The sequence below is a fragment of the Mastigoproctus giganteus genome, chromosome 8 (genome assembly GCF_048544385.1).
Source record: "Mastigoproctus giganteus isolate SK-2022 chromosome 8, ASM4854438v1, whole genome shotgun sequence".
Taxonomy (NCBI): domain Eukaryota; kingdom Metazoa; phylum Arthropoda; class Arachnida; order Uropygi; family Thelyphonidae; genus Mastigoproctus; species Mastigoproctus giganteus.
The window spans coordinates 57898028-58030113 of record NC_143582.1 but is presented as its reverse complement, the minus strand read 5'-3'; the positions used below and the strand labels follow the sequence as shown (position 1 = coordinate 58030113).

Here is a 132086-nt window from a genome sequence, read left to right as displayed (position 1 = left end):
TCTTCGATTTAGTTGGGGATACTTTCAATGCGTTCTTAGAGGACCAAGACGATAGTTCAAAGAATACTTTATTGGCATAGAGTTCTAAATCAGATCTTGAGTTTCCATTCACAAAAAAGAAAAGGTCATCTGCATATGCAAATTGTTGCACATTTTGAAATTCAGTCGGCCTAAGCAGTCAATCATCAAGAACTAGGTTCCAAATCAAGACCCAAAATTGATCCTTGGGGGAAACCACGGGAGACAGATCTGTGAATCTTCGTGCTTTTAGTGATAATGGTGACAGTGCGATCTGCAAAGTAGTTTCTATCAAGTTTATAAAGCTGAAGAGAACAATGATTGGAACGCAGTCTACTGAGGGCGCTCTCCCACCATAAAGTATCAAAAGAGCCCTCAAAATCGATAAAGATCTCCATAAAGTACCCGGAAGTGGACAGTGGAGCTATCAATAAGGTGGTGAAGTTCTAATAAGGCGTCTTCGCATCCAAGCTCCTTGCCTAAAACCGTATTGAAGAGAGGATGTGGAGCTTATAGCTCCCTGCATTGTGGTAATTTTATTAGCGATTAGTCTCTCTAACACTTTTCCCAGGTGAGAGAGCAAGGCTGTGGGGTGGTAGGATCTGACATTGTCTAGTGGCTTTCCAGGTTTATTTAAAATCTTAATATTTAAAATAAATAAATGCACATGGCATAATACTTTAAGAGTTTAGTATCTATATAATATCGGTGTTTTGATACACCATAGACACTGATGATAGGCCAATAGCCTTGAAACATGTCTGGGTGGTGGTACTCACTGAGAATAAGTAACAATAGCCTTCGCTATTAGTGAAGCGTTACTTATTCGAGGTAGTGCAGCATCATGGCAACTCGTCGTGAAGGCAGAGCACAATATGAGAAAGAGCAAATGATGCCCACAACAACTACCTTGTAGTTTTTTTAAGAGTGTCTATGGTGTATCAAAACACCGATATTATATAGATACTAAACTCTTAAAGTATTATGCCATGTGCATTTATTTATTTTAAATATTATCTTATACACCTTTTGGCATCTCTCATATTGTGCGATTAACTTCACAACTGGGTCGTCATGTCTGCAATACTAGGGTACCTGCCCACCCACTGATGATAGGCCAATAGCCTTTGCATCACTTGGGTACCTACCCACTCACTGACGAAGGGCCAAATAGCCCTGAAACAGTGCTGCTAGGGGGAGCTTGATGATGTCCGGAGTTTCCGAGAATAGGTAACAACAGCCTTCTCCACTGGGGAAGCGTTGCCTATTCGAGGAGTTTATGAGTTTTTGAGTGGTGTGAGTTGAAGGAGTTACTGTCCCTTTCATTCTTCTACACTTTTCCTCTTCCACTCCTACTATAAATTTCCCTCTACCTTTTTTGCTTTTCTAAGTCTAATAGGGACAAGTGGATATTCGAGTAGATATTCACATACATACATCAAATAGCCTTGAAACATGTCTGGGTGGTGGTACTCACTGAGAATAAGTAACAATAGCCTTCACTATTAGTGAAGCGTTACTTATTCGAGGTAGTGCAGCATCATGGCAACTCGTCGTGAAGGCAGAGCACAATATGAGAAAGAGCAAATGATGCCCACAACAACTACCTTGTAGTTTTTTAAGTGTCTATGGTGTATCAAAACACCGATATTATATAGATACTAAAGTCTTAATGATAACAAGGGAAGTAATTTGAAATAACTGGTTATGAAGATACAGTTACCTTTTAGCACTTGTGCTTAACGCTTTGGACATTTTAGGATTTGGTTTTGCGTCCTTGTGTTCTTTCTCGCGCTCCGGATTTGCGTTCGTCGTACTAGTGCTCCGACCTCGGTTATTAGCGCCAGAAGGTCCTGCCTGGGAGCGGTCGCCCGACATAACCCGATTTCGGACCAAACGCCTAAGTTTATCAAGCACTTATAAGTTTATCAAGTGGAAATCTGCTGTACACCAATGGAAACAGTGAAAGGAGTGAAGGTGGAGTTGGGTTTCTGGTCCATAAAGATTTTAAAAACAACATTTTGGAATTCAAAAGTACATCACCAAGGGTGTCAAGACTAATACTCAAGATTTCTAAGAGGTACAAGCTAAAGATTATAATGATTTATGCACCAACATCGAGCCATGATGATGAAGAGGTTGAAGAAATGTACACTGAAATTGAGAGTCTTCTAGATGAGCAGAAAACCCACTACACTATTATTATGGGGGACTTCAATGCTAAGGTTGGAAAAAGGCAAAACAGCGCAGAAAGAGGAACTATAGGAAATTTTGGAATTGGTGAAAGAAATAAAAGAGGTGAAAGACTTGTGGAATTTGCAGAATCTCAAGGAATGTCAGTAATGAACACTTTTTTCAAGAAAAGGGTGAACAGAAAGTGGACATGGAAGAGTCCAAATGGATTAACAACTAATGAAATTGACTTCATCCTCACTAACAGAAGATATATTGTGAATGATGTTACCGTCCTGAATAAGGTAAATGTTGGAAGTGATCACAGAATGGTAAGATGTACACTTGATATAGATGTAGGAAAGGAAAGGAAAAAACTGACTCGAGTAAATAATACAAAGGTCTTTGAAATAACAGAGGAGGAGAAAAAGCAGTATGTACTGGAACTTAAGAACAAGTATGAGCTTTTGCAGACTGCTCAGGACCAAGATATCGACGAGGAATATTACAACTTTCTGAAAGTGATAAAGCCCAAGAAACCTATAGGGAAACAGAAATCCAAAGAAGAAAAAATTAGTCAAGAAACACTTGTCATGATGAACCAAAGACGACAAATGAAGAGCAAGAAAAACACTGACAGGGAGAAAATTGAGTATACTGAATTATGCAAAGCCATTAGAAAGAGACTCAGAGAGGACATAAGAAGATTTAACATAAGAAAAGTAGAACAAGCATTAAGGGAAAACAAAGGATTTAAATCAGCAGCCATGAGCAGTAATACAGGAAGACAAAAGATACTGAAACTGAAGAATAGCGATGGTGTACTTATAAACAGCAGAGAAGGCATAATTCAAATAGCAGAAGACTACTATAGAGAATTATACAAGGAGCGAGGGAATGATACCAGCAGTGGGGAAGATGGATTGCAAAGTAGCAACACATACGACATACCCGATATTCTTCCCGAAGAGGTAGAACATGCATTGAAGAAAATGAAGAATCGGAAAGCCCCGGGGGAAGATGAAGTTACTGTAGAGTTGTTAAAATTGGGAGGAAGAGACATAACACAAAAACTGGCAAGGCTCTTCACAAAGTGATTAGAAAAGGTGTGATGCCTAAGCAGTGGAATAATGCAATCATAGTTTTGTTGCATAAGAAAAGAGATAAATCAGAAATTGGAAATTATAGACCAATTAGCTTGTTATCCCATATCTACAAGTTGTTCACAAGGGTCATTACTAACAGATTAGAAAGAATACTTGATGAGAATCAACCGAAAGAGCAAGCTGGCTTTAGGACAGGATTCTCAACTATGGATCACCTTCACGTAATATCACAGCTAATGGAGAAAGCAAATGAATATAAAACACCATTATGCCTGGCATTTGTGGATTATGAAAAGGCATTTGACTCCATACAGCATAAGGCAATGTTTCGGGCACTGGAAAGACAAGGCATAGATACTCCATATATTATGATTTTGAAGAAAATATATGAGAGTGCTACATCCTTTATTAGACTAGACAAAGACAGTAGCAAATTTAAAATCGAGAAAGGAGTTCGACAAGGAGACACAATATCTCCGAAGCTGTTTACTGCTGCCCTTGAGGAAGCTTTCAGAAGATTAGACTGGTCGCAGAAAGGAGTCAATGTGAACGGAGAGTACCTAAACCATTTACGATTTGCAGATGACATTGTGGTCATAAGCCACGATCCCAAAGAATTAGAGGAAAATCTTAATCAGTTATGCACAGTTAGTAAGGATTTTGGACTAAAGATGAATATGGCTAAAACAAAAGTAATGATGAACAAGTATGCCACGGAAAGGGAAATAATGATTGAAGGAGCAGTAATTGAAAAGGTGGAGTCATATACTTATCTGGGACAAGTTATTAGCTGTAATAATGATAAATGGCTGGAAGTCAAGAGAAGAATAAATTTTGGATGGATAGCATTCAGGAAATATAGTCACATACTGAAGAGCAATATCCCAGTTTGTCTGAAACGTAAAATAATGAATCAATGTATACTCCCCACCATGACTTATGGAAGTGAAACTTGGGCACTCACCAAAAGAATGGAAGAGAAGCTAAGAACTACACAGCGAAGAATGGAACGAATTATATTGGGAATCAGACTGTTAGATAAGAAGAGAAACACATGGATTAGGCAGCAAACTCAAGTAAAGGACATTCTTATCAAAACTAAAGAACTAAAATGGTCTTGGGCAGGACACATAGCTCGAAGACATGATGACAGATGGACTAAGAAAATAACAGAATGGTACCCAAGAGGAGCTAGAAGAAAACCTGGAAGACAAAGGCGGAGATGGATAGATGAAATACATGAGTTTTTGAGTAGTAAATGGATGGCCAGTGCTCAAAACAGAAGGAACTGGAAAGTTGCTGGAGAGGCCTTCATCCTGCAGTGGATTGAAAATGGCTGATGATGATGATGACTAAACTCTTAAAGTATTATGCCATGTGCATTTATTTATTTTAAATATTATCTTATACACCTTTTGGCATCTCTCATATTGTGCGATTAACTTCACAACTGGGTCGTCATGTCTGCAATACTAGGGTACCTGCCCACCCACTGATGATAGGCCAATAGCCTTGAAACATGTCTGGGTGGTGGTACTCACTGAGAATAAGTAACAATAGCCTTCGCTATTAGTGAAGCGTTACTTATTCGAGGTAGTGCAGCATCATGGCAACTCGTCGTGAAGGCAGAGCACAATATGAGAAAGAGCAAATGATGCCCACAACAACTACCTTGTAGTTTTTTTAAGAGTGTCTATGGTGTATCAAAACACCGATATTATATAGATACTAAACTCTTAAAGTATTATGCCATGTGCATTTATTTATTTTAAATATTATCTTATACACCTTTTGGCATCTCTCATATTGTGCGATTAACTTCACAACGGGGTCGTCATGTCTGCAATACTAGGGTACCTGCCCACCCACTGATGATAGGCCAATAGCCTTGAAACATGTCTGGGTGGTGGTACTCACTGAGAATAAGTAACAATAGCCTTCGCTATTAGTGAAGCGTTACTTATTCGAGGTAGTGCAGCATCATGGCAACTCGTCGTGAAGGCAGAGCACAATATGAGAAAGAGCAAATGATGCCCACAACAACTACCTTGTAGTTTTTTTAAGAGTGTCTATGGTGTATCAAAACACCGATATTATATTAAAATCTTAAGAATGGCGTGTTTCATGGTTTGGGAAATGTTCCAGTATTTAAGCAGTTGTTGAATAATTTAAGTAGAGCTTTGGGCTTTAGGTCAAAAAATGTTTGATGACCTGATTGATAAATATATTTTCAATCAGGTTATCGCCAGGACATTTGTTTGACAGAATTTTATTCAGGATTGAAGTAAGTTCCTCTGCAGTGAATGGACTTGTTTCTTCTAAAGGAAGCTATTTTTGGTTTAAATCTCGATTAGATAGATAATATGAAATGTCAATAGTGTCATCATTAGGCAGCAATTGGCCAAAGAGGGCATTTATTGAACAAAATATTGAGGGCTTATTTTGCTGATTTACAGTACACAATACTGTTACGTTAACTTGTCATTTAAGTTTGTACACGTGAATGCAATAAAATGTATGTTTGGTTGTCATTATTGCCATTTGCATTTCTCATGTTTCCATTAAATGCGCATTTTAGCCTTTGGGAAGATATTTATGGCAATTAAGTATATCAGGTGGAGTCTTTTTATTGGATTTCATTCACAGAGATGTATATCCCATCTAAAAAATGCAAATTGAACATTTCTGCAACCCACAATGCAACGCAAAACACATTATTTGCAAAATTCAGAAGTAATGCAGTTTTTTTGTCCGCCACTGTATATAATCATTAGCCATCGGAATATATGCCAAAAAATACAGGTCAAATATCCCCTAAAATATGCAACAAAATGCTAATATATGCACTACAATTTTTACTTTTATTACACGTTTATTACAGTTAATTGAACGACAGTTTATTTGTATTCAACGTGTTAAAGTAGTAAGACTGAGACTATTAACAGGATCGGATTTAACTGTGCGGCTTCCATCGTTTCGTTTATTGCATCAAATCTATTCATAAATACTTTACCACTTTATCATGTGAACATGATTTGCTACGTGTGTGTTGGTTTTAATTGCGCCAGTTTATTTCAGACAAAAACAATATTTTGTGTATTTATGTACCCCAAGGCCTATGCTACCTAAATTCAGAATTGCTTATGAGGAGTTAAAAAAAAATTTCATATTAGGGTTAAAAAAAAAAAAAAACTATTACATTAGGTCACCGGGAAAGTTATTTCATATACCCATGTGTACTGTGTCTGCAAATTACGTGTCCTCTTGTCGATTTGCCTGTTTTACTGGACGAAACAAACACAGTTTCTAGAGAAAAAACCTTGTAATTTACGCCGGCGTGAGAGCGACTAACTCAGCCATGGAGTAAAAAACCCATAAAAGTTCCTCGTATTATCAACTGGATTCGAACCCGGGCCTTTTGCACTCGGTGACTTCGCACCGAGTGCAAAAGTGATGACGTTATTACGCTACCGGCGTAAACCATATTAGTGTGTGTGCGTGCTCATGTGTGTGATGTCTTTGTTAGGCAGTGCCAGTGGTTCCCACAAAACCGCGCTTAATGGCACTGTGAAGGTGCAGGACTCTTCAAGGCTAGATGAGTGTGAATTGTTGGGTACCGTAAGTTATGCGTTTGTGTTGTTCATCTGGCTTCTTAGTTACTAGGAGTTGCGATCACCAAGGAAGGCACCTCCCAGCATCCGTTCATGGCACAAGGAGCTGGACCAGGAGCAGATAAGAACGTCTGACTAGACTTCCCTTGGCAGAGCAAGGGGTAAGCCCCAAATGAACAGAAAAACGGAAACAATGGAAGAAGGGGAAATCAAAGGTGAAGGTGAAAGGGGAACATAAAGAGAGATGTTCCTGAGGCGAGTAGGAGCCAGGAAAAACTTGAAGTAGGTGGGGTGCCCTAAAGAAAGGTGGGGAGGGATAAGAGAATAAAAGTGGCTAAGGGCGAATAGACTTCTAAGGAGTATTTTTGAGACAGCAGCATGCTACAGATCAAGCTCTCTGTGGAAGGTGGTGTTGGGGAGATGAGTCGATGTCCAGTTGAAGGTCGCCAGATTGGAGATTTCAATATACGGAGTTGATTGTGATATATCTGGTTCCAATAGCTCAATGGATGTTCTACTATAGTGGTTGTGGGAGAGTAGCCGAGAGGTTCTTTCACAACATAGCTAAGTTAGTTGAACTCGGGCGAGCGCATCATGGTAATATCTCCCATCTTGTAGATCTGGTGGTACATAGAGCCACATCGTTCCGACGGGGATGTCATGATTGGTGAATACTGAATACCTCACAGGTGATTAAACTATGATCACTGGTCGTTAGATATTCATGAACGAACCAGTCAGATACATCTTGGACAAGGGAGAGTGTCATCATGGTGAGGTCTACGTTGGACTGACCATTTGTTGAACTAAAAGTAGGAAAGTGCCCTGGTTCATTTAGAGGGGACAGGTCTCGTAAGGCTAGGAACTCTTCCATAAGCACGTCTCTGGTGTCAGTAGAGGGATATAATCATAAGGTGGACTTGGCGTTTGCATCAACGGCTATGATGATTCAGCAGCCATCCAGGGCGCGATCCAGCTCTATCAGGTGAGGTGCAATGTCGTGACTATATTGTAAATATGAGGAGATGACTGTGATTCTACCAAAGTCGCCTTCCAAGGTTGCTGCAGCCAGATGTGATGTGATGACAGAATGTATTCGGGTGACGACGATGTCTGGGTTCCTGACTATAATACCTGCAAAGCAGTCATCTCGAGGGGTCTGAACTTTTTTGTAGGCTAGGAGGTATCCAACTGTTCTACTCTCTGAGCAATATGGTTCTTGGAGGAGGAATATCGATTTTATTTTCTTCAAGTATTTGGTGCAATTGGTTAGATACAGTTATTGATTTGTGGGCATTGATCTGTGCAAAACGAAGCTTGGATTGATTACTGTTAAAGCTATGCCCATAATAGGTGTTGGATTTAAGATTCTCTTCTGCACATTGATAGACAGGACATGCATCATCCCTGGCGGAATGTTCATGAGGTCGGTTGATATATTTACAGTTAGCACATTTTTTGTATTTGAAAATTTGGTTAACAAAAAATTTATTCCCACATGCACCACCATGCACTGCGCGGGTAGCACAGTGGTATCGTCACCGTCCTCTCCATATCGGGTGGAAAAGGCCCGGGTTCAAATCCCATCAATGACTCGAGGAACTTTAATGGGCTTTTTCACTCCGTGGCTGAGTTAGTCGGTCTCAGTCGTAGATAGCAAGGTTTTTTCTCCAGAAACTGGGTTGGGTTTTTTTCGTCCAGCAAAACAGGCAAATCGACCAGAGAACACACGCAATTTACAGACAAAACACATATATGGGTATATATTAGAAATGATGGGTAGCCCTAATATAATAATTCGATTTTTTTTTTTTTTTTTTTTTTTTGCACTACCTTGCAAAATATCCTGCTGGCGCCCATGATTATGTGGTTGTGGTGTGGGTTTCAGTCGCATCAGCAACTTAGACCATTGCGCAGTAAATAATATGCCTGTAAATTGCTTGTGTTCTGTGGTCAATTTCCTGTTTGCTGTACGAAAAACCGCAGTTTCTGGGAGATAAAACCATGATGCCCTCACCTGAGTCTGACCAACTTAACTATGTTGTGAAAAAGACCCATAAATATTCTTCGCGTCATTGACGTGATTCAAACTCAGTTCTTTTCCACGCGTGTAACCAAACTTGTAATCACTGTCCTCACCACATTGGTGGAGACAGTGATTTCACCATCTCTGCTACTGCCAACCGAGGGCAAAATGTATTATGTCCATAAATTATGTGTGAGTCCTCTGATCGGTTTGCATATTTCCGAACGAAAAACCATACTGTCCTCATATGAGAACGACTAACTTAGCTACGGAGTGAAAAAAGACCATAAAAGTTCCTCTTGTCATTGACGTGATTAGAATCCTGGCATTTTCCACTCTGTATTTGGAGAACTCTGATTATAATCACTGTGCTTGCCGTGAGGACGACGATGAGGGGTCAGTAAGTCATGTCCGGAATTTGCCTATTCTTGACTGTTTTTTTTTATTATTTGGGTGTTATCATGTGAAAACCCATAAAAATTCCTGTATAGAGAGAATCACTGCAGGACTACTCCATGAACTAGGCGAGTCCCTAGATATACTCTAGTCTAAAAAAGACCTGAAGCACACGTTTTACAATCAGATGTGGCTTGAGGTTAGTTACATCAAAACTGAAGCGTAGAATTGTTCTAACTGGTCATATTTGACGACAACGCTCTTAGTAATTTAAAAATTTAGTTCAGAACTGGTCCACAGATAGACCAGTCCATATGAAAACTGCTGCATTACAGAAGTAGTAAAGAAGTTGAATAGGTACTTTTCGACATTTACTTAAATTTGAAAATTACGATTCAAAGTTCTGTTTTCTCTAGTCCCGACTCTAACCACGGGGCTTCAGTGGACAGAGTCATATTTCTGTAAAATAAATGATATAAAGTAGCCTTTATACTAAGCTTTCTTCCCACTGCACAAGTTTCCAAAATTCCAAGTCAGACTGCGAAGTGCGTCGTAACTTGAAACACTCTGTTCAGGTTATGTCATTGCTGCATTCTATGAATATAAGTTTCGATATGGATCAGAGGTTGGTGCGCACGCAAAGGAGAAGTGACGACATTTTGAGAGTTATGTATAGTGATTTTGATTTAGTTGTTTAGTATAAAGTTATTAGTGAACTTATTTACGTCATAAAAAATCAGTAACGAATGCAGAGTACACAGTTTCATATTATGCGGTTTCGTTTATATTCATATTTTTGATACTTCTTTGGCAGGTGAACACATCATGTAAATGATTTGTCAATTGAACCAACTGACACATCATTTAGTTGTGACAAAAATGTTAATGTCGATGATGAAAATACTTTTGTCCCAAATACGCTGTGCGACTAGGCGGAACCTGTCACTTTTGCCAACCAAAGCAAGTAGCAAATATTCCAACTGATAGCCCACCATCATACTGACGAAAACTAGCGCATTATGTGAATTAAAAGAGATTAAATGTAAAAAATTACACTCTTCAACTTTTTTCCTGTAAATGGGCGGAATTTTGTTAAATATTCATTATGTCTTAAATTTCCTGAAATCGTAAAAATGCACTCAAAACAATCCCAAATTCCTCCCCAAATTGCTAAAGGTTGTAGCACTATTTTCCATATGGATACAATTGACAAGAATTTTCGCGACCGTATCACACAGAATGTGCTAAAGCGTTTTGACTTTTAACACTGCCACAATATGAGATAGTTCAATAGTCAGATATGGGAAAAATATCAAAGATAAATGAAAATTTTGGAAGTAGCATTGGAAGTATGCTCTTGCATACCTATGGAGACACCAAAATGTTAAAATGTACTGCGTTTTCATTTCTTGCTAGAGTTGTTGTAGCTAAAGCTGCTCAAAAATTTTCTTTCAAAGACACCAGTCTTTGAAAGAAAGGATTTCTGCAGTCCTTAGTAAAAAACGACAAAACTACATTCGCGAAAAAGTTTACTCGTGATTATTTATCGGTGTCTCACAACAACCACAGCTACGGCGATGGTAGCTGTGGTTGTTGTGGTAGTAGCAGTCGTAAGCTTTAGAAGCATCAGCAACTAAGTCCATATTGTTCCGTGTATACTGTCTATAAATTGCGTGTTATCGATTTTCTGTTGCTGGACGAAAAACTCAAGTTTCCGGGAGAAAAAACACGCTACTCTCGCCTGAGACCGACTAACTGAGCGACGTTGTGAAAAAGGCCCATAAGAAATCTCCACGTCATCGACGGGACTCGAACTCAGGTCTTTTCCACCAAATGTGGGCAGGACGGCGATTCTACCAACTGTTCTACACAGGCAAAGGCAGGGTTGATCGTACACAAACTGTTAAAATTTATCTACAGGTTAAAGTTGTAAGGAAATCTGGAATAACTGAAGAATATTTTCTTGGAACAAGTGAGCAAACCTGTCGCGGAGCTAAGGGACTTCTTGGTACTATAGATGTTTGTTGCAACCAAACAGTAGGTAAAGATGCTGCTGACCACATTTTAAAATTTGCTAGTTCTGTTGTCACAGATGGGGATTCAGAAAAAACTACTATTACTATTATATTTAGGCCACCCGAATAATTAAATTCATCTGCCGTGCTGTGTTTTATGTCTGTTAATTGGGTGTATTCTATGGTCAATTTTTCTGTTTGCTGGACGAAAAACCCCAGTTTCCGGGGGAAAAAACCTTGCTATCTACGCATGAGACCGACTAACTCAGCCAGTAGTGAGTTCAAAAAACACTGGTGAAAAGGCAGGATTGTCGGAGCTTTTTGTTATTGTTGTTGTATTAGGGTTTTAGGAGAATTAGCGACTAAGGCCATATTACGCGGCAACAGAGAAGCAACTTCAGCAGCCATTTCGGATCACCAAAGAACTCAGCAATAATATTAGAATGGAATTTGGACTAGATAAATGCAAAAACCCCGGGTTGCCCAGGAAAATTACTCGGCTAAATCTACCAGCTGCAGACTGGTAAAAAGATCGAAGCTTTGACAGTAGGAGAGACCTGCAAATACCTGGGGATGGTTCATGCTCAGCAGTTAGAGCAACAAGAGACCAAGACCTGCCTTACCTTACAATGGTATTGTAAGGTAAGGCACCAAAGACACAGAAACCTGCTCAAATCAAACCTGAAGGGAAGAACACAGTTAAAGCCATAAACACCTATCCAGTCATAATCCTAACATGCTCTTTCTAAATCATAGATTAGACAAATACCGAGCTGGAGGACGTCATAAGAAAGGCAAGAACAACGATGACCAAGAGCCACTAACACTACCCGAAGTTGGCCTTGCAGAGAGACTGATCATAGCTCGTAAAGAAGGGGAAGGACCTTTATAGACCTTATTGAGCAATAGAAGAAAGCGATAGCGAACCTGAAGGATTATATGCAGAAAAACACGGTGCCGCTCTACCAGGCCATAAGAAAGATAGACAAGGGCATACCTCACTCAATTTAGGCATAGAAACCTCTCACACCCGCCTAGAAGAGACAAAGGAAAGTTTGTAAAGAATGAGCACAAAGAAAACACTTCGTTGTAGACTCTACAATGACCTCCATCAACACCACATAGATAAAATGGTTTCTAATGCATGGCTCACTAGCGAAAAACTATTACACATGACTGAAGGATTCATTCTCATCACCCAATGTTGTTGTTTTTGTTGTAGTAGAATTTTAGGCGCATTAGCGACTAAGTCCATATTGCTCTGGGTATACTGTGTATAAATTACATGTTTTTTGTGATCGATTTTCTGTTTTCTGGACGGAAAACTCGGGTTTCCGGGAGAGATAAAAGAGCATGCTACTCTAGCCTGAGACCAATTAACTCAGCGGCATTGTGTAAAGGCCCATAAAAATTCCTCACGTCATCGACGGGACTTGAACTCAGTTCTTTTCCTCGCCACCTAAAACCAGGTAATGAACTCCAGGAACTATAGAAAATATATTGCCATTGAGCAATTGATATATTGCCAATGAGCCAACTTGTTTATACATGTTGAGGGATTTTTTTCTATACGTTTTGTTCTTGAGGGTAGCAAATGCAATCAAGTGCAACATGGATTATCCCTTCTCTCGACAAGCATATCGGCCAGTGAAATTGACTTCTGTGGTAGGAAAGCTCATGGAGGATGCAATTCAGCATCATCTCGAAGAGAATGGCGTCTTGAATAAATCCCAGCATGGGTTCGTTAAAGAGAAGTCACGCCCAACGAATCTGATAAATTCCTATGATGTAGCTATTAAACAGTTAGATGCAGGTAATAATTTTGACATTACTATTATTATCTATATGGTGCAAGGAAGCCCGAGGCTTTTGCTGCACTAGCTAAAAAATTACCCTGAGAGAGAGAGAGAGAGAGAGAGAGAGAGAGAGAGAGAGAGAGAGAGAGAGAGAGAGAGAGAGAGAGAGAGAGAGAGAGAGAGAGAGAAGTAGAAGGGAATCGCGAAGAAAGAGAAGAATCATGATATCCAGCTGAGGACCCTGCCTATACTCACCAGATGTGAGCCCCTAGGGTATATACCAAGACGTTAGTAAAGCATTTGATATCGTCCTTCATGAAAGGCTATTATACTGTATATGAGATCAAATGTCCGGATTGTGGGGAGTGCTATGTTGGAGAGACCAAACGCTGATTTAAATATCTTACGGGGGAACATATTAGCCCAATAAGGACTGTAGATTATGGAAAATCTGCTGTGGTTGAGCACTTGTGGGAGTAAAACCACCAACTTTCTCCAGACAATGCCGTCATCCTTGTCCGTTCCATACTTATTGGAACCGGAAATGGGCTCGAGTGCTTGCGGATTTGGTTTTCGAAACATAATACCATCAATAGAGATAGAGGAGTCCATATTCGTCCCATCTTTGAAACCGTAATTCTCGGACGAGATGAACAGTTCCGAGTGGCACGCTCCGGAGCCATTTCTGGTCTTCATGCATGTGTGGGGGTAATTTCCACACAAAACAAATTATGATATTAGGGTCCCCTGTAAATGATTACATCTACCCATATATTTATTTTGTCTGTAAATTGCGTGTGTTCTCTGGTCGATTTGCCTGTTTGCTGGACGAAAAAAACCCAGTTTCTGGGGGAGAGGAACCTTGCTATCTACGCCTGAGACCGACTAATTCAACCACAGAGTGAAAAAAGCCCATTAGAATTCCTCGCGTCATCGACGGGATTCGAACTCAGGCCTTTTCCACCCGGTGTGGGGAGGAAGGTGACGATACCACTGTGCTACCGCGCAGATAATTTCCATACAGTAACACGTGCCGGGAGCCGTGATCCTGCTGATATTTTTTAAGGATGTGCCGTGGTCAAGTTTTACTGTTGACAAAAAAGGTGGTTGCCTTTGAAAGCTACGGTTGTTTTATTGCTTTTTATTTTTAATATTTCGTATATTTTAATTTTATCTATCATTTTATCGCTTTTAACCCTACGGTTGTCAATGCATTTTATTTTTACAACAAAATTTTATCCTCTCTTAGTTCATGATTATTCTAATTTAATCTATGTTAATAAAGTTTCAGTCATATACAGTTGGTGTGTTCCATTGCAGTTATTATGAGTCAGAACTATCCCAACCCCAGAGGCATATTTGAAGAATTACACTTAGTGTATACATTATATGTGAGAGTTACAAAGCAACAAGTCAATTCTGGTATATAATAAATCAGTAACATAAACAATTAATAAAATAAAAACATTTTATATAGTCGGAAAGAGACATTGTGGTAATTTTCCATAGAATTATACTTTTAGTAATGACATCTCTTATACCACGTGAAAATTAAAATAGTTTATTCAGCTAATAACGAAATTCCTATATATTAAGGTGATGTTTCGGAAACCTTGCCGGAACCCATCATCAGACCATTTATTGGTTGTTGTCATATATTGGCAGGATGGGGTTGATAACACCCAATATATGGTCTGACGATGGGTTCCAGCAAGGTTCTGAAACGTCACCTAATGTATAAGAATTTAGTTATGAACTGAATAAGCTATCTTAATATTTACGTGGTATAAGAGTGTTCATTACTAAAAGTATAATTCTATGAAAAACATTTTTATAATTCTAAGTTTGTAGATTTTTCTGCCGATTATTAAAAATGAATTAAAAAATGTAAAATCAAAGTCTTGGCCCCATTGAAGAATTGCGGGTACTGTATACTTTTAACTCTTCCCCCACCTCTTCGGGGCTGTGCATCTTCTCACCATGTGCCCTCAGATGAAATATTACTGCTTTGAATTAAAAACAGATACTGTACTGTAGAGCTAATTTGTAATCATTATTCGTTCGTGTAGTTACACATTTTGCTAACAGATGGCAGAGCGAGTCATGCTTACTTAACCATTATTAGGCATTAACCTTATGCTTTGTTTATTAAAACTTAGTTTAGTTTTAGCTTACGTATAAAAACATTATTATTATTATTATTTTAAATATTGAGCTGTGAGCTAAAACGATATGCATTATTGATAATTAAAACATTACTGACGATGCACACCCGAAGATACTCAGGGGAAACCCCTGCGGTATGGTTTCTACTGGAAAATGGCGTCAGGCACGTAAGAAAGGGGAGATCGAGGGATTCCAGAAAAAAGGTTGTTCTAATCATTAAAATTCCATTAAATGAAAGCAGACGCTTAACACAACGTTAAGTAATGAAAGTTATGTTTATTAGCTATGCCTTGTGAAAATACAAATTTCTCCCATTCATTACATGAAATCACTAATCATTCACGTACAGTACAGTATAAATTGCAAGATTTCTAGGTTCATTAAGGAATTCTGTCATCACCCTCTCAGGTCAACGAGGTGGATGGGATAAATTCGTAGCTCACTCGATAGTAGCTTCTACGCTTCACATTGTTTCTGAATAATTGCTATGCGATATCTGGATGCTAACACATTTATGGAAACAAAATGACAAAATATTACCAATATTACTTTTGATTATTAAAGAATGCACACTTTTTTCGAGCAGAAACAGTGCTGATTTGATTCATTGCAGACACAAAAAAATCCATCATTGCTATGCACTTTGATACCTTCTCTTGTAATGAATTCTACAATTAGATTATATTGCGTTTAACTTAATTGTAGACGGAGACAACTTCTAATAAGTATACATTTCTTCATTGTCACATAATATAACAAAACCACTGTCTTTTCAAAACCTACTGAATTTTCAAGATTATATAAACATTCAGAAACTGCTAATGGAAGGAAAAAGAGGAAGAGGACGACCCAGACAATCATGGATAGTGAATACAGAGGATTTGAGTAGGCTCAAATAGAAAGAACTTGCAAGAGTGGCTGAGCAGAGGTAACTGCAGATCCTTGACATCAACCTCCTGGAAGAATATGACACATGATGGACGACGGATGGATAAACTGAGAGTCATGCAACGGACGGCAAAGAAGTTTTATAATTCTTGGGCCCTACAATTCAGCAAAACTTCACCATGTACACTCAATGACACTGAAACTGCGGCACCCTGAAGGAACAGGAATACAGAGAGCATACTTAGAGCAATGATAACCAAGGACTTAAGGAGCACATAATAAAAGTTGCAGACTGTGTGTGTGTGTGTGTGTGTGTGTGTGTGTGTGTGTGTGTGTGTGTGTGTGTGTGTGTGTGTGTGTGTGTGTAAACGCATTTAATGACAAAATATATATTTATTTTTATTTTTTTATTATGAAAACCCCAAATACGAAAGGTATTAGAGCCTATAGTACTTAGTATTGTACGTGGCAGCGTAGGTTGAAAGCTGGGAAGACAAAAGAAGATACTGACATTAGACAGATCACAGAGCTTGCAATAGACAGATCAATATGATGTAAATCCACCAGAGTTGCGGATGCATTGAGCTAAGCGTCTCCGCATTGAGTCATACATGGGTTGAATAGCCTCCTGCGGTATTTCCTACCTAGCCTCTTGCACCTGGTCCCGCAGAACAGATAGTCTATGCCGGCTGCACGGGTAGTTCTGTAGATGGCGTCCAATCATGGTCTCTAAGTGCTCGATTAGGGAGAAATCGAAGGATCTGGCTGGCCAAAATAGCACGTCCACACCACGAAGATACTCAGAGGAAACCCCTGCGGTATGTGTTTCTACTGAAAAATGGCGTCAGGCACGTAAGAAAGGGTGATCGAGGGATTCCAGAATCTCGGAGACATACCGTCGAGCAGTCAAATCTCCATTGACGAAAACCAATGACAAACAACTATCAAAATTGGTCGTTCTACCATACAATAACACCACCAGGGTGTGCAGTATGCCATTCAGTAATAGATTAAGGATCAGTGCGTTCACCACGTCGTCGCCGCACGTGGCGGCGATTTGGCTCCAACTGAAACCGGATTCATTCATCCCCTACGCCATTCTGTATTCCAGGTGGCCCATGAGCGGCACAATTCCTTGACAGCTGTCCATCATCAACAGTGATACCTTACCTTTCTGCCTATAGGTGTGCAATGGTTCGACACAGGGGCGACTCAAGGATATATGGTGCCCCGGTCACATTGACAGATGGCGCTCCACTCCGGCCGATGCGAAGATTTTCATTTTATAGAATGATTAATTTTACCAATTTGTGCCAAGATTTAGAAGAACCAACTCCCCCTAAACCTTGAAGCCCCTAGGCTAGTGCCTACTCGGCATTACTCTAAAGCCGGCCCTGGTTCGACAGGTGATGGAATGACAGCTAGCTGTTGTCACAGCTCTTTGAATGGCAGCCAACGTGGTTGTTGATGCGGTGGAAACCTGTCGACGGATACAACTGTTCTTCCGTTCTGTAGCTCTCCATCGTGATCCAGAACCCATTCGACGAGCAGTTACTTTCCCACAATCACTGTTGCCAACATCTGGGTATCCTTATACTGGAACGGCCCAGTATGTGGTAGAATTCTACTGAATTCTACCACAATCCGCATCCATAGATGCAATCTAATTTGTAATCAACAAATACGGATAGCTGGTTTGGCCGTTGGGTATTTTCAGTATTGCCCCATATCAAGTGGCCTAGCTAGAAGCCCCACATGAAGTGGCCTACAAATATTTTCATAAGTATTAGAGAGAGAGAGAGAGAGAGAGAGAGACTTTAAAATGTGGTGCGGTGCACGAAATATGAATATAGCAACTTCTACTTGAACCTAAGAATATACGCTATTGGTGTTTGGTAAAAATTGATTTTGTTATTATTGGAACAATATTTAACATTAAAAATAAACGCATTCACTTGAAAATGAGTTGTCTTAGCGTAAAACAATTCAATACAGTTTAAAATGTGACCATTGGTTTTGAAATTTGTTTTTATATTGTTATAAAGTTTAAAAACTTCTGGTTAGATGTAATTGATGCGAATATGCGAAACCGGATGGTTCTGGTATATGAAACCGATAGCTGTTCGCGTTTTGCGAAAAGGTTACCCTCTATTTTGCAGGAATTCAATTCCTCTGTGATAGATCTTGGCACATGTTCAAAACGGAAATTTTTAGAGCATCCTCTATTACAGAAGTACAAACTGCCTTTAAATATCAATCACTTTTGTCAAGGCACGAATATCCGCTAATTTGAAAAGAATTAGTCCAAGGTTGATTATACGTAGTTGGAACGTTCAACTGTGCAAAACTGAAATTACAATTCTCTCACTTGCAGACCAAGTTCATGATGATTATGATATTTATATTCATTAATGTTAGTTAGTGAGTCAGATAGTTAGCTATTAACAAATAGCTTAAAAATTAGTAATTAAAATTAAACTTTTTTTAATATATAGAATTATATTTATCTATTATGATACTTAGAACCTGTTTCCTAATATAGTAATATTAGTTCGTAAGTATGCTTTTTCTATTCTTTTTTTTTTTTTTTTTTTTTGTTTAAATGTGATGGGCGATGGACGTCTTGGATTTCAACTGAGCGGCACTCTGCTGTACGTATGATGCCCGTTAGGAGGATGGAGGGTACGTTCATTATTCCCACACGGGGTGCTGCGTAGTGGAAACCAACGTGTCCATCAAAGGAGCTCATGGGGAGGGTAGTTAAGGCGAGAAACCGAAAAACTGTTGCGTTGTAAGAATAGGATGGATCAAGACGGGCGAACTGGATCCCGACGATGGAGTGGGGGCACTAGCGCGGCAGACGTTTGCCGTTAAGAGGGGGAGGTATACGGTGCAGTCATCTATTTGCGCTGGTGTCCTTTCGTAAGGGCAATCCCGTCTACGGATCCAGTTCACTAATTATGGATTGTTTTCTCCCTTTAGGCATCAGCTAATTGACGAATTTCCAAACTGACTTTTCGAATGAGGACCGCTTCGTCCAGGATGATTACTTAAATCGGAGATGAACAACTGAAGACTCTGTTGTAGAGGTGCTGAAAGGAGGCCAATGGCGTCCAATTGCAATTGATTGAGTATTTATGTACCATTAATCCGCTATACTTGCAAATCGGAATGCAAATTTCTTGGCACTAATAAAATTGATTTTTTTTTTTTTTTTTGAATTTACGTTTTTTTAAATTTCTAAAGTAGAATGATCTTCCTTCAAACCAATATGCACATTACAATCTACTCATGCTGGAAACGAAGGTGTTGAGGAATAACAGAAACTTCCTATTGATGATCAGCGTATCACACAATGAATACGTTCCATCAAGATTAAAGAACGTCTTTGCACGGCAAAGTTTTTTCGCTGCTGCTGCTACTATTACTGTAATGGGCGCAGCCAAAATAAAACTGGATATCCAATTTGAAATTTTAATACGAAAATACCCTAAATTATGTTAAGATATTTTCATATTAAAATAGCGTTGCAACGAACTCCTTATACTTTTTAAGGAATTGTCGTTGTTATTGGGTTTTAGGAGTATCAGCGACTAAAGGCATGTTGCTCGGTATATACTGTCTGTAAACTGCGTGTGTTCTGTGGTCGATTCACTGTTTGCTGGACGAAAAACCCGAGTTTCCAGGAGAAAAAAACAATGCGATCTTCTCAGCCACGTTGTGAAAAAAGTCCCATAAGAACTCCTGACGTGATCGATGGGACTCGAACTCGGATCTTTTCCATCCGGTGTGGAGAGGACGGCGATTCTACCAAGGAATTTAAGGAATTCTGCATGGACACAATGCAAGGGGTGTATTTATCAGTGTGGTCGACTCTAGCAGGTGGGAGGAATTTTCTGCGTACAGACGGAATGCAGTGAACAACTGTCGTGGCATGGCTTTTTAAAAATGTTACTTAGGAGATCTTAAGAGTTCAGAGAAACTGCTGGTTAGGAGGTAGCGGAAATGGGTAAAAATCATTCACGCGTTTTCTGATGATATTAGTGAAGTAACGCTTGCCCACATCTCAAGATTTGTTTCTTGCCGCAGCTGTCGATATTGGTAAAATGGTTTGCGTGTAACGATGTTTCTAAAGAACAGGAAGCTAATTCTGAGAGAAACAAGTTTGGATATCTTTGGAGGGGGGTTTCAGAGTAGTCAATTATAGATGAATTCTTTCTCTTAACCGTGTCTACCATGATGTATCAGAAGTGTTGTTGATAAAATGACTGAATTCGATTTCCTAGTTAGGACAACTACTGTCGATATAAGGTGGCTAGTGGAAACGTGTTGTTGTTGCCCGGAAAGTGAGGTATGAATTTCACTGTGGTATTTGCAATGCATTTAGGAAGAAAAGCAAAGAGAGAACGGGTGATGGAGTCAAGCTTCTCATGAAAAGCTTTCGCAGATTCAGAAGTTTCTCTGGCCAGCATAGAATCTGTGGTGTAAGTTAGTTGGAAGCAAAGGTATAATGAGAGTGGGAGTAAAGTGCAGACGAGAAGACTGTGGAAAGTATGACGACAGCCTCTACTGGCAGATGAATTGGGAAAGCAAGTGCGAATGTATTATTATGGGTGACTTCAACTTGTCCTTTACTGATTGCAGCAACTGGGTGGGATACAAAATATTGAAATAAGGTAGATGACTGTCATAAAAATTAGCGCAATAGCATAATTTCTATACGCTGTAAACCAACTGAAGTTGTACAGTAACATCATTCCATAACATCGCATAATGTGAATTCGTTCACAACGAGTTTCCTATCTCATTATACCTCCAATAAGTAACGCTTCCGCAGTAGAGAAGATTGTTGCTACTTATTGTGAATACCACCATTCAGACAGCCGTTTCAGAGCTATTTGGCTCCTAATCGGTGTTTGGACAAATATCCCGATTGTATAACAGCTGCTAACCCCCACTTGCGAATTAATTTTACAATATAGGAAATGCCAAGTAGGGTGTAGTTTCATACGTATAGAATTTCGGGCTAAATATCCTCAGACTGCTAGAAGAGTTTACTATCTAATGCCATTGCACTAATTTATATGACAGTAATCTCTTCTGGTAGTCTGAGGATTTTTGGCCTTAAATTCTCTATGTATAAAGGAGATAATTATTATTTGTACCCACCTGCTAGAGAAAATACTAGGGGTAAGAATATTCTAGACCTCGTCATTACTCAAGAATCAGTTGACATCATAGGGCTTGGAGAACATGAACCATTGGCAGGGAGCGATCACGCAGTCTTTAGTTGGGAGATGAAGAAAGATGTTGCAGTAGTTAAAGGTAAAGGCACGGGTTTTAATTTCAGAAAAGCGGACTATGACAATTTAAGGCGCTATATGGCATCTATCAATTGGGCATACTGCAGAAGGAGGCTTAATGCAAGAGAATTATGGAATACCTTCGAAGCAATAATCAGAGAAACCATGAACGCATATGTATCATAACATGAGGATGATTCCAGGGGGGATAAATATGGAGCTGGCCATTCTGATAGACAGAAAGGGAAACATACAGAGCGATGAAAAAGTACTAAAGCCTACAACAGCTCCCAGTTTATCTATCATAGTTCTACAGAAAAGGTTGGGCTGGGAAAGGCTATGAGAAATCGCTAGGAAGGAAGAAAGCCAATCACATGGGACCCTTTTGTAATTGGTGTGAAAAAGTATTAGATAATCCAGCTGAAGTTACTGATAAATTCAACAGATACTTGGCAATGCTCATTACAGAGGAAAGGCTCTTCGTAACAAGGCTCAGCAGTATTGAAATTGCAGAAAGTGTACTTTGAAAAAAATTCGGTACTTAGGAAAATAAAGCGAATAAAGAAACAAATGACAGAGAGAGAGAGAGAGAGAGAGAGAGAGAGAGAGAGAGAGAGAAGAGGATAATATACAAAACTTATCGTTGTTTGCCCACAATCTAGATAGGTGACTTCGTCTGGGATCAACCACCAAAATTGAAAGTAAAACAGAAACAGAATCCTTATCGCTGTTTTACTTTCAGTTTGGGTGGTTGACCCCAGACGAAGTCACCTAGATTGTGGGTAAGCAACAATACGTTTTGTATATTATCCTTTTGTATACATGTACTAATTTTGTACATTATATTATCCTTTGCGGGTTTCTATAGATCTGTCTAGGTATATATCTTAATATGATTATCTTACTATAATCTTCCCCATAATATGCATTATAAAATTATGATATACAACACATTATGGACGTATTGCATCCATTGCCACCGGAAGTACATCAGCCCATAAATTCAGATTATTAATGTCAGTGTACTTATATTACCTTCCATATTACTTATTTAATATATATATATATATGTATTACACACATACATATAAATACAAATACATAAGAGGGGGTATCAAACTACATACGAGGGTGTATCAAAAAGTTCGTACCCTGACCTAGATAAAACATCATTAGTAAGATATTGTTTTTAATATAAGTTGTCTACATATTCAATAACTAACATATGAAATTTCATTCCCGTAGGTCAGCATTTCCCAAACAGGGGTCCGCTGACCCCTGGGGGTTCGTAGACCAGTTCCAGGGGGTCCGCGAAACGGTGATCGACCATATTTTTATAAAAAAACATACATGCATATAACATGCATATGTTACATATAGGGGTCCGCAAACTTTTTTCCATATTTGAAGGGGTCCGTGAACTTTTTTTGATTTTTGAAAGGGTCCGTAGATCTCAGTAGTTTGGGAACCACTGCCGTAGGTGATCGTACACTGGAGTTGGAGCCCGGAATCTGAGGATAGACGTTATGGTTGACAAAATGTAGTATCGAGCAGTGATCAAGTTCCTATATTTGCATGGCAAGAAAGCTCAAGAAATTGACGAAGAAATGAAAGCTGTGTATGGGCAGAACTGTCCATCCTATGACACTGTAAAAAATTGGAAACGGGAGTTCAAGTGCGGTCGTACAAGTGTCTTTGACGTGCCAAGAGAAGGAAGGCCATCAACATCCACAGACAGTGAGACGGTTCAACCGTCTCACCGTTAATGTGAGTCTGTGTGTGAATGTTAACCAAAGTCACGGTTGCAAAGGTTGAGCAGCTGGTGCTGAGTGACAGAAGTGTGACAATTCATTTCATCGCAAATGCAGTGGGAATTTGTTATGGGTCTGCCCACAGCATTTTACATGACCAACCAAAAAAAAACCAAACCATTATTTTTAGGCCACCCGAATAATTAAATTCATCTGCCGTGCTGTGTGTCTTATGACTCACATGCTCTCTCTCTCTCTCTCTTTGTCTGTGTGCTATGGTCGATTTGTCTGTTTTGCTGGACGAAAAACCCCTTTCTGGGTGGGGGGGGGGGAACTTTGCGATCTACGCCTGAGACCGACTAACTGAGCCACGGAGTGAAAAAAGCCCATTAAAGTTCCTCGCGTCATGGACGGGATTCGAACCTGGGCCTTTTCCACCCAGTGTGGGGAGGACGGTGACGATACCACTGTGCTACCGGTGCAGACCACATTTTACATGATCATCTGCAAATGTCTAAGGTCTCCGCTGACAGCGCAGGTTGCTAACGCCTTTGCAGAAGCAATGTCGAATGCAATGTTCTCGCTAACTGTTGGATTTGTGTAATGCGGATGTTGAGAACTTTTTTGATCGGTTGGTGACAAATGACGAATGCAGGGTGTACCAGTATGATCCGGAGACTAAAGACATGTCAAAGCAGTGGGAGCACACCTCCTCCCCATCTCCCAAAAAAGGCAAACACCACTCCATCTGCGAAGGTGACGTTGTCCATGTTTTGGGACAGAAAAGAGGTTACCCTGACAGATTACCTACCTCGTAGTTCCACACTTACCAGAGAATACTACATAAATCTTTTGAAAAAGTTACGCGATGCTTTGAAGGTGAAAAGACGTGGAATGTTAACCAAAGGTGTCGTCGTCTGTCAGACAATGCACCGGCTCACACGGCAGTTGCCACCACCTACGTTGTTGCCCAGTGCCTTCGAACTATTGCAGCACCCACCCTATTCTCCTGACCGTCAGACTTCTTCTTGTTTCGAGAAATGAAAAACCATTGCGTGAACGCCGCCTTGATTCGTCTCAGGAAGTCATCAATGAAGTGGAATCGTGGTTTCAGGCAAAAAGTTTGTGCTTTTATGATCAAGGCATTAAACAACTGATCCACAGATGGGAGAAATGTTACTATATATGGAAAGTACATAGAAACGGATTAAAGCTCCTGTGAAGTTTCACCTTTCTAGGGCTGTTATTTCTAGGTAAGAGTACGAACTTTTTGATACCCCCCTCATAGGTTTTTTAAAAAAAACTTGTTTTTAGAAAGTTTTATTCATCCATACATTGATACATTTTTCTGTCATCCGTAAAAACTATTAGAAATTTTTATCAATACTTTAGAAAATATTTACACTGAAAATGAGGCCCTCGGCCATGGCTTGTTTAACAGTAGCATTAACGCGGCCCTGCACTCAAAGGATCTCAACATCCACAAGTTTTTTTAAGCCTCGTGCTTTTTTTTTTTTTTATTAGATAGAAGAATTATTCATTTAACTAAACTTATATGTTGTTTCTTGTATTTTGACATTCAGTGACTAGAATCAGTGATTCAATTAAATTACTCACTCACTTGTTACTGCTACTATGCTGGATAAGAACTTATTTCGAAGTGACTCTACCCACTTTTATGTAATGACTCGAATCACGCGTGTCACTTTCTCTAGTTACTGAATCAGGAAAAAAGAATCATTTTGTCCATCACTATAATAATAGCTGCATTTAGCTCAATAATATAGCTCGTCTTAGAAAGTGATATACAGGGTATTTCTCCTTTCTATGAGTCATGAGTGTGCACAGGTTTTTAGAAGACTACACCATTGAGTAACAATCACAATGAAAAATTATTATGCTCCCGAAATTCAGTTACCTATTATTAATTACTATTACCTTTTAACGCACTTCTGTACTGTGGAAATTCAATAGAGTACTGTATTTCTTTGAAATTCAATGTTTTCTGGCTCTTCGGTTCAGTAAATTCCTTGTGTCATCAACTGGTTCAAACACGAGCATTTCCAATTAAAGTAAAGTAACATAACCACTTTTCCATCGCAGAGTCTAATTGTGGAAACTGAAGAAGTTGCCGTTGATATTTCTTTCAAAGTATTTATCGGATTTTGATTTAAAGCTTAATGAACACTCATCTTAGCTGATTTTCGCAGATCGATACCAAGTTTCTTTTGTGGGTGCATAAGTCGACTACATTCAGCATCAGAAAAATTGCCACACTCTAAAAGAGCTAATGGAACTTTATTCTTTATTCAGATCTCATAGATCTTTAAATATAATCAAATGTAATCATATTCGAATTACGTTTGAATTCGTTGGATCAAATATGATCCGCTATACCCAGTTGTAATGTCATAGTAATGTGTGTAGAGAAAACAATGATTTAGAGGACCTCCATATAAAGTTTAATGCCTGAACTATTCATTTACAGTTACACCGACCAGTAACAAACATAAACTAACAAAGTTTTTACAAATAAATCAACCAAAATTTCAGCATCGTTAAAGAATAACAGTCGTTCGTAATAGTCGGAGGCGGCAGTGGCGAGCTGGGTTGGGATGAAGGATGATGAGGTAGGGTTTGGATTACATATGACGCGTATTACCAAAGTTGAGGCCGCTGGCATTGGCTCCTTTGTTGGTACCGTACTGCAAGTGAATGATGCCTTCTCCTGCCCGCAGCTGCTCTGCTGAAAAGTGACGTTTGTTCTCTTCGGCTGGTTTAGGTCCGAAATAGGGGCCCCGAAATTCGGGATGTAGATAGCACTGCAAATAATAATAATAAAATCTCAGAAGGACTAAAGTATTTTTATTACTATTTATGTTTATTAATTTATCACGTTAAAAAATATAATGGTTGCATGAAACTTTTAACGACCTTCAAAGTTGCAGATTCGATAACTGCTAGTAAATTATGTCAGTTTTCTTACCTGCATCCTTAGTAGTCGGCAGGTTTTATGAATACGCTCTAACACGATAGAAATTAAGAAATTTTTATCATGTTAGGGCGCATTCATAAAAATAAATTTTAATAAATAATTTTTTCTCATAACATTCATTCAAAGTTAGACATGTCTCTTACTCTCTGAAATTCGGTTATTTCAGTGTCGTAAAAGTCCAGAGTAGTTTTGGTAATTATTGCAAAGAATTATCCAAGTTCTGAAATTGAAGGGGCCAGTTTTGCTAAGCAATGCAAATTGACCTGTGAACACACGCTCCAATACAAATACAGTACATACAAATATGTACATACACACTTTTGTATTTGATAAAGATCTTTATTATAGATAGTAATTACATCATTTTGAAGACCCTTCATAGTCTGAGCAACTATGACCTTTAGCGCTATAGTTGTATTTGTCGTTGAAATGAATAATAAGCTGGCTTGTCAAGACTAACCCAGGGGCTCGCATCTGCTTGGCACACCCAGGGTCCTGAGCTCGATATCATCATTCTTCTCTCTCTGTCAAGACTAACCCAGGGGCTCACATCTGCCTGGCACACCCAGGGTCCTGAGCTGGATATCATCATTCTTCTCTTTCTCGGTGATTCCTCTCTCTCTCTCTCTCTCTCTCTCTCTCTCTCTCTCTCTCTCTCTCTCTCTCTCTCTCTCTCTCTCTCTCTCTCTCTCTCTCTCTCAGGGTAATTCGGGAATTTTTTTTGGCTGGTGCAGCATAAGCTTCAGGCTTCCTTGCACCATATGGCTAATAATAATAATAATAATGACTATTGTGAAAAAAACAAAACCACAATACCATGAAGCTAATGCAGCAAATTATTGCTATAGTTATGATTACACTTGGCAGGATAATATTCTGCTTCCTGAGTACCAAGATATCCTAATAATCAAAACAAAATAAAATCATAGAAATAAGAAAAAGACAAAGCAATACGTTCCCTCAGCAATAAAAACGCGTACAACTCTCCACACAAGGAGAATGCCCTCACACCACCAAGTATTAGTGCCACTTTCATAAATGAAAAAAAAAAAAAAAAAAAAAATAGGAAACTCAAAAGCACCACTTTTTCAAGTAGACGTCAGTGCTTATGAAGTATGAAATGGATCGTATGTCAATCGTTACCTTATACATCTGGACTTTGATCAAAGCCCGCTTCAAGATGGCTGATGCGCAATTTGCTGCTTCTCCTAGTGTGCAGTTACTGTTATTTTGTTCTGGTGAGTTCGCATTAATTTGTCTCAGTGATGTTTTTTAGAGGTTCAGAGGTTAGGTGTTTAGTAAGCTGTGCGAAAACCTCCTCATAAAATCATGTTAAAATGATGTTTAGTTTATTTGCCGGTTTTTATTTTATTTAATAATGTATCTCTTTATTTTTAATTTATTATTATTATTATTACTATTATTTTATTATTTATTTTATTTGTTTTCTTTTGCACTTGTTAGCAACCATGTAATATATCTACAAAGTAATGGCGTATTGTATTGCTATTAAAACTCATTAGGCATCAATTATTTCACTGCTTTTCATTCATAAAGAATGGAAAGCAGTGAAGTAATTGATTAATGTTACGCAAAGCATTTTCTTAACTAAAAGAAGTAGGAGGCATCTTAGCTCACTGGCACTGTTTTTTTTCTTCTTCTTCTTTTTTTTTTTTTTTTAAGGAGGTACTTCGGTAGTCCTCGGATAACGTATTTAGTCACCGAAATGCATGTTGGGCAATGAAATCCCCACGGATGCCCTAAAAACAGTTACAATGAAGTCGCAAGCTACACTTTCACGGGTAACTGCAATGGGATATAAAAGAGGAAAAAGATAAGTCGCTGTTATTCATCTAGTTTCTTTCTTAAATGCTTAATATTCTCTCCGCAATTTATTGAACTCTGTTAGTAGAAAAGTCCATAAATACGAATACCTAAAAAACAAAAGAGAGGTGGGATTTTTAAATAGTTTTCATTTTGTAAATTAAGAATACACAATTGTGTAAATGATGTCGTTGGAGAAGTCAGCAAAGGAAGTATCGCTTTGAACAAATCATAATAACTGCTGGTGTATAAAACTAGTTTCAAGCATATATCTATAACGAAATTGTAAAAATAGACTACATGTATACATGAAATTAGGCCTCCGTAACCGAGTCGTCAGGAGGGGGAGGGCAGTAACACACGATCTTTGAGTAGATCGGCGTTCAAGCCCCTGGCTACTAAATGCGGTCGATCTGCCAACCCGCACTGGACCAGCGTGGCAGATTATGGTCCATTACCCTCAACGTGAATCGTTGAAAAGGCTTCCATCCTGCAGTGGGTTGATAATGGCTGTAGTTTTTTACACATGAAATACTGTAGTTTCATAACAAAAGTAAAGTTTCACATTATAATTCTAAATCCTTAATATTACTCTGAATGCATTTCTGGTGTGAAAACTATTACATTGAGTAAAAATCTAAATTATAACTACGCATTAATTATTTCTTTTTTTAATTTATTCAGCAACAGTAAGTTATTCAACGTTTTCAGTGGTTTGCATTCTCAATTTTTTTTATAGCCATGAAGCCACATACAGGAGGCCAAGAATCACTACTTCACTATTTCCATACAATTTTTTAGATTCTTCTAATGCCAGAGGGCGCGGTTTTAATTTGCCCACATCTTTTGGCGGTGCGTTCGTTATTTTTGCAGCCATTAGTATTTTTTGTGGTTAGTGTGTAAGTGTTATCCCCAATTCGGATGCAAATATTTTGTTCTAGCTTTACAGAAATTATTATTATGCCAGGTGAGTCTTTCTAGATTTTTTTAAAAAGTCTTGTTTTTTTTTTATCTAACTAATGTAATTGCTAGAATAGCACCATGTTTCGAAAAAAAAACCGCTTAAAATATGAATAAGCAGTGTTTTGTGTTTTCGCACATTCTGAATAAGAAAATGTGCTACCTTAAATAAAGAAAGTGTGTTTTTATTTAAGTCATTATTTAGATGACTTAAATAAATAAACTTAAATTATTCTTATTATAATTTTTCTGTTTTATAATCTAAGATTTGACTTTCAATAATGAGCTAGCAAGTTAAAATAGCCCTGGGTCAGTACATATTCTATTCAAATTATACAGTTTGCAGTACAGGCTGCTACATATATGGACTTCATATATTATACTCGTATGAGCATCACTGATTTTAATGTGACCACTTTTTTAACTTCTGACCAGTGATAATTGTGCGTATACTGATTTTTTTTTCACCTATTTTTCCACTTAGAAAACAAGAAAATTGTGTGAATAAAAATATGTTTAGTAACTAATTTAAGTGAACGAACTTAGATTTAAATTTTTAATTTTCAAATGTACTTTTTACATAAAAATTCACTGCAAATAAGACATCACTATAGTGAATGCTGTAGTTATGGCTTATTTGTTTACAAATTTGTGTTGGTAAGAGAAACAGCCACATGCATAGTAGAATCAAATCGCCATGATTAGTAGCCTGGAATGTTACCCAGGGAAGTGAACCAACGTTTTTCAGATTCGGATCACTTTTATATTTCAAGTGAAAACCACGGACCACTCTTATATTTCAGATAGAGGCCACGGACCATAATATTAAGCAATATATGCAAATGTATTTTTACTTTAACTCTAATATATAACTTTTATATTTTAATATTTTTAAATACGACATGTACGAGATGGCATAAACTGCACGAGTTTTATACGAGAAGTGGGTAACTCTAATATTTCGTTCCAAAACTGCACACTGCTTCATATTATATGTTCTTGGCTTCTGTGCCTGTAAGCAAATGAGCCATCTCGTTTTAGTACAAAATTGGAAGTATTTTTTTTCGAAATGCGGTTTATGAGTCAGTATTCGCTAGAAAGCATGTATTTCATTGCAGGCGATCACAAAATGCACAATTTCCTCCCGCTTAAAAAAAAAAAAAAAATCAATATTAGTAATCGCTGATGTTGACAACCGCATGACGAACTTTATATTGCTTTTCTCATGTAGTTCGTGCATAAAGTTCGTAAAATCGTTTAGACAATTTTAGGAATGCACCTTTAATTCACGTTAATTTAGTAATGTGTAAAGATCGATATAATCCATTATATTAATCTTCTGCTTTTTGACCGATTTTTTTCAATTATGCATAAATTAAACAAAAAATTCGAGTTAAGTTGTGGAGTTATACTTCATGACTGGGTTGTCACTATTACAACAACCGGGTACTTGCCCACCCACCGATGAGAAGCCAACAAGCTTAGAAACGGACCGGTCTGGGTGGTGGTATCGGCCGAGAATAAGTAACAATAGTCTTCTCCATTGGTGAAGCGTTATTTATTCGAGGTAATGCAATACCATGGCAACTCGTTGTGAAGTTATTCACAATATGAGAGATAATTAAAACGATTAATCCACGGCTAATTATTGAGGGGAGAATTAAGGAAGCAGAAAGCCTGGGAGAAGACGTATATCGTGGCTTGATAACATTAAAAATTGGACAGGAATGAACACCGAGGAGCTGTTACCTGTTCAGAGTTACCAGAGACAGAGACATTTGCCGTGAGATGGCACACAGAGAAGAATTAAAACAATGCATTAAGACTATACCTTGGTAGTAGAAATGCTGTGTGTGCAGTACCCATGCATAAATAAACTCCTTCATACTCTTAGGCATTTAGCCAAGAAATATCTTTTAGATGTTATCCTACTTTATAAACAGACCTTAATCAGGAGACTGTATGTGAAAATAGCTAGAAAAATTCAGCTCCAGCTTTTTGTTTTTATATTTATTTACACTATTATCATTATCATTTTACGTCGGATTATATGATAACAGTTTTATAATCTACTTTATTTATTAATGACCTGAAAAGTCAGTTTTTATTGTGTACGGAAATTTTATTTAATAAAAATTACGCAAGCACTCATTTAAAGGCTTCTCTTATTCGTCAGTCAGTCACGAAGATTATATTATTTGGTTTGGCTCTCATAGTTAAGTTTGCCTAATCCTTGTATAACAGTTTTTCATTCGCTTGGAGAGATCTTCTAACGCCATCATCAAATTAATGTTGTAAATGGGTGGGAAAGCCACTGAACAGCAGTTCATTTCCTTGCTGATTGCTTGGTTGGGTTGATGCTTGAATTAGGTCTTTCTTTTATGACTTGGCCGATGATATCCTAGTCGGAGAAATTTTTAATTAATGTATGATATTATTTTCTCTTAATAATATTGCTAATCCTGAAGCTAATTCAGTGATTTTCAGTTCATCACTGAAAATTAATCCCTAAAAGATATCACTTCAGGATAGAAAATTATCTTTCGACAGATACAGTAATGCTTGGGTTTGGGTCACTCAATTTGAAAGGAGGGATTTTTTTTGTCTTTTTATTTATTTGTTTTATTGATTATTTTATTTTATTTTATTATTATTATTTTTTTTTTGCCTAGCAGCACCATCAAATCAAGTGCATGATGTTATTCCTACCCAATATATTATAGCGAATTTATATAAAGAATTCAGTTTCAAACTACACTTCATCGATTTAGATGGGAACTATTAGCTATGCCGTTTTCTAACGGCATCAACGAGAATATTTCCATATGCCAGGGGCGTTCAATCAATTATCTACCTAAAGGTACTTGCCATAATTATATTTTAATGATGCATGATTTATCATGTTCCTAAATATCTCAACTTGAATCATGCTAATTTTGATTCCATAATGTGAATTTTTGGGATGCTGAAGGAATTTTGTACATTCACTACTTGGAACACAAGCAGACAGTCTGTGGGGAGTCATATGCATTCCTACTGTACAACCTAAGGGGTGTCATAAAGGAAAAACGCCATGGAAGACTTTTCAGAGGTGTGCTGCTGCTTCTTCGGGACAACACACCAGTCACTTGCTGCTGCTTTGAGAGACTGTGAGTTTACAGAACTTACCCACCCACCTTAAAGGTCGGATCTAGCCCCCAGTGAGTATTTTCTGTTTCGATACCTCAAGAAAAACCTACGTGGACGTCGCTTTTCTGATGAAAATGAACTCTTCTGCTGTTTCTGCGTTCTTTGATGGATAGGGCAAAGAATTTTATTTGTCCGGTATTTCCTCATTGCCAACAAAATGGAACAAGTGTATTGAAGTTTAGGGGAGTTACGTTGAAAAAATAAAAAAAAGATTTTTGCCTCTATCTCATTTCCTTCATAGGTAGGCATATAATTTATTGAACGCCCCCAGTAGGTGTTACTTCCATTGTCGTCTAATTAACTGCTTAACCATTACTGGTAATCCGATGGTTTCATTCTGAAATAGCTACACAATCTAAACAACGCTGTAATCTCGTATATTTCGATTTATTTATTATGTAATTGTACACGTTGCCAACATGCATTGGGGAACTTTACTCCTGGGAAGCAATGGTTAATTCCAGAGGTCACGTGACTGATAGATGGTAGTATCAGTTAAATTAGGGTATAAGATGCATGTGGATGGAATAGAATTGGGACGAGAAAAGGACCTAAATGGAAGAGAGGAGGTAATGAATAATTCATCCCAACCCGAGGTCCGCATGAAAGTACAGTGGTTTCGCCACTTGTCGCACGTTTGGAGAGGTCTCGATTCGCATCCTTTCAGAAATTGGAGAAATCCATAAAGGCCTCATTAATCAAGGCTGTGCTTGGCGGAAGTAGTAGGGTTTTCCTCCATGAGTTATCCCGGGTTTTTCAGCATGCATAACAATGGAAACCGGCCTGTGAACACACTCTGAACAAAAAAAAAAAAAAAAAATAATAAATAAATAAAAAATAATAATAATAAATAAAATAATAATAATAACAAATAAATAAATAATAATAATAATAATAATAATAATAAATAATACATAAAATAACAATAATAATAATAATAAATAAATAAAAATAATAATAAAATAAATAAAAAATAATAAATAATAAATAAATAAATAAAATATAATAAAAAAGAATAAAATAAAATAAAATAATAATAAAAATAATAAAATAATAACAAATAAATAAATAAAATAAAAATAAAATAAGTGTTTAATAAAAGTGTTGGCAGCTATACAGTACTGTACTAGTGTTTTCCCATTTTTTGTCTTGCCACACATTTTTTTGGCAGTGAACCATTCCTGGTACATTCTTGATACTGCTTCTTGTGATCATGGTATTTAGCATTTGACACTCACCCTGCGGACCTGTGCTATGTTCAAAATCGATTTAATCATTTTATGGCCCTAGTTTCGTCCAGCAGCCATGCATGCTGAAACAATATAGCGGCAGCTGAAAAACAGAGTGTTTCTGCCACGGCTGAAAAACAGTGTTTTTCAGCCGTGGCAGAAATTTTTACAAGTCGATTGTGGTCAGGTTTTATTACTTGTTCTCAAAGAACAGTTAATAAAATGTGACCGAAAGTGTGTTCAATGGCGTTTCTCTCAACTTTTTAATCACTTTCGCTGCCCACGCCACATATGCGTCCTTGGGGTTTAATCTTGCCATGCTGAAGACGTCAGTTGGCGCTGAATTCTGCAGTGGTTGGGAAAAGGGATGTCAAAAAATTAATAATCGATATATGTATATATATTATAAACCATATATCAATGCTACCTATATATCGCACCAATGTATCTGTACGCTGAAAATTTAATTATTATGCTAAGTTGTCTAGTAGTAATTAAGTGGGGTCACTTAATTGCTTGGGCGTAATAATTGCACCCGGCATGAATGTGCAAATTAATAAACTTGGTTTGATTATTGATTTGAGTGTGTGTATATGTTGGACTTTACAAAAGACTAATAATATAATGTGCCATCCACAGACATATAGCAATATGTTTAGAGGTACATTTGAGTTTCTTGAGGGAAGTGGTGTACTTAATAAATGGTCCACTCAGAATATACCGGTAGTTGATCTCAAAAGACTTTCTGTTCAGTATGTTGTACTATGTTATACAGAAACATATACAGAAACTTTTATAACATATACATAGTATAGTTCAGTTTTTTCAGAGTAAATGGTTTATTTCTTATAATAGTAATGTAGAACTATGTATTTATTGCATCAGGTGAATAAGCAAATATGTTAACGAGATATAGTTCTTATACTTACGGCTCTTCCCAGTGCAAAAATACACTGTGTGACCTGAGGAATGTTTCTCCTCTCCCAGAGGTCAACTGTTTGAAAAATGTCCATTTCCCGCACCCCATAACGTTTTGTAGCCTCCTGAAATTTGTTGAGGTTTTCCATCATTTTGAACTGACCACCAGATGTGTTGATCTTATGGATTATTCCGGGCTGCAACTTATTCATAAGTCTGGAATCAAAAAGATAAAAGTTACTGTTGTTTGACTCATTAAAGAATATAAAAATTGATTCAGTTTATTATTCACGTAAATTTTGCATCTTTTGCCTTTTATTGTTATTTTAAAATTTTATTCACCTTTATAAGCAAAAATGATTGTGTAAATGAATAACAATAAATTAAGGAAGTTAAATACATGTATGTGGACAGATTAAACAAAAGAAACAAATAAATAAAAAGAATCGTCATCATCCGGATCACTTATATATTTATATATATAAATTCCTTTATTTACAGTTTAAAGGGGGGAATACATGAATAGGCAATAGAAGTTCTGTAGAATAAATTGCGTATACAGTATTAGAATTAGTCGCTTTATTTGTAATTGTATTTAAGAAGTTTCGCAGCTATAACATCTAATCAAGTAAATGTCAAGTTTTTTTGTTAAATATAACTTAGCTACCTGAAGGTTTATCAGCAAAATGCTTTTTCGATATCTATTCATTAGCCAAATTAATGGTTATTTTTCTGACAGAGCCAGAGAACAATAAGTTACATATAAACAAATTTGGTTATGCTTTATTTTAGCGCAGAGGTTCAAAAACTTTTATACTTTGAGCCCCCCTTAAAATTTTTCATAAATTTTACGCCAACCCCTAAGTTTCAGAACAAGTTGTTGTTGTAGGCAGGGCTATAGTGGAGGATATACCCTCTGGATTTTTTCAGGTGAATAGCGTATACCTTCTGGTTTTTGAAAGACTTGTAAAAACAAATATTAAAATATTTGTTTTAATTTACTGAAATTTAAAAAATATATTTATTAGAATTCAATTCTTAGGCATTACTTATAGTTTTATTATATATATATAATGTGTGTTTTGTGGTCGATTTTTTGTTTTCGGGAAGAAAAACCCGAGTTTCCTTTTTCACAACACTCAGCCACGTTGTGAAAAAGGCCCATAAAAACTCCTCATGACATGGAACTGATGTCTTTTCCACCCAGCATAAATTAATATATGCTTTAATACATTTAATCTAAAATAAATAAAGAAAAACTGCTTTGTATCTATATTAACGGGATGGTTTGCCCATATTTCATTAAAAAAAGTGCTTCATGAAAACCAGCGACCCCTCCCAAAAAACAAGTGTGGCTGGGGGGAGGCCACCGCAGTTTGGGAAACTCCACAGTTTATCATCACCCGTGACATTTCCCACCCGTGAGGTAAATCGTGATTACGATGTTTCAGTCTAAATGACGGAGCATGCGCAGCACTCACTGTTTACTCTCTCTGTGCTTAAAATTTACGTACTTTTAAGTAATTCGTAAGATTAAGGATTTTTTTTTAGACTTGCGGTTTTTATTTCTAATTTCCTGCACTTACAGCAGCGATATTTCGCTACGTACTGTATGTAAAGGATTATCTAGGAATTTTTTTTTTTTTTTTTTATTATGAAAACCCCAAACACAAGAGTTATTAGAACCTATAGTACTTAGTACCGTGCATGGATTGGAGGTATTTGTTGACATTAGACTTGAACTTCTTTAGACTGTAATTTTCCGGAAATACGTACGAAGGAATTTTGTTCCGGAAAACGGCAGTTGAATGAATAAACGAGGACGATGAAAAGTTGGTTCTATGAGTTTGAAGATGGCAGTAAATGGATGTTGGCGGCACGTGTTCGGACTTTTTTGAAAGAGAGAGCGGGGATTATAGAAGCCAGTTCAGAAGAACAGTGCACATGGAAGTATCTGTAGAAGATGTGGGGGGGGTTATATGTTATTTATATTATATTATTTTATATTATATTCCCTTATGCTATATCTTTTGTTTGAACAACTCCCCTTTATAATATCTCCCCACTTGCGCATCTGACTTTACTTCTCAGAAAATTCTAAGTTCATAGGGGAGAAACTCTTATATAGGTTTAATTCCCATTGGTTAGGCTTGTGTCCAGTACAACAATTACACACACACAAATGTTATACAAAAAAAACAAGTTTATTATGCATATTTACAGTTAAATCATAACAAATCTCATTAAGAATAGAATTTAGAATTTCACTGTTTCAACACCAAGGTACTTACAACATATCCAGTCTCTTCCTATCTAACAGGCTCCTTTACAGACTTGACTTGTTTTTTTTATCTCACCTTTCTCATTATGCATACACAGGTTAAATAGTTACACTCTTTATATGCTCACCTTATTTCTGCTCCTATTACAACACAATCAAATCATACCTCATAGGTGTCATTAACATTTTTTAATCATTAAAGTTAAACATATCACTGATCATATTACCTTTATGTATCATCATAACTACCAATTTATTCTTTAATTCCCTATTCCTCTTTCTTATATATTTCTTTAACCATTATCAGTTACAGAACTTGATTACCAAAATACAATATTACATTCAAACACACCTTTAAGGGTTGGCAATATACATAAATTTTATCTCCACACATTTAGTATTTCTATTTTTTACTACAATTCCTTCCGTTAACTTTCTCATCTACATTACTATCCTCCTTATTCCAAATTACTGCCTAAACCAACCATAATTGCCTTAGAGTAGAATTTACTCCTATTTGGTTCACCCATCTAATCTTATCTTTATCATTAATTTCCCCAATTATCGCACTACAGTCCTTTCTCTAGCAGTTAACTTACAGTATTTTCAAATTAACTTTCACTTACTTAATTTCTGTGATCCGATGTCTTCATAAGGGCCTTCTATCCTATCCTTATCCAGAGCTATTATCTTCTGCTATCCAGGGCAACATCTTACAGCTTCCAGGGCAACATCTTACAGCTTCCAGGGCAACATCTTACAGCTTCCAGGGCAACATCTTACAGCGTCCAGGGCAACATCTTACAGCGTCCAGATCATCATCATATGGCGTTCGCAACTGCTACTCCGCTTTCAGGATCTGCTATTTTTCCTGTCAGGACGGCTACCTTCTGTTCCAGTTCATCTCCTAATTTCTCACTCACTACATTTCTGATAACCCCACTTCGACTTTTTTTTTTCGTCGGCTATTTCTTCATCATCTTTCAAGCCACTCTACCCGACTCACCCTTTCACTAGCACCGCTCAAAAATTCTCCCCTCTCCTTCTCTTCCTTTTTTTCTTCTCTCTCCCCCTGTGTCCATATCCATCCACAATTTTCCCCAGGAGTTTTCCACGCCTTCCCACAGTGTTTTCTTCCAATCACTCTTTCTTTTTCATTTTTTCTTTCTTTTCATTTGTTGGAAGGCCTAATTCAGCCTGCCCCGTAGCACTAGCACGTGAGTCCCTATATCCCTCTCTTTTATTATTTTCAGCTTGTTAACATGTGTTCTTTGATGTGGCCGAATATTCCAAAACAACTCTTCCTGTCTCATAACAGCTTGTCTCTATTGCACTCAAAAAAACCCACAAATTGTGACACTGGCTACTATAGCGTCTATTTTTAGAAACTAGTGTGTGTTGTACAGAATACGTTTCCGGTGTGTGTCCACTCATAAACCTTAAGTTGTTTTTGTAGCGCCGGACCCCCTGCTGGGTTTGTCATAGTATCCTCCATCTGTTCCCTGGTTTAACGGAAGTAAAGCTAATGGATCTGTTTTCGTTCCCGCTACTCTTTTAATTTTTATACCTCTTACCAGAATAATTCTTATTTCTGAAACTGCATATATTACCCATTTATCCTATTAATGGCAAGAATCAAAGGAAAACTAACTTTCAAAGTCTATATAAAAAATATTTTATTTTTTTTGTAAGATTTTCAAATCTTACAGATGCATGCAGCAGAAACAGTATGTCTATTAGATAGAGAGTGGAGAGACTCTGTTAGAAATGAGTCATTAACCTAATTGCCCTCTTCTGAAGGATTGAAATCAACTAAATTGTCTTTGTCCCACTAGAGAATTACCTGGAGATTGGCATTTAAGGAATTGGTAGCGGATATTCGAGAAGTTGAAGCTGATTGAGTAGGAAAAGGTTTCTCAAACTGGAAAGTGGAATGCAGTGTGCTATCATCAGCAAAACTATGGATAGGATTTCCGGTCAATGGAGGAAGGTCATTAATATGCAAGAGGAAAAGAGTGGGGGAAAGAACTGAACTTTGAGAGACACCTGGATTAGTGGAGAAGTTAGAAGACAGAGAGCCATCTACCATTACCCTCAGTGAGCGGTCAGAGAGAAAACTGGATAACCAAGTACAAAAAACAGTTCGCAAACCATAAGATGGAAGCTTGTTTAGAAGACCTTTATGCCAAACGCATTCAAAAGCATTTGAGATGTCAAGAGCAACTACTTCTGTTTCACCGAACATTTCCATTGAATTAGTCCATAAATGGGTAATATAAGCCAGAATATCACCAGTGGATCGATACTGACGGAATCCATACTGGCGATCGCTGATCAGACGGAAGGTTTCTAGATAGTTTAAGAGTTGGCGGTTAATTGATTTCTCTATTACTTTAGAAAGAGTGGAAGTAATTGCGAAAGGACGATAATTGCATTGGAGGGATTTGTCACCCTTTTTTGGAACTGGTTGGATATGAGCAAGTTTCCAAGCAGAAGGAAAAACACCTTTGGAATAAGAAAGTGAAAAAAGGCGACAAAGAACAGGAGTAAGTTTAGGAGCGGAGATTTTGAGAACAAGTGGAGAAATACCATCAGGACCTGGAGCTTTCTTAGCATCAAGATTCGTCAAAATCCTTCTGACATCCTTTTGACGGAATGGTGGGCTGTGTATTACCAAGATCGTTAATACGTGATTTGGAAGAAAAATGGGATGCTAGCAGGTCAGCTTTATCCTTGGCTGAAGTGACAGTAGAACCATCTGGTTTTGACAGAGGTGGGAGCAGAGATGGGCAAAGGTTGAGGCCAATAGTTTTGGCAAGAGACCAGAATGCTTGGCTACCCTTAGGGCAAGAAGCAAGCTTTCTACTCTTAGCCTGTTGAAAATCTAGTTTGGACTGATTAATAAATGCTTTGCAATTGTTGCAAGCTCTGGTGTAGGCAGAAAATGAAACTGAAGAATTGGAAACAAGCCAATTACGATATGCAACATTTACAAAAAAATATAAAATTCAATAAAATACAAATTACAAAAAAACTCGACACCTCATTTCCTCTAATAGTTTGTCTATTTTTCTAGTTCTTTCTTGAATTTATTTAAACTAACAACTTCCAAAACAACAGATGGAAGTTTGTTTCAGGATTAAATCGCCCGCTGGCTGAAGGCAACTTCGTAAACTTAGGCAACTATTCTGCAACGGTCCATCCTCAATTTGAATTTGTGCCCACTCGCGCGAGCGTGTGTGGTTGAGGAAGGATTCCATCAGCATTGAGCTTATTCAATGTATTCAAAGCCTTAAACACCTTAATCAGATCACCTCGCAAATATCTAGTCTCCAGACGCACCCCTTTTTTCCCCTCACCAATTTCGTTGCTCTTCTCTGTACTTGTTCCAGCACATCCTTCCTAAAATTCCTCCAGACTTGTTACTTAAAGATGTAGCCTGAATTTATCTTTAATTACTGAAAAAACTTCTGAATTACGTACTTTCCTACATAAATTCTCGGCACGGAGAGACAAGTAAATAGTGACCGAGCATTCTCTGTCGGATAAACTTAAACATGCAAGCTCCATCACAGTAACTGGTTAGAATCACGGTTGAGTGACAGGTAAGAGATGAAGGCTCCGGCGAAGTCACACTGTGACGGCGAGGCTAAAGTAATGGATTACCGAAATTTTTGCCTCATGACAAGCAGGGTTGTTTTATAATAGTTTTTAGTGCAGAAAATGCTATAGACGTAGTGCAGATTTCTTAAACAGATCAAAAAGGGCTACTAACAATTCTCTCAAGTGCCTCCACATCACAACAGTAGGGGGAAGAAACACAATTTTGTATTTAACATATCTCTCTGTAATAAGATTATTCACACACAACCACTATATAGAATGCTGGAAGGATGGATTTTAAGTGAAAATAAAAATATAAAAATGATATACAATATTAAATATTAAAATACAATAAAAATAATACAAGACTGAAAGCCATAAGAATAAACTGGTATATAATCTCACGGCTATAACTTTCAAAAACTACTGATTTTTTTCCTCTTCCAAAAGCTTACGTTAACTCAAACGTTAACTGACTGGTATTTATATCACAAGCGAAGCCAGATCCACGGCACCGCTGCATTACAATCGCATAAAGTTACGGGAGTTGGAATTCCCACGTGTCTACTGGCCGGAAGTGAATTAGGAGCCTTCAAGACGCCAGCGTCCATTCTGCCTAAACACAGCCCACTGAAAGGCTGGTTGAATACCGTGGTTCCTCTCACGATTAATGTGGCTCTCTAGATTGCAAATATAGACTCTTAAGCCATTTCCGGTTCCACAACTTTGTGAGCCATCGATAATGGTTGCGTCATAAGTAGATACTTGATGCCCTTGCTCCCAGAAGTGCTCTCTTATGACCAAATGTCCATAATTGGGATCTTTAGCTGTGTTAGCTTGCTACCTCAGTTGACCTTTCAATCTCCAACATTCTGTATATTCTTCGGTGTGAATAATTTTATTAACTGTATATTTTGTAAGAATTTTAAATATATTGCTTGAAGTATTGGAATGTATCACCATTTAACGCAATATGTATTACGCTTCTTACCCATAGCTCTTTAAGGGGCGTCAGCACTTTCAGGTTTAATAAAAAGATTGTAATAATAATAATAATAATAATAATAATAATAATAATAATATATTACAATTTTATTAATCATCCACAACTTTTTCACTACATTTTTTTCCATAAAATAAAATACTTTTCCAACAAACTATACAAACTAAGGAAAAAGAAATACAACCTTCTGATATTTCATAAATTGATTGTTATAACATTCTAGGGCGACCAGATTTCCGAAAAGGAAAACCCGAACGCCCTACAAAAAAAAAAAAAAAAAACCCTTCGTTCTGCCTATTATACTTGTCTTTCCTACACACATTTCATTTTTGTAACTAATATAACAATATAACCAAAACAAAATATATACGTAAATGGTCGACATACGAAATACAGTACATACGTCGACCTTTTTTTTTTTTTTTTTTTAATATAAATTTCTATTCTTTGGAGTATTCTTTATAAACACACTTATGTTTAAGCATTTTGATAATTTATTTATCCCTATTTTGTGTTACAATTGTTGGGATATAACAGCAAGAAGGGAGGGAGAACACATAAGCCAGAGGCTTTTTAGGGGCGTTCCCTTTGAAAAAGATAACAATAAGAACAGATCTGAAATTACACGTGTTATTTAACAGATACATCATAAATAAATCGGACACGTTTCTACATTCCATTACAGCAGCGGTTCCCAACCTTTTTAGACTGGCGAACCCCTTTCAACGTAATGTTTTTAATGCGAACCACTAAGCCTATATTCTCTGAAATCGTATAATATTTCTGAATTTTTATTAGAAAGTATTTTCTGTACCACGTTTTTATAAGCGACATTGCGTAATAATAAAAATTACTATAAAGTATTATTTCTACTTTGTAAAGCAGTTATTAATCAGTCCAAACTAGATTTCGAACAGGCCAAGAACACGGATCTCTGTGTTCTAACTTCTCCCCTAATGCTGGTGTTCCCCAAGGTTCAGTTCTTTTTCCCAAACTTTTCCTCTTGTATTTTAATAACCGACCTTCTTCCATTGACCGGAAATCCTATCCATAGTTTTGCTGACGATAGCACATTGCATTCTTCCTTCCAGTTTCAGAATCCTTACGCTGATCTCCAGGTAATTCTCCAGTCGAGCAAAGATAACTTAATTTCAATCCTTCTAAAACTTAGTCCTGTCTTATATCTCGCAAAAAGGATTCTTCTGCTCCTATGCTTATCTTCGATGACGTTCCGATTTCTAGGCAAGATCTTGGGGATTACCCTGACTTCTAATCTCTCTCTTGGCATAAACCACATTACAAATATTGCTTTCTCTGCATCTAAAAAAATGGGTTTTCTCTTTCGCTCTCGGCGTTACTTTTCTTTCGAAAGTTGTTGAATCTGTAGAAATCGCAAATTCGGCCTACCATGGAATATTGTTCCCACATCTCGGGTGGTGCTCCCAAAACTTATCTCAGGCTTCTAGATACCACTCAAAAGAGGGCAGTTAGGTTTATCAATGTCTCATCTTTAACAGAGTCTCTCCACGCTCTGTCTCATAGACTTTGTGTTTCTGTTGCATGCCCTTTCTATAGATACTTGCATGGGCGCTATTCTTCTGAATTGGTTTCTATAATTCCCGCTCTCTCTCTTTCAAAGCAGTCTGAACACGTGCGGCAACCAGTCAATATCCTTTTACTGTCCAAGTTCAAACTCACAGAACCAAATTTTCTTCTTCCTCAATTATTAATTCAACTTTTGTTTTTTGGAACAACCTTCCTTTATACGTATAAAACGTATTTTCTGAAAATTACAATGTACGGAAGTCAAGTCTAATGTCAACAAGCATCTTCTTTATCTTTTCAACCTTCAACCTATGCACGGTAATAAGTACTATAAGTTCTAAAAAAAAAATTACCTATACATAACAATGATCCTTCAGAATGAAAAAAAATTTAGTATGGAAAACATTTATTTAACATGATATACTGTAAGATAGTATGCTAATTATAAGGAATTGTGGGAGATGTGGTTTCTTTCTTTGGCAATTCTTTACCTTTTATTTAATTTAATTTTACTTTATTGTTTATTATTAGTTATATTTTGTAGTTTACAATAATATACCTATGGAAATCTAAGCAGACGCCATTCCAGAATTTTTAGCGCGAACTCCCTGGAACACTTTCGCGAACCCCCAGGGGTTCGTTTAAAAATAATACAGTTAACAATTTTTCAATTTCATTTAAATGATAACCAGCAATTACTTCAATTTCTTACCAGTTTTATCTCATACTGCTCAAGCGTTCAGCAACTGACTGGTGACTCGCTAGTCGAAGTGTGTTGTTTCGTTATTTTATGAGTTAAGCGCGGGATAGGCATTTAGTTATATGTGATACTTAATTGCTTTATTTGATTTGAAAAAGGTGAAGAAATAGATTCGTAAAAACCGGGACAAAAGAATGTCCCGAAAACATTTTTTGAGAAGCCGAGACATTCCGCTTAAAACCAGGACAATCCAAGAAAACCGGGATGACTGGTCACCTTGTAACTTCAATTTAAAAATATATAAACAAAATCATTTTAATTGTCTTATTTTAATAAATTTAATTTTAATCAAGAGCCATCTGAATAAGTTACTGCTATGGATAAATAGATGGTTAAGTAGAAGAACACAGAGAGTGGTTATCAATAGGCACTGCTCTTCGTGGACTAATGTTATCAGTGGAGTTCCACAAGGTTCAGTGCTGGGACCATTATTGTTTTCAATATTTATTAAATAAATAAATTTAAATTTTCTGTTTATACTCCGGGACGACCAAACGGTCAGAGGAGTTCACAAGATAGAATACAAGAAACACCACCGTATTCAGCAGTCACGGGTTTCAACCCCGTCACTCAAGGCACATGTACTTATGCATCCGCGCGCCTGACCACTAGGCTACGGCGTTCTTAATGATATTGATGATCAGGTTTAATGTCTAAATTTGCAAGTGATACAAAGTTTGGTAAGGTAGTTAACTACAGTAATGACGGTATGCTACTGCAACAAGATTTTAAAAAAAATTAGGTCGTAGAAATGGCAGCTTAAGTTTAACATTGACAAATGCAAGGTACTGCGTACTGGTAGCAGTAACCTTAGAGTAACTTATCAAGTGTGAGGAATTAATCGGGGTATTAAAAATTGAAAAAAAACTTGGGGATAATTGTGCAGCAGATATGAAATTCTCTGAACAGTGCAGACGTCTGGCAGGACAGCTGATGGAGTTTTTTTTTTTTTTTTTTTTTGTCAATGATATACAGAAACTTTGCTAGTAGGGATAAGGAAATAATTATCCCTTTGTACAAGACCATGGTTAGGCCGCATCTAGAGTATTGTATATTGGTCTGGAGGCCTCACTTTAGGAAGGATGCTGGAACGGGTGCAGAGAAGGGCAATCAGATTGGTGAAGGAAATAGAAGGGTGCTCTTACCTAGAAATGTTTCAGTTCTGCAAATTGCAGCGTCTGGGGACTAGGCACCTGCGGGATGACCTGATTGAGATGTTTAAGGTCTTGAATGGATTGAGAAAGTGGAATGTGAATGGCATTCTCCCTTCGACAAATTCTTGGAGGATAAGGATGGAGGATAAGCTTGCTTCTTTCTGACATCATTCCACTACATTAACTTCACCTATGTGACACTCGATAATTTGCCAATACTTCGTATCGGCTGTTTGCCGCGAATTTTTTATCTCGTCACTTTGTACTGTAGTGCGTGGTGGTTGGGGAATTCTGGTATATTGTGGTAAATAATTATCACGAAAGTTCAAATCACGTCGGTTGGCGTTAATCAGGGTGGGTGCTACAGGCGCTGCCAGATCGCTACTGCATAGTTAATACAGTACAGTACCGTATACGAAGAGGCCGCCGTAACCTCGTGGTCAGGCGCGCGGGTGCATAAGTACACGTGCTTTGAGTGATCGGGGTTCAAGCCCGTGACTACTGGATACGGTACTGTTTCTTGTAATGTGTCTATTTTGTGAACTCCTCTGACCGTTTGGTCGTCCCGGAGTATAAACAGAGAATTTATTTATTTAATTAGGCGCTGCCAGATCGCTACTGCATAGTTAATATACGATATCAATTAGGCGCTGCCAGATCGCTACTGCATAGTTAATATACGATATCAATTAGGCGCTGCCTGATCGCTGCTGCATAGTTAATATACGATATCAATTAGGCGCTGTTACAAGGTTTCGTTTCCGGTGTTACAATCGCTAGCGGCAGCCTTGCCGTTAATATATAATTTTATTAGCTATTAAAATTAATTTATAGCTTTACATGCGTAACGGTATACTGTTACGCATGTCTTGGCTTCGTACGTCTTAATTAATCATCTTCATTTCTAAATCAATTTTGCTTCGTTTCCTAGCACTGCCAGCACTTGTACTTTCCGTTTCACTTCACCATTGCAATAATTAAATGGAAATGAAGAGAAGATTCTGAAATTTTATTTATGTTTTTTATATGAGTGAAGATTTCAGTGAAGGGGAACTCATTTCACCATAATACCGTAACGTAAAAACCCACATAATTCCAGTTATCGGTATTATCGCAAATGCAATAAGATCGAGTTTACTATCTGTTTATAATAGATTGCGCTAACAAAAAAGCCCAACAAACCGGAAAGTGCAAATTGTGTTTATTGTTTTATAGTAGTGACCTCCAGAAATGTGTTTTAAAAATTACATTTTAGAGAGATAAATAGCTTAGTTATATAGCGAAAATTTCAACTTCCGAGGTGTTAGAGCGAATTACTAAAAAAAAACGAAAAAAAAGAAAACAATGTGTTATTTGGTTCACATTACGATATTTTCACGATACCTCCATTTATTCCTACGGAATGCAAAATAAGTTTCCACGATGTTTTTACACCGATGAGTCAAAATATTATGACAGCGAGTCGTTATGTAAATCGAAGCAGCTGCAGGTGAACTATGGCGTGTGCGCGGGTAGTTGCTGAGCTCCGTTAATCAGTGCTACTCTTGTTCTTCAGATGAGAAAGGCAGCGGACTTAAGCGAGTTTGACAAAGGCCAAATTGTAATGGACAGACAACTGGGCCAGAGCATATTTGAAACAGCATGGCTGGTGGGATGCTCACGGTCAACCGTGGTTAGTACCTACCGAAAGTGGTCCGAGGAAGGAAAATCCATGAATCGCCGGTGAGGTGTTGGATGACCATGGCTCATCGATGCTCAGGGTGAGCGAAGGCTCTCCTGGATGGTACATGGCAACAGAAGGGCGACTGGCACGACTTGCCGGTAATTGGAAGCTGGTGACGGGAGTAATGTGTCACAACACAGTACATCGAACTCTGCTGAAAATGAGGCTGCATAGCCGCAGGCCGATCCGAGTGCCCATGCCAACCACAGTTCACTGGTGACAGCGCCTACAATGGGCACGCGAGCATCAAAACTGGACCTTGAGTGATTGGAAGAAGGTCATCTGGTCCAATGACCTTCTTCCAACGTTGTGGACCACGTGGACGGCTGGGTACGTGTGCATTGTTTACCTGCAGAAGTGATGCCGCCTGGATGCACAGTGGGACGAAAACAAGCCGGTGGTGGTAGTGTCATGCTTTGGGTGATGTTCTGCTGGATCCAGTCATCCATGTGCCGGGCATGTCTCCCACCTACCTAAACATCATTGCTGACCAGGTACACCCTTTCATTTCAACGGGCTTCCCCTGTGGCGGTGCTGTTTCTCAGCAGGATAATGCGCCATGCCACAAACTCCCAGATTGTTCGAGACTGTTTTTCCGAACATGAGGAAGACTTGCAGGTGTTGCCCTGGCCTCCAAATTCTCTAGACATGAATCCCATCCAGCATCTGTGGTTTGTGTTGGAACAGGAACTCCGATCTGCGATGTCTCAACCATGGACCTTACAGGAGTTAAAGGATCTGCTGGTTACATGTTGGTACCAGATACCACAACATTTAGAAATCTTGTAGCATCCATGCCTTGCAAGGTATAAGCAGTTTTGGCTGCACTTGGAGGACCAACATCATATTAGGTAGGTAGTCGTAATGTTTTGGCTCATCGGTGTAAGTCTGCACTGGCCGGCAAAAACTTATGTAAAGTCAAATTACCGTAAGTCAAGTATTACGTAAACCGGGGAGTGGCTCTAATGTAAACCCCATATCGTAATATATATTTAATAACGCTAACTTGAAAACGTAATATATATTATTGCTGCATAACCATTGCTCAGTATTATTATTGCATTTAAGTATATTACATTAGTGTAATATTCTCAATTAAATTGAATTTGAATGGGAATTATACCTCAGACCAATCCAGCAAAGCAGCGGGCTCAAAGTAGCGGTAGTGCTGTGATTTGTGGGAGAACTAATCAGGGCAGTTGGCCTCCAAATTATGGCCTTGTGAAGTGTACTGTTTGTTAGATATTTTCTTATCAATTTGGAACAGTACATGACAGCCAAGGGCGATGTCTTTGTGTGTGTTTGATGTAAGGAGTGTGAGGATATTAGGCATAAACCAACTCATCATTCTGAGAGTGTGAAGTACAGGGTGGATGCACTTGAAGGAATTAAGTTGGAGGTCCATCATGCTCTCACCTGCCCACTCCAATGCCAGAGCTTGCAGTTGAGTATCAGGCAAAACAGAGGCAAACTCCACATGGCAGAATGCACTTGTCCCAAAGGAGGTAGCTATTGTCTGTAACTGTCAGGAAAATACAAAATATATTTTGAATTTGAATAAAGTATAGGTGGAATAGGACCGGGTATGTTTGTCGGGGGAAAAAGTTGATGATACTGTAGAGCAGATATCTTTAAAGAGCACAAAAGTGATATTGTTGTACATGTTGGCACTAATGACATTAAGAGCAGGAGATCTTAGGACTTACTTAACCAGTACAGGGCAATGTTTAGAAAAAGTCATGAGTTAGGATTAAATTTGAAGTGTCTGCAATTCTGCTCAGACATAATAGGGGGGGGGAGTACATGATGAGAGCCTTGTCAGTCAATTCGGCCCTAGAGAGATTGTGCTAGGTTCATGGGTTAGAACTTTTCTCAGTATGGTCTGTTCTTGTTAACATTGCTTCTACAGGGATGGATACACTTAAATAGAAAGGGTGCAATGATATTTGCTGATGCTAGAGAGGCAATGTTAGGTGGGTTGGAACACTGCCACCTTGGGGGATACACAGACTGATAGATTAACAATAGCTGCAGGAAGAAGTGAAAGTGATTCTTGCACTGCTTCTATTGGAACATGCAGCAGCCTGGAAAGCAAGTTAGAGGGGATTTCAGTGCCTGCTGTGGGTCATTTTGGAACAAGGAAATACATGCATGTATCTCCTTGAATGCATGTACATGTAAGAATACATGCAAGAATAGGTGCATGTATTCTTACATGTACATCAATGCTAGGAGAATAGTAAATAAATTTAATGAATTTAAAGTGCTGTTCAAGTCATCAAATGCAAACATTTTAAGGATATCAGAGACATGGTGTCATTGAGATATAAGAGATATGGAATTTGAATATGGGGAGTACAATGTATATAAAAAGGATATAGTACACTGAAAGGACAGAATTTGTGGGATAGGTGGTTCCTGGGCAATGCGACTCTGTCACCCATTCTCATTAGTGGATGAACCCACCACTGGCCAGGTATATAGGTACACTGCATACACCTAAATAGAAATTTGATGTCAGTATGGATATACGTTGTGAGTTGACCAACTTTGAAAGCGGGATGATAATGAGTGCCCAACGCATGGGTCACTCTATCGAGGAGGTGGTACAGAAATTGCAAAGTCCCCATTCGACAGTATCAAGAGTGTATCGGGAATACTCCATTTCCGGAATAACATCTCATTGTGGGCAGTGCTGTGGGCTGAGAAAAGCGGTGGGTTAACATGGCTGTTGACGTCTGTCTCGCATTGTTTCAGACAACTGGAGAGCGACAGTGTCAAAAATCACCACCCGCTTCAAGGAGGGAGGTGCCAGAATTGTCTCCACCAAGACCATCAGGGAATCATTAGCCGTAATAGGTTATGAGAGCCGCCAACCCACCAAGAGTCCCATTGCTAACATCATGACACAGGACTCTAAGCCTCAACTGGGTGAAAGAACATCAGTACTGGACCTTGGATGATTGGAGATGGGTCCTGGTCCGATGAGTTCTGTTTCCAGTTATTTCGAGTAGAGGGGAGGATGCGTATCTGGCAGAAAACACACGAAGCTATGCACCCATCATGTCAACAAGCAACTGTTCAAGCAGCTGGATGGTCATTAATGGTCTGGGGCATGTTCAACTGGCACACGCTGGGACCTTTGGTACATCTAAACGCATCTCTGAATGGTCTAGGTTATGTGTCCATCCTTGCAGATCTATATCTATATCCCTTCATGGTCATCGTGCATTCACAGGGCAATGGACTCTTCCAGCAGGACAATGTATCTCTTCACAGAGCCGTGGTGACAAGAACATGGTTCGAAGAGCATTCTGCACATTTGACCACCATGGAATGGCCTCCCTGTTCACTGGGTATGAACCCTATGGACCATTTTTGGGATGCTGTGGAAAGGTCCATTCAAGCTTTGGATCTTGCATCCTGAAATGCCACGGAATTATGGACAGTGGTGCAGAAGCATGGATGGAAATACTTGTGCAACACTTTCGTGAACTAGTGGACTCAATGCCTCGCCGTGTGACCGCCCTTATCTGAATGAAAGGTGATCTACCCATTACTAGGTAAGTATCCCGTGATGTCTGTCCACTCAGTGTATATAGTGTTTACTGTCAAGCGCCATACAGAGTTGAGCGGGGTCCCGCTCAACTCCGTGTTGTATACCCTTTTCGCAGTACAAACTCTGTAAAGGCCAGATATAGTGTGGAGCATTATGGCCTTAGTAGCCCTTGTACCAATAAATCCAACAAACAACAACAGAGATAGTGTGCATAGTGTTAGTATATTGTTCCGTTGGTCACTTATCGATGGCCCCCGGGAACCCTCATTGTCCATCCTTCAACTTGAGGAGGTGGGCCAGGTTGTAGGTTATTAAAGGTTCTCTGGTTGGGCGAACTCTGGCATCACGAAAGCTTTCCAGAGAAGGCGCCCCCTCACCCTGAAAAAAACCATTAGTTTTTATTGGAAAGGAGTGCAGAGGGGACATTTGAGGAGGGAAAGAACAGAAGAAAAGGTGGATTACAGAAAGGCTTCCATCTGGGAAACAAAAGTTAAAGGGGTCAGTGGGGGTACCCTGTGAAAGGAGCCTATCCTCCATGGGGGGGGAGCGGCACAATATCCTATATGCAAAAAGGACATCTGCTTGGGCCCCCAATCCAATATCATTCAAAAATTCATTGTTCTTTTTTACTATTATTTTTAAGTGATTTTTATTGGAAGCTGAACTTTCTAAATTTTTTTTTTCCAAAATGGTTTTACCCTTTTTTGATGAAATTTTATATTTAGTTCTTCCATAAATAGTGGAGTTAATTGAAAAAAATACAGATTACCGTGGAATGGAATTTGAAACTGAAAATGGAATTTGGGGGCCTCAAATTCCATTTTGCTTTGGGCCTCATGAAGGTATAATGCACCAGTGGGGGGGGGACTTAAGAGCAGAGAAAGTTTTGTAGTAGTAAGAGTCCACCAGGCAAAAAGGTTGGGATGGGAAGTGGAGGAGGGAAACAGGTATTGAATGGGAGTAAAATGATAGAGACGGTACCCTATGTGGGGAGGTGATTGCACTGTAAATGTACAGTACGTCTGTTTGAATACCACTCTGGCCAGCCCAGCTGAAGCCATTGTCCGCAGATCCCATGCCATGCCTCGGGAGGAGGGCATGGCATCAGCAAGGCAGGAAGTTTTCTGATTGGTTGCCTCCACCCCACCACCTAATTGGAGGTCTGTCAGAATAACGCATAATCTACATGTACACTTGTCTACCTACACACTTGTCATATAATGGTAATGAATGCCATCCTGCATTCATCACCATTAAACTAGACAGGACATTGGTACTATCTAAATATGCACAGCTACCAAGACAATCACATTTTTTTCTTTTTTTTTTGTATTATACATCAGCATTAGTTAAGGCATATGATGCAAGAAAGCAAGCTTATGCAGCATCAGCCAAAAAAAACAAAAAAACAAACCCCTTTCCATTTCGCCCATACAATCGCTCCAAATGTATATCTAGTTCAGCCTTAAATTTATTTAAGCTATCAAATTTAACCCCAGGCGCTCACATCTGGTGAGTATAGTCTTGGTACACTCAGGGTCCTGAGCTGGATATCATCATTATTCTCTTTTTTAGTGACTCCTTTCTATTTCTGACTCTCATACCCAGGGTAACTCGGTAATTTTTTTTGGCTGGTGCAGTATAAGCTTCAAGCTTCCTTGCACCATATGGGTAATAATATTAATAGGAACTTCCACAACAACAGATGGAAGTCTGTTTCAGCAATTAACTACCTGCGGGCTAAAGGCAAACTTCCGCACATCTATTCTACAACTGTCTTTACTCAGTTTGAACCTATAACCCCTCAGGTTTGTAATCTGAACAAGTGGAAGAATCCCTTGAATGGCTTGAGCATGCTCAAGCCATTCAAGGACTTATACACTGCATCAGATCATCTCCTGATTGAAGTGTATAATACTATATAAAATACTAATCATAAGCATTCACTCAGTCACTGCAAGTTTGCACAGGTGACCTGGCATGCATGCACGTTTAAACAGCTTAACCTACAAGAATGTAAGAGGGGAAAAAAAATTTTTCAACAATTTATTCGCTATTCCCCTGCACTCACCATTCTTACATACTTACATGCTTTGAACAGTGCCCAGAATAGGATGGCAAACATGTTTCTTTTTCCCTGGTTAAGTGCACACATTTCTCACCCAGCAAATAGGCAAAACAACACATTAACATATACAGATATGTATTCACTCATGCATGTACATGCGCGCGCGCGTGCACACACACTAATCTTTTATTCATTATTTTATTCATATATACATAGATAGGGGAATAATAACATTTATACATACTTGCATTCATTTTCACACATTTGGAATATAAATTCACCACACTCTGGAATGGAGACACACATTGGGTGTGGGGGTAATCTCTATCCATCAAGTATTATCACTTGTGCAGTTCTCAATCATGTCCGCATTGTGCGATGTGATTGAAAGTTCCAATCAAGTATAGACTACCATACACCAACTGCTCACACAAACCAGTGCCCTTGACCAATGGAGGACAGTCAAGGTAGGAACAATAACTCTTACAAATACTTGCATTAATTTTCACATATTTGGATATTCGTAGCTGTCTGGAATGGAGAACACATTGGGAGACATGTAATCCATATCCATCATGAATATCAATGGTACAGCTCTGTCATGTCCACATTTTCAGACGTGACTGAGAGCCTAACTAAACAGAGACTGTCGTACACACTCATTGTCATTTATTATTATTATTATTAATATCCATATGATGCAAAGAAGCCTGAGGCTTATGCTGCACCAGAAAAAAAAAAAAGTTCCCGAGTAACCCTGAGAGAGAGAGTCAAAAGTAGAAGAGAATCAACAAGAAAGAGAAGAATGATGATATCCAGCTCAGGATCCTGGGTGTGCCAAGCCCATACTCACCAGATGTGAGCCCCTGGGGACAGCTACCCACAAAAACCAGTGCCCATGGCCAAGCTCATTGGAACTCGGCAAAGGCAGGAACATACATTCTTGTGTCGTAAAATATGCACTCATTCACATAGACCTATACCCGTGCAATCAACATTTATTCACGTCATCCATTTATACTAATTATTCAAAAACATACATTACATTTATCAAATAAATAAATCATGTCAATTGTAATTAGCATTAGTTGAGGCATATGATGCAAGAAAGCAAGCTTATATAGCATCAGCCAAAAAAAAAAAAAAAAAAACACCTTCCCACTTCACCCATCTGGTCACTCCAAATGTTTGTCTAGTTCAGCCTTAAATTTATTTAAGCTATCAATTTCCACAACAACAGATGGAAGTCTGTTCCAGCATTCAGCTACCCGCTGGCTAAAGGCAAATTTCCGCACCTCTATTCTACAACTGTCTCCTCAATTTGAATTTATGCTCCCTCAGGTTTCTAATCTGAGCATGCAGAAGTTTCCCTTCAGCATTCAGCCTGCTCAAACCATTCAAGGCCTTATACACCACAATCAGATCACCTCGCAGGTGCCTAGTCTCCAGATTCTGCAACTTGCAGGATTTAAGCCTCTCCTGGTAAGAACACCCACATTGTTCCTCTCACCAATCTTGTTGCCCCTCTCTCTCTCTCTACTCAACTCATTCTAGCAGCTCTACATCCTTCCTAAAATGCAGTCTCCAGACCTATATGCAATACTCAAGGTGTGGCCTGACCATTACCTTATATAAGGGGATAATCACCTCCTTCTCTCTGCTAGCAAAATTCCTATATATCTTTGACAAAACTCCATGACCTGCTCTGGCAGCCTGTCTGCACTGCTCAGAGACTGCACAGTTACCCCCAGGTCTTTTTAATTCTCCACCTCCCAGAGTGTAGTACCACACAGTTGTTATGTTTCGCTTGGATTACTGCTATTCATATGCAGTAATTTGCATTTGTCAATGTTAAACTTTAGTTGCCACTTCTCAGCCATCTGCCTAACTTTTCTAGATTCTGTTGCAGTAGCATACTGTCTTTACTGTCATTAACAACCCTGCCATCCTCTGTATCATCTGCAAACTTGCACATTAAGCCTGATATACCTTCATCATTATCATTGATAAATACACAAAACAACAGTGGGTCCAGCACCGAACCCTGGTGGACTCCATTAATAACATTAGTCCATGTAGAGCAGTGTCCATTTATTACTACACTCTGCTGTCTCCCACTCAACCATCCCTTTATGTATTGCAGCAACTTGCCCTTAATGCCATGCTGCTCCAATTTGTAAAGCAGTCTTCCATGTGCAACAGTATTAAAATGTTTCCTGAAATCCAAGTATATGATAACAAAATTAATTTTTGCATCCAGTTCCTTTGTGACCACATAGTATCCAATAAAATTGGTCTTCCCCTTAACAAACCCATGCTGTGTCTGAACTATTACTGCAGTTTTGTCTAGATGATCCCGCATCACTTCATTGATCAGTGATTCCATTATTTTCCCTGAACAGAAGTTAAACTACCAGGTCTATAATTATTTGTGTCACCCTTTTAACCCCCCCCCCTTTGTGAATCAGGGATACATTTGCCCATTTTCAGTCCATTGGGACATTCCCTGAATCCAAGGATGTTCTCATAATTATGGCTAAGGGTTTGTTAACTTCCCTCGTTGCCTCCTTCAATATAACTGGATAGATTGCACCCTCCCCAGATGCCATTTTTTGTGTTTAACTTCAACAATTTCTCCTCCACTTTGCTCTACGTTATCACAAAATCATTTAGCTCCCTGTTAGAGTTTAGTAAACGTCTGCCCGTCCCTTCCTTACAGAATTCCTTGTGTGAATGTAGATGTAAAATACTCATTCAGTTTGTCAGCTATCTGAGCAGGATCATCAACAGTTGAACCACCACCATCAAGTGAACCAATCTGATTTATCCCCTTCCTTCAAGAGTTTACATAAGTAAAGAAGTCTTTGCATCCTTTGCCAAGGATTTCTTGTAGTCAGCCTTCGCTTGCCTAACCTCCTTTGTGACTTGATTACAGACTAGCTTATATCTGCCATAGGCTTCTGTGTCGCCTGATAATTTGCATGCATCCCACACATTTTTCTTCTCTGCCACAAGCCTCATCAGTTCATCCGACATCCATTAAGGTCTAAGTCTTGAACAGTATTTCTGTTCAAGACTTAGACCTTAATGGGGGGGGGCAAGGGTTACCTGAGGCAGGAACTTCCTAGTGACTTCCCTTTTGGATGTTTGTTCCCATCTACTCTGCCATTTCTGGTAGAGTGTGGTTAGAATTCTTTTTCTCCCCTGTTTTGGGTCAATTTCCAAATTTATGGTAATTCCTAGGATGTTTATTGGGATTTGCCTCTTGACTATATGATTGAGGCCCCTTCTAATGACTTCTAGGTCAAGTGGAAGGGCACCTGCTAGGTGTGCCAACTGTGCAGCATGTCCTTGTAATGGACAATGTGATATGCTGGGTGGAATCTAGTTTTGCCCAGTTCCTAACTAGAACAGCCCTAGAGAACAAAGTGTAAAGTCTGTTAGTTGTCTGATGGCACCTGAGGTTTCCCCGTCTCCGCATTGTATTCTTTGTAAGTGACACAGAACTCTGTGGTGGCCAAATATTTAAAGTGTGTGGGGAGTGGTTTGTTCTGTAGTACTATATGCTGTTGTTTCTCTGACCATTTAGCCGTTGGGCCCCTTTTGGGAGCCACCATTGCCCACACTTTGTCACGAGGAGGCAGGTCAGGTACCCAGTAGATTATTTAAGTACTCTGGCAGGCCCTACCACCTATTTTCTGAGGATTTCAGTGGCAAGACCTATATATGTATATAAAAAAACAGGGGGTGAACACTAGAATTTGGAAAGGCCGAAAGAGGTTTACGAGAAAGCATTTGAATTTTTAGACATTGATTAGAATTTGGCAGCATTGTTAGGGGTGTACTCAGTCAGTTTAGTTAGAGTGGGGTAGAGATTGGAGAATTGGGGAGGAAACAGGTAGAAGAATTGGGATGATAGAGTAGGCATCCCCAAAGAGGTCAGTGGGGACGAGCCCCACCAGGAAAAGTATGGGGGGCAGGAGGGGAGGAAACAGAGACCCAACTCCTCCCCCCCTGCCTGGGGATGGGGTTTTAAAGGGAACTGGGTTAGAGTACCCAGTTCAGATCACCAAATGGCATGTTGGCAGCAAAGCTGCAGTATGTCTTCGTTGGTGATAGTTGTCAGGTCCATGTCTTGTCAAATCCCGTAGGAAGGTCAAACTGCCCATCCTGCTCCGGGGGATGGGATATGTTAGCTGGATATAGGAGAACCCACCAGGCAAGGGGTGGGTGGGAGAGACATTTACTTCATTCAAAACTGCATTCTCACTCCACTTGAATTCTATTTTATACTTTTTTTCTTATAGTTTATAATATATTTTTTTTATATATATATATATATAAAATATATATATATATATATATATTTTTTTTTTTTTTTTTTCTCTCTCACTAACTCATTCATCTCTTTCTCACACACCAGGGGGGATGCAATGGTGTGCAATGTAATTTAAATACTAATGCTTAATAATTAAGCTAAATAAGAAAGTTTATAAAAGATTAAAACTAGGGTTAGTGTATACTTAACTGTAACATTAATGGTTTCTGTTATTTTTCTCACACATTTGCACTCTCATTCATTCTTCTGGCTTTCATTTCATTTGTTTAACTCTTGCTTTCTGCACTGCACTCTCTAGGCACCTCAACTTACTGTTATCCTTCAGTTGTGGTGCAGGCGTAGCCGCAAGTTTTATGCAGGCCAGGGGAGAATGCAGTGATAGTGTTTGTGTTGTTAGTCATTGTTTGTTAGTATACAGAGTGTTTCAAAAATGATGGTCAATAATTCAAACGTGAAAAGTACAAACTAAAATAAGCAAAAAAGTCCCAGTGAACATTGGGCCACAAATGAATCATTTTCAAGATAATGCACATTTTCTGTTAAGATCTGCCACTGACTATGGGAGCACTAGTTTATCAAAAAGCTGTGAATCCTTTACTAAGGGTGGTTTTATTAAACATAAGATAATACATTTTTAATTTTTGGTTTCAACACCACAGGATTTTACAGATGTTACATGTTACAGGATGTTCTTTCTAACACCCTTTCCTCAATATCCGTTGTTATGCTTCTGGGCCTACTTGCTTGTACTCCATGTGCGAATCACCCATGTTCTCTAAGGCGTTGATGTACCCTGATGAATGTGCACCTGTTGGGCTGCCTTCGGCGGGGAAATGCTTCTTGGTAAAAACGTGCAACCTCGAGTGCACTGCCGTTGGCTTTACCATACATGAAGTGCATGTCCGCATACTCTTCGTTGCTGTAACCTCTTTCCATGTTGACTATCCTTTGACAAGTGCTAATATGCCTGCTACATCTCAGATCATTGAAAAAGGGGAAAGGGAGAGAATGAGCATAACCTAACCTAAACAAACAATTCAGTGGTGTATCCCAACTCTGTACAGTTCACCTTGTCAGTGGTGGATCCCAACTACAAATGTGCAATATCTCGAAAATGATTCACTTAAGGACCCATGTTTACTAGGCTTTTTTTGCATATTGTAGTCTGTACAGTTCACCTTTAAATTATTGACCATCACTTTTGAAACATCCTGTATATAAAGTAGTATTATGAAAACAACTGGGATTACCTCTATTTTTGATATAGGATGCTTCTTTTCGAACCAACTCTCCTAGTCCAATATGCTAACAATTCTTTGTGAAGGCAATATAAATGTGAAACATCTTCCCCACTGTCAGAACAGTAATGTTCAGCCCCCTCGGTCTCAAAATTGAGTGCTCAACCCAACTTCTGTCTTCATACCTCTGCCAGCAAGGAAACCATTACGTAGATTAAAATTAAAATTTAAAGGTCTAAAAAGCTTAATAAATATGGAGCGATTATTCTCTTCGTTCCTGTAGATTGACATTAAATTTAAAATTTAGGGGTCTAAAAAGCTTAATGAATATGGGGTGATTATTCTCTTCATTCCTTAAGTCAGACTAGAACTTTTCGAAGTGACATGTTCACAGGAATAAGAACAACACACAATTAATCCGAAACTTATGTCTTATGTTGTAATGTTTGTTCTTCATGCATGCGCATAAGTGACCAATCATCGGATATTGATTGAATTTTAACATAGTTTCATCTCCAGGGTTTCTACAATAAGTAATTTGTGGTAGTTATGTTGAATATTTATTATTTTTGTTTCATTATTGTGTGAAACGAAAGTTCCGATGCATTTGAACAACCTGCTTGAACCGAAGCTTTGTTTTGTTTTGCTCAAAGCTGTGCCACTCCCATGGTAGATTTTACATAAACGGTGTCACAATTTTTGCATGGAATGCTGTATACGAGGTCATGCTGTGATTGGAATGTAGTTTCTGTGATCAATATTCTGTAATTGCATTAGAAAAATAATGAATAAAATAAAAATTAAAATACCTTTAGAATAGATAAAAAGGAACGAAGAGAATAATCACTCCATATTTATTAAGCATTTTAGACCTTTATATTTTAATTTTAATGTCAATCTACGTAATGGTTTCCTTGCTGGCAGAGGTATGGTGTTTGGGTGTTTGAAGACAGAAGTTGGGTTCAGCACTCAATATTGAGACCGAGCGGTCTGAACACTACTCTTCTGACAGTGGGGAAGATGTTCACATTTTTTGTAAAATTTATATTGCTTCACAAAGAATTGTTAGGGCATTGGACTAGGAGAGTTGGTTGGAAAAGAAGCATCCTATATCAAAAATAAAGGTAATCCTTGTTGTTTTCATAATATAATAGAATATAGGAATTATCGAGCACTGAATAGCTCTCTATTATCAAATATAAAGTAGTATAAGTTATTATTGACTTTGTATTCTTTCAGCCAATTACATTTGCTCTTCCACTCCTTCCCATTCACCATTATACTTATTCACTCTTTCCATTGTGAACAGTCCTGTACCATAGGTTATGACTGGGAGGAAGATTGCCTTATTAATAAGTGCAAGCATCTTTCTTTTTAGTCTCCAGTTGTCATGACTGATTCTTGCAGGCATGCCAGCTTAGTTTCCTACTGTTTTGGTAATGCAAGTTAGATTGGGTAAATTCTCAGTTTGTTATCAAACAAGACACCTAAGTATTTCAATTCTGCTACTAGGACTATTGTTTTATCTGAAATTTTGATTTGTGGTTAGGTTTCCCTTTTAGCAGTACTGATTGGTTTTAGTACTGGATATTACCAGTTTGTGAGTTTTAGCCAGCTCTGTTGGATATTGAGAGCATGGTTTGCCTGTTGTTCTAGGCTGGCTCTTGCACTGGTGTTTACAAGCAAAATGAGATCATCTGCAAAGGTGACCTTGTCTGTGTGGCCAGTATCCGTTCCCAGGAATTCGTCCAGAACTAGGTTCCAAAAAAAGGGACCCGGTAATGAACCCTGGGGACATCCCCTGGTAACTGTTCAGGTGAGGCTTTAGCAGTGGGTTTTTACTGTTGCCTGTGTATTACTAAGACAATCTTTTATGTAGTTAGGTGCAATCTTCTGAGTATGCTGGGTATACTCACTGTATCAAATGTACCAGCAAAGTCAATTGATATAGTTTAATAATTTAACTATTTACTAATATCAATTGATATTAGTAAATAGTTTATATATTAAACTATATATTTTTGGGTAAATAGTTTACATTAAACTATTTACCCAAACTATTTTTGTTAAGTAAACAAAATTCTCTGAAATAAAAATTGTATTGTATTGAAAAGGAAGGGGGGGGGAGTCCCAGTAGCTAAAAATTTTCTGTGGTCAATATTCTGTAATTGAATTAGGAAAAATAATGAATAAAATAAAAATTAATAGAATATTAAAATTAAAGTACCTTTAGAATGAATAAACTAAAAAAAATTAATTTTAAAATACAACTTTATTGCTTTTCATAATGACATGGGTATATTTTTTCATTGCATTGTATGACATGAGTAAAATACCAGTTAATATGGCAATAACTGTAATAATTATAATAGTTATAATTTCTTCAAATTAATAATTATTAATTTGAAGTATAGTTTGTGTTGTTATTAAAAGTTTTGGCACAAGGGCTACAGTGGCCATACTGTTCCCCTTTCAAATTAATATAATTTCAAGTTTGTACGTTTTTAGAGGTGAGAGAACTCCTTATCTTCTTTAGAAAGGAGAACAGTTCATATAGATTTGCTTCCTTTCCCAAGCAGCTGTGCTTCATTTTTATACACTGGTGTGCAAAACTTAAGGACCAACACTATTTCTAAAGGTTACAACCACAAAATCAAACGAAACAGCCTGTGGCGATTTGCATAACTGTGGCCATTCAGTAGAAAGCTGGTGCACATGCAAAAATGTGAATCGTGATCAGAGGGCTCACATAAACAGATAAAAGCAGTAGTTCAGCAGTTATGTGCAAATTACAAAATGGTGAGCACGATTGTTACAGACGTTCGATTAGTTTCGTACGGTGCTACAGACAACAAAATGGCCAGTAGACAACATCTGGATGGCTTTACTCTAGGTCGAATAATTGGGAAGCTCAAGAAAGTTCGAAGTGTGAGGAGTGTGGCTGCAGAGTTTGGTATCACCCATAGCATTGTCTCGTGTGTGGTTGTCCTTCAGAATGAGATTCAGCTGTTCGAAGGACCCATGGTGGTTGTCCATGAAAAACAATGCCCAGTGATGACCGCTATATACTCCTACATTGGAACCGACACCAGACAGAGGGATCCACTGCAAACCAGCTGCAGAGGAGCACAGGATGCAGGATATCGTGGTTTACTCTGGCCAGGTGACTCCACAAAGGTGGACTGTTTGCCCGACGGTCAGTAGGCTGTGTCCCTTTAACACCTGCCCATCAGAGACACCGTTTACAGTGGTGCATTGAACACAAGGACTGGACAACAGCACAATGAGGTAAGGTACTCTTTACTGATGAGAGAAGATTCAGTCTCAGCAGCGATACTGGACGTCAGCTAATCTGGCAAGACATTGGCACATGGTATCACCTCGCAAACATCACTGGAAGATATCAATATGGCGGTCGAGGTGTTCTTGTCTGGGGAGGCACTATCTTGGATGGATGAACACAACTGCAGATACTGGAAGGCGGTACTGTAACTGGTGTACTCTACTGTACTGAGGTAATCCTTCCCCACGTGCATCTGTTCCGAGGTGCCATTGGCCCCGAGTTCATGTTTATGGACGATAACGCCACACCCCATCCCACTGCAGCTGTTGATATGCTTTTGGAAAGTGAGGACATTGTTCGTATGGATTTTTTGCCTGCCTGTTCCATTGATCTAAACCCCATCGAACACATATGGGATGCTCTGGGGAGACGCCTAGTGGCACATCCACACCCACCAGAAAATGTTCACCAGCTGAAGATGGTGCTGACAGAGTAATGGACGTTGTTACTGCAAGAACTTATCAACAACATTGTTCTAAGTATGAACAGGCAGTGCAAAGCCTGCATAGACATTAGGTGGCAATATCTGCTACTGAGGACGACCTCTTCCCTTTGTTCCATCTTTGGCAGTGGTGTATCTGTGTCATGGTAGCCAGTGCTGTGTTTCCATTTTTGAATAAAGTCCCTCTGTACTGTTTTGTTTCCGTTATTGTTTCCTTCATCATTTCTGTACCTCACAAGCTTCCTTTGGTATTCTTTTCCCATATCCAGGCCACTCCTATGAGAAGCTACAGGTGAAAACTTGACTGGTCTTTTTAAGTTTTGCATGCCAGTGTAGGTTCCTGTAAACTTCTGTGAGATAGGAATGATTTTGGTGATAATAGAAGAAGCAAGTAAAATATGTTTCACTGAGAGAACATTATTGAATAATGTCCCCCCACTTACGATGTTACCTGGACCTGGTTGCCATGCCCCCCCCCCCCCCCATCACGATACCTGGATATGCTACTGCGTACAGTTTACAGACATAATATGCTGATGCCTTAGCTCCTCAGCAGTTAATCTGAAATAGATGTTTAGAGATTCCCCCCCCCAGTTCTCTTTTTATGTTCAGTTATTAGTCATTAGTGTCTTCTAAGGTTTATTTACATCATTTCCTGTACTTGATTGAGAATTTGTTTACTAGGCTATCATTGTGAACCTGATTGAAATTCCTACCATCCAGTATGCCGGTAGGAATTCAATCAGGTTCACATATAATAGATATGACATATTTTTTCTGTGATAAGCATTAACAAGTGCTTTCCGAATCCCGCAGTACATAGTTTCTTTTCACCTTTTTTTATTTTTTATTTTTTTAAAGGTTTCCTCTCATTTTAACTGCCAACCTATCACAGTTTGTAGATAGGATTTGCCCGTGCCCCATTACGTTTTCTTGCACTACGATTTATTGCAAAAGTGTTTTGAAACCTTCCTACATCATTCATATTTTTGATTCTCTCAGAATGAACATGTGCAAAAGAGGATTGTTACATTTTACACAAGTTTGTCATTTGAAATGAATTTTAACACAGGATAGATCGTTTAGCACACACGTAGGAAATTATGGCTCTTGAGATTTCAGTATATATTGTCTGTAAGTTTTGTGCATTTTATGGTCGGTTTGTTTGTTTTGCAAAAAAATCCGAGTTGAAGGGGGGGGCATAACTTTCACATGAGGCCTGCTTAGTGTGTGGTTCCCCAGATGGCCATTTCAGCGATTTATCAGCACATCATTCGTAGTTATATTTATAACTTTTTAATAATGCTACACTACTTAGTAGGTGCCTCCGTAGCCAGGTGGGAAGGAGCAGCAGTGCATAACACACGCTTCTTGATTAGACTGGGGTTCGAGCTCGTCACCACCAAATACGGAGGATGCGGAAAGGTCAGGGAATGACCACCGCATATTCCCGGAGCAATATGGCCTTAGTTGCTAATGCTCCTAAAAACCAATAACTACTTAGTAGTGCAGAATAAGGCAACTCATCATGGCTGGCCTTGCAATATCAGTGATCAAAGCCTTTCTTAAGGCTTTACACCCTTTTAATACCTGGGATGTTTAAAACAGGTATGTAAAACCCACCATGCCTATAATGTATTTAATATAGAGAAGTCTCAAGCGTGTTCAGCTCCCATTTTGAAAATGCAGTACAACTGTACACCGATGAGCAAAAACATTGACTACCGAGTCGTTATGCACATCGAAGCAACTGCAGGTGAACTAAGGCGCATGCACGGAATAAAAAACACCCGTTACTGAGCTCCGTTATTCAGTGTACTCTTGTTCTTCAGATGGGGAAGGTACTGGACTGAAGCGTGTTTGACAAAGGCCAAATTATAATGGTCAAAAATAAATAAAAATAAATTTTCTGTTTATAATCCGGGACGACCAAACGGTCAGAGGAGTTTACAAGATACACAAAATACAAGAAATAGCACCGTATTCAGCAGTCACGGGCTTGAACCCCGGTCATTCAAGGCACGTGTACTTATGCACCTGTGCGCCTGACCACTAGGCTACGGTCAGATGACTGGGTCAGAGCATATCCGAAACGGCACGGCTCGTGGGCTGCTCACGGTCAGCCGTGTTTAGTACCTACCGAAAGTGGTCCGAGGATGAAAAACCCACGAACTGCTGGCGAGGTGTTGGATGACCACATCTCATTGATGCTCAAGGGTGATCATTGATGATCCATGTTCCGGACACTCTGATGACTGATCTTTGATGAAACATCAGGATTGCCAATATGGCTGCCTTACCGTTCGGACGTGTTGTTCGCCGCGCCGCAAAAATATGTTCGGAATATGTGTTTTAAGTTAAGCCAGTTATCCAAATTGTGTACCCAAGGAATAATTTTCATGAGTGGATAACAGCGGTGAGATTTGTTTCTCTTTTTATTGGGTGTTTTTGTACATTTCAACTCATTTTTGATTCAACGCTGGTAACAATGTGTCAGTTCACCATGGCAGCATTGTTCTAGCGTTGGAGAGGGTGGCAAACCACATATTTTTCTGTCACAGTGGTTGAAGTGCACTGTTGATGGAGGGTGACCCCTGTGTGTTTCTAAATAGGGCACTGATCGTGTTCCAACATTTCTGTGACTTTTGATTTTGCTATTCTGGTCGTAATTATGCACACAAGAACTGAAATGTCCACATTTCCCTCTTAAACGAGCAATGCCATTCATTGCCCGAGAACACTACGTTGTGGGTAACTACCCACTCTCAACGCTTTCCTGGTAGTGCTTGCTCAGTCCAAAGTTCAGGCACTCTATGAGTTAATCCCTGCTCAGTGCTCGACCTGTGGCAAAATAGAAACCCACTCACCTTCCGTCTGAAAAAGAGAGAGTAAAATCCTCATAGCAGGAAAGCTATAGGGCGGCTCCACTTATTCTGGCTGCTATGTTAAAGAAATTAAGATTACATTTGGACCAAAGAAAATGGATTCAATAAATCATTTTCGAATAAATGTCCTCGTTAATCCGAAGACAACAGAAACGGATGACAAAGCGGGAAAATCAAGTGCAATGCAGCCACAGATGGCAAACAACGGAAACCACAAGATTATAGAAAGTGAAGACATTGACTTTGCACAATCTGGCTCCACTACAGCCAAAGGAAAATAAAAAATATGTGGCACGAAAAATGGAAAGAGTCACTCGATCCAAAAGCGATAATAAGGATTCTGCTGAACAGTGACACAGGCAGACAACATCGGGGAGAAACCCCCGGACAAATCGCAGGACACTCCATTAGCCCTGACACTGCCACCTGGCACGTTCCTGGAACAGCCCCTTGCCCTGCGAATGGCATTAGAGAGCTTGTTCAAGGAGCAAACAAACAGGGTTTTAGCAGTCCTTAGGGCAGAGATAGTCTCCATCTGGATGAAGATGGAGACAATATTTGTCCAGACACAACTTAAAAGGGAGATTGCCCAAGCCAAGCTAGAGGTGCTCCAAATCATTGGGATGAACCAAATGCCACAGCGTGTTCCCACATACTCACAGGCGCTAAGGAACAACATAAATACCAAAATTGTGAATACTGGCACAGGTGGCCTCAAAATGGGGCAGAAGAAAACCCTGCTTACCAGAAGCAGTTAAACATACCGTCATGGACAATCTGAGGACAACTTTAAATAAGGTCCATCAGGAAAACGAGAAATGTTGGTGTGATCATTCAAATTGAAACAGAACAAGACATACAGGGGATACTAAAAAACCCCAAAATATCCTCGCTCGGGTTGCTTGCCGAACCGCCTAGGGAAAAAGGGCCCTGTATTATGATACATGACCTAGATAATGATATCACCCCTGAAGAGTTAGTCCAAGAAATCTACAGGAAAAATTTCAATGAATTGCAACGGGATGGAGCACCAGAGTAGCACATCACACCGAGGTACAAGACCAGGGCCAGGACTGGGGGTGCTGTCAGCTGGATCTTGGAGCTGTCCACAGCTGCCTGGAAATCCATAAAGCAACAGACAAGGGTATATGTAAATTGGGGCAGTCACCACTACAGGGAGTATGTGGCTGTCCCGAAATGCTTTAGGTGTCACTCTGTCCACGCAACACACACCTGCAGGCAAAAGCACTCTACATGTGGCCATTGTGCCAAAGATGGCCATGAATATAGAGACTGTCCAAATAAAGCTGAAGCCCCAGTCTGCGTCAACTGCAAGGCCCTGAATCAGCCACGTGACCACTCTGTAAGGGATAGCACCTGCCCAACATACAATAAAGCAAGGAGTACACAACAGCTATGGACAAATTATGGGGAGTAATCCAAAACAATACAGTCACTTCAGGATAAAAATTGCACAACATAACACACAGCGTTTTAGGGCAGTTGCTTAGCTAGTTAAGAAATCTAATGAAAAAAACCTGGACATGCTCATACTCCAGGAGCCATATATACATAATAAAGGAGTGAGAGGTTACCCCTTAAAGTTCAAGATTGTCCAAGTGGATGGAGACACTCCTTCGGCGGCTGTCGTGGTTTGTAACCCAGACCTCACGATTACAAAAATAACCGACCTTTGCACAAACTGGGCAGTATGTACCCACACTGCCTCATCATGGAATTTTACATCTCTGCGGTCTATGCCAGACCAGGAGAGGACATTCTTCCCGTCATAACGTATCTGCAAACCCTACGGCGCCAGCTTCCGAGTGCCAAAATTATTGGAATGGGTGCAAATTTCATGTCCCCAGCCTGGCATAGTGAGATGCTGGATAGGAGAGGTACAGTGGACAGCGACTAGAGGAGTGCATAGCAAGCAGTAACTTTACTGTCCTGAACCTACCAAATCAGCTTCCCACATTTTGAAATACAATGTGGGAAGAAAACATTGATCTTACCCTTACAAGCCGCATAATAGCAGGACACCTCGCCCCCTGGGAGGTACAGGACCACTGAACCACATCTGATCATAGGGTTGTAACCCCCAGTCTGCACCAAACCCTAATTCCACGACAGATCGTAAGACTTCTCTCGCCAAGGTATGCCATCCCCCAAGGCCAACTGGGATCTCTTCCAACGGACGCTGCTGATGGGAGCAGAAAACATCCGAACTGAAGGCCAAAACTTAAATGACCTCCAGCAGCAGGTGATAAAAGTAATCACGGATGCAGCGGACATAGCCATAAAAAAGAAACGCCCAGCCCCGATGGCTGGTTTCCCTGGTGATCACCGGAACTTACTGACCTCAGACACAGAGCAAACAGCCCGAAAAGCGTTCCAATGAGCACGCAGAACCTGGCCATAGGCGAAGGTGCACGAGCTAAGGCATAGGTATGGCGAGGCAAGAAATAACTACACGGCCAAGATTAAGCAGAAGAAAAAACAAACATGGGAAACCCTGGTCAGTGCAAATGGCAATGCTGACCCATGGGGAATTGTTTATAGAGTTGTCGGTAACAAGCTCCCAAGAGGGGAAGTGGTTACAGCCACCGAAACTTCACCGGGAAGTTATACAGAACCTGGAAATCATCAATTGAAAACATATTAGACCACATCTTCCGCTCTTAAACTCCAGAATGAGGAACAGAGAAAACTCTGTATACAAAACTCGTCTTATTGTACCACGGCAGTTGAACCTCCCTTTACAATCTTGGAGCTGAACACAGCAGCAACAAACGTCAAAAACAGGAAAAGTCCTCGTGAGGATTGGATTGAACCAGAGATGCCCAGAAAGGCAGTAGAGAAGATACCAGACGCCATTCTAAATCTCTTCAATCGCTTTTTCAGAAGGCTATTACCCTAATAAAGGGAAAACAGCAAGAATAAGACGTATACTTAAGAATCCAACCAAACACCAGGATAAGCCAACATCGTACAGACCCATAGCTTTGCTTTCTACCTTGAGCAAACTTTTTGAGTGGCTTCTGTGCCAGAGATTAGAGACTCACTTCCAGGAAGCTAACATAACGTTGCCGAACCAGTTCGGCTTCAGAAGAGAATGCTCAGCGGCAGATGCTTTGGAAAACATAATTGAGGCAGCAAAAAAACTGTGACATGAAGTATTTTTTCCTCATATCAATAGACTTTGCTGGTGCTTTTGTTTCTCTCTGGTGGCCCGGAATCCTGGCCAGACTTAGGCGCGCCCAAATTCCAGGCAACCTGTTCTGCTGCCTTTGATCATACTTGGATGACAGAAGGATTACAGTGTAAACTCCCTTTGCCACTGTCTCCAGGCAAGGGATCGCCAATATGGCTGCCGTTGTTACTGCCACGCTGAAACAGCGCTCTGTGATTTATGGATTAAATTATGAGTTCTTAGTGCTTTTATTTCAGGAAAAGTATGTCCAATGATTTATAAACTACAGTGGACTCTATAGGTGAGGAATTTTTGAGTATTTAACTAGAATTTTGCAAGTTACCAGCGTTTTTTATCTGTTTCCTTTGTTTGCCAGACCTACACTGGTCACCATGTGGCTGGCAGCAGGGATATAGAGAGGCACCGATTTTAACGCGGAAGCCACGTTGGTACCTTGTACTTGACTGGGAAGGTGCCACGATCTGTGATATATCCAGAGCAAAAGCTGCTCCAACAAGCTGTGCTTACAACTGTTTTAAAAGACAGTGAATAATGTTTCTAGTGACTCCCCCACGCCATAAACTTTCCATGATGTTGTGGAATCTTCTCTCACGTGCTATTTCAATATTTTAGATGTCACAGGAAACCCCATGTGGAGGTAATCCCACTGCTCTAGGGGCATTTTAACACTTGACTCCCCCCCCCCAACGATTTGACCTTGGGGATAGCTCAAATCGTTGCCAGGGTATTGTGTGACAACCATACAACGCACGAACTTGTGTGGCCCACCAAACTTCGTCTTTTTAAGTCAGCTACAAGAATATATAAACAGAACCCCGCTAATCCGAATACTCCGATTTTCCGATCTGGCCAGAAATGCCTTCGGAAAACCCCAACCAAACCGAAGAAAACATCGGAAAGAACCAGAACCCATCCTGATTGATGGCAGTAGGGACGACACCGAGGAACAAAAACCGACCTCACTTTCAAAAAAAAGGAACAAGAAACCGGGCGTCCCGAAATTCGAACGGGAAACCAGGCCGCAATAAGACCTGAGCAAAAGTAATTTGGAACAACAAAACCAACTGACTGAGATGACTGAAGAAATGCAAACCCTAGACCCCACCTTACCAGGGGGCCCAGTACCAGACCAGATTCTCATACTCAGGTCTGCACTGGAGGAAATTTTTGCAAAGCAGAACAATCGAGTTACAACAACGATTCGAGCAGACATTATCTCACTGTGGACAAAACTGGAGACTATCCTGTACAAAACCCACATAGAGAACGAAAAAATAAACGCCACATTGGAGGCATACCTGCAAGGCGGGGCAAGAGAAATGCCACAGCGTGCCCCGACCTACTCAGAAACGCTGAGGAGCAAAACCACCACTGCAAACATAAATGAACCTGCAAGAGTGTCCTTGAGAAGAACACTCCTACCAACACCCAACATAGTCATCCTAAAGTCAACAGGACAAGATGAACATACAAGCGAAGAAATAAAGAAGGTGGTAATGGAAAACCTGCGGAAAGACCTCGGAGCTACCCGAATTAAAGCAATAAGGAAAACAAGAAACCCAGGGATTGTAATAGAAACGGAGACCAAGGAAGAAGCGGAAATAATCATGTCCAATACAAAGATCCCAACCTTGGGCCTTACTGCGGAAACCCTAAGAAGAAAAGGGCCATCTGTCATAATATTTGACGTGGACCAAGACATCACCCCCGAGACTCTAACCGGGGAAATCTATAGGAAAAACCTACAGAGAGGACTACCAGAGAGGGATGAAAAGCTAATGGTAATGCCCAAGTATAAAACAAGGGCCAGAAGCAGCGGAAACTGTAACTGTGTAGTGGAGCTGGCCCCAGAGGTCTGGCAAGTCCTTCGGGAACAGCGATCAATTTATATAGAGTGGAGTAGCCACAGGTACAGAGAACACGTGGCTATAGTAAAGTGTTTTAGGTGCTGCAAATATGGGCACACGATACACACATGTAATCAAATGGAACCAACCTGCGGCCACTGCTCCGAAAAGGGGCACAACTTCAGTAGCTGCCCAAACAAAGCAAAAGACCCTGTATGCGTCAACTGCAAGCTACTAAGGCTAGATCATACGCATTCCATAAGAGATCCAAAATGTCCGACATATCAAAAGTTCAAGTGTATATATCAACTCAGAACCGATTATGGGTACGCAACGTAAAAAATATAACGATGGAGTGCTAAAAATTCACCAAATACTGTAAATGCGCAACGTGCGAAAGCAGTGGTCGCCCAAGTATGCCTAAAAGCAGAAGAAGACAATGCTGATCTCATCCTTATTCAAGAGCCCTACACTCACATGAAGATTAGGGGATACCCGCTCAGGTTTAAAATAGTACAGAGTGACGAAGATACACCGTGGGCAGCAATTATAGTCCGCAACCCAGAAATAACAGTAACCAAGATCCCACAGTTATGCACGCCATGGGCAGCATGTGCACATATAATCAGCTCTGTCGGCTGCCTATATGCAGTCTCTCTCTACTGCAGACCTGGCGTCGAGATTGACTTCGCCATTACATATCTCCAGGATGTCCAAACTACCCTAGCAGGACAGAGGATCATAATAGGTGCCGACGTCAACTGCCGATCCCCAGTCTGGCACAGCGCCACGCCGGACCGGCAAGGCACCAGAAACGGCCAAAGACTGGAAGAGTTCCTGGCTAACTCAATATTGACGGTTAAAAATCAACCTTTCTGCCTCCCAGCCTTCTGTAATACACTTTGGTAGGCGGCCATTGACATCACCCTAATCACAAGAAATATCGATTCCCACGTGACCGACTGGACGGTGCAAAATGCTTGGACCACGTCGGATCACCGTACCATCATCTACCGGATACAGAGAACCACAGCAAGAATCGCAACAGAAAGGACGTTGCTAAACAGATTTGCAATCTCCAAAGCCAATTGGGAATTCTACCGAGAACAGCTTATTAGTAGAGCCCAACATGATAGAATTGGGCAAACCAGACAGGATGGCCAAGAAATAAGAGAGGACCCAGACGAACTGCAACAAATAATAACAAACATCATAACCAAGGCAGCTGAAGTTGCCATAAAAAGAAAAACGCTTTCGCGCAAGACCATGCCCTGGTGGACCCCAGAGCTGCAACGACAAAGGAGATTAGTCCAACAAAAAAGGAAGGAATATCAGAGAGCACGGAGGTCGTGGCCACCCGCTGAGGTCACTTACCTGCGCCGCCAGTATACAGTACTGAGAAATACTTATACCGAGAGTATAAAGAAAAGTAAAAAGTCCTCCTGGGAACGACTGGTCTCAACTAAAGGTAATGAGAATCCCTGGGGAGTGGTCTACAAGATCACAACAAATAAACTCCCCAGGGGGGAAATAACCACAGCAACTATAACGCCGCAACGCACCCTCACCACAACATGGGACGACTCGGTGGCCAACATTTTGAACACCATTATAAAAGACCCACCGAATATACTCACGGAAGACCAACAAGCTATCATACAGGCAAATGAGACCTATAACACCCAACAAATGGAGCCGCCAGTTACCATGGATGAGCTACAGGAAGCTGCAACACAAATGCGCAACAAGAAATGCCCTGGCCCTGACCTCTTGGACCCAGAACTCGTTAAGAGGGCGGTGGAGCACATACCGGAACCCCTGCTGCACCTCTTCAACTGCTGCCTCAGAGTGGGCCATTTCCCAACTAGCTGGAAAACAGCACATCTCAAGCTCATCCTGAAAAACCCAACTAAACCACCTGAACAACCAAACTCTTACCGTCCCATAGCGCTGCTATCAACACTAAGTAAACTCCTGGAGAGAATACTACATCGATGAATACTCAGCCACTACAAAGAAGCTAACCGAGTCACCCAGACAATATGGGTTCAAACCCGGACTCTCCACGATTGAAGCAATTCGGAACCACCTAGAAAGTTCAGCAGAATGTAATGAAAAGTACTTCCTGGTAATTGCGGTCGACTTCACCGGGGCGTTCGACAACCTCTGGTGGCCGAGCGTCCTGGGCAGACTCTGCAAGGCAAAAATCCCCATGAATTTATATAATTGCATTAGATCCTATCTCTCAGATAGAAAAATGAGGGTAATGGCACCGTTCCGGAGCCTGACAAGATCGGTCCGCAGGGGCTGCCCGCAGGGATCTGTCCTGGGGCCGCTCCTGTGGAACATTGTTTTTGATGAATTCCTGGCACTCGACTTGGGTGATGTCAACGCACAAGCTTTCGCGGATGATCTCGTCCTAACGGTGGCAGCGAGCTCTAGATCACAGTTAGAAGCCCGTGCAAACCATGCACTGAAAGTGCTCCAGGACTGGGCAAACCTGCATACACTGGAGATTTCCCCGACCAAAACGAACTCAATTCTACTGAGAGGAACACTCAACATCAGACGGCCGCCCCAGATAAAAGTAAGGGGAAGCACAATCAAACTGGCAAAACAGATGAAATACCTAGGCATTATCCTAGATTCCAACCTGTCCTTTAAACAACACCTCTTATATCTGAAGGAGAAGCTGAGAATATACGCAGCACTAGTAGTCAGAGTAACACGCAGAGACTGGGGACTAAACAAAAGAACATTATCCCTCTACTATAAAGCAATTTTCGTCCCAGCAATTACTTGTGGATCCCCAATATGGTACGTCAAAGCAAGAACTGCAGTAAATAAAAGAATCCTCGATACAATACAGTGAAAATACTCCTCACCATCACCAGGGCATGTAACACGGTGAGTACCTGTGTGCTGCAGGTCCTGGCGGGAACTCTCCCTCTGGACCTGGAGGTGGCGAGATGTGGGTTGATGTACTACCTGGCAAAGGGAACACCGACCACGTTTGACACTTTTACACTGGACCCTACAAACAACCACCGAATGGAAAAACAGAAAATCATAGAACACCTGAAAGAAACTTGGCAGAGGAGATGGCAAGAGACGACCAAGGGTGAAGTCACACGGAAATTTATACCCTACGTAGACAAGACCTATCCAAAAGCCCCCAAATGGTTCTACCCAGGACTGAACACCACCTTCCTCCTGACGGGCCATGGCCCCTTTAACGCAAAACTGAATGCATTCGGACTGACCGAGGACCCAACTTGCACCTGTGGCAATATGGAGACGTGGCAACATATCATGCACAAATGTGAATGCTATGAGGAACAAAGATCAGTACTCAAAGATCAGTATAAAATTTGTACCAAAAGACAATGAGCATCACCTCCTGGATTCGGAAGACGAGTACACCGCGTTCAGCCGCTACGCCCAGGACATCTTTAACAAAAGGAGAACAGAAATCGCTATCCGCAACAATATGGAAACATCTGAATAGAAGAACTCCATTGAAACTACCCAAGGAGGAGACTACAGCATGAACATACCGCATGACTACAACCGATCAGAAGAAATTACCAACAAAGATAACTCTCCATTCATGACCTGGTGCAAATGGCCAGGACTGATGCTCTCAACGAATATGACTACCTGAATTGACATCAAAGCAGTACTACAAACTGACCAGAGTCATCACTCCTCTTCCTGATCCCATAAGATGAACACGAGACAAGTGAGACTGAACCAAGACTGTGACCTACCTGAAGTGACACTGAACTGAACATCCAAAAACCATGACTGTGACCGCAGCTACGCTGTTCCCTCGCCTTTTGGCGATCTGGGTTGGACACCTAGTCTGGCCCACTTTCTCTCCATATCCTGGCGGTGGGAGGGGCCGGGACCGTCCCCTCCCCCGTCTACTTCTCCTGGTGCGACATGGGCATGCCACACTGATATCTGGGGTCGTCTACCCTATTGGCCTCATACTTCTGTCTTTCCTCTCCAGTCTTCAGTCTTTCCCCCCACACTCTCTCTCTCTATACATCACAGTGTACGCCCCACACAACAAAAACTTAAACTTCCAAATTATAACAGCCAAATCGTGCACCAATTCCGAAACTTAACCTCATTAGCGAACCACCCCTTAAAATCGCGTTATTATTATTATTTATTATTACTATTTTTTTTTTTTTTTTTTTTTTTTAGGCCCTAGCCACTGAAATCTCAGGAAATTAGGTGGCAGGGCCTGCCAGAGTAAATAATTATGCTGGGTGTACCTGGTCTGCCTCCACGGGGCTGAGTGTGGGCAACGTTGGGCCCCAGCAGGGGTCTAGCGGCTAAATGGCCAGAGGAACAACGATACACAACACAATACTTCCAAATCCCATACACTTTTAAATCTCTGGCCTTAACAGTGATCTGTTACACCCACAAAGAAAACCACGCGGAGATGGGGGAAACCCCTGGTGCCGTTTGACACGAACACACTTTACACTTTACACTTGTCTCCAGGCAAGTACACAGAGGCTTCCCCCAGGGATGAGAACATGAGAACAGTGTGGGAGAATCTCATGTTCTCATGTTCCCTACATGAGAACAGTGTGGCAGAATCGGTGGAACACATGCCATTTAACAGAAATGGCAAATCATGCCATTTCTGTTCTGTAAGGATGGGCAAATGGGAACCTACTGAACATCTCACCAGAAAAGACACATTCAATACTCCTCAAGGGCTCCCTTGATCCCAGGAGGCCTCCCCAGATCAAGATAAATGGAACAACCATTAAACTCCAAACAGAAGTCATATATCTTGGCGACAACCAAGATATCAACTTCACACTGTATCTTAGTTATCTCAGAGTAAAATTCAGGAAATATTCCGCCCTATTCGCTAGTACATGCAGAGATTATTAGGTATTAGGTATTAGGTATGTTCGGGGTCTGACGGCACCTGGGATTTCTCCCATCTCCGCGTATGTTCTCTGTATCGGACAAGCCAGAGATTTAAGTGTGTGGGATATGTACTGTGCAGTTTGTTGTGCCCATTGTTCATCTGGCCTGTTAGCCGCCGGGCCCCTAGAGAGACCCGCCGTTACCAATACCTGCCACAGGGAGACCGGCCGGGTGTTACCAATATTTGTACTCTGGCTGGTCTTGCCACTTACTTTCCTGGGATTTCAGTGGCTAGGACCAAAAAAAAAAAAAAAATAATAATAATAAAATAAAATTAAAAAAATAATAATAAATAAATAATAATAATTATAATAAATAAATAAATCGAGGTTGATATTAGTGATACTTAGCAAGTTAGTATTAATAGTACGCGCCGTGGGGCTGTGCGGTGAAAGTGAGTTTTAAAAACTAAATAGGTTCGGGCAAGAATTTTGATGTTCTCTTTTGATTTTGAAATGTAGGGCTAAACGCTGTGCAAGACAAAAGTTTGGGGGAAGGATGAAGACTGGGGGGAAGAGGTTGGAACTGGGATCTGAAAAAGAGGGTGCTCGCCATCCTCTACAAGGCATTCTTCATCCCGGCACTGGCTTATGCAGTGGAATCTTGGTACGCCAAGGCAAGCACTGCTGTTAACAGAAGGAAATTGGAAACCATCCATCGAATAATTCTCCTCGCAACAGAGCATGCTGCACGGTGAGCACCCATGCTCTCCAGGTCCTTGTGGGGTCTCTCTCTCTGGACTTGGAGATTTTGGGTCATGGGCTGCTGCACTAACACACCAAAGGAAGGGTAATCACACATTTGGGATACATTACTGGACCCAACCAGATCACAAGAAAAAAGACGTCTTACAGACTACATGAAAACAGTGTGGCAGAATCGGTGGAATGACTCCACTAACGGCCCCATAACTAGAAGCTTCATACCAGACATTGGACGTGTTTACCCTATTTCCCCAACCTGGTACTCTCCTGGACTTCATACCACTTACCTGCTGATAGGGTATGGCTCCTTCAGAAAGAAGCTACGCGATTTTGGAATTTCAGACATAGCGCACTGTAGATGCTGACAAGAAGAAACTTGGGAGCACTTGCTCTACGAATGTAATATCTATGAAGACCTCCGTGGCCTGCTGTTTACCAAACTACGCTCCATTCTTAGAAATCGGGAGGACATATTGCTGCAGGAAGAAGAAAACTAAGGTTTTTATGCTTTTCGCTCAAAATCTCTTTGCGAGGCAAAGAGCACTTCCACCACCCTGAAACAAATTTCAGAATTTGGACCACCAAATAGTCGCAAAGAACACAACTTACCATTGATGACCAGCTGAGTGACTACACGACTTGAACACAAGAGGAGTGACAACCTACAGCAACTGAAAGACAACTGAGTCCTTACTGGATGCGACCAGACACTGGGACCTAGATGTAGCTGGCCTATCACGTGCAGGTGACGCATCTTGGCCTCTGCCGAGACTAAGTCCACCACCTGGAGAGTCAAAGTGAACAACTTAGATTGCAGCCTTGCTGCCAACTAGCCAAATGGCGACCCAGGTCCGACACCTTGCCGGGCCTACTTTATCTCCTTTTCCCGGCAGGGGGGAGACATCCCTGTCCCCTCCTCTCCTTGCCAAACCCACTTTCCCTCTGGTGGGGCATGGGCATGCCCACTGAACATTTAGGGACCACCTTCTCTATCGGTCCCTTTCTTCTTCTACCCTCCAGCCTTCCTTGTCCCCACACAAACCTGTCTACCTTCACAGCGCATAAACCAGGTACACCCTTTCATCGCAATGGTCTTCCCCTCTGGTGGTGGTGCCGTCTTTCAGCAGGATAATGTGCCATGCCACACCGCCCGAATTGTGTTGAGACTGGTTCACGGAACATGAGGAAGACTTCCAGATATTGCCCTAGCTTCAAAATTCCCCAGACATCAATCCCATCGAGCATCTGTGGTTTGTGGTGGAACAGCAACTCCGATCTGCGGCATCTCAACAATTGACCTTACAGGAGTTAAAGAATCTGCTGGTTTCATGTTGGTACCAGATAGCACGAGACGCATTTAGAAATCTTGTAGTATCCGTGCCTCACCGGGTACGAGCTGTTTTGGCTGCACGTGGAGGACCCACATCGCATTAGGTATGTGGTCATAATGTTTTGATTTATCGGTGTACGTATGAATGTTACAGGTGTCTGTAAGACTGTGACAATAAATCCCATTCTTCCACTAGCACAAACCTTAGTTCACCAAGTGACCAGGAGTTCGCTGTCCCCGTGCAGTGCAACGCTCAAGGGCGTCCCACACATGTTCGATCGGATTCAAGTTTGGAGAACACTTCCCGCACCATAAGTGTCCCGTTCTCTGATGTCGTAAGGATGGTACAGCATTCCCTGTTGTCTTCAGATTAAATAACATCTAGAATCTGTAGGCTAAAACAGGACTCATTAGAGAACCGAACTGTACTCCATTTGTCAGGCTCCAAATCAAGTGTTCATGGTGTCAGTTTCGACGTGCTCTGCGGTGGTTTGGGGTTGGGCTAATGGAATACATACCACGGCTTCCTTGCGTAGATTCCACTTCAATTGAGTATTCTTAATACAGTCCAGTTGGAAATGTTTCACCTGTGGCCGCAGCAACCTCAAGAGTCAGTTGATGACAGGACATTGTAGGGTTTCGTCTTGCTGTTAGAGCCAGATAGCAATCTGTTCCACTGAAGTAGCCCTCGATCGACCTTGGCCAGCTCTTGTAATGGTTGCCGTCTCCTGAAACTGCTTCCATAATGCCGAGACGACACTATGTGAGATATTAAGCCGACATGCCACCTACACTTGCGACTGCCCGGCTTCAAGTTGTCCATCGGCTCTCCATTTAAGGGTATTATCTAAACAATGACGAATTTCTATCCTGGAGATGTGTGTGTATATTCCACTGAGCAAGCCAAAAAACGAGAATGAAGTGATGTGGTCCCAACCTGTGTTTTGATAGGCATGAATAACTTTCATAATGCACGGCTGTGTAGGGTGGTAGATCGATTTCTACTGGATACTCGGAATTTGCATGCCAGGATTCCTATTATATTAAATATTCGCCTTTGGCGACACTGTTTTTCAATAAAATATTCATGAAAAACATTTTGTTCTCTTAATTTTGTCGAGCAGTGTAGAGCCCCCCCCCCCAAAAGAACCCTATTATATTAGGCCACCCGAATATTTAAATTCATATGCAATGCTGCGTGTCTAATGCTTGTAAATTGCATGTGTTCTATGGTCTATTTGTCTGTTTTGCTGGACGAAAAACTCCATTTCTGGGGGAAAATCTTACTATCTACGCCTGAGGCCGACTAACCCAACCACGGAATGAAAAAAGCCCATAAAAGTTCCTTGCATCATCGATGGGATTCGAATTCGGCCTTTTCCACCCGGTGTGAGGAGGACGGTGACAATACCACTGCGTTATCCGTGCAGGCGAGCACTGTAGAACCAGCGTACTTCTTCTTCCTCTTTCCAAGGTGAAAACTGCCTTTAAAGGAAAGAGATTTCAGGATGTTGAGGAGGTAAAAAGGTAACCGCCGAACTGAATATAATCTCTTGGGATCCTCCGCTGACCATTTTCAGAAACTTTTAGAGCGGTAATAAGTAAGTTTGTTTGTTGTTTTTTTTTAGAGCATTTGCAAATAAGGCCATATTGCTACGGGCATATGCGGTGGTTATTACCTGACCTTTCTGCATTCTCCGTATTTGGTGATCACGGGCTCGAACCCCGGTTTAATCAAGAAGCGTATGCTACGCGCTGCTGCTCCTGCCCACCTGGCTACGGAGACGCCCCAATAAGTTAGTGCATTCAATCAGGTTGGATTACCTTTGAATAAAATAGAACCGTTTTTGTTCTCCTTCACGTATTGTACCAATTCAAGAACTTAATTGCACACCTCTTGAAGTAAAAAGACCTAGAATTTATTTCGAAAAATCTGATGAATCTGCATTAACGTGAACCTTTGTATTCTATTTTCTTGACTTTAACTTATTTTTTTGATAAAAACACGAAATTTATCATTTGCATAAATTAAGTAGAATTTACCTAACAAGGAAAATGCGTTTTTCTTTTTCCCATTTTGTAGAAAATCATTTCTAGTTACAAAAAAAACAAAAAAAAAAAAAAAAAAAAAAGAGAAAGAAAGAAAGAAAAAAAAATGGATGCCATACAAATTCAGTTTTCGAGCCTGTATAATTCACAGTGATAATGTAATTGTCAATTAACTCTTTTATATCGATTTTGTGAAATTGCTTACTTGCAAAGCACTATTCCATCTCTTAGAACCTCTTCATAAGGTATAGAAGGCAGCCTCTCTCCAATTACTTCCTCTATCCATTCTAGTACTTCTGCTTCTGCCTTTGGATCACGTTTTGCGGCGATCTACGTGGGGAAAAATAAATAATAAATAAATATATAGCGTTTAGGAGAATTTTAATTATATCTCGCTGTTAAGTTGGTACATATACATTATACAATAATCTTTATCTAGACAAATCGGATATATATATTTTTTTTCAAATTATTATATTAGTGTCACCCGTAATTCATTACATAAACTCGTATTTTGTGTCTGTAAATTGCGTGTTCTCTGGTCGATTTGTCAGTTTTGCTGTATGAGTAAGTGTATGGTTGTGCAGTATAGTGCTGGGCAGGGCTGTAGTGGAAGGTATACACCGTATGCCCTCTGGATTTTTTTAGATGAATAGCGCATACCTTCTCGTTTTAGCGTATACTCGTGTATATATGTATATATATATATTATTAGTCATGTGGTGTAAAGAAGCCTGAGACTTATGCTGCACCAGCCAAAAAAATTTCCCGGGTTATCCTGAGAGAGAGAGAGAGGAATCACCAAGAAAGAGAAGAATGATGATATCCAGCTCAGGACCCTGGGTGTGCCAAACCCATACTCACCAGATGTGAGCCCTTGGGTATACGCCGTATACCCTCTCTATAATTCGATTAATAAGCACAGTATGTTCTCTGCATATGTAACATTCAAAGGGTTTATCTTCTGCTAATTTTACGCCTACAGCACTGGTGCTGAGTTGTGTTATTCTTCTTTCTGTTTAGCCGTGGGACCCCCTTGTGGTACCCCACGTTTCCCGTCACTAATCCTGTGGGGGTAGGGCAGGCAGTGAAATAGAGAGAAAGAACTCTGGCTAGGAAACACCCAGAGTCGCCTAAGCTTTCTAGGGGTTCCTTTAAAAATAAAAATAAAAAAAAGAAATTAAAGTGTGAGTGCAGAGAGATAGTTTGAGAATGGAGAGTTAAGGTAGGTGAAAAGGAAGGAGGAATAAAGAAAGCGTCCTCCAGAGGAGTGAGGTAGGGAGGGGCGAAGAGTTTAAATGTCCCTGGATTGGGGAGCCCAGGGAAAGGATAAAAGATTGCAGGGCTAGGGTGCCGCACAAAGGTAAATGCCATAGTAGTGTTGCCCAGCCTGTGGTTTGTGAGACTCGGCAATAAAGCAAACTTTTTAGGGGCCTACGCATATATTTATGTATATGCATATGCGCCTATTGTCTTCACCATATCTGTCCGGTCGCATGTAACAAAGGGAACTCCAGTGGATGGGGCGCCTCCGTAGCCAGTGGGAAGGACAGCAGTGCGTAGCATACGCTTCTTGATTAGACCGGGGTTCGAGCCCATCACCATCAAATACGGAGGATGCGGAAAGGTCAGGGAATGACCACCGCATATCCCGGAGCAATATGGCCTTAGTTGCTAATGCTCCTAAAAACCAAATAACAAACAATAACAATCCAGTGGATGGATTTTCATGAAATTTTATATTTGGTCCTCTTAAAACTTGGGCCATTCCAAATTTCACAAATTTTGGACCAACAGAAATCCAGCAATTATTGTTTCTTTTGACCTTAAAAATTGTATGGAAAAGATAAATTCATAGATTAAATGTAGTTTTAATGCAGTATTATTAGCTTTAGACTGTCCGTGTGCACTTGTATATATAAAACCACAAGATATTTGCTTATTGACAATGTTAAAATAGCGATTAGACATAGGTATGTACGGCCGATTGGATTGGCTATATGCAATTACAAAAAAACGCAGTAGCAGACCTCAATAAGATTGAATTCCCTTGTTTCTGCAAAGAAGCCATATATAAAACATTTATAGATCCACATCACAAGCACACAATTACAGGCTACCTTAATGTAGTTGAGGATGATACATTAAGAGAAATTATGAAAAGAGGAATGAAATTCAGACCTAACACCCATACTAATCTAAATTACAAAGCATACAACCCATACTAATCTAAATTACAAAGATCCATTAGAATGAATCCTCCAGTTGCCTACAAAATGGCCTAAAAATACAGTACACCCTTGGAAGCATTTCAAAGGTGGATTTAATCCTTCAAATTACACGGTGGCAAATTTAAGAAACATTATACAATATTAAAAACCCCAGTGCCAAAATAATTACAAACAATACAATATGAAACGTTTAAATAAAAATTTAAACAGTTGCAAAATAAATTTATCTCCAGCACAGACAAAGCTAATAACAACTTCAGTATAATTTGCAAAAAAATTTTACTCACATATTAAAAAAGGAATTGAACAACAGCGAAACATATAAAATATCCAATTCCACCTCTAGTACCATTGAAAAAAAAAAACTAATGGCACTACACAAAAAAGTTAAATTAAAAATCGATAATTCAAGATTTCCATTCGTTTACTAAATTCAGAAATTCCAAAAAGGCCCAGTAGGCAGTAGATTTATTACCTCATGTAGAAATAGCTACATAAAAAACTGGAGGCTAATCTAAATTAATTATCACTAATCTCACCAATGCTAAATTTATATCTGACAACAGAAACTTTATAGAATACGTTAAACACAATAACATCAACAAAGTATATACCTAAGATTTCAAAAATCTATTTACCAGTATTTCACTCAATAATTTGAAAAAAAGTACTAATATACTACACTGGTGTGCAAAACTTAAGGAACAACCCTATTTCTAAAGGTTACAATCACAAAATCTTTACTTAAGGTACTCTTTACTGATGAGAGTAGATTCAGTCTCAGCAGAGATTCTGGACGTCAGCTAATCTGCAAGAGGTTGGCACACGGTATCACCCCGCAGACATCACTGAAAGGGTTCGATATGGCGGTCCAGGTGTTCTGGCTGGGAAGGCGTTATCTTGGATGGACGTACATAACTCAAGATACTGGAAGGCGGCACTGTAACTGGTGCACGCTACTGTACTGAGATAATCCTTTCCCAAGTGCGTCTGTTCCGAGGTGCCATTGGCCCCGAGTTTGTGTTTATGGATGATAACGCCTCACCCCATCGCACTGCAACTGTTGCAGTGTGATGGGGAGTGGCGCTGTTGCAGCTGTTGATATGCTTTTCGAAAGTGAGGACATTGTTCGTATGGATTGGCCTGCCCGTTTAATCGATCTAAATTCCATCGAACATATATGGGACGCTCTGGGGAAACACCTAGCGGCACGTCCACACCCACCAGAAAATGTTGACCAGCTGAAGATGGCGCTAACAGAGGAATGGACGATGTTACCGCAAGAACTTATCAACAACATTGTTCTAAGTATGGACAGGCGGTGCAAAGCCTGCATTGGCATTAGGAGTGGCCATATCTCCTACTGAGGACCACCTCTTCCCTTTGTTCCATCTTTGGCAGTGATGCATCTGTATCATGATGCATTTCCTTAATTTCTGTACCTCACGAGGTTCCTTTTGTATGCTTTTCCCATATCCAGGCCACTCCGATGAGAAGCTACAGGTGAAAACCAGACTGTTGCTTAAATTTTGCACACAAGTGTATTATGAAGAATTTCAAGAAATTTTAGACTGCAGTAAACTATACTAGCTAGATCTGATTTCTTCATGTGTGCTTAAGAATTACGACTAATGGACGATAGCATCTACGTGCAAAGTAGGGGGTGTGACAATGGGTGCGAGTTGCTCGTGCTTCATTTCCAACCTCTACTTGCACTACTATGAATATAAAATGAAAGACAGCATTAAATTCTTCAGATACGTTGACGATGTTTTAGCCATCGATTGCGATAAATTTAATAATATAGCATTGGAAACATACTCCACAGACGACTATCGAACACACCAATCCAATAGCCATCTCCAGGCCATATACCTTGATAGTGAAATCATAATTAAAGAAAATAAAATTTATGCCCTACGCTATGACAAAGGAGACCACTTCAAATTTCAACCTATTAAACTTACTAACTGGGAAACAAAAATAGCCAAACAGATACATGACTGTAAATAAAGAAAGATTATTTATTTAATTAGAAACCAACCTAACAGACATTTGTAATTCCCGGGAAAATATGTTATGGGCATTAGTAAAGTTAAAAGCCAATTTAGGTGCAAATAATATGCCCGTTAAATTCACCCAATTCCATATGAATGCGCCTATTCAAGCCAATGTCGTTGAACATAACTCTGACATTTAGCCAAATTGGGTCACAGAACGCCTTTAACCCCCATTAGTCCCTCGGCTTTGTTGTGCTCAGACAAGGCTCGTTGACTGATTGCACTGTAACCAGGATGGCCAAATTTTAAACATCATAGCAACTAATCCTACTTGTCACTTTAGAAATCAATAATACTCTGGTTGACCCCGTCTGGATTATTCTGCCCACTTTTCTCCCTTTTTTATCTTTTATTTACCTGAGAAGGACAACGCGATTGGTGAGTGGAACAAAAGGGTTGCTCTTACCAAGAAAGGCTTAAGTTCTGAAGATTTCAGCGTCAGGAGACCAGGCACCTCTGGGTGATCTGATTGAGGTGTATAAGGCCTTGAATGGTTTGAGCAAGCTGGTAGGATTCTTACCTCTTGCTTAGATTACGCACCTGAGAGGGCATAAATTCAAATTGAGGAAAGCCAGTTGTAGAATAGATGTGCGGAAATTTGCCTTTAGCCAGCGAGTGGTTGATTGCTGAAACAAACTTACATCTGTCGTTGTGGAAGTTGATAGCTTAAATAAATTCAATGAAGAACTGGACAAACGTTTGGAACGAATGGATGGGTGAAATGGGAATGTTTTTTTTTTTTTTTTTTTTTTTTTGGCTGATGCTGTATAAGCTTGTTTTCTTGCATCATATGCCTCTACTAATGCTAAATTTCTCCACAAAATTTCCCTCAAAAGTTTAAGCCTTTTATTTTCCAGCATATTTTTCTGGCATATTATTTGACAAACAAAATTATATCACAAATATACACATACCTACTTCACCCCCCTTATTCAATTCAGTCTAGTTAATTATGGATTTTCTCAAATAGTCAAAAATTGATTCCAATGCATCACAGGGCTAGAAAAAATCACTGTGGGAGGATGTAAATATGTAAATCCCACTTGGCATACGTTAACTGTTATAGTGTAGAAAGGATATACCAGTCCTTGCCCAGTGGATAACATTAACGTTTAGTATTAATATTATATTTTAATTTAGTTTTAATATTACACTATAACTTTTTACTTTTTACTTTACTTTTAATCCTGTTCATAGCAAAAATGAATTTACATTAACATTTACAAATTTATTATTTAATATTAAAATGATCTGTTAATATCTAAATATGCCAACATGCAACATTAACATAGTGTTGTAAAAACCTAGAATTAGATAAAACAATTATGATTTCTGCCAGACCAGGAAATTTGCCGGATGGTGTCCCTTGCAACCTATAAATTCAGCCACAGACTGATATACGGTCTCTTCTCCTACCGACCGCCCTCCACTATGTTGTTCGGAAATTTCAGGTAAATACTGCTGAATATTAATACTGATGCATACTCGTTGGGCTTTGAGTTCCAATCACAGTTTGGTGTAACAAACATAATATAAATTTAACTTTCAGTCACATATCAAAATTAATTTACCAAAATTGAAAATAGGTAATTAATAATAGTAAAACTCTTATTGGGACTACAGAAACGGGTATGCATGAGACATTCATTTCGTATGGCTATCTGTCCGTTTAAAGCCCCTGACGAAGTAGCAGAGAGATGGCCAAGTGGATGAATGTAATTTTCCATTTCCTCAAACCTTTTTATATTCCTTTTCAAATTGCTCTTTTATTTTTTTTTATTGTTTTCAACATGGTTGAAAACAATAAAAGCTGTAGAATCACAAATTTAGTACTGTATTTAACTAGTAAAATTAAGATCTAACAAAAAAAAAATAATAATGAATAAATAATAATAATAAATAAGCGAACCGGCCACTGCTAGAACACGAAATTGCTAGTCAGCACCATTAGGCCTTAATGCCTGAAATGCCTTCCATCCAAAATATAAATATGATATTAGGGAATGACCCTATTTATAAGATCATTCCCTAATATCATAATGTTGGTTGGAAAAACCCGACCGACGAGCTTCCACAATCATGTCATTTTTAAATTCCATATCTTTACTACATCCCATAACTGCTAATTTATCACTTTGACTTCCACGACCAGATGCAAATTACCTTTAGCGTAGGAAGCTGTTTTTATGCTGGCTGCGAGCAAAGGCAAAATAGTCCATTGGGGTAGTTATAATTCAGTTTTTACTGAGTGTATGTAGTACGGTATATGAGACAGGTATAGATATAGGTAGTATGGCGATAGATACAATCGAAGCTCTTCGTAGCGACTCTCTTTTTAACGTCCCACATGTTATAAAGTCCTATATGGTCGGTCCTGGCCAATTTCTCATTAACCTAATACTATTTTATGAACAATCAATATAACGCCTTCCGATATAACGACCGTTTTCTCATTCCCTGGGGGTCGTTACGTAGAGCTTCGACCGTATTAACTTTATTCTACGGAATTATGGGCTAGTGCCATTGCGGTAACAATATGATCGCTAAGCCATATTATAATACATAGTATCTTATGTTAGATTAGTATTGGCAAAGAGTAGTGAATAACTAAATAGACATACCTAGTTAAATTTACGGAGTACACGTGAACATGGGTTGCATCACTTCAAGCTTCCAATAGGCAATTGGATAATGAGTATCATCTGTCATCTAGTATTGTCCGGCTGTGTGGTATAGACACCACACTTTGATCCCCGCTTATGTTGAGTCACACATGGGATATGTTTTATGAATTACTGTAATCTGTCCACAGTGATCAACTGGTTACTTCCAGTATACTAGATGAAGTGTTTTGGACCTTGATCCTGGAGGTATACTCAGCGTTACTAACAGTCCCACCATCATGAAGGTGCAGGCAGAGGATTTGGTTGCTGCAAAATGACTGGACTTGAATGAAATTTGGTTTGCATGACTTGTAAGTGGAACCTGAATAACAGTTCCATCAACCGTTTGTACTCCTACGTAGCAAGCCCTAGCCGTGTGTTACAGACACACGTGGAAGTGTCTGTGACAAGCCTCAAGGACCAGAGTACGAGATTGGTTTTTTCCGCTTTTTATAAGTAATAGGAGTTTTGTTTCAGAAGAAGAGAAGGACAATCTACTTATTTTTCGATTGAGGACCTTTATTTAAAAATGATTAGTAAGTGGGAAAGTGACCCTAACAGAATCCTTTTCATCTGGTATTTAGAGAATTTGTTTGTCTAAAGCATTTTAAGGGCATAAGTCTCAGGCTGCGAGAGCATTTGACAACGTACAAGTTTGTGCAAAGGCAGCATATTAAAAAAAAATAAAAATTCTCTTTATACGCGGGGACGACAAAGCGGTCAGAGGAGTTTACAAGATACACAGAATACAAGAAACAGCACCGTATTCAGAGTCACGGTCTTGAACCCCGGTCACTCAAGGTACGTGTACTTATGCACCCGCGCGACTGACCACTAGGCTACGGCGGACTTTGTTAGTATGCAGCAAACCTCTAAAAACAGTTAGAAACGGCATCGTTTTAATTGTATCTCATATTGTGAATACCTTCACAACGAGTTGCCATGCTATTGCACTACTTCGAATAAGTAACGCTTCACCAATGGAGAAGGGCCAAAAGCCCTGAAACGGTGCTGTCTGGGTGGCGGTATCCGCAGAGATTAAGTAACAGTAGTCTTCTCCATTGGTGAAGCGTTACTTATTCGAAGTAGTGCAATAGCATGGCAACTCGATGTGAAGGTATCCACAATATGAGATGCAAAATTAAAACGATGCCGTTTCTAGCTATTTTTAGTTTTTAGAGGTTTGTTGCGTACTAATATGCTGCCTTTGCACAAACTTGTAGAATTTGTTTGTTTATTTGACACGTGCATTTTGATACAGCACATCCGGACAATTACAAGGGATATCTGTTCAGCACAGTCATTTGAGTTAACCCTTTCTGTGGTGAGTTTGCTGCACACAGGTTGATCCACTGCAGTAAACTTTTGAAAGCAGTGGGCTCTTTGGAGTGAGTTTTTTCATTAAATTTGAAATGAAAACTTGATACATTAAATGCTCTGAAATATTAATATGTTCTTATTTTGACTATATTGCTCAACACTACAGTAAAATCAACAAAAATCATATTTAAAAAAATTTCGTAAAAATTTAGTGAAATGAACCCGTATTTTCTTAGATTATTACTTTTTCAGTGCAAAAATATTTTCCACATCAGTTTAGCTATTATTCGATTCAGTTTTATCAAATTCTCGGTCTGAAGTCCATAGAAATTAATATTTAGCTTCTGTAAGAAAAATTGAACAACCGAGTTCAATAGTGACCTTCTTCAAAGCTTGTTTGTGCTGCTATCTATTATAAACTCTATATACATTAGTTGGAAACAGAAAAGGGATGGTAGCATGCACTAAAAAGACAATCCATATATTTAACAGAAACATCATTTGAAATGACCTTCAAAACATAGATATATGCGCATACTTCTTCAGAACCCACATCAAATGTAGATCTGTATGTGGACTTCTGAAAGGTTTAATGCCTCCTAGTACACATATTTGTCTTTGGAAGACAGAGAAAGACTGTATTTGTCAATCTCACATCTTAGTTGTGTATATACAAAACGCTGAGCTGTTTTTTTCTCTTCATTTCATTTCTCTTCACTTCATTTCTCTCAAAATCCCTTTTCTTTCAATGTTGCTACTAATACTAATGTTAATTAGTACCACTTCTAATACTAATATAAAATAGCACTAATAACACAATATTATACTATAATATAATATAATACTAATACGTTCTAACACTAGGTGGTAGATGACTCTCCTCAACCGGTGCAATACCATCACTTTGCTTATTGGAAGCTTGAAGTGGTGAAACCCATGTTCAGTCTCTAGAGCAAAGTTTCCGGCATTCCCCATCCCTTCTCCTTCAATCCATGCACGGTACTACTAGTACTGATACTAACTAGGTATGTCTGCCAGGGGCAAAGGTTGATGACGTTGTAGAGCGAATATCATCTTTTAAGGGCACAAAAGGTGATATAGTTGTACACGTTGGCACTAACGATATTAAGAGTAGGAGACCGGCAGAATTACTTAACAAGTACAGGTCACTGTTGAACAAAAGCCGAGAATTAGAGTTGAATTTGAAAGTGTCTGCAATTCTGACCAGACACGATAGGAGGGAGTATATGATGAGAGCCTTGTCGATCAATTCGGCCCTGAAAAGATTGTGCAAGGATCAAGGGGTAGAATTTTTTTCAGCCTGGACTGTACTTGTTAACAGGAGAGATTGCTTCTACAGGGATGGGATACACTTAAATAGAAAGGGTGCAAGAATATTTGCTGATGCTATCAAGGCAGTGTTAGGTGGGTCGGAAAACTGCTAGCTTGGGGGGAGACAAAGACCAATAGATTGACAGTAGCCACTGGCAGAGGTGAAAGAGATTCTTTTACTGCTTCTATTAGAATGAGCAGAAGCCTGAAAAACAAGATGCATGGTATTTCAGAGACTGCTGGGAGCCATTGCGGTACAAGTAAACACATGGGTTGTGTTAGGGTAGTTAAGAATAGAAACAGGTGCAGGTATACTTGCGTGTACACCAATGCTAGGAGTTTAGTAAATAAATTTGATGAATTTGAGGTATTGCTCAAAACATCGAAGGCAGATATTGTTGGGATATCAGAGACGTGGTGTCACACAGATATAAGGGATGCAGAAATGCAATTTGGGGAGTACAACGTCTACAGAAAGGATAGACAGGATAGGAAGTGGGGAGGGGTTATGCTATTAGTTAAGAAACACATAAAAACCAAGGAAGTGAAGCCAGTCGACATCGCTGGACAGTGCAGTGTTGAGTCAGTTTGGTGTGACATAAGCATTGGGAGATCAAAATTGAGAGCAGGAGTGTGCTATAGGCCTAATGACTCTGATGAGTATAATAAGGAACTGTACAGGGAAATAGAGTGGGCCAGTAAATCAGAGAGTCTTATAATGGGAGATTTTAATTTCCCAGATATTGACTGGAATTTGGGGGCTGGTTACTCACACACTAGCAGGGCTTTTGTGGATTTATTGGATGATTGTTTTCTACATCAGCATGTTCGGGAGGCAACTAGAGGGAGTAATACTCTTGATTTGATTATCAGCAGTGATTCTTCATGCATTAAGAATCTGCAGATAAATGAACCACTAGGTGGCAGTGATCACAGTGTGCTGAAGTGGGATTTACTAAAAGAGGTAACTACCATTAGGGGTAAAGGGAAGGGTTATTGCTTCCGTAAAGGCGACTACGATGGACTGAGACAGTATTTAAATTCTATACAGTGGGACCAACTGATGATGTTACCAACAGCAAATTCAAAATGGGAAGCATTCAAAGAACTTATCTTGGAAGCTACTAGGCTTTACATACCAACTAAGAAATATTGTTCAAGGTTTAGGCCAAAATGGATGTCAGATGAACTAATGAGGCATATGGCAGAGAAGAAAAATGCATGGGATACTTACAAATTAACACATGACACAGAAGCCTATGATAGATACAAGTTGATATGCAACCAAGTTACAAAGGAGGTTAGGCAGGCGAAGGCAGATTACGAGAAATCCTTGGCAAGGGATGCAAAGAAAAACAGCAAAGAGTTCTTTACTTATGTAAACTCTAGAAGGAAGGGGATGAATCAGATTGGTCCACTTGATATTGATGGGCAACTGTTGATGATCCTGCTCAGGTAGCTAACAAACTATATGAATATTTTGCATCGACATTCACACATGAGGAGTTATTCAGCAAGGGGAATGCCAGAGGTGTATTCAACTCTAGCAGTAAGCTACAGAATCTTGAAATAACTGGGAGTAAAGTGGAGGAGAAACTGTTGAAGATAAACACAAGAAAGGCACCCGGGGTGGATGGGATCTATCCAGTTATATTAAAGGAGGCAGCAAAGGAAGTAAGCAAACCCTTAGCCATAATTATGAGAGCTTCCTTGGACTCAGGGGAGGTACCCATAGACTGGAAATGTGCAAATGTGACCCCAATTCACAAAGGAGGATCAAAGGCTGACACAAGTAATTATAGACCTGTGAGCTTAACTTCTGTTCCAGGAAAATTAATGGAGGCACTGGTTAAAGAAGCACTGCAGGATCATTTAGACAAGACTTCAGTTATAGCTCAGACACAGCATGGTTTTGTTAAGGGGAAGTCTTGCCTGACAAACTTGATTGGATACTATGATGCAGTCACAAAAGAACTGGATGCAGGGAATAACTTTGATATTATATACTTGGATCTTAGAAAGGCTTTTGATACTGTTGCACATGGAAGACTGCTACACAAATTGGAGCAGTGTGACATTGGAGGCAAATTGCTGCTATGGATAAAGGGGTGGTTGAGGGGGAGAAGACAGAGAGTGGTAATCAATGGACACTGCTCATCGTAGACTAATGTTATTAGTGGAGTCCCTCAGGGCTCAGTGTTGGGTCCATTATTGTTTTCTGTATTTATAAATGATATTGATGATGGTATATCAAGCTTAATGTCCAAGTTTGCAGATGATACAAAGGTTGGCAGGGTTGTCAAGGACACTACTGACACTATGCTGCTGCAACAGGATCTGGAAAGGTTGAGCAGATGGGCTGAGAGGTGGCAAATGAAGTTTAACATTGACAAATGTAAAGTACTACACATGGGAAAAAGCAACCCCAGAGCAACGTATCAACTCTGTGGTACTACACTGACAGTGGTAGAGAATGAAAGGGACTTGGGGGTGATTGTGCAGGCAGATATGAAGTTCTCTGAGCAGTGCAGACGGCCTGCAAGAGTAGCTCATGGAGTATTGTCAATGATATACAGGAATTTTTCCAGCAGGGATAAGGAGGTGATTATTCCATTGTATAAGGCAATGGTCAGGCCACACCTACAGTACTGTATACAGGTCTGGAGGCCTCATTTCAAGAAGGATGTAGAGCTGCTGGAACGAGTACAGAGAAGGGCAACAAGATTAGTGAATGGAACAAAGGGGTGCTCTTACGAAGAAAGGCTTAAGTTTTGCAAATTACAGTGTCTGGAGACTAGGCACCAGCGAGGTGATCTGATAGAGGTGTATAAAGCCTTGAATGGTTTAAGCATGCTCAATGCTGATGGGATTCTTCCTCTAGCTCAGAAAAATCACCTGAGAGGGCATAAATTCAAATTGAGGAAAGACAGATGTAGGATAGACGTGCGGAAATTTGCCTTTAGCCAGCGGGTGGTTGGTTGGTGGAACAGACTGCCATCCCTTGTGGTGGAGGTTGATAGCCTAAATAAATTTAAGGCTGAGCTGGACAGGTATTTTGAACGAACAGAGGGGTGAAGTGGAAGTGGGTTTTTTTTTTTTTTTTTTGGCTGATGCTGCATAAGCTTGCTTTCTTGCATCAAATGCCTCTATTAATGAAAAAACAATAATGAAAAACTACTACCACTACTAATTCTAATATAAAATAGCACTAATAATACAATACAGTACTATTCTGTAACATAATATAATACTAATACTAAGGTGACATGCTCATGCTAGGTGGTAGATGACTTATCATCCGGTGCAATACCACCACTTTTCTTATTGGAAGCTTGAAGTCGTGAAACCAATGTTTAGTCATCAGAGCAAAGTTTACGGCATTCCCTCTCTCTCCTCTTCTCCTTCAATCCATGCACGGTACTAAGTACTAAGTAAACGGCACGGCGCTATAGCACGTTGTACCGTGCCGTTTGATACCTTTCGTGTTTGGGGGTTTTATAAAAAAAAAAAAAAAAAACCGCACACAGAGGGAAAAAAAAGGTAAATTTATATTAAATTGTGAATATAAAATACAAGATAATATATAACGTATCTATCGTAGTACAGCTTCAATCGGGGTGCAATCTTTTTCACGGATCAACCACCCGCATTGAAAGTAAATACAACAGTACGGGTTTCTGTGACAGTCAGTGTGCAGTATGGCGTTACAAATATATTGAAAGGGCCTAATGGTTAAGTACTATAGTATAAGGTTATAATTTTATAAAAAAAATATGTATATTATAAAATGTATTACCAGTATTCTCTTGAGTAGGTTTTGCATAAGCAACACCTATGTAATACCTCGCGGGGCACCTTTTGCCCGTGATACAGCCACGTACGTGTCTTGGCATCAACCCCACAAGATGTTGCAGGCTGTCCTGCGATAATGATACCCATATGTTGCACAATGTGCGGGCCAGTAATGCCCGCACATTGTCAGGTGGATAATCATAGCATCGATGTCCTCTTCACTAGGTCCCAAACATGCTCAATTGGGTTGATATTAGGTTAGTTGGGCGGCCCATGAGAAGACAGAGAATTCACTGTCATGTTCCTCAAACCACTTAGCAACCTACCAGGTCTTGTGGCACGGCACGTTATCTTGTTGATAGACGCTGGAATTGTGTTGGTACACTGTCATGAAAGGGTTTTCGTGGTCAGCGACGATAGAAAGGTAGGCATTCCAATCGAGCCACTGATTAACGGTGATCAGAAGACCCAGGGCATGCGACAAAAAGTCCCCAAATAATAATCCCATCGCCACCAGCTTGCCTACCCCAAACAGCGCATCCTATTGCCATGGCTAATATGTCCATCAGCATGATAGAGTTGGAAACGGTATTTATCAGATTAAGCAACAGATTTCCATATGTCGGTGGTCCAGTGTTGGTACTGACATACTCATGCAAGGTTCATTTTCTTGTGTCTCGCAGTGAACATGGGTACCTGTGATGGCCGTCAACTGCCATAGCCTATACAAGCTAATATCTGGGGCGTAGTTCATATAGATGTTGGTCTTTCTATTCCTAAGTTGTTTTGGGCGGTTAGTTGGGCATCGATGCATCGCTCAGTGTTACGAGACATGACGCTAACCCCGGACGCCGTCCATACATGGTTACCTCATTGTGTGACCTTTGGCTTGTTGTTCGACCGCATTTGCGTCAGTCATGGTAGACTCGTGACACCCCAGAACGGGAGCATTTAACGATGTTGGCGTGCACTTGCACCTTGCCACTACGATCATTCAGCGTTCGAAGTTGGAAAGATCTCTATGCAGACCCATTCATGCGTGCGAACTACAATCTAATATCAGCCATTTCCGACTTTGAGCCTTCAGCAGTGTCACAGTCCAGTCCATTCCTAAACAAGGAGTGTTGCTAATGCAGAGCAAGTCATTGTATTAATAGGCCGAAAGGTTAAGTAGTAGTATAAGGTTTTAATTTTTGAAATATTTTACGTATATTATAAAAGGTATGCGCACTGCACATTAACGTTGACACTGCTGTTTATATTTTATATAATATACATATGATATATAAATACATTTTATAAAATGATAACCTTATATAAATATGTACATATTTAGAGCAGTTTCAATTTCCCTCAGTGACTTACAGTTATTATATATCTACCGTAAATGTACAAAATAATAATTACATAATTTTAAAACGTAGCTAAATCTTATAAGATATAAAAGTAAAGTGCAATACATATTCCTGTGGAATAGCATAGTTTTTTCTTGAAACTCGTAACCGTATGTATGGTTAAATGTAGTTTTAGAAAAGAATTAAAAATACATAATTACAACCCAAAACAATTATGAATTGCACTTTACTTTTATATCTTATAAGATTTAGCTACGTTTTAAAATTATGTAATTATTATTTTGTACATTTACGGTAGATATATAATAACTGTAAGTCACTGAGGGAAATTGAAACTGCTCTAAATATGTACATATTTATATAAGGTTATCATTTTATAAAATGTATTTATATATCATATGTATATTATATAAAATATAAACAGCAGTGTCAACGTTAATGTGCAGTGCGCATACCTTTTATAATATACGTAAAATATTTCAAAAATTGAAACCTTATACTACTACTTAACCTTTGAAATGACCTTCAAAACATAGATATATGCGCATACTTCTTCAGAACCCACGTCAAATGTAGATCAAATGTAGAATTCCTATGTTACTCTAGATTCTTTTCTTATTCTCACATGTTTTCAGTTTGCATAATGATGAATCGTAGGGAATAAGTTAACTTTCTTTCATGGAATTGAATTTAAGTTTATTTTAGTTCTTTCGCGTATTTTTAATTTTTATCAATACTAGAACGATTTAACCATACGGTCATAAGGTAAGTTTCTAGAAAATAAGGTATGCAATTTCATATAAATGTCACAATATTCCGAAACTTAACGCTAATGATATAAACTTGTACTCATAGTAACTGTAGCTCAATTGGATAAAAAAAAAAATAATTATTATTATAAATAAATAAAATAAATATTTTCGTACTACTTCAGTGACTGCAAAGACGTTAGTAAGTGAGGATTATTATTGTGGAATTCTTAACTTTTTTTAGTAGAATTAAAAGTTTTAGTAAATCAAACTTAGATCTAATTCGAATAATCTTGTTTTGAGGTTAATTTTATATAGTAAATAACAATAATACGTAAACACTTAGAAGCTGTCTTTGCAATATCACCTTCACAAAAGATAACCTCGGTCACAAGAATTTGTTGATTTTTTACACGTGCTACACAGCAGTGTTACAGACATGTATAACACTTTAAACAAGTTGTAAAGGGGGGAAAAATGAGAAGCATGCTTAGAGGACCAATACAACAGTAGCTGCACCAAATTGTGAATAATAGCTGGAAGTGACAACACGCGATTGTTACTCTAATGGCGATGTTTCAAAACACTATTATTGTATGTCAACGACCGTACACTGCTGCCATCTTTCAAGTTTATGGTTACAGCTTTCTGAAGTCGAGGATGGCAAGGTTTTGTGAAGTTACTTTACCACTTGCTGTGTAGCAAGTGGTAATTACCATTAATAAAAACAAAGTTTTATTAAATTCGGATTTGAGCTTTATGAAGACCTGTAAAATTACCAATTAATGTTTCTAATTAGAGGATATTTCATTTTAATGACAGAACAGAACAGAAATAACACTTACCTCAGCAGCGGTGAAGATTATCAACAGTATCATTCAGTGGTAGATTAGTTTTCAATGTTCAATTCAGTCAGATTCAATGTTTGAATATTTTCGATTGATGTAACCATACAGCGTGTTTATTGGTTGATAAGTAGTTTCTATTAAACAACTGCATATATAATTTTGTTGTCGAGTATAATAAATATTGTATTGTATTATTACATTGTTATTATCAAGACATAATCTCGAGAAAAATCATTTCCCCAAGCTGGACCTATGTTTAATTAACGAACTTCTTTATAGCGAAATTTTCTATTTAGCTATACGCGCAATACTACATGTTCTTTCATTTCGCTCAAGGCGTTTCACAATTTCGTTTTTGACCTCTATCGACAGAGGTGGACTGGCCATAAGCTTTACTGGTGGGCCGGAGGCCGGCGTAATTTTGGCCATAAACACTAATATGAGACCGCTGCAAGTTTTCTCCGGTAAGATTTTTTGACAGTCTATATATTGCTTTCTTTTCTCTTTGAATCTGTAGTATCTTTACCAGCACGCTTCCTTTTCACACATTTTTCAAGTATTTTACTAATTTTTAGAGAATAAAACACAATTACAGTATAAAAAGGTGAAATATGAGGAGGCACGCTTGATACACAAACAAAGCTGCCCGCGTGTAGCGACTGAATAAACAAAGCAGTAAAGACACACTGTTATCCCTTCACGCTAGCTCACATTTTACTAAAACACATTTCTGGAGGTCTAAAAACAATTTCCAGTTGCGTTCCTGCTAGTGGAATCTGTTACAAACGGGTAGTAAAGTCGATCTAATCGCATTTGCGATTATACCGATAGCTGGAATTGTGGGTGTTTATGTTATTATGGTAAAATATGTTTCTCCTTCACCGAAATCTTCAATCATATGAAAAACATAAATACATTTTCAGAAACTTTTCTTCATTCAGTTCGGGTGATTTCCGAGTTCGACTGCCATTGCTTGTAAACACGAAGGCGAATCGTGCATAAGCGAATTCGGTTCGTGTTATATACGACATCGTTCCCATATTTATAAATCGTTTTTTTTTTTTTTTTTGGTTAGTTTTTGGCGCATCGGCTTCTGTGGCCATATTGCACTTCCCAAAGTTTTTGCATTTTGTACTCTGATCCAAGCCCGAGGCGGGATTCGAACCCGCGACCTTTGGGTTGCTGGGCAGGTACTTAGCATTAGCATTAGTAGAGGCATTTGATGCAAGAAAGCAAGCTTATGCAGCATCAGCCAAAAAAGAAAAAAAAAAAAAAAGAAAAGAAACCACTTCACCCCTCTGTTTGTTCGAAATACCTGTCCAGTTGAACCTTAAACTTATTTAGGCTATCAACTTCCACGACAAGGGATGGAAGTCTGTTCCACCAACCAACCACCCGCTGGCTAAAGGCAAATTTCCTCACTTCCATCCTACATCTGTCTTTCCTCAATTTGAATTTATGCCCTCTCAGGTGATTATTCTGAGCAAGAGGAAGAATCCCATCAGCATTGAGCATGCTCAAACCATTCAAGGCTTTATACACCTCTATCAGATCACCTCGCTGGTGCCTAGTCTCCAGACACTGTAATTTGCAAAACTTAAGCCTTTCTTCGTAAGAGCAACCCTTTGTTCCATTCACTAATCTTGTTGCCCTTCTCTGTACTCGTTCCAAAAGCTCTACATCCTTTTTAAAATGAGGCCTCCAGACCTGTATACAGTACTCGAGGTGTGGCCTGAACATTGCCTTATACAAGAGGATAATCACCTCCTTATCCCTGCTAGAAAAAGTTCCTGTATAATCATTGACAAGACACCATGAGCTACTCTTGCAGACCGTGTGCACTGCTCAGAAAACTTTATATCTGCCTGCACAATTATCCCAGGTCCTCTTCACTCTCTACCACTGTCAGTGTTGTACCAGTTGATACGTTACTCTGGGGTTACTGCTTCCCATATGCAGTACTTTACATTTGTCAATGTTAAATTTCATTTGCCATCTCTCAGCCCATCTGCTCAACTTTTCTAGATCCTGTTGCAACTGCGTACTGTCATTAGTGTCCTTAACAACCCTGCCAACCTTTGTATAGTCTGCAAACTTGGACATTAAGCCTGATATACCATCATCAGTATCATTAACGGATACAGAAAACAACAATGGACCCAACACGGAACCCTGGGGGACTCCACTAATAACATTAGTCCACGAAGAGCAGTGTCCATTGATTACCACTCTCTGTCTTCTCCCACTCAACCATCCCTTTATCCATAGCAGCAATTTGCCTCCAATGCCACACTGCTCCAATTTGTGCAGCAGTCTTCCATGTGCAACAGTATCAAAAGCCTTTCTAAGATCCAAATATATGAGGTGTCAAAAGCCTTCCTAAGGTCCAAATATATGAGGTATCAAAATTCTTTGCATCCAGTTCCTTTGTGACCACACCATAGTATCCAATCAAATTTATCAGACAAGACTTCCCCTTAACAGACCCATGCTGTGTCCGAGGTATAACTGAAGTCTTGTCTAGATGATCCTGCAATACTTCTTTAACCAGTGCCTGAATTAATTTCCCCGGAACAGAAGTTAAACTAACAGGTCTGTAATTACCCGTGTCTCCCTTTGACCCTCCTTTGTAGGTTGGGGTCACATTTGCACATCTCCAGTCCATGGGTACCTTCCGTGAATCCAAGGAACCTCTCATAATTAGGGATAAGGGTTTGCTTACTTCCTTTGTTGCCTCCTTTAATATAACTGGATAGATCCCATCTACCCCAAGTGCCTTTCTTGTGTTTATCTTCAACAATTTCTCCTCCACTTTACCCTCAGTTATAATAAGATTATCTAGCTTACTGCCAGACTTTAATACACCTCTGGCATTCCCCTCCTTGAATAACTCCTCATGTGTAAATGTAGATTTAAAATATTCATTTAGTTTGTTAGCTACCTGAGCAGGATCATCAACAGTTGAACCATCGATATCAAGTGGATCAATCTGATTCAATCCCTTCCTTCTAGAGTTTACATAAGTAAAGAACTCTTTGCTCTTTTTCTTTGCATCCTTTGCCAAAGATTTCTCGTAATCGGCCTTTGCCTGCTTAACCTCCTTTGTGACTTTGTTACAGACCAGCTTATATCTATCATAAGCTTCTGTGTCACCTGTTAATTTATATATATCCCATGCATTTTTCTTCTCTGCCATATGCCTCATTAGTTCATCTGACATCCATTTTGGCCTAAACCTTGAACAATATTTCTTAGTTGGTATGTAAAGCCTAGTAGCTTCCAATATTAATTCTTTGAATGCTTCACATTTTGAATTTGCTGTTGCTAATATCACCAGTTGGTCCCACCGTATAGAATTTAAATAACGTCTCAGTCCACCGTAGTCACCTTTACGAAAGAAAAAACCCTTCCCTTTACCCCTAATGGTAGTTACCTCTTTGAGTAAATCCCACTTCAGCACACTGTGATCACGGCCACCTAGTGGTTCCTTTTTCTGCAGATTCTTAATGCATGAAGAATCACTACTGATAATCAGATCAAGAGTATTACTCCCTCTATTTGCCTCCCGAATATGCTGCTGTAGAAAACAATCCTGCTGTAGAAAACACGCTGCTGTAGAAATTCCAGTCAATCTCTCGGTAATTAAAATCCCCCATTATAAGACACTGATTTACTGGCCCACTCTATTTCTCTGCACTATTGCTCATAATACTCATCAGATTCATTAGGCCTATAACACACACATACTCATTTTTTCCCAGTGCTTATGTCACACCAAACAGACTCAACATTGCATTGTCCACCAACATCAATTGAATGCACTTCGTTAGATTTTGTGAGTTTATTAACTAACAGCATAACCCCTCCTTCCTTTCTGTCCCGTCTATCCTTTCTGTACATATTGTACTCCCTAAATTCCAGTTATGCACTGCTTATGTCTGTGTGACATCACGTCTCTGATATCCCAACAATCTCTACCTTTGATGTCTTGACTAGCACTTCAAGCTCAAATTTATTAACTGTACTCCTAGCATTGGTGTACATGCAAGTATACATGCGCCTGTTTCTACTCTTAGTTATCCTAACAAAGCCCATGTATTTACTTGTTCCACTATGACTGCCAGCAGTCCTGGAAATCACCATTACCTTGCTTTCCGGACGCCAACATGACCGCTGTTGTGTTCGGACGTACGATATATCGCTCCGTGATTTTTGTGTAAAAAATGTGTTTAAACTTCAATTTATGTTCTACAGTGTGTTCTCTCAAGAAGATATACAGTACAGGAGTCCTTTGGTGAGAAACGTTTTGCATTCTACCGGGTATTAAGTTAGACCCCAGGGTAATTTATCTGTTTCCTTTGTTGCCAGACCGCTCTGGTCACCCTGTGGCTGACGGCAGGGAAATAGAGAGCCGACCAATATAACGTGGCTGGCACCCTGGTATCTGGCCATTGACTGGAGAGGTTGCCCTCATAGTGATTGCCTCCTGTGTTAACTTGTACAGGAACAACGTTCCCATATTTCTGGACTGTGTTTAAAGCAATATTATAGAGACTTTTGTGACTTCCCCCCCTCCCATAAACTTTCCAGGTGACACGTGAACTCCTTACTAGTGCGACACATTGAAATCGTGATGTCACCATCGTCTTCGGCGTTCCCCGAAAACACCACAGGGAACTAATCCCATCGCTCTGGGTGCACTTTAGCACTTGGCTGTTCCCTCCCCCACCACGTGACCAAGGGGAGAACTTAAATTTGTGATTAACAGTTGTAAGACACGTAATAAATCTACGGACTTGTGGTTAGGGTCCATCGACAGCCCTTGGAGCCCTACTTTCAACTAGCACGCCCAAAACCCGATAATCCGGAATACCAACAAAATGGAGAGAAAATTGGACAGAACTACCGTCGCTGCGGAACAAGATCAAAATAATGACTCGATATTGATAGAAAACCAAGAAGAGACGGAGAACCCCCGACCAAAGGAAAAAATTGGAAAATAACTGCTCCGAAACCAGAAAGGAAAACACGCTCACAATCCGAGCAAAAGGAGACAAATGAAGTAGCTGCCACACAGAATGACATTACAGAGGACAAACGGGATACCAATGCCGTACCAAAAAATGCGGTTCCCCCCCTCATGGACCCTACGCTGCTCGAAGGTTCTGTTCTGGACCAGATGCTGATCCTCCAGGTGCAGCTCGAAAACAAGTTGATGTAATCCTCTAGCAGAATAAACACTGCCCTCAGAGGAGAAACTGTGACCATCTGGACCAAGCTGGAAACAGTTCTACAGAAGGTCCATGTAGAAGCAATAACAAATAAGGCCAAATTGGAGGTCTACATGGAATGTGGGGCAAAATAAATGCACCTCTTACGCAGAAACGCTGAGGAAACCTACAAATGTACAGACCTAAGTCAATCGGTCAAAAGAAAAACGCTTCTGCCCACACCCAACCTAGTGGTTGTACGACCAGTAGGGAATGAAAAATCCACCAGTGTGGAAATAAAGAAAAAAGTCACAGAGAACTTGAAAGAGGACTTCGGCGCTACTAGAATCAAAGCTATCCGAAAAACCAGGAACCCCGGAATATTTATTGAAACGGCAACCAAAGAAGTACAGCAGATAATAACAAACCCCAAGATCTTCACCCTATGCTTTGCCGCGGAGGCCCCCAAAACAAAAGGGCCACCTGTAATCATTTTTGATATTGACCACGATATGACATCTGAAAGTGTAAGGGAAGAGATATACAGGAAAAACCTCCTAATTACCTGACAAGGATGAAAAACAGCTGATTATACCCAAGTACAGAGCAAAATCTAGAAATAGTGGAAACTGCAACTGGGTGGTAGAGCTGGCCCCCGAAGCATAGCAGATCCTACGAATGCAAAACACCATATACATAGAGTGGAGCAGTCATAGATTTAGAGAACGTGTGGATGTACCAAGGTGCTTCCGATGCTGCAAGTACGGCCACACAACACACACCTGCTCCCAAAAAGAAGCAACATGTGGCCACTGCTCTGAAATGGGCCACAATTACAGCAGCTGCCCAAAAAAAATAAAAAGATCCCATCTGCACCACTGCAAATCCCTGAGGTTAGATCATGCCCATTCTACACGCGACACAAACTGCCCAACCTACCAGAAAGCTAAGAGTTCATGCCAGTCACGAATCAATTATGGGGATACACCATAAGAAATTTAATAGTGGAATCCTTGTGGTGCACCAAATAAACGCGCAGCGGGCAAGAGCAGTGACCGACCAAGTACGGCAAAGTGCTGATGAGGCTAACGCAGATGTTATCCTGATACAGGAGGCCTACACTCACACACGGCAAGTCAGGGGCTTTCCGCTCCGATATAAAATTGTACAATGCAACGAAGACACTCCGAGGGCGGCGGCGGTAGTACGGAACCCGGAGATAACCACGACAAAAATACCACAACTCTGCACGCCATGGGCAGCATGTGCCCATATTATTAGCTCTGTTGGCAGCCTGTATATGATCTCGCTGTACTGCAGACCCGGAATAGAATTAGATTTCGCTATCACTTACCTACAAACGGTGCAAGAAACACTAGCAGGACAAAGAGTCGTAATCGGCGCCGATGTAAACTGCCGCTCCCCTGTCTGGCACAGCACTACACCGGACCGACGAGGTACTAGGAATGGACGGAGGCTTGAGTTCCTAGAAAATTCTATCTTCACTGTAAAGAATCAACCCTTAAATCTACCGACATACTGCAACACCCTATGGGAATCAACCGTAGACATCACTCTAACCACAAGAAACATAGAAGCTCATGTGACCGATTGGACTGTGCAAAACGCCTGGACCACATTGGATCACCGCACAATCACCTTCAATATCAAGAGAACGATGCCAAGACCAACAAATGGCAAATACATGGCGAGCAGGTTCGCCATCAAAAAGGCAAACTGGGAGCTCTTTCGAGAACAATTGATCCGCAAAGCACAAGAAGAAGTGACCGGATGGGAGAGTGACAGGATGGAAAACGTAGACAGGATGCAGGAGAAAGTCACCCACATTATAACCACTGCAGCGGAAATGGCGACGAAAAGGAAGACACCCTCCGTAGGAGCCATGCTGTGGTGGACCCCGGAGTTACAAAGACTACGAAAGCAAGTTCAAATAAAGAGAAAAGAATACCAGAAGGCGCGGAGAACCTGGCCACCGACAGAGGTAGCCTATCTAAGACAACAATATCAACAGCTACGCAATGCCTACACTGAAAAAATAAAGAAAAATAAGAAAGCCTCCTGGGAACGACTAGTCTCTTCTACCAGAAATGAGAACCCCTGGGGGGGGGGGTTGTATACAAAATAACCACAAATAAGCTCCCCAGGGCGGGGGAAATAGCGACGGCAACAAAAACGCCTCAAGGATCCCTCACTAAAACATGGGATGATTCAATTAATAACATTCTAAATACAATCATTCTAGAACCCCCAAACAACCTCAGTGACAAGCAAGAAGAAATCTCCCAAGCGAACGAGGAATACGCATCGCAACAAATGGAGCCGCCCTTCACCATGGAGGAGCTACAAAATGCGGCGGCACAGATGCGAAATAGGAAATGCCCGGGACCGGACCTCCTTGAGCTGGAGCTGATCAGAACTGTGGAACACATACCTGGCCACCTGCTCAAACTTCTAAACTGCTGCCTGCAAGCGGGGAAATTTCCGACCTTCTGGAAAACCATAAATCTGAAACTCGTCCCGAAGAACCCTAACAAGCCACCGGAACAACCGGATTCCTACCGACCGATAGCTTTACTGACTACCCTGAGTAAACTATACGAAAGGCTGTTGCATAAAAGAATTATGAGCCACTACAAAGCTGCAAACCGAGAATCACCAAACCAATATGGATTCAAACCAGGATTATCAACCATAGAAGCAGTCCAAAACCTTATATTCAAAGCAACCCAATGCGACAGGAAGTATTTCCAGGTGATCGCAGTGGACTTCGCCGGGGCGTTCGACACCCTGTGGTGGCCGAGCGTCCTTGGCCGGCTCCGGGAGGCAGCGCTCCCAAAAAACCTCTACAAGTGTATAAAGGATTACCTAACTGACTGAAGAATTGAGGTGGTAACACCTTTTCGAAAAGTGGCTCGATGGTTCCGCAGGGGCTGCCCCCAGGGCGCGGTCCTGGGCCGCTCATATGGAACATTGTCTTTGACGACTTCCTGGCTCAGGACTTGGGCGAAGTGAGCAGCCAGGCCTTTGCTGACGATTTGGTCCTGATGGTGGAGGCGGACTCCAGATCGGGCCTGGAGACTCATGCAAACCAGGCAATACAGGTGTTACAGGATTCTTTCTTTCTTTATTAACACACAACTGTATATACAAAGGGTACTAGGAAAGTTTTGCAATACAGCTTTGTTTATTTAATTTTTTCAAAGTAATTTCCTCTACATTCAATACACCTCTCCATCCTCCGAAACCAATCTTTAAACCAGTTCTGCCAAGTTTCACTAGGGAGTAAAGCACACTCGTTGTCCCAAGCCCGTAGAAGGTCCTCATCACTGGAAAACCACCTCCCTTTTAGCTTCATTTTCACATGCGGGAACAGTGCAAAGTCGCAGGGAGCAAGGTCTGGACTGTAGGGAGGGTGCTCGAGAAGTTTCAGTCCTGTCGTGGTCAAATATTCATTGCAGGCTTTGGCGCGGTAAGCTGGAGGATTATCGTGATGGAGGTACCAGGTGTCCATTCTTGACTTTGGCCGCAGGTTCTTCATAGATCCAATGACTTTAGGCAGGCATTGTTCAGTATACCACTTAGCTGTGACTGTCTTCTGCGTGTCCAAAATGACACGTTCCACAATTCCATTCGATTTGAAAAATACAGCTATCATTTTCTTCTTTACAGATTGGGATTTTCTGACAATTACGGGTGTGTCGTCATCATCAAAGACCCAAACTTTGTTTTGAGCCTTGGTCGGCAGATCGTAATAGTACAGCCAAGTCTCGTCACCTGTCACGATGTTGTTCACATACCGAGATTGTCCCTTATCAAAATTTTTTAACATCTCCCGGCACCAAGTCACGCGTCGTGTCATCTGCTCTTCAGTCAGTTGATGCGGCACCCAGAGAGAAAAAAGTTTCTTCACGTGCAAATGATCTTGCAGAATCGAACGAATTGCTGGTGCATTTAGGCCCAAAGTATCCTCTATCTGTTGGTAGGTCACTCGCCTGTTTTCGTCAAGCATTTTCCTCACAGCAGTAACGTTTTCCTCCGTAACTGACATTCGTGGCCTTCCCGGCCTCTCAGAATCTTCCAGAGTGAAATTTCCCCTTTGGAATTCTCTATACCACCTGAATATCGTTGTACGATGTGGACAATCATCATCTAGTGCAAGAGTCATTTCTTCTAAGCACTGGTCTATGGTTAAACCACGCACGAAATTATACCGCAAAACTGTCCTTATCTCATTTCGTGACCACGATACCATCGCAAGCACTTTACACTCTCACTACTAATGAATAACTGAGCCCATCGACTTGGCACAGCGGCTACTATGCACGTATGAACATGTCTCAACATGCAGCAACAAGCAGCTTCCTGTGATTCATTGTTGCGTCATATTGCAAAACTTTCCTAGTACCCTTTGTACATTCTCAAGATATATTAATCAATTTATATACAGATTTTATGTACATACTCTTATATATACTGTAGTCTTTCTGTTCATTGATTGTGTGTGTCCTGATATGAAGGGTGGCTCCTAGACATAAGCCCATCTCCACCTTTTACTCCTGTGAAAGCTCACAACGTCTGCAAAACAGGCCTGAAAAAAGAGCATTATGTCGGGCCATTTCGCCACCAGGGACTAACCAACACCTGGATCAACCATTCTCTATGTGTGCTTGATGCACAAATCCTGCACCTACCGGAAGTAGTGCTATACTGGTAGGTGCCAGCAATCCCGCCCCCAAGGCTGCCCAAACTTGGAGGCCAGCGAAAAAATAAAAAATAAATAAAAAAAAATAAAAAATAAATAATAATAATAATAATAAAAAAAAAAAAAAATTCCAACTAAGAACAATGTATACTTGTTGAAAAAAAAGCAACATTATACAATTATTTACATGTAAGTAGCAAATACATACACTTAGAATGACATTAACTTAACAATAACACTTAGAAACATTAACATTAACACTTAGATTAACATTATCTCCACTTAGAGTCCATCCACAAATGCAAGCCTGCATTTGGGTATCCAGGAGCAGAAGATCATTTGGCACTGTAAACAAGAAACATCCTACAAAGATGACATTACACGAAGTGTTCTGTCGTCAAATGTGCAGCACTTCCCTTAATTGGTATACTGCAGTAGATTTCTTAACTCCTGTCTTCTTTTAAAAACTTTGGCCGAGAATTCCTGAAGCAAAGCAAAGATGTCCCACCTCTGAACCAAGAGAGGTAAATTATTCTCCGTGAGGTTTGGTAACCTATTTAGTAATTCCTGCCTGTCTGAAGTATACAGTCCGCATTCAAGGATGACATGTCTCCAAGATTCAACCTCATCGCACGAACAGTAGGGGTCAGGTTCTAATCCTCTTTCAAATAGTTTGGCCCTTAAGCCATGTTCAGTGATTAAGTAACTCGTGGTCATGGTGGGAGCAAACGAAGACACCCTCCTGTCCATTGCAAAGCTTATGGCTGGAATGAAGCCTCTTGTAATGGTTCCGTACTCACTCAAATCCCAACGTTGCTGCCAGCAATTCACAAGCTCACCACAAATTCTACGTTTTTTCTCCTTTATGTTGTTATTTGGATTAGAGGTGATATTCAATATTTGTAACGCCCTTCCCTTCTTTAAGTTATATACGATACCTCGGAAAATAATGTGTAAGTCCAAGGGGGTGGTACCTGCAATAACCTGTAAGGCATTTGTCGACACTGTCCTTGGAGCGCGTATAACTGTAAGCAACATTGTACGTTGCAGGAACAGAAGCTTGGCTTTAGTTGTAAGCTTGGTAGCAGCCGCAAACCAAATACCAGCACCATAAACTACAATGGGAAGAAATATCGTCTTGTAGTACAATACCAGAGTTTTTTTGGATAAACCCCATTCCTTGCGGGAAATTCTAACAACTGCAGCTACGAACTTTTTCATTTTTTCATTGATTTTAGTGACATGTACATTAAACCTGAGACGATCATCTAAAGTTAAACCCAAATACTTGGTGTTCTGTACATATGGAATTTGAGTTCCTCTGGCGGCCTTCCATAATCGAAGTGGTGTTTAAACACCATGAAATTGGTCTTGGTGACAGAAATCTTTAGTTTATTCAAACCTGCCCATGCCACTAAATTATTCAAAACTAACTGAATTTTTTGTTCGAGAATTTGTCTTGATCCTCCCTGCACTGCCACCACCAAGTCATCTGCATATGCAACTTTGATGAACTCATCGCTATCCTTCGTGAGCCACTGGTCTAGCACTGCATTCCAAAAGAGAGGGCCCAAGACTGAAACCTGAGGGCATCCTCTTGAAACAGTAGTCGTGTATGATAAATGCTTTGCACATACTCTAATTTGTCTATCCTTAAAGTAAGATCTGAGGACTCTGAACAGGTAGTCATCACACTTTGCCAGTTGCAGTGACCTGAGAGCACTCTTCCACCAAAGGGAATCGAAAGCGCCCTCAAAGTCAATAAAAACAGCAAGAACATATTTGCTGTTTGCCTCCTGAATGTATGTCAGCAAGGTTGAGATTGCGTCCTCAGTGGAACGTCCTTTTTTGAATCCAAACTGGCAATCAGAGGAGAGTTTATGTTCTGTAAATAATTTAAAAATCCTTGGAGCAATCATCCTTTCAAATAATTTGCCAATATTGGCTAATAAAGAGATTGGCCTGTATGCTCTGGGGTTTGTTTTTGGCTTTCCCGGTTTATGCAAGATTTTTAAGAGCGCATTCAAGAGGGAAAAGCCCTTCTAGCAAACATTTATTAAATAAGTTCAATAAAATCTCAGGGAAGACTTCATAAAATTTTTCAATTACTTGATTCTCAATGAGGTCAATGCCAGGACATTTTTTATGGTTCAATTTAGCTACTGCAACTCCTAGCTCAAGCATATTAAAAATGGCAGTTTCGGTTGTCCCCTTATATTCCCGATTAATGCGTCTAATTTCCGCTTGATCAGGGCTGTCCATATACAGCAAGTCTTCCGGAAATAGGCTACTCACTATCCCTTCGACTGTAGATTCCCAGTCCGAAGTTTCTTGATTCTCTCTAATTATCATGTTGTAAATTTCACCACACAAAAGTTTATTTCGTGAAAGCTTATAGATTATACCCCAAGGGTCAGCATTTCCTGTTTTCTTCACCAGACGTTGCCAACAATTTTGCCTGCTATCAACAATTGCTTTATGGTACCTCTTCCTCAAGTCTCTGTAATCATTTTTCAAAGCCTGAGTGTCTGCGTCCGATAGATGCCTATTCCTTTGGTATGCTTTTCGTGCTTGTTGAGTTTGTTGTCTCAATTCAGCTAGTGCTGAAGACCACCATGGGACAGAAGTTCTTCCTGTCTGTTTTCTTTTCGTCGAGTAGGCCATCGCTTGATATAAATGATACTGAACCAGAAAAACATATTCTTTTGCTGTTAAGGTGTTAATGATTACTTTGTCATCTCCATTAAAAATTGTATTCAGATCTTCACGAAACTTGGTCCAGTTCACCCTGTCCATCCGAAAACGCCTTAAATCCCTTATTGTTATATCCACTTGCCTATCCTCCGGTAAAATCGAGAAGGTGATTGCTCGATGGTCACTATTAATTAGATACGGATTGACTTCCCAATTTTGCACCCTATCCACCAGATTAATGGAGGTTAAAGTAGCATCTATATTAGATTCACTATTTGTCGTCGAGAATGTATATGGTTTATTTGGCAAGTTCTTTACACAGAGATTATGATCCAAGATCAGATCAACCAACTGCTCGCCTCGAGCATCAGAAAAGCCGCTGTTCCAAAGTGTAGACTTAGCGTTGAAATCAGCTGTAATTAGTAAGTTGTTAGCTGAAAATCTGCTACATACCCTGTCAAGTCTGTGTAAGGCTGGCTGAATATCTTCCGAGGAAGGAAAATACTGGGAAACCAGATAAAACGACTGGTCCCTGGAGGAAACCAGGATACAAACTGTGGTAGCAGAACATTCACTTGAGATAGTTGTTATTACTAGTTCACTGTTAAAGATAATTATGGCGGCCTTGGGTCGATCGTCACTTGAGGCAATAATCCTTGCCGAAATTGGATATCCTATAACTTTATACGCTGAACCCCCTACCCGAGAAGAGTAATACGGTTCTTGCAAGCATACAATATCAAACCCCAGATCATCAGCAGCTTTCCTAATCTCGTCCGCCGCTGCACGAGATCTTTGCCCATTAATTTGAAGAATTTTTATTTCGCCGTATTGCAGGTTAACACTTGTTGAATCAATTACCGTTGTATTATTCATGTCTGGTTCTTCGGTCTGTCAATTCAACAGCTTTAAGATACTCAGGGCATTTATTATCCCTGACCGAGTGATTACAATCCCTACCTCTACGTTTACAATTAACACACTGAGGTGGTTCCTCCTTGTGAATACAGTCAGAAAAAACATGGCCTCCATCCCCGCAGTGGCCACAAGATACAGCTTTATGGGAACAGAACTGCGCACTGTGACCATATCCCAGACATCTGAAGCATTTGCTTACAAGTGTTGTTGTTGTTGTTATTTGGTTTTTAGGAGCATTAGCAACTAAGGCCATATTGCTCCGGGATATACGGTGGTCATTCCATGACCTTTCCGCATTCTCCATATTTGGTGGTGACGGGCTCGAACCCCGGTCTAATCAAGAAGCGTGTGCTACGCACTGCTGCTCCTTCCCACCTGGCTACGGAGGCGCACGCTTACAAGTGTAAACTTACGAAATCTATGTGACGTAAAACCTAGATAAATTTTGTCACTCTGAATCACGAGTCCCATAAGGCGTGGGCTGAAACCAATAACCCAATTGGTCACTCTGGTTCCGGTGCCAGAGTTAAATCTGAATGTAATCTCATTCTTAACTTCCTCCTGGCTAAAACCAAAGTCTTTTAAATTTTTATTAATTAAATCCTCCAAAATATTCTCCTTTGAATAGTCCTTCGGGACACCGTAGATCAAAATTGTAGGATCGGACAATCTGGGTTTTTCTATTGATAATCCTGCTTTTTTTAATGCAGAAGCACTTGAGATCTTCTTGGCATCATCAGGATTTGTTGTCTCTAACAACACACCTTTATTTCTCAAAAGACGTACACCCTTGATTTTCATGTCCTTGTGATCTTTTTTAATCACTTCAGTAACTGCCTTCCTGATATCCTGGCTAGACGCCAGGGACGATTCTGCTGAGGGCCTAAGTATTAGTATGTTTTCGGAATCAGAGATCCCACTTCCGGAATCCATCCTATCTTCACCAGCAATTGGTCTGCCCGAAGAAGCTGCCACCTCCACTGAAGATTAGCAGTGGAATCTCTGTTATTTCAGGAGTCTGTCTATTTCGCTTTGTACTACCACGAACAGCTTCCTTAAAAGTGTTATGAGGATGTAGATCACGTTGGATCTGTATCATCTCGTCCAAAAGACCTGCTCTGATTTCCTATTCAGATGCTTTGGTCTTAAGTCGTTCATTATCAATTAAGATTGCTGTGGTAACTGCCTCTAGATTTGCCCATAGACTATGAATGCGGTTAGAGGCAGACTTAGTTATCTTGCTAGAATCTTTTGATAAAAACTCTCCCAGAGCTTTCCTGATTTTGCCAACCGTCGCATATACAGTTGAAGCATTCAAAGACCCACCCAGGTCCAATCCCTCTGTTAGAGAAAGATCTTCACAAGATTCTGTTGGAACCGAGTTACTTTCGACAATGACCATCGGCGGCTCAGAAGCCAACGAAACAGAGGGACTCTCCTCCACCACAAGGTTTTTATCTTCTCGAGCTTGAGTAATTCTAGGAGTTTTGGGAGTTTTCTTCCCCCTGCACCCCTTTTTTTTCTTAGATGAATCCGTAGACTCGGATCCAGAAGAATTCTAAATGTCAATATCTTGTGTCAGTATCCTAACTTGGTCATGGTCCAGGTCAGTATCCATGTCAGATAAGTGTAGGTAAAAAAAAAAAAAAAAACACACGACTATTGTCTATCATCTTGTTCTAAACTTGTCTTCTCAATCCTAATAGGATACTCACTAGTACACTAAAGACAGAGTTATATCAATATGTCTATGTTTAGTATGTATTTCACTTTTCCAGCTGGATGGAAAGTAGAAGTGGAAATCTTCGAAAAGCAGTCTCTAGATCTCGGTCCCTAATAGCCTGAGGGCGCCAGAAAAATTCTTGAAATTAAGTATTTTTTTAAGATCCTCACATACCAATAACGGGGTCCCTAGGACCAATAGATGAGGAGAAATATCAACTTTAAGATTGAAAAATGATAGCCCAAACAAGCCCACAATGTTATCCAACAGAAGGCTTAAGTAAACTAATGAACATATGGTATTAAGTCAAAATACTGCGATGGCGCTAGTAAATGTTTTCCGTCTTCATGACTAATTTCAAAAAGATATGGGAGATACCATTATCTATGGGATAATGGTATCTCTATGGGAGATTTCAGTGATATATGTATAAGCACTATGCAATGCAATGTACGACTATGAAATCAATTACTCAGTTTGTAATATAATCTCATGCAAATAATTCCACAACCCCACGGTCCCAACAACCAAAAAATCACCTATGAACTCACCACAACTTGAACTTCTAGGAACACGTATTTACACATAAGGGGGTTGTCAATGAACGCATTAAATATCTCAAAAAGCAGGAGCACATTCACTACATATGAGCCACACTGGACGACACAGCGCCCTCTCGGGTGTTACAGGATTGGGCAAAGCTACACATGTTGAAGATCTCACCCACGAAGACGAACTCTGTTCTACTGAAAGGAGTGTTCGACATCCACAGACCACCGCAAATAAAGATAGCAGGAGCAACCATCAAACTTGCAAAACAAATACGATACTTAGGAATTACAATCGACAGTAATTTATCCTTCACCCCTCACATCATCCACCTGAAAGAAAAACTAAGGAATTACGCAGCATTAATAGCAAGAGTCTCACGCAGGGACTGGGGATTAAACAGAAAAACCCTGTCCCTGTACTACAAAGCAATTTTCATCCCAGCCATTACCTACGGATCCCCGATATGGTACAAAAAAGCAGGCACAATCCAGCGTAGCTTTATGCTCTTCATCTGTCTTGCATGCAGAACAGTGAGCATGCACGCCCTCCAGGTTTTGACAGGAGTCCTCCCACTGGACCTGGAGGTGACTCGCTGCGGGCTGATGTACCACCTGTCTAAGGGAACACCCACTACAATCTGTGGACTCACCCTAGAACCAAACAACAACCGCAAAGCAGAAAAGCACAGAATCATGGTTCACCTGCTACAGCTGTGGCAGGACAGATGGACAGCATCAAACAAAGGCGAAGTGACGAAGAGATTCATACCACTGGTTGCCAAGACGTATCCAAAAGCACCCCCCCCCCGTGGTTTAACCCGGGGTTAAATGCAACCTACTTACTAACGGGCCATGGCCCATTCAAGGCAAAATTGAACATGCTGGGTATAATGGAGGAGCTAACTTGCACCTGTGGTGAGCCTGAAACATGGCATCATATAATGCACGACTGTGAGTGCTATGAGGAACACAGAAGCATGCTAATCACTAAAATACAGTACATACCAAAAAACAAAGAACACCATCTCTTGGACACAGAAGACGACTACGCGGCTTTCAGCCAATTTGCACGAGAAGTCTTCGACCGAAGAAGAACGGAAATTGCCATCCACAATGAATGAAAGTAAATTACATACTCGAAGAAAATTGACCACCCCACAAGACTGCAAAGAGCAAGAGGAAATCAAAATGAGCATGGAAGAAGACAACCCCGACCAAAGTGAGGCCACAAACGGATCAAAGGACCCAACAGGACCCTACAGAGGTCAAGAAAATAGCAAAGTGACAAGGAACCTGGTCAGACACAGCCACAGGAACTAACCGACGAAGATGAGTACATGCAAACAAACCAAGTGACAAAAAACCCGGACTGGACATAAATGCAGGAACTACTTGCAGTACGCCATATGGTGGTCTGAATAGGACTCCCTAGTCCTATTCACCTTTAATTCTCAATCCCCAGGCAGGGGGAGACGGTTTCCTGTTCCCTCCCCTGCCACTCCCCGCTTCTCTACTCCTTTTGGGGACACCTACTCTATTCCCCCAGTCTTTAGCCTCCCTCCCCTACTCTGTCTATACACCAGCGCATGTCCCACACAATGTTAAAAATTAAAATATGTCCAAATTCAAACCGCTCACGCAAAACTCTTTCGGCTTAAACCTTTTTCAGCAATTATTTTTATTTATTTATATATATATATATATATATATATATTTTTTTTTTTTTTTTTTAGGCCCTAACCACTGAAATCTCAGAAAACTAGGTGGCAGGGCCTGCCAGAGTAAAATATCAACTACTGGGTACCTGGTCTGCCTCCACGAGGCTAATTGTGGATAATGTTGGGCCCCAGCAGGGGGTCTATCGGCTAAATGGCCAGAAGAACAACGATACACAACACTACACTTACAAAATCCATACACTTTTAAATCTCTGGCCTTTACAGTGAACTGTTACACCTACAATGAAAGCAACGCGGAGTTGGGGGAAAACCCCGGTGCCGCTAGACATGAATACACTTTACACTTTTTTTTTTTGCCTTGCTTTCCAGGCTGCTGCTCAATTGCATTTCAATAGAAGCAGTGGAAGAATCACTTTCATCTCTGCCAACGGCTACTGTTAATCTATTAATCCGTGTACCCCCCCCCCCCAAGCTAGCGGTTTTCCGACTCACCTAACTCTGCTTCGATAGAATCAGTCAATATTCTTGCACCCTTTCTATTTAATTGTATCCCATCCCTGTAGAAGCAGTCTCCTGTTAACCAGCACAGACCAGGTTGAGAAAAATTCTACCCCTTGAGCCTTGTACAATCTCTCCAGGGCCGAATTGATCGACAAGGCTCTCATCATATACTCCCTCCTATCGTGTCTAGGCAGAATTGCAAACACTTTCAAATTCAACCCTAACTCACGGCTTTTTTTAAGCATCGATCTGAATCTGTACTTGTTAAGTAATTCCGCCGGTCTCCTACTCTTAATATCATTAGTGCCAACGTGTAGAACAATATATTAATATCAACAATAATGAGTTTGATATTGATGATTTAGCATTATCTGAAGAACTCAGAGTACTTCAGATTTATATTAAAGACGATATTACTCCATTTGAAGTGTTACAATATATTTCTAAAAACGATTTTACAGATACTTTTCCAAATGTAGCAGTTGCACTAAGAATTTTTCTAACTTTACCAGTTTCAGTTACCTCAGGTGAACGGAGTTTTTCAAAATGAAAATTAATCAAAAATTATTTACGATCGACGATGTCTCAACAACGAATCTCTAATTTGGCAATAATTTCAATGGAAAATGATCATTTGGAACAAAAACGTAAATGAAATAATTAGTAAATTCGCATCTCTTAAAGCAAGTAAACATAAATTTGTATAATTTTTTTAACATTATAATTTTCCTTTTGTTTTATTATTATGGTAGAGTACATTTACTGTGATTTAGAATTTAAAGTTTATTTCTAGAATTCCAAAATGATTTTGTTATTTTTGTTTGTTGTGTCATTATATTATATGTGAGGTATGTTGTAATTCTTTTGTTTTTCAATAAATGAATACTATTTTATTTACTCCTTATTTCATTTTTTAATCCAAATATTTTGGGGCGGCAAATTTGATTTCTCTTTCTGGCGGCACATAGGGTCGCAGCAGCCCTGCACATCGAATAAATACAGTAAATGCTATCATTATGGAAAGGTCTCACTCGACCCACTGTCTGAGACACCTACTCTATTACGAGAGCTGCTTACAGGGGGGATACGCTTGGAGCAAATCACTACAGAGAACATATACGAGAGTACAACTCCGCAATGGCGTTCGCATCAATGAGCGCAAAGATTAAATCATCGCCTGGAAATGGTCTATACTGTTTTAGAATACACGGCCAGATTTACCATTTAGTCTGACCGCTATATCCAAACGAGCCAAATAAGCCAGGTTATGGACAACTTCGTATTTTCGATTTTGCTGAAGCAACAACATAACCGCTTGAAAAGCAATCAAACCAAGGGTGTATAGCCGAAGTAATGCAACAATTGGACGAGATGGTGCGACAAGTTAACCCATTTGCTGAGTCATATAAACAAATGCATCAAATAACCTAGGCCAATCCAACAATGAATGTGCGCATAGCATTTATAGAAGACCAGGACGTAGATAAGAGACTATATCCAAAACGATATCCTAAATCCAAAAAGGATGTTGCTGCAATATTTGTTGGAGAAGACGGGGAACTACCTGTAAATAGAGACATATGCATATATCCCACATGTGACTGCTGTAAAATTATATCGCCGCTAAACAAGAATGGGAAAGACTGAAGGATCTAGATTAAATTATTTACGCCATATTCAGAAAGATGTCGTATATTACGCCGGGTACTACTAGTATTGTATATATCACTTTTGTATGTATATCCAATATTTTAAATTAAATAAATTAAACATAAGCCAGTAGTATGGCAAAAACTGTAGAGCGAAAATTAACATAAAAATAACCCAAATAAACAAACGAACGAAAAAAAGAATAAATATAAATAGTAGCCCAGGAACCCTTGTATAATTTCGAACTTTAAATCCAATTAACAAATTTTATACAAAATTTAGGATAATGCCAATTACATATTAATTTAGCGGTACCCCCCCCCCCCCCCGAGAGGTACCAGTTCCGAAAGACGTGAAATATCACCAAAAGAGGGTTAAAGGAACTACCAAACGATAACAAAATCAAAATAAATTAAAATAAAATAGACTGACCATCATGCCCCATATCGACTTTATTCACTTTATTATAATTTAACTTATGTTAATATTTAATATAATTCAATGATAGTATATATATATATATATATATATATATATATATATTGGGGCATGATTTTATTTAATTTGTGGTTTGTGTGTGATTTTTATTTGGGTGGGAGGCATTAAGGCAAGACAGTCTGTCTAGCAATTGGTGTGCTAGCAGTTGTCTGTTCGCCTATTGATATACAGTATATTGAAAAATTAAAATGAAATAAAGCTAAAGGAAATTTTTAAATATATATATATATATATATATATATACACACACAAAAATATTTATTCGAGCCAATGGGAGAAGAGAGCTAGGCAATAACATTCTACAAATGCAATTAATTATTGACAACTGCCTCCATAACGTTCACCATCTCGTTTTTTGTACATTAATGAATATTGTGTATTCGTGAAATAGTTTGGTATTTATATAGTTTGTAAGTATTTCAGTTAAATGTTTTAGTCCTGCTCTTTCGGATGCAACAATATTCCTCATGCATTATGGAACCCTAATCAAAAAAGCCTTTTCCTAAGTGACCTATGTAAACACAGGTAAATAATTTCATGGTGATATTTATTCGACCTTGAAAATTCCGAGCACTACAATGCACAGGTAATTACATAGGTCATTTCCTGATTAGATATCGATCAGTGCGTATCGACAGGTGTGTCTTTTACGTAGAAAAAATTTGACTTACTCCGTATACCTCTACATTTTAGGTAGAAAAGCGTGCACGGGGTTGGCCGAGCAAAGCGAGCAGGGTGGAAAGCTCCCTAGCCCCTATACATTAAAAATATTTTCTTCCTAGTGATATTTATTCGAGCCAATGGGAGAAGAGGGCGGGGAAATTACATCACTACAAATGCGTAGGTAAATAATTAGATAGGTCTGATTAGATTTCGACCAGTGCGTTATATTAATATAATGTTATTATTATACAAATATTTACAAAATACTAAACTATTTACAACCATACTCCTGCTATATCGGGAGGATGGGTTCCTTCATTAGCTGACATTAATATACAAAAACGTTCAATGTAAGGAACACAAATGGGCTACTGGGCAGAATCAGACACTTGCTGTTGACAATGTAGAGCGCATACGTGGGACGCATGCTAACGCTCGACGCACTGCAAATCAACTGCCTCGTGCTCGTGCTTCACTGTATAACACATGACCACGCTCGGCATTATTTGATGTTCCAGTGTAGCGTTTTTTGTATATTAATGTCAACCGATGAAGGGATCCATCGTCCCGATATAGTCTGTATATTTGTAAACAGTTTAGTATTTTGTAAATATTTTAGTTCTGCTCTTTTGGATGCAACAATATTCCTTATGTATTATGGAATCCGAAGCAAAAGGCCTCTTCCTGAGTGACCTATGTAAACGCGGGTAAATAATTACATAGTGATATTTTTTCGACCTTGACAATTCTGCTTGAGAGAAGCAGAATTGTCAACGAGAGAAGAGGGGATGCGGATCATGTGGTAAAAGTGGGCGAGGAAATTACGTCACCGCAAATGCACAGGTAAATAATTACATAGGTCATTTCCTGATTAGATATCGATCAGTGCGTTTCGACAGGTGTGTATTTTACATAGAAAAGATTTGACTTACTCCGTTATACCTGTACATTTCATGTATAAAAGCGTGCACGGGGGTTGGCGAGTAAAGCGAGCAGGGGACGAACCCCTAGTATATTATTATTTCAAATGAAAGCTTTACTTCATAGAAGCTTATTTGAAAAGGAAATAATATATAGTGTTATACACTATGCTGCCACTTTATTAGGTACACTCCTGCTGTACAGACAAATGGTCAGTCCCACAACGTTGCAAGTCACATGACCACAGTTGTGGATATAAATGCGGCAGAACAACCTTTCTAGTATCAGTTAAGCGTACAAACCGTAGCAGGAATGGGGAAAAGGAGTGATCTAACGGACTTCAAACGTGGCATGGTAATAGGTGCAAGACGTGCTGTAAAAAAGCACCTCTGAAACGGCAGTTCTCCTGAACTTTTCACGCACCACAGTTTCAAGGGTGTATCGAGAATGGTGCAACGAACAGAAAACATCCTCTCAACGGCACTCCTGTGGAAGAAAATCGCTTGTTGATGAGAGAGGTCAGAGGAGGATGGCTAGAATTGTGCAAGCAAAATGATGGGCCACAATGTAGCACATCACGTCAGAATACAACCTTGGTGTGCAGAACAATCGCAGCGTACCACTAGTCGCACTTTGTCGCGAATGGGCTACAACAGCCGACGCCCACATCGCGTACCTTTGTCATCAATGAAGAACAAGAGAACATACCTGCTGTGGGCACTGCAACACCAGCACTGTACTATCGAGGATTGGAAAACAGTTGCTTGGTCTGGCAAGTCGAAGTTCCTCGTGCATCATGTTGATGGAAGGCTCAGAATTTGGCGAAAACAACATGAATCCATGGACCCGTCATGTCTGATGACTACTGTGCAGGGTGGTGGGGGCAGTGTTATGGTGTGTGGAATGTTTTCTTGGCACACGTTGGGTCCATTGATACCCATAGGTTCACGTCTGAATGCCACATCGTACCTAAACATCGTTGCTGACCAAGTGCATCCGTTCATGTTGTCAGTTTACCCTCAGTAAGATGGTTACTTCCCAGCAGGATAATGCGCCTGTGCACAAAGTCCGAATCACTATGGAATGGTTCCAGAACATGACACTGACTTTTCTTTGCTGCGGTGACCCGCTCAGTCTGCGGATCTCAATCCTATTGAACATCTTTGGGATGAGCTGGAAAGGGCTGTTCGCTGCAGGCCCATATCTCCGTCGAATCTCAACGAACTGCGTGACACACTCATGTCTTCATGATATTTCATTCCTACAAACGTTTTCAGCATCTTGTTCAATCCATCTAGACGAATACAGACTGTTTTGAAGGCTAAAGGAGGCTCAACACACTACTAGATAGGTGTACCTAATAAAGTGGCGGCACAGTGTAGTTTGCTTTTTGTAAACTGGTTAATTGATTACTTAAAAACGGGGTTAAAGATATACTTGTCAAGCAACTTTTATAACTCGTATTAAACCTCCTGGAGCTCCAGTTGACAGGAGTTATACACATATGCGATTCAATTTATCCATCTGTTTCCCAGCCTATATGATAAGATGTAGTGCCCCTACTACGCTCAAAGGTTTATTCTGCTTATTCTCCGTGTTTAGTTTTATTCGTAATCTCCACAGGGGCTTATCATCCGAATGTAAAGCAGCTAAAGGTGTACCTGAGTCCACGAGATAAAGGAGAAGGAAGGGGGGGGGTGAGTCTAGATCCATGTTTATCTTTCACAAATAAACATTGAATCCTGGAAATGCTACTGATTATATTGGTTAATAATCACTTCAATTCAGCTTACTAAAAAATTGCAGTTTTAAGCCAGTTGTTAAGCAATTTCCGAATGGGATCTGTATGTTTATTGAATAATATTTGTATTAGCAAAATGTAAGGATGAAGCTTCGGCCAGATAAAGAAACTTTTACCCACTTAATTTGCCCATCTAGTCCTTTAAATTTATTCAAACGATCTACTTTTATAACACTAGGTAGAAGTTTATTCCAACAATAAATTACCATCCGCAGAACAGGCTTAAAGGGTTGTGGCGCCCTTAGCCAACTTTGATTTTGCTCTCTCCTCCAACATAAGCTGAAAATTTCAGTTGATAAATATAAATTTTTTTGATAATTTTATTGTTTATTTCATTCAGTTAATTTTATTAAAATCTTGAAATAAAAATATAATTTAAAATTAATAAACAAGTAGCATTAATTATTATGTATTCATTAAATTTTCTACTTCAGAGATTAACTTTTCGGGCTTAGCTGTAAATCTTTGGATCATATCATCCAGATCTAAATCTTTGGCGCGATGGCATGTTCAGTTGATAACGTTGCCGGACCATCTAACCGATGTTGTGTCACTTGGAACAGAGTTAGGTTGTGATTAACTTCATCTTTGAAAAAGCTTCATTCAGCATTGACTGCTGATACTGACAACGTTAAAAGAATTTTCAGCACGAATTAGGTTGTTTTTGTTTATTTTTGCACTAAAGCAAGTTGTCTGTAAATTCCATGTATGTTTAATCTGTTTGTCTGTTTTACTGTATCGTGTTTCCGGGGAAGTTGGGAGGGGCTTTTGTACATAGTGTCGTATGACAGCCATTATAACCAGTGCCACGTGCTCTGGAAGAGGTTCCTAAAATGTAGCTCCTCCGGCACACTTGTTTTTTGGGGTAGGGCATTCTTTTTAACGAAATATGGACAAACCATTCCACTAATCCAGGTACAAAGCGTTTTTTATTTCTATTATTTTATTTATTTGAGACTATATGAAGTGAAGTATGTATATATTAATTTATAAAAGTATGTGCATTCATAGCTAAATTTCAGATCAAATCTGTTTATTTGTACTTGTTCTGGAACTTGGAGTGGGGGCCGTGAAATTTATGAAAAAATTGAAGTGTGCTCAAGCTAGAAAAGTGAGGGAACCTCAGTCTGTAGGCTACTCTACTTTAAAAGAAAATGCCTGGACACTTGCGTTAGGCAAATGTAGTTTTTCATATATATTAATACAGAAAATAGCTGCGCTAGAGAAATGTACTAAACATTTTAGCAAGTATGTGTTGAGTACCAAGGGAACTAAGGCTATGAGGCGTCATATTATGTCTGTGAATGCGTGTGTTTTTCGGTTTGCTATTTTTCCGGGAAAAAAAAAAAATCTACTTTCCAGGACAAAAACCATGCGACCCACTAATTCAGCTGAACTGAAAAATACCTATAGAATTCCTTATGTCATCAACGGGATTACAACTCAAGTCTTTTCTACTGGTTATATAAGGATGGTGATTACATTCATTGTCCTACTCTGGAGGATATTTTAGCCAGCGTAGTATTGAAATCCGAAAACTGAGCGTGAGGAGAAGGAATTACATCAAAATAATATTTATGCAAAAAATGTTTTGATGATTATTTTTAATCATTGGGTCAGGTTAATATACGTTTTTAGGCACACATGTTTTGTTAAGACGTATCCGATTTTGAAAGACAAAAAAAAGTGTGTGTTAAAACTAAAAATAAGTTAGGAGAAAGAAGAAAAAAAGAAAGGAAAGGTGTGTGAAATTTTTTTGTATATTTGATATTGGCTGGGGGTTGGAGAGCGAAGCGAGCAGGGGATAGAGCCCCCTAGTTATTATTATTATTATCATCTCTCTTCTCCTTATGTGTTATTTTCCCATCCCGCGACGTACTAGTACCAGGTCCGTGTGGTGGTTATGTCCGGTTACTATTATTGTTCGAATTTCTGACTCCATGACTATGACTATCCTACAGATGTTTAGGATCGCGGCTTTCTGGAGTTCTCTTGCAAGCTTGTGGGAGGCCTATATCTATCGCTGCCGAATTTGCATTCTCGCAGTTCACGTTTTAATGGATGGGAAGGGGGACCACCCTCATTGGTGGCAGAAAGATTACTATCGCTACCCTTCCGCACCGCGTGGAAAAGGCGAATCCGGGTCTATTCCACACGATGCCTTGGCGCCTCCGTAGCCAGGGGGGAAGGAGCAGCAGTGCGTAGCACACGCTTCTTGATTAGACCGCGGTTCGAGCCCGTCACCACCAAATACGGAGGATGCGGAAAGGTCAAGGGAATGACCACCGCATATTCCCGGAGCAATATGGCCTTAGTTGCTAATGCTCCTAAAAAAAACCCAAATAACAATAACACGATGCCTTTCATATTAACAATCACATTTTCTAATAAAAAAAAAAAAAAAACTGATTTATGAGGCAATAAATTTATAAAAATGCATTTCTAAACAATACTGTTTTTGGTATTGACGGATATTATTAAAACTTTGAACCGTGCACTGGTCGTGGCCGATGTCTCTCTAAACTAGTGTTTTATTCATTTTGTTGCCCTTGAAAATTAGCGCCTCAGTGTGGTCGCTTAGGCTTCTTTCATATTAACAAGGCTTTTATAATTGCTTAATAAATTTTCATGTGCATATTTTAAAATTTCAGAACAAATATTGGTAATTTTATTACATCTGTGAATGCGAGCGATAGTTAATACAAAGAGAAACTAAAAAACAAGAGCGATCGCCTTCGGTTAATCTAACCTTATTTAGAAGACCTTTATGGCAAACAAGATCAAAAGCCTTTAAAATGCCAAGAGCAACTGCTTCAGTTTCACCAACCTTTTCCATCGAATTTGTCTACAGACGGCTAACATAAGCCAGTATATCACCAGTGGATCGACATTGACGGAATCCAGACTGGAGATGATTGATGAGATGGAAGGTTTCTAGATAGTTTAGGAGTTGGCGGTTAATGGATTTCTCCATTACTTTAGAAATGGAAGTAAGTGGAATGGGACAATAATCGGATGGGAGGGATTTGTCACAATTTTTAGGAACTGGCTGGATATGAGCAAATTTCCAAACAGAAGCGTAACACCGGTAGAACAAGAAAGCGTAAAAAGACGACACAGAACAGGAGTAAGCTCAAGAGCACAGATTTTGAGAACAAGTGAAGAAATACCTTCAGGACTTGGCGCTTTCTTGGAATCAAGACTTCAAAATTGTTCTGATATATTTTTGACAGAAGACCACAGAAAGTATTGATTAGAGTGTACTGGGAATAGTAGGAGGTGGTTTAACAAGAGCATAAATTCCCCAATTTAGAAGAATAGTAGGATGCTAGCAGGTTAGCGATGGAACCATCCGTTATTGACAGAGATGGAGAAAAGTCGCGGTCAGTAGCTTTGCAAGTGCCCAGACTGTTCGACTACCATTTGGACAAGGAACTAGTTTTATATTTCAAATACATATATATATACACAGTTATGCCCAGTTAATTTATTAAAGTACAAATAAAATAAAATATAAGTACAAAATTCAGTAGCTTTCGGAACACGTGTCCCTTTATCAACTGACAAATTTGAATACATTACAAGCAAAGTGTGGCACGTTACTCATGCGTCATCGTTGTAGCACGGACGTGTGCTGCCTTACGCCAGTGATCATCCATCAATAAAACGGTTGTCTCTAGGATGGGATGTATACGCATGCCTTTCTGGCGATTTAATGCCTTAGGGTTGTTTATTATGTTTAGTGACTCTAGCCATAGGCGGTGGCGAAAGTGTCATAACTGGGCATAACTGTGTGTATATATATATATGTATTTGAAACTATGGACCCCAGTACTCCAGGCCCATTTGTCACTAGTTTTATATTCTTAACCTGTTCAAAATTTTGTTTGGACTGATTAATAACTGCTTTACAATTGTTGCGAGCTTTGGTGTAGGCAGAAAATGAGCTTGGAGATTTGGATGCTAGTCAATTGCGATATGCAACATTCTTATCTTGAACAGCCTTAGCACATTTATTTGACAGCCTAGGTTTAGATAAAGGACAAGGTTTTAAGGTGTAGTGCGGAATGAAAGATTTCATCCCTACAAGAATAATTACACTGACAGTCGATCTGACCAAACGTTGACATCAGAAGATTTGAAACCGTAATCCAACCAAGGAAAAGAAGAAATGAAATATTGTAGGTCATCCCATTTTGCATTCTTATAATGCCAAAGAACACAACACGAGTTTGAGAATGGCCACAAGAAAGGTTCCATTGGAGAAGAAACCATCACCACGTAGTGGTCTGCTAGGCACCTTAGATATTACCTCGACCGTGTACTGTACTCAGAAGGGTTGTGTATGAGAAAAAGATCAAGAGTGTTGGCTATGTGGTTAGGATTGTCTGGTATTCTGGTAGGTAAATGAAGTCTGTGCGTGGTCATTATTAATTTCAAAAGCTTCAGCATCTCGACCAGCTGGGTTCGTGTGACTAGAAAACGGAAGCCAAATGGAGTTGTGAACATGAAAATAACCAAGGAAAAGTACTTCACTGTTAGGAAAGTTGGACTGGAGAAAGTGAAGTTTCAAAGAAAGAAGGTCAAAGAGTTCTAAGTGATTAGTGGAGCTGGGACAACGATAGAGGCAACAGAGGGATTTGACAGAATAGGGGTAGAGAGATTCTAAGCCAGAAAAGATCAAAAAGAGGAGATTCCAAATTACTATGTCTCTGACAGGGAATATTAGAGCGGACATATGCACAAGTACCACGTTTGAAGCGAAAGGAATTATACACAGAATTAGGTCAACTCGGATGGGCAGTGGTTCAGTCAACCGATAATCGGTATTCTGTCGGGAAAAGTAATTGATGCTTGGCAGAACAAGTGCAAATTGATATCATTGGGATTGGAATCGAGACCACATGTATTTGTGAAATTAACGAGGAAGTGTTTGGGAGGTTTAGATCTTTTCGCAGATAAGTTTATTCTATTAAAATCCCTTTAGCTATACAGTATTGTAAGTTCTTTATTGAAACTTTAGCTATATTGTAAGTTCTTTATTGAAACTTTAGCTATATTGTAAGTTCTTTATTGAAACTTTAGCTATATTGTAAGTTCTTTATTGAAACTTTAGCTATATTGTAAGTTCTTTATTGAAACTTTAGCTATATTGTAAGTTCTTTATTGAAACTTTAGCTATATTGCAAATTCGAGAACTCAGATTTCGTATTCCGCATGGCAGCTCAAATCGAACAACTTTTTTACAATTGTTTTGCACTGAAACAAGACAAAACAGTTCTGAAACAGGTTGTCATAGTAGTCTAATCGTTCAAACAAATAGCCAGTTAACCTTTCGTGAGGTCATCTGTTGAAAGTAGTGCAATATCATGGCAACTAGTTGGAAAGGCAAGCCGTTCTACTGTGAGAATTATAATCATTGGATATTTATGTAGTTTAAATCGTGCAGGCTGCAAAAACAGGACAAGGTAGTCCTGCAATCTTATAAAATGTGAAACGCCATCACTTCTTTTTTGTTTTTTTGCATGGATTCTTAAAGACAAATGTAATCGATACGAATGACGGATTGTTTTCTTGATATTTATAAAAAAAGTATATATTTTTAATATTTCTTTCTTTAATATATATTTTTTAAATCTTTAATATGTATTTCTTTAATATTTCCAGATTTTAAAATATTCTGGATTTTAAAGAATTCTGGATTGTAAAGTGGTAGATTTTGCAGAGTTTCTTCTCTGTACTTCTCCACACAACTCGAAATGTATAAATTAATGTGGCCGTATACATTCGCGGCTGTGCAATCTATCGTTATACGTTACTTATTAATTTCGAAAAACGTATCAAGTGCATTACAAGTACTGTATTAAAGTTGCTTCTTTTTGTGCGTTATGCAGAATGAAATTTGTTATTCACATTTTTAGGTATAAATAGTTTGGGTTGCCATTGGTTATTTAGGAACACGGATGTGGAAATACAAACTGAAAATTCGGTGCATGGGCTTTGCGACCGTGTTATAAATTCGTCACAAGGCGAACTCAAACATATGAATTTCAGCTATCCATTCTAAACTCTCATGCAGTTCAATAATAAAAAAAAGAGAGCGATGACTTAAAAAAAAAAAAGTAAGAAGAAGAAAATAAGATCGCCCTCGATCGCAGTATCTTATCTGCGGAGAAGCAGAGCTCGGAATGGACATTGAAATACTGTTCATGCTCGGTAGTTTGCTGATTAATCTCTTGTTTCTTGTTACGGTTTCTTGTTAGGGTTTCTTGTTAGGGTTTTCTGCTCGGGGTAAGGAGACGCGAGCGATATGCGACTTTCCAATCCCTAGTGTAGTTAGGACAATTTCCTATCTTTTCGTGACTGTAGTGAGCTTGTCGACCAGTTTTCAGTTTGGTGTTGAACAGTTTGTTTGGTTATATCATTATAATCTCTAGTTGATACTTTTGAGCTGTCTTTGTAAATTATGAGTAGCCATTTAGGTTCCTTTGTTGGTTCCTTCCCATTTGTTATTGCATGTCCTAGTATCTGGCGTACTAATACTGAAGTTTTGGTTTGTTACATCTCTTAACTGTCTGATACCGTGGAGTGTGGAGAGGTTCATATTCTTTGTATGTTGCAGAGCTTGGACAGTGCAGAAGGAGTTTGTGTAAATCATTCTGTTTTTTGGGGAATGGTTTGGAAGTGTTCAATTGTCGTCTGGACTGTCATTAGTTCTGTAGTGTACATACTGCATTCTTGTGGAAGTCTGTATGACAGTTTGATCGTCAGGCAGATAGCTGCTATTCCTGGTTCGTTTTCTGAATTTCAACCATCTGTGTCTATTAGTATAAAGTTGTCGAATTGTGCTCTGCGGGCTGCACGAGGCTGTTGATAGCAACTGTGCGATAGGGCTTGTTTATTCCAGTCGTTCGTTCATGGAGAAGTCGCAGGGAATTTTGTAATTTCATTGTAATCAATCATTAGACGGCAGTAATACATTTCGTGTCATTACTACAGTATTTATATTTAGGTTTTATGATATTGGGAGGCTTTGAGCCTGATGAGTGGTCGGTTTTGGGTTTTTTTTAGTGTATACTTCTTGAAAGTATTGAAAAGTCTGGAGGATAACGTGTGTTGCTGTATTTGGCTAGACTGCAGAGGTTCCCAAACTTTTTCGGTTCACCGCGCCCTTAGTGTCCCAGTAATTTTTTCACAGCACCCCTATGGCAAAATAAATACATAGCACAGTGGTTTTCAACCTTTTAATATATACCTATATAATAATTTAATTCTTTATATGGAGGCACTAAATAAAGATCAATTATAGATCACCACAAAATTAAAAAAATACGGTGCAATGGATACCGTACACCTTTTTATAATGAAATAAATGTATAAATAAAAAATAATAATAAATAATAATAACTTTAAGTAACTTAAACCCAAATTACACGGCACCCCAAGAATGTTGTTGCGGCGCCCCGGTTGAAAACCACTGGGCTAGAGAATCAGCTCTTTGCACCCCATGCTGTTAGCTCACATTTCGCAGGCCGCGGTAGCCTACCGTTCTCACATTTCTGTTATTATTGTATTCGGTCGCCGTTCTAAAAAGCTAAGTAGTGTTGTAATATGTAATGATACTGTTAATTGATTTTGAAAATTGAAAGCTATATTAAATACTTTTTTTACAGCCAAGTTTTCCAGCGCCAGAAATCTCATGAATTATTTGTCTGATTAGTTTTTAAATTTACATTTAAATAATTTTTATTTGCCTTTTCTAATGTGTTTTTTTTTAATAATAATAATAATATATATATATATATATATATATATATATATATATATATATATATATATATATATATATATATATATATATAATAATTCTTCAACCATTTTATTTTATTTTATTTTATTTAAGGTAGTGATACACTTATAAAAAATTGTGATAAATCAGTCTCGAGACCTTGTTTATTTTAAAAGTAACTCGTATAGTTGCAAAGGTTTTCGGTCCCTGGTATGCTAGATTTGGCTCGAAGAGCGTGTCCCAGATGGACTGTTCTTGCGGACCGTGTTTTATGCGCATAATATAAAGCTAATTTTTGACTTTTAATGATAGTGACGGTTCGCGTCTACTTATAGGCTATGGATAGGTAAATACTGTACAGCGGAACGCCGCTTATTGTGATCACTTCGGAACTCAGATAAGTGATAATAATTATGTAATTGATCGAACATGAATGCATCTGTTCAGTGTCGTTTATTGATGCAGAACGAAATGTCTACATTTTAATTAAAAAAGGTGGAAGTGGACAGAAAGAAAACATTAAAATCAAGTAGTATAAAGTACGTACCAATCAATCAAAATGAAACTGTCATAATATTTCTGAAAATCCACAAATAAAATATTAAAATCAAGAATTAGAAAAGGGTTAATGCTTTGTTGTAAAAAAAAAAAAAAAAATCCAGCCAGATCGGTAAAAATAGATATATAGTACTTTCTTTCACGGAGTAACGACACCGACAATCCATGCGAACTGTACGAACAAAGTCAGTAATTAGTCACACAACGTGTTGGAGTTGAAGAACAAATTGAGATGTTTCTTCATCACTTCCACTGCTCATGCGTAAACCACGATAAGGCAAAAAAGCGATAACATAAACCGAAGCCTAATTACATTAAACGGTTTTTTTTTTCCTGCGTATTCGTATACGGCCGTAACATTATCCGTGATTACAATAAGCAGCATGCACTTTATAAGGAAAGTACCTGTTGCAGTACCGGGAGGGAGAGCATAATGATGCGCAATAACCAGGTTTTATTGCGGGGCTTCTAAGGAAATTAACTTGTAGGCTTATTTGCTATTATTCACATATAGCAATAAAGCAGGGCGGAAATTCGTATTTAGCAGTGACAACACTGTAATCCTTGTTCAACTCAATTCTTGAAGGCTTTGAAGTTTGAATAGACTAGATGTCACTTATTTAAAAAAAAAAAAAAAAAAAGACTGTTGCCTCATACAAATAAAACCAGTTGTCGGGATTAGCTGAACTGTAAGCGAATTCTCCTCAGGAGAGTAAGGTTTCCCTCAAGACATCTTCACTCAAAGCAGCGAACCTGAAATAGCACCCATATAATTTGTTTTGTACATTAGTGTTGCCTTCTGACCCAAAAGGCTCCGTTGGATTAGCACAGTGAATATAATTGACGGCTCACACCGGGTGGAAAATGCCTGAATTCAAATCCCTGTAACGCGAGGCATTTTATCGGCCCTTTTCACATCGTGGCAGAGTTAGTCGGACTCAGGCGAGGGTTGCATGGGTTTTTCTTCCGGAATGTCAGGTTTTTCGTCCAGCAAATAGACCACTGAATACACAATTTACAGACACAGTATACTAACCCCTCATAAAGCAAATAGACCACTGAATACACGCAATTTACAGACACAATATACTAACGCCTCATAGCCTTAGTTGCTTTGATGCTTAATACTCCTCCCCAAAAAAGTCCGAACTCTACACTGACCAATTAAATTCGATTAATTAAATTCACTTAAATTAGGTGTATGTATGCAGTATAAGGCCACCGTTGTCAGAATGTCATTGATCATACTGTAGACCAGTGTTTCCCAACCTGTGATCCTGGATATAGAGTAAAACAGGCTTTTTTTTTTTTTTTGTTTTGTTTTGTTGTTGTAGGCAACAATCCCATTAACAGTGATGGAAAATAGAGGTATGCCTATAACAACGTAAAGTATACTAAATATGTGATGTATGAGTACATATTAGATTTAAAAAATAGTTATTAATGTTTGCTGCATTAGTTTTTTTGTGGTCCGTGGTCTCTATTACCAATATAAAAGTGGTTCGTGTCTGAAAAAAAAAAAAAAAAAACTTAAAAAACATTACATATAGATGACGATGGCCATGGCCTTATATTACACATCTAATTAACTAATATTAATAGAATAGCTAATTTGATATTCATATATATATCAAAGTGTGTTGAATTTATGTTGCAAAATTAAAATAATTGTTTTTTCCAGATTTTTTTTTTATTTGAGATGTGTAATCTGAATTTAGCATTTATTATAGGGCCATGTTTATTCGTGTTAAATAAATTTAAAATACGTTATAATTAAAATAAAATAAGTTAAATAAATAAATTAAAATTAAAACCGGGTAGGACATACAAGGTCAAAGGAATTTACAAGATATACTGTATGCTGTATAGTTTTCATACATAAAAGAAATGAAATTACAAATTTAGATTTTAATCATGCTAAAGAATTCAAAGCCGCAGAATACTTCTCCTTAAATAATTAAGTAGAATTAACACCATTTAAACTTTTAATTTCGTTGTGGATTTCATGTCAATATAACCAACAGTCGAAAAGGATTTTTTTATATAATTACATACTATTTTTACGCAGTCTGTAAAGATGTGTTGAATGTACTTCTGACTTTAATTGCAAGCCATATTCACTAGAATGCATCATCGAGTGCCCTAATTACTGTGCGAGACCTTAGAACGGAGGACGAAATGGGAAACAGAAACATGATCTGTTGCTTCACTCTCACTTGACCTTTATAAAATTCTTTAATAGAGAACGAAGTAAGTACTGCACTTAAAAGTACGGTTTACTTGTTCCTTTCTAGGAAGTCCTAATGGAAATAAATCCAGAATTATTTTGAAATATTTAAGATATTTCTGCTAATTTTGTTATGACACTTTCATTTTGTTCAAAACTAGTACAGTATATTGCTTTGTAAGTGATGCCGCAAGTAATTATGATTTTTAAAAATTCTTACATAAGAATTTTTAAGGAATTATATTTATTAACACTTATGTTTTATATACATTAGTGTATTATTTTGCCAAGTATGCAGATTTTATTGCATTAATCTGGTGCAGCGTGTAAGTGGATTAATTTTTATCGTTATACTTATTTTTACGAGTTAATTAGTCATTATTTAAATGAAGCTAAAGCCTTACATAGGTTAATTACCCTTTCCATGTATTGCGCAATTTTTGATTACTTTTCTGCGACTTTTCAATTACATGAAATGACATTTTCTTGGATTATAAATTTTAGAAATCTTTATTGAAATAATACGAATCGATACATTACAATATTTCCCATCACGGCCACCAGGCCATGGGTTAACAGTGATAATGCAGCATGTAAGAGAATTTTTTTCCCGAACAACCAATAATAAGGTATAGCAAATATTTATAATTCACTTTTAATATATTTCAGTGATGTTATTAGAGTGCGTGAAGTTTCAAAATATTGAAGTATCGCAAATTAGGTCATTCTACTAAAGACACAAATCTTACCTTGTTCGCAATCTGAGCACTCAGTCCATAGGCAGGTCCACGGTAGGCCATGATTTTGTGTGCGGAGATAACGGTAAGGGTGAGGGTGGTCTCCTGTACCTATCCCGACTAACAGAGCACTGAGACGCGCGCCAGAGGAATGTAAGATTCTTCACCGAGCCAAAAATATCACTCTCCTCCCACTGACTCCCTCATCCTTTTTGAAGAGTAGCCTGGGAAATTTTGAGGGGATGACGTAGACCTTTCTTCCAAAACAGGAGACATCTGAGTATTTGATGTCGGTTTGATTTACAGGACCCCGTCCACCTCTTTAGTGATGGACAAATGCTGCCGTCTGCTTAGCGTTCTCGAACTCGTTAAGCATATAAAAGAAATACAGTATCTATTATGGAAATATTTTTGGATTAACTGATTACTTATGGCGTCAGATATAAAGAGGCAGTTAGCTGTTGTCAGTGTAACGAACGTCAACATAGGTTTCGTGTACACCAACGCGTCAATGAAGTTGCGCTTTAATATCATATAGAGTAAAAAGGAAACTTTAATTGATGACCCTCATCAATCAGTGTTTAAGCTAATGAAATCCTACTTTTATCAATCATGTTATATATGGTGAAGTCAGTGTTTGATTCTTTCTCTCTCTCAGTCACTGTTTGACACGCTTTCCTTCTCTCGTCTGCTTGCATTAAGCGAAGAGACAGCCTGTCACCTTTGGAGATTCAGGAACTTAAGGAGGAGTTACAAGGACAGCTTTTACTCATCGCTTGTTGACTAGAAGAGTTAAAAATGGTTTGAATAATAAGATGATCCAATATGAAACAGTTTAAAATACGTATATATAACTTTTAAAGTTGATTTCCTTGAAATCAAAAGCTTACAAACTGGAAGTATATAACAAATAAATTTCCTTTTTTAACTCGTTACGGTCACTACTGGTAGAAAAAGTTGCAACTTGATTATAAATTTTTATTACATCTGAATTACTCTGATTTAATAGACACAAAGTTCAATATTAATAGAAAAAAATCAGTTAAAAAGTTATTTCGATGAACAGAAAATATATTGATTTTCTATTCATCAAACAATAATATTCTTATATATTACATACAAAGCAGAGAAAGCAGCTCAACTAATACTGCATATGAAGGATATACATTAGTAATTATGAAGGTGGTCCGAAAAGAAGAGAATCTTTATTGCAAATTGCAATAATAATAAAATGTACAAAATATAGTTTATGTTGCAACCTACCCGTCACGGCCACAGGCCGGGAGTTTACATGTTCAGGGATCAATGAATTCATATTTTAAATGAAAAGGTAAATAGAACAGAATATAGAAAGCGACTAATATTTAAAAGAACAAATGGGGATTTAACAAGCAATGAATGTAAAAGACTGTCCGCCTCTTCATGTTGAAATGCGCTTATTTCATTAACAAAGTATATACAGGAAATCCCGACTTACGTAAGGGTTGCGTTCCGCGGAATGTTACGTAATTCGGGTTTTACGTAAGTCAGAATTTCCGCCATGCTTGTGCAGTGCTCGCTGAATTGATTAAATCAAAAATTAAATGTTCGACGAACATGGAAATATAATTATTTATTGTATTTATTCAATTTTTTATCTCATGCGCCGGAAAAATTACAAAAGCGTGCAATTTAAAAAAAATTCTAAATTATAAAATTACAAAAAAGAGAAGAGACAGGCATAACGTTAGTAAGTTTTACCTCTCGAACATTGTTGACAGAATCGACGTCTTCAGCTGATAAGTACGCCACTGCGGAGGTTGAAGGCTGTGGAGCTTTAGGATGATTGGAAGGTGGCTTTTTTTTCTTTTCATCGTAGATTCCTTTGTAGCAAGCAGTCATATAATTCACCCCTCTGTTAACTTTTAAGAATCGTTCGCTGTCAGGATCCATCTCCTCAAACCTCGCCATTGCCGATGCAATTTCACGAAATCCCTTTGCCATCTCTCTCTCTGGTAATGAAGCGAGTAGGCTCCTCATTTGGTTCATCTTCAGCTTCGTCAGCATTTTATTCTTTCACTATCGCTGCCACCAAGTCAATAAGTTCTTCATTAGATAATTCCTTCTCTTCTTCCTATATTAACTCCACGTCTTTGGCATCAACCTCCAACTGAAGTAGCTCTGCAACCTTTACAATCTTATCTGTAACCTCTTCGTATGATTCGTCTTTTTGAAATCCTTCGTTTAGGTGCCGTGGGCATATTTTCTTCCATGCGCCATTTAAACAACTTTTAGTAATTTCCGCCCAGGCCTTATTAATGTTTAAGATGGCGTGGTAAATATTGTAAGATTTCCAAAAGTCTCTGAACGTAAAATTTTTCTTATCGTCTACTGCAGACAATGCCTGAGCAAATGTTGTGCGTAAATAGTATGCTTTTAAATTCGAAATAACACCCTGAGCCATAGATTGGATGAGTGAAGTCGTGTTTCGCGGTAGAAATA

At 39.4% G+C, this 132086-nt stretch overlaps 1 protein-coding gene across 1 annotated transcript; it reads right to left on the bottom strand.

Moving 5' to 3' along the window:
• Positions 1-25687: 25687 nt before the first annotated feature.
• LOC150081552 (muscle-specific protein 20-like) lies at positions 25688-129796 on the bottom strand. Its single transcript, XM_090380102.1, has 4 exons — positions 129618-129796; positions 78618-78742; positions 34375-34579; positions 25688-26070 (listed from the first exon to the last, which is right to left on the bottom strand). Exons 1-4 carry the CDS (start codon positions 129666-129668, stop codon positions 25891-25893), a joined length of 561 nt encoding a protein of 186 aa, XP_090236228.1. The 5' UTR covers positions 129669-129796; the 3' UTR covers positions 25688-25890.
• Between the last annotated feature and the right edge of the window lie 2290 nt (positions 129797-132086).

Coding starts and splice junctions, on each gene's coding strand:
- LOC150081552 (XM_090380102.1), bottom strand. CDS start 129,668: ATGGCCTACCGTGGACCTGCCTATGGACTGAGTGCTCAGATTGCGAAC. Junction 78,743..129,617: donor GTGCTCAGATTGCGAACAAG/GTAAGATTTGTG, acceptor TTCCCCACGTAG/ATCGCCGCAAAACGTGATCC. Junction 26,071..34,374: donor TTTTTGCACTGGGAAGAGCC/GTAAGTATAAGA, acceptor TATTATTTGCAG/TGCTATCTACATCCCGAATT.